Below are 144,179 nucleotides of genomic sequence, written 5' to 3'. Positions count from 1 at the left end.
AGGAGTCTGCCTGATAAGGCCAGAAATTGCAAACTCAATTTTAATAACACCATGCTTATTAGGGGTCATGGATTTAAACTAACACAGGGTCAATTGGAGGAAGTGGGTCATTGGGGCTTTGGAGGATATTGGATAACACTGGGGTTAAGAGATCTCCTCTGGAAGGGTTCCAGGTTTTGTGTCCCTGAACAAGAAATTGAGGGTGCCTGGCATAGTGGCGCACAGCCCTTTAATCCCAACACTGGGAGGTAAAGGTAGGAACATTACCTAGAGTTTGAGGCCACTCTGAGACTACATAGTGATTTCCAGATCAGATTTAGCTAGAATGAGACCCTACCCTGAAAAACCAAAAAAATAAAAAATAAACAAAAAGAAAAAGTAATGATGGGGTGCAGAGCAGACCAGAGTAAAGACAGATAGAGGTCAGCTCAACATCTGTACAGACTTAGGAATTTATATGTTACATTGTACTGGTTTGAGAGCAGGGCCCCATAATTGGCTTGTTTCTTGAGTCTCCATTGGGTGAAGCCTTACCTGGCAGGAGACATGTCACTGGGGGCAGGTTTTCAGCCCAGCCCTAAGGTGTGTTCAGGGGAGTTGGATTTCTGACTGTTTGAGTTTGTTGGCTGTTTGGTGATGTTCCTTTGCTATAATCTATGGAAGTGAGCTAGCTTCTTTAGACATTGGTTGTTCCTATGGAATTTGTAAGCATGAAATAAACCTTTTCCTAGCTGGACATGGGTGGTGGACACCTTCAATCCCAGCACATGGGAGGCACCGGATGGAGAATTCCTCTGAGTTCAAGGCCACCCTGAGACTACTTAGTGAATTCCAGGTCAGCCTGGACTATGGTGAAACCCCACCTGGAAAGATCATAGGTGAGCTTAAACAATGATACCAAACTGCTTGTATTTGCTGAAAAGAAAACTAATAAATTAAATTAAAAAAAAAACAAACAAACAAGCAAACAAACAAACAAAACACCTTTCCTCCTATATGCTCCTTTTTGGTCAGGTATTGGCGCAGCAAGGTCAGGCTGACTGCCACAGGGCTCTTGTTCATACTGTGGGCTTTTCCATACAGACTTTATCTGATACTACACTTCTTCAAGCAACTTCATGAATCCCATGTCTGATCAACATCTTGATTCTCCACCCAGCACTGTACAGTTTTAGTAACCTAATGACCACAGGTTGCTCTAGGACACTCTAGAGTGTCTCCATCCTGCATTGTGGCATTGGCCAGTTGTTGTTGACCTCAGATGGGGGTGGAGGGTGAGTGTTTCCCAACATTCCTCTGGCTCACTTGCTTTTGTCATAGGTTGATTTTGTAAAGCTTTGAATAAGGGGCATCCTCTCCCCTAGTCTCCTACCTCAGAAATACCTTGTTTCTCCCCTCTCTCTCTATCTCTTTCTCTCCATTCCCATCCCTTTCTCTCTCTCAATGTATTTCTTTTTTCACTCTCCCTCCTTCTCTCTGCCTCTTTCCTTCCTTCCCTCTCTTCCCTTTTGCTTCTCCTTCCATTCCTCTTCCCACTTTCTCTCTCTCCCCCTCCTACCTCTTCCTTTACCCTCCCTCTCTTCTACTTCTCTCTCTCTTGCTCCCTCTCCCTTCTCTCATTTTCTTTCTTTCCTTGACCTCTCCACACTTCCTCTCTCCCTCTTGCCTTTTCTTTGCTTCTCTTTCTTTCCCTCCTTCCCTCCCTCTCTCTCTCTCTCTCTCTCTCTCTCTCTCTTTCAGTTTCCCTTCTCCCTTTTCTTTACTATTCCCTCTCTTCCTTTCCTTTTCTCTTTCCCTCTTCCCTTCTCTCTCATCCTCTCTCCTTTTCTTCCTTTCTCTCTGACTCTCTTCCTTTCCTTCCTTGCCTCCTTTTTTCCCCTTCTCTCTCCCTGCCTCTTCCCCCTCCATGCCTCTATCTTCTTCCTTTTCCCTCCTTCCTCCCTCTGCCCTCTCATCCTTTCTTTTTCTCCCTCTCTCCTGGCCACATGTGATGAGCAGTCCTGACAGAGTGTGGTCATCATGGTGACTTACCTAGCCACTGCTTGAAAGCAATGAAAGCAGCCATTGTTTGACTGAGCAAGCCGTAGGAAACTGTAAGCCTGACTAGATCTCTCTTGTTTCTACTCTTCTCTCCGATGTCAGCTGTATTGGAGAAAGACCCACTGATTATCATGTAGTCTAAACAGTCCAGTGAAAGTACAAATTGCTCAAATGAATAAAAGAAAATAAAGTAAGGCCCAGTTTTGTGGTACCTAGAAGACATGCATTATAAATACAAAGATCCAACTAAGTTAAATATATGAATTTTGGTAAGGACATAGAAAATGAAGGGAACCCAACAGGCAAAATTTTTCTCGTTCAATTAAATGTCTAAAAACTGAAGGATACTAGGTGTGGTGAAACATGCTTTTAATTTCAGTACTTGGGAGGCAGAGGTAGGAGGTTAGCCAGAAATTATATAGTGAATTTCAGGTCAGCTTGGGCTAGATAGAAACCCTACCTCAAAAGTACAAAACAAAACAAACAACAACAAAGCTTTGGAGAGTTGGAGAGCTGGGTCAGTGCTAAAGGCTTGTAAAGCCTGATGGCCCAGGGTTTGATTCCCCAGTACCCTTAAAAAGCCAGATTCATAAAGTGTAACCTAACTCGGAGTTTGTTTGAAGTGATAGAAACCCCTGGCATGTCTATGTACTTTCTCTTTCTCATAAATGTAAATAGAAAAATACTAAAACTATAGCATTGAAGGGATTTGGAGCCCATTCTCCACCAAAATATAAATAAGTAAAACACATAAAAAAACTAGAATAGGCTGGAATAGTAGTTCAATATGTAATATTGTTGCCTTCAAAGCCTAACTTCCCAAGTTCAATTCCCCACTACCCATGTAACATCAGAGGCACAAAGTGAAGCATGCATACAGAATTTGTCTGCAGTAGCTAGAACCCTTGGCATGCACATTCTCATTCATTCATTGCCCCCCAGTAAATAAATAATAAATTAATTAATTAAATATTTTATGTAAAAAAGAACAAGTTGGACTGGAGAGATGGCTTAGTGGACACACACACACACATAATTTGGATTTTTTAAACCCCCATTAATATGTTATTTATTTACTTACTTATAATCAAGCAGTGAAAGAAAGAGAATAAACAAGAATAGGTACACCAAGGCCTGTAGCAATTGCAAACAAGTTCCACATGCAGGTGTCATGTACTACATCCGCCTTTACACGGGTAATGGGGAATGAATTGAACTCTGGCCATCAGGCTTTGTAGGCAAGCACCTTATACCACTGAACCATGTCTCCAGTCTCTGAAAGTCTACTTTGGATGCAGTATCCAAAGTGGCTCTTTAAATATGTGAATAAAAGCACGTTATTGCTCTATCCAGAATCAGTTCCACAACTGTGAGCTCAGAGTGAAAGTGAAGGACTTAGAATGGGAGCAATATCTTAGTGGTTAAAGTGCTTGTCTGTGAAGACCAAGGACTCAGGTTCAAGTTCCCAGTACCCACATAAGCCAGATGCTCAAGGTACCATGTGTCTTTGGAGTTTGTGGGCAGTGGCTGGAGGGCCTGGTGTGCTGCCACCCCCCTCCCCGCCCCGATATATGTATATGGACAAAAGTGAAGTTTTTCAGTATAAACTATAAACAGTCATGCCATGTGGGCACCTACCTGTGCTTATCTCTTACTCTACCCTCTATCCATTCCCCTTCCTTCCTTCTCCCCCTCCCAGCCACATAGACAACCTTGCTGCTCAAAACAACCATGAGCTGAGGGATGGCTTAGCATTCAAGGTATTTGCCCACAAAGCCAAAGGACCCAAGTTTGATTTCCCAGGACCCACATTAGCTGGATGCACAAGGGAGTGCACATGTCTGGAGTTCTTTTGCAGTGGCTGAAGGCCCTACAACACCCATTTTCTCTCTCTCTTTCTTTGTCAATAAATAAATAATTTTAAAAATAATGATAAAAACTACCAGTCCTGATCAATGCTACACCTCACCTAGAATGTTCTCAACATATCAACAGGTGTTCCTTCCTTTAGTTGATTTTTAAGGCCTATTCTGAACATCCTATTTAAAATCAAAACCAAGTGGTGACAGAGAGATGGCTTAACAGTTATGGTGCTTGCCTGCAGAGCCAAAGGACCAGATTTGATTGCCTAGTACCATATAAGCCAGATCCACAAGGTGGCACATGCATCCAGACTTCATTTGCAGTGCCTGGAGGCCCTAGTGTGCCCATGCTCTCCTTTCACACTCTCCCTTAAAAAATGTAGGAAAATAAAATAGAAACCCCTGGACTGGAGAGTGGGCTCAGTGGTTGAAGCACTCGTCTGGAAAGCCTAAGACTGGGGTAGTAACCCTTGGTCTTTAGACTTCTCAGACAAGTGCCTTAACCACCGAGCCATTTACCCAGCCCCTGCAGCTCTCTTTGTAACTGGAAACAACCCTGATGTCATGAACATGTTTGTGGATTAAAACAATGTGTTTTGGCCATACAGTGATCTTAAATGTTAAAAGCAAGAATAAGCTACTATTCACACAACACCATGACTCTCAGAAACAATGTGCAGGTATAAGGCTAGGCCATTTAGTTTCACTTAGGTGACATTCTAGAAAAAGTACAATCAATAATAAAGTTAGACCTTGGTTGCCTAGGATAAAACAAGGGATGTTTTGAAATTCTGTATTTCATCAGAGTAGTGCTTGTGGAGGAGAATATACATTTAAACAAATACATGCATTTTTGAAAAGCACAACATTAAATAGTTGGGAGGGGCCTGAAGAGATATTTCAGTGGTTAAAGGCACTTGCTTGCGAAACCTAATGACCTGGGTTCTATTCCTCAGTATCCATGCAAAGCCAGATGTGCAAAGTGGCACATACACCTGGAGTTTGTTTGCAGGAGCAAGAGGCACTGGTATGCCTAATCCCCCCCTCCTCTTTTGCTTCTTGCAAATATATAAATAAGACAGGGCTAGAGAGGTTACTCAGTGGTTAATGCACTCTCCTACAGTTTAACAGCAGCCTGGCATACACATTCCCCCCCCCCTCTCTGTAAATAAGTAAAAATAAAAGTATTTAAAATATTTTTGAAAACATTTGAGTAGTTAAGAGGCAGAGGTAGGAGGATTGCCATGGGATTGATGCTACCCTGAGACTACATAGTGAATTATAGGTCAGCATGGACTAGAGCAAGACCCTACCTTGAAAAACAAAGAAACAAACAAACAAAAACAAACAAACAAACAAATAAAACCTGGACTCACAAAAAAATTGGAGACTAGGAGAAGTCCAGTGAGTAAAGTGCTTGCTGTGAAACATGAAAAGTGTAGTTTTCTTCCCAGGACAAACGTGCATGGTGGTGCATGTAACACTGTCATCCTAGTACTGGGAAGGCAGAGACAGGAGGATTCCTTCAGCTTGCTGGTCAACTAGTCTATATTCAAGAACAGGGGAAGTAAAGGTGCATATGTTTATTTTTATTTTTATTTTTTGAGGCAGGGTCTCACCCTAGCCCACGCTGATCTGGAACTCACTCTGTAATACCAGGCTGACCTCAAACGTGCATGTTTTTATTGGAACTTTGAAATGTCATATTATCATAAATGTGACAGGTGGTTAGATGCTATCCTGTGTGTTTCCAGAAAACAACTTGAAATTTATTATAAAGGGTAAAATGAGCCTGGAGAGATGGCTTAACAAAAATGTTGCTTGCCTAAGAAGCCTAAGGTTTGTTTCCCAGAACCCATGTAAACCAGATGCACAAAGTTATGCATGCACATAGGATCACACATGCTGACAAGGTGGTACACACATCTGGAGTTTGACTGCATTGGCTAGAGGCCTTTTTATGCCAATTCTCTCTCTCTTTCTCATAAAAAGTAAATAAATAAAAATAAAGGTACAATGCACCTAAAATAGGACTGAGCCATTTAAATCCTAGGTGTATTACTCAAATGGAATGAGGACTTTTATCCAAAGTCTTAAAATTGTTCACAGTTACATTATTTGCATAAGCATACACTGTGAACAATCCATGTTTTTTTTTTTTTTGTGAGAATAAAAGGAAAGACAGGGGAGTGGGAGGGAATGGGCAATCCAAGGCCTCCAGCTACTGCAAATGAACTCCAGACATAGGTGCCACTTGCATCTCTGGCTTTATGTGAGTACTGAGGAATCAGACTTGGGTCGTTAGTCTTTGTAGGCATATGAGTTAACTCCTGAGTCATTTCTCCTGCTCCATCCACATGTCCTTTCTTGCTATTTGTTTGTTTGTTTTTGAGGTAGGATCTCGCTCTAGCTCAGGCTGAACTGGAATTCACTATGTAGTCTTAGGCTAGTCTCCAATTTATGGCAATCATCTTACCTCTGCCTCTTGAGTGCTGGGATTAAAGGCTTGCATCCAACACTGGAATCCATCCACATTTCTTGAATTGATAAACAAGTAGTGAGAAAAGAATCTGTGCTATGTAATACCACTCAGCAATACAAAGAGACTACTGAACTATCTCCACATGGATGATCCTAAAAACCATGTGGTGTCAAAGAAGCCACACCAAGACACCAGTGATACAAAATTCTATTATATATAAGCTAAACAATTTAGCTGAAGACTGGATGGGGAAAATGGATTACAAAGAAGTCCTGGAAATGTATCTTTACATTTGTCTGTGATGGTGTCACATTTATATAGACATATGTCAAAACTCATCAGAACATGCAATTTAAGCATGTGCAGCTTACTGTATACCAATCATACTGCAACAAAAGTGGTACATTGTTGCATTGCTTCAACCACAGCACATAAGAGGCATAAGTAGGAGAATCACTGTGAGTATGAGGACAGCCTGAAACTACATAGTGTATTCTATGTCAGCCTTGGCTAGAGTGAGACTGTGCTTCATAAAACAATCAAAGAAAAAGAAAGAAAGAAAGAAAGAAAGAAAGAAAGAAAGAAAGAAAGAAAGAGAGAGAGAGAGAGAGAGAGAGAGAGGGAGGGAGGGAGGGAGGGAGGGAGGGAGGGAGGGAGGGAGGGAGGAAGGAAGGAAGGAAGGAAGGAAGGAAGGAAGGAAGGAAGGAAGGAAAAAAGAAAGAAAGAAAGAAAGAAAGAAAGAAAGAAAGAAAGAAAGAAAGAAAGAAAGAAAGAAAGAAAGAAAGGCAAAACAAACAAAACACCCCACTGTGCCTCAAAGGACAAAAACTGGCAGGGATTGATGAGGTCTTAGTATTCTAGGATGAGCACTGCAGTGCTTGTTGGTTGTTTCTAAAAACTGATTAGTGAATCTCTAGGTCTCTTCTTACATGAAATCTATCCCTTGAGCACTTGCATGGGCAACTTTTCAAGTTCAGTTGAGAAGCCTTTCCAATTAAAAAACAATTCTCTCTTAGCAATAGTGATGGAATATTTTCTAAGTACAAAGCACTTTAAGCAAATTACAAGTAATAAAACATTTGCTAATTGAACCAAAGGAATTTTAGAATGATAGAATGATTATAGACACAAAATACATAACTTTATGTATATTTCCATAGACACAGAAATACATACTGTGAAAATAATAGTATGCCCACATTATGTACATTCATTTTTGTTGGATAGTCAGTCATATGTGAAGATATCTCAATGTTACTTGCATGTTTGAAGAAAATTCTAAACAAATAGGAATAACAATGTATTTTTGAGTCATTTGATGTCATGTAACTAGTAAGATCAGAGGTTTACACCACGCATAACTAGGAAAAGATGCAGTCTATGCTACAAGTTGAATGCTCCAACCACACATATTGTAATGGAAACTTTTTCTTTTTAGTGAGAATCTGTGCTGGGGATAGAGCCAAGTATTCATGTATCACTGAGAAAATCCACAATGTTTTACACTTTCTAAAATTTGTATTTATTTATTTATTTATTTTTACTTTTTTTATTAATTAGTTTTGTACTCAGAAAATATAGTCAAGTTGGTACCATTGTAAGGCTAACCCATGTCCTACCCCCTGCCCCTGGCCCTTATGTGTTGAAGTATATGGATCATGCATTGTGGAGTTGGCCCACAGTTATGGGTAGGAGACATGTCTCTGCATATCATGACCCAATGTGTGGCTCTGACATTCTCTCTGATCCCCCCTCAATAAAATTTCCATGAGCCATGTTGGGTTCATTTGGGGTCTGCTTCAGTGATGAGGTGTTGGGGGCCTCTGAGTCTCTGCATATCTGATTTGGTAGGAGTTGATTTTTCTCTGTGTTGATCTCCTTCACCCTTGTGCTAGTAGCAAATTCACCTAGGAAACAGCATCCTTGTTTGTTTTGCCAATTGTTCTTACTTTCAGCGGGGGCCCTTTTGATGTATGATGTGGTGGCTGCCTCCTTAGGATATGCATCTATCTGAGAAAGAGAAGCAGATTCTCCAATGGAGAATAAGTTAGCACTAGACAATTGAGATAACCCTTATTTTTTTATACAGAATTTAATAGGTGTAGGCCCTCCTGTAGGCCACGATTGCTGGTAGCTTGATAATGGAGAGTGGGCTTATATGGTTCTGACTTGTTTCCCAGATCCATATATGGGTCCAGTACCAATGAGGGAATCAGTTAGCCAAATCGAGACTAGCTGGTAACTCACCATGGCTCCAAGCCACTATTGCACTTGTGTGAGCATCATGACAGGTTATTTGTTGGTAGGTAGGTTAGACCATGACTTGCTTGGACAGATATTGGTCATTTTCCCTCAGTCTCCCTTATGGCACTAGACATGCTGACTGTCTGGGTACTGGCTCTCTTCCAGCTTCCAGCCATGCCATTCCATTTTACCTGCCAACCACATAAGGTGTCTTCAGCAGTAGGGTCTTATCACTAACCTGTCTTTCTTTTAGGAAATCCTGTAGGTCTCTCTGATCAAAAGCTCATTGTGGATGATAGCCGCATGCTGGTACTGGGAGCTACAGGTCAATGCCGACTAAGAAAAGGAAGAAAAAGATAAATAATATAAAAAAGTTAGAGAGAAGCAGGGGGAGGGGTCAAGAATCTGTAGAAGATTAAGATCAGTCTTCATCATACTCTCTCCAGCATCTTCTGGCTCAGGTGTTCCCTTTAAGGGCCTTGTGAAGGTTCAGCCATTTGGTCTGCCTTTTAGGATGTGGAATTTTACGATACTATTGCCACTTGGGTATATATTTGTGTTTCTCATCCCCTCCATTGCCCCCTCACTTGCCCTCCCCTCCCTCCTCACCTATCTTATTGCCTAGTCCACAAGATGTTTGCTGGGTATGTAAGGCTTCTTGTGTAGATTCTGGTTAGGTGCTGTAGATGAGTGAGACTATGAAGTGATTTTTTTTTTCTGTGATTGGATAAGTTCACTGAGAGTGATCTGTTCCAGGTTCAACCATTTTTTCCTCAAATTCCATTGTGTCATTTTTTTCTTACTGATGTATAGAATTCCATTGTGCAGATACTCCACATCATAGTTCCACTTCTTAGCTATAATGAATTGAGCTGCTACAAATATAGTTGAGCAAATCTACCTGGCCTGTGGTTTAACGGTTTTAGGATAGATGCACAGCAGTAAGGGAATAACTGGGCCTGTTGGTATCTCTGTTGTCAGCTTTTTTAGGAGTGTCCATATTGCCTTCCAAAGTGTACCACCTTAACTTTCCACCAATAGTAGATGAGTATTCCTAATTCTCCACAATCTTGACAGCATTTATTTTCACTTGAGTTTTTGATGTTTTCTATCCTAACTGGGTTAAGGTGAAATCTCATGATTGTTTTAATTTGCATTTCCCTAATGATTACGGATGGTGAAGATGTTCTTAAGTGTGTGTTTGCCATTTGTATTTATTTACATAAAAGGGAGCGAAAGACACAGAGAGAGAGGTAGATAAAAGGAGAGAGAGAGAGAAAATGGGCATTCCAGGGCCTCGAGATATTTCAAAAAAACTCTAGATGGGAATTGTGGCCAAGATGGAAACCGCCTAGCTGTGCTGCAAATCACGGGGAAAGAAATGCAAGACATTAAGGGTTTTCTGGGTCTTCTTGCCAGTGGGAGGGCACAGAGTGGAGGTAAACAGGCAATCGTTGGTCCCCTCATGGGCGGTAGACCATCCCTCCAACCAAATACCAAATAGACTACATGCCCTGATGCCACAGCCACCATGATCTGGTTGCTAAGCCAATCACATGCCAATTGAGCGCTGACCTATCCCTGCATGCAGAAGTTTAAACTGCTCTGCACATTTGCCCATATCACTGCTCCTGCCACTGCACATTCAGCAAGCCCAGTCCCACAGCAACTGCCACAAAAGCCCAGACTGTGTCTCTCACTTGTACCAGTTCAGGTGCCATCCCCTACCTGTCTGCCATGCCAGCCATCCCCCATTCCCCTGTGGTGGGGGAGCACAGACTGTTTCTGGGACCCAGTGTTCCCAGCCAGAGTTTGGGCTCTTCAGAGCATGGAACATCAGTCCCCCTCCAAGCTCGAATGCAGGCATCTTTGGTGCATTACCACTTGAGAATTCATGCAAATTTGGTGAACCTCTCAAGCAGTATAGGTGGCTTTGGCAAATAGGAGCCAAAGCGCAGGCTGCTTGGAAAATGCCCCAGGCAGCCTCAGATTACCATTGCGCTAGTGCCCAGGTTGATCCACTCATCTATCTACTGATATACTGTCATGGGCAGACCACAGTGCAAAAGAAATAGCATGAAAAATCAAATGCAAGAAAATCCAGTTAGATCACCCAGTCCTACAATGAATACATTCAACCAAAACAAAGAACAGTCATTAGGATCATAACATCAAATTGAACCTATGTACAGTGCAATGCTGACCAACCTATTGGTAGAACTTGCAGGAAAGCAACAAAGGACCAATAATTGTATGGACACTACCATCATTAAGCTAGAATAAATTAATAAGAGATTGGAAGGAGTTTGAAGAGAGATAAAAAAAGTTGAGGGAGAGTGAAAAAAAAAGAGGAGATTAAAAACCAGCTGGCCATACTAAATAAAGACATAAAGAAATGCAAGGATGAATTCCAAGAATTATCAAGAAAATCAGAAAATGATGTGAAAAGGGAGCTTGACAGAGTGATGGAAATGATACATAGAAAATGCAAAATTGATTGAACAAGTCCAAACTCTCCAGAGGCTCTCAAGAATACAGTCAGCAAAGTGGAGGATAGAAACTCTAATCTGGAAGACAAGATGTAAGAATGAGTTCTAGAGTTCAAAAGTTTCAGTAAGTTCAAAAGTTCCTGTGAACAGAACATGAGGGAATTGTGGGATAGACTTAAACGTCCTAATATCAGAATCACTGGAATACCAGAAGGAGAAGAATTTATTTAACAAAATAATTGAAGGAAACTTCCCCAGTCTTTTAAAGGAAAGGCCAATCCAGATACAAGAAGTGAACAGAAGTCCAAACAGACTGGACCAAAGAAGATACTCTCCAAGACATATTATTATTAAGACTCTAAACATTAACACCAAAGAGAAAATCCTAAAAGCAGCTAGGAAAACACAGCACACCACTTTCAATGGTAACCCTATCAGAATTACTACAGACTTCTCAATGGAAACCCTGAAAGCTAGAAGGGCCTGGTAAGAAACACTGAAAAGTCTAATAACCTAAGGCTTCCAACACAAACTACTTTACCCAGCAAAAATATCCCTCATAATAGATGGTGCAAGAAATACTTTCCATGACAAAACTCAGTTTTACAATTATATTAACACAAAACCAAACCTACAGAGAGTATTTCAGGAAATTCTCCACAGAGAAGAAACAAATAACTGATCTCAAATACCTACAAGAAGCAGATCACAATAACCAAACTCAGAGTAGGCACAAAAAACTTCAAAGCCCAGGAAAACACCAACACACATCTACCATCACAATATGGCAGTGATCAAAGCTAATCTCAGTCATTATGCTAAATATTAATGGCCTTAATTCACCCATCAAGAGACACAAGCTTGCTGGGTGTGGTGGTGCATGCATTTAACCCCAGCACTTAGGATGCAGAGATAGGAGGATCACCATGGGTTTGAGGCCACCCTGAGACTCCATAGTGAATTCCAGGTGAGCCTGGACTAGAGTGAGACTCTACCTTGAAAAACCATCAAAAAAAGAGAGAGACCCAAGCTAACAGGATGGATCAAAAAATTAGACCCCTCAATCTGTTGCGTTCAAGAAACCCACCTCACAACTAAAGACAGACACTTCCTCAGAATGAAAGGGTGGAAAACAATATTCCAAGCAAATGGGAATAAGAAACAAGCAAGTGTAGTTATATTAATATTGGATAAAATAGACTTCAAACAAAAAGTAACCAAAAAAGACAAAGAAGGTCACTTCCTACTTATCAAAGGAATGATCTGTCAAGAGGATATTACAATCATAAATATTTATGCACCAAACACAGGGGCACCACACTTCATAAAACAAAACCCAGTTGACAATAAAAAAGAAATAACCACCAACACCATCATACCTGGGGACTTCAATACACCATTATTAGTAATAGACAGATCATCCAAACAGAAACCCAACAGGGAAGTAAGAGAGCTCAACAAAACTATAGACCACTTAGAGCTAATGGACATCTACAGAACTTTCCACTCCAAATCCACAGACTACACATTCTTCTCAGCAGCCCATGGAACATTTTCTAAAATGGACCATATACTGGATCACAAACACTGCCTCCACATATTTAGGAAAATTGACATAATTCCTTGTATGATATGAGATCACAAAGCTATATTGCTAGAAATCAGCAACAAAAGACCCACCAAGAATCCCAATGGCACCTGGAAACTGAACAGCACACTTTTAAACAATAAATGGATAGTGGATGAAATAAAAAAAATGAAATTGCAAAATTCCTGGAATTGGATGACAATGAGAAAACATCATACCAAAACTAATGGGACACAATGAAGGCAGTCCTCAGGGGAAAATTCATAGCACTCAATACCTTCATAAAAAAGACAGAAAGATCCCCAATCAATAAACTAACCAGCCACCTAAAGGCACTGGAAAAACAAGAAAATTCCAACCCAGAGAGCTCCAGAAGGAAAGAAATGATTAAAATCAAAGCAGAAACTAATGAATTGAAAACCAAGGAAACAATTAATATAACTGACAAAACAAAGAGCTGGTTCTATGAAAAAAGAAAAATTGACAAAGCACTGGCAAATTTGATCAAGCAAAAAAAAAAAAAAAAAAAAAAAAAAAGGAGAAGCTTCAAATTAACAAAATTAAAATGAAAAAGAAGAGATCACAACAGACATAAGTGAAATTGGGAGAATCATCAGGAATTATTTCAAAAACCTCTACTCCATAAAATTGGATAATGTGGAATAGATGGATAAATTCTTTGATGCATACCATCTATCAAAGCTAAACTCAGAGCAGATTAATCACCTCAATGAACCCATCACATTCATGGAGATTGAAAAAGTAATTAAAAGCCCCCAAAAGAAGAGTCCAGGACCAGATGGCTTCTGAGCTGAATTCTATCAAACCTTCATTGAAGACTCAAACTAATCTTATTAAAACTGTGCCACACAATGAAGTACAGGGAGAGCTACCAAACTCCTTTTAAGAAGCTAATATCACCCTAATTCCAAAACCAGGTAGAGATGCCACAAGAAAAGAATACTGGCCTATTTTCCTAATGAACTTAGATTCAAAGATCGTGAATCTATTGGTTTGGAAATAAATGACTCATACCCCCAGATATTTTTTATCTTCCTATCTGGTCTCCAACAGGGATAGCCATACTGGAAAAATTGTGTCACATTTTGCATCTAAGTAGGTGTGGTATGACTAACCATGCTATCAGGGGCTGTCCTTGGAGAAATCCAGCCATAAGTGTGTTCAGAGTCAGGTTTTGCTTGCTGATTTTTGGCTGCTGTTTGTCTACTCAGGATGTATTCTGAAGTGAGCCAGCCTTTTCTGCTACACTGAAACTTCCTCTGGAAGCCTAAAATAAGACCTCTCCTCACATAAGCTGCTTCTGGTTGGGTGTTTTGCCCAGCAACAAGAAGGTAACTGCAATGGGCCATGTCTTTTTTTTTTCCAATTCCTTTTTTTTTTAAATCCATTTATTGCTTTTTTATCAATTAGTTTTCTACTCAGTAAATACAGTCTAATTGGTACCATTGTTAGGTTCATCCATGTCCTATCTCCTCCCTCTGATCCCTCCTTGTTTAGGAACTTGGGTCATGCATTGTGGAGTTGGCCCACAATTATGGGTAGGATAAATGTCTCTGCATATCATGACCAAATGTATGGCTCTGGCATTCTTTCTGATCCCTCCTCCACAAAATTTCCCTGAGCCATGCTGTGCTAATTTTGGGTCTGCTTCAGAGATGAGGTGTTGGGGGTCTCTGTATCTCTGGATATCTGATTTGGTAGGAGTTTATTTTTCTCCTGGTGATCTCATTTACCCTTGTGCTGGTACCTGGTTCACCAAGAAAACAGCAATCTTTCTTGTTTTGCCAATTATTCTTAAGTTTCAGCTAGGGCCCTTTTGAGGTACAATGGGGGTGGTTCTCTCCTTAGGATCTGTGTCTATCTGAAAAGGAAAAGCAGATTCTCCAATGCAGAGTAAAATTAACACCAGACACACGGGATAACCATTATTTTTTTTTATAGAGAATTTAATACGTATAGGCCCTTTTGTAGCCCATTATTGGTGGTAGCTTGATAATGGAGAGTGGGCTCATGTTTGGATATGGTTCTGACTTGTTTCCCAGCTCCAGCTATGTGTTCTGTACCATTGAGGGGAGCAGTTAGCCTAATCAAGAGCAGCTGGTTCCCAACCATGGCTGTGTGCCACTATAGCACTTGTGTGGAGATCATGACATGTTATTTACTGCTAAGTAGGTTAGACCATGAGTTGCCTGGACAGATATTGGTCATTTTTCCCCAGTCACCCATGTAGCACCTTCTGGCACTAGATGCACTGACTATCTGGGGACTGATGCTCTTCCAGCTTCCAGCCATGTCATTCCATTTTAAGTGTCAGATGCATATGGTGTCTTCTGCAGTAAGGTCTTACCACTAACCTTTGGTGGGTCATCAAGTACTCTTACAAAAATCTGTCACTCTTTTAGGAAACTTGTCTTCTTAAGAGGACTGCCTCCATCTCTTCAGGAGATAGACTAACAGGATTGCACCAATTGACCTGCTTCTAATGCAATTGGAATGGGAACAAATGTTTTCACAATGGAATTATGAAACTCAATACTTAATTTGCTAACTTTAAGTCAATAGAAATGAAAATATTTTCACAAGGAGTTTTCAGAGGGCGGTTCCCTTTCAAGGAAGTTGTGCATTATATTTGTGTAAGGAAAGTGTAAGTGAAAAGCAAAGGCTGGTTTGATCTCTACAGACTGTTTATTGAGAAAAACAGTGAGGGGCAGCAGCCTTTCCACAGGATGAAGGATGAACCACTGGGCCAGGAGGGGTACAAGCTTATAAGGAGGATCCTAAGGAGAATACTGTACCAGTTGGAGGTCCAAGGGAAGTAGATAAGGCACTGTATTATTTGTGTCCTTGTTCAGAATAAGCTTTTTTTTTTTTTTTTTTTTTTTTAAATCCAAATTGTCTAGGGAGGATATCCCACCACACAGTTTCTGTTACCCCAAGGTCTTCAGAGTGAAGGGAACTTTGTCAATCAGGAGTAGACTGTCAATGCTGCATGTCTGTGAATTCTTTATTGGCTACTTGTTTAAAGGAGAATTATTCATATTTTGGTTCTCTCTAGTTCAGTTCGAAATCCACACATTTAATTTGGTAACTTGTGAGTCTTATCTTTCATAAAAGTTTTTACTTGACACTGCATGCAAACCACTGTACAGATATAAAATGGCATTATTTGACTTTTCCTAGGGAGGTGTTTAGCAATATTTCTTTATGCCAGATAAGGAACAGACCAAGAAAATGATGCCACTGAAGTATAACTATGTGAATCAGTGAGGTTATTGGGTTTACTTGCACAGCACAAGCTAAGGGTCCCTTATGGGAGCAAGATAACACAAAGGCAGCTGTTCAACCTGCAGGCTAACCCAAGCATGGGTGTGATCAAAATAAGTTATGTCTCTTGAGCTCTTGGCCAACTTTCAGACAGTTGGTTGGGCAAACACTCTCTTTCTCCACAACAAGGGTTACTGCTTAGATAACCTTGGTAAGGGGTACCTGTGAATCTTGTAACTTTAAGGATCCTTGCTAGTCTTGTAAAGTCTGTTTACTTCCTGAGACTTCCAAGCTTGTTTATTTCCTGAATCTTGTATTTGATTTACTTCTTGGGAATTGCATATTTCCTTTGCTTCCTGCCTTTTATGAATCTCCTTCCTTGCTGCAATAGGTAGTGTTTCAATTACGGATTAATATGACACCTATCTCAACCACATGAGGCTACAGGGAACATTTCACATTGAAAGTACTACATGAGGAGCTGGAGAGATGGTTTATGGGTTAAGACATTTTCCTACAAATCCTAATGTCCTGGTTTGGATACCCCAGCACCCACTTAAAGCCAGATGCACAAAGTGGTACATGCATCTGGAGTTTGCTTGCAGTGGCTGGAGAACCTGGCATGCCATTACTCTCCCTAATTTTCTTTCTGCTTGCAAATAAATAAATAAAAATATGAAAAATTACAAAAAAAAAAAGCTACTACATCAGGCATCTGACTTCATGGATTTCTTTCCACCATCCAGGCAGGAATAATTGAGCTACCTAAATTCTATCATATAAATTAATCTAATAAATCCCATTCTATTAGAAGTAAGTACATGTATGCATACATAATTTTATTGAATGTGTTCCCTTAGAGAATCCCACCTAATATGCCCTCCTATGAGTACAACTCAGGGGAATACAGATTTTTAGTGGCTTGTGTTTTTGTTAAATTCAGTTTCCCCTTCATAGTCTTTGGTGTGAAATCTGTAAGTAGCAAATCTCAAGACTGTGTAAGGCATGAAAGCACAACTCAAGAACTCAGGACAGACACCTGAAGTCTAACACTGGAGCTAGGCTCTTCACCTGAAGCTGACTTTGACAGCTTGACTATAGATGCCACTCAGCTTTGTGGGTTTCTTCATCTTTGATCAGGGATGACAAGGAAGTTCACACTCTGATGACTGAGGAAGAGTAGCCAACCAAGGCAGTGCGATTTTAAGTGTGACTGCCAAGATCAGGGGACTGTCATGTTCAACCTTGAGGTTCTTTGAATAGGAATGATTTGTATTTTGAACTGGGGCACACTTAATCCAAGTTATTGACTTGAAATCCCTTTGAGGGGATTTCTCTTCCATGTACATGACAATTTAAAAGAAAATGGGATTTAGTAACATAAGGATACGGGGTATAATTTTGCCTGTGATTCATTCTTGGTTAATAAGAGAATAAAGTAAATTTTATGGGAGTTATAGAGATAGCTTAACTTATGAAGTGCTTGCCTTAGGACCATGAGGACTTGAGTTCAATTATGAGAATCTACAGGGGGTGGTGCTAGAGGGAAGGAGGCCACAGGTGTGTGATGGCATGTATCTATAGTCCCTGCACTGAGGAGGAAGAAGCAAGTGGATTTCTAGGACACATTGGCCAGCCAGCCTAAACTAACAGTGAGCTGCAGGCCAAAGGAGACCATGTTGCAAAGATAGTGGGTGGGATTCTTGGTGAGTGACAACTTAGGATGTGCCTGACCTCCATAGTCACGTGTGCATGTGCACATTTGTATGCATACCTGCATGCTTGCAGACACACATACACACTCAGGCTCATACCACAAATATGTTAACACACACACACTCACACTCACACTCACAAATATTAATAAAAATTAAAAAAAAAAACAACTCAAAGTGTTCAGGTTAGTGAATTCAACCAAATTATTTGGAGACCAAGTGATGGTAACTGGTAATGAAATATAATGGTGTGAAATTTTAAGAAAGGACAGTGAAAGAATAAATATAGGGCTGGAGAAATGGTTCAGTGGTTAAAACACTTGCCTGCAAAGCCTAAAGAACAAGGTTGGATTCCCCAGAATCCACATAAAGCCTGATGCATTGTTGCACATGCATCTTGAGTTTGTTGACAGAGACTGAAGTACTTGGCATACCCACATTTTTTTCTCTTTGTGTCTTTTCTCCATTACTCTTTCTCTGATTCCAAAAAAGAAAAGAACAAATATAAGTTAAAATCTGAATGAAAGTCTCTAATGTGTTCTTTCAGATTGTATTGTCTAAACAAGTTTTTAAGGAGGCTGTCTGCATGAGTGTCGGTGAGGATTGTTTACCCAAGCACATGCATAAATTCAGTGAGTTGCATACACACACAAGACAAAAACAGAAAAAGAAAAAGAAAGACATCAGGGAAGAGAAACTATTTGGAAAGAAGAAGGAATTCAAGCAGAGATACATGGGGAGGAAAATCAGAGATGGTAATGCAGGAGGATCATGATCACTATACACTGTAAAAATTGTATAGAATATTCTTAAGGCTGATGAGATGGCTTACTGGTTAAGGTATTTATTTGCAAAGCCATAGGACCCAGGTTCAATTCCCAAGACCTATGTAAACCATATGCACAAGGGTGCATATGCATATGGAATTCACTTACAGCCACTGGAAGGCTTGTTATGCACATTCTCTCTCCCTCTCTACCTGCCTACTTCTCTTGCTCTCTTAAATAAAAACTAACATATTTTAATTGACTTAATTTTTAGAAAGAACACATCAAATATTAAAGTTTGTTTTGATCCTGTTAGTTCTCCTTAAGCTCCAGGTGCTAGGGAAAGTATTGTGTTTCCTCCATTGCATGAACATTCTAAAGGTAATGAGTGTGTGCATGCTGTGTCCTATTGAGTCAATCCAGCGAGAACAGCAGTGGGTTTTCTCACTATGGAGACCCTCATGTTGTGTTCTTAATGCATTTCATGTGCATCTGTGTAGCTGGGCTTCACAGAAACCTTTCATAGTCCCCACCTTGCACTGTGCATGGCTGAAAGATAAGGTATAGCCCTGAATGGCATGCATTCTGCAAGTTAGCACAAAAAGAAAGAGCTGAGCATTGTATTACTGCAATGGCAGTTATTAGCACACTAAAAGACCTGTCCTTAATTACATAGCTGTAGAAACAGTTGGTAAGACCCTATTGCTGTAGGCATCACATGCCTGAGCAGCAACGTCACTGAGGAGTCAAGTTGGTGATGGGCAGTAAACCTCCTCCCTGTAGACCAGCCAACTGAAATATGGAAAAAGCTGTACTGCATGCATCTCAACTGGAGATAGAATTCATTAGTGGTGAAAACAGAGGACACTGGAAATCTCAAAGTTTGGCCAGAAAGACCAAATGACTGAACAAGTGCAAGAGCATCATGTGTGCTGTGAGAGAAACCAGCTGCTCTCTAACTGGACTGAAGGCCCACTCTGAGGGACGGAATACATGCCTGATACTGAAAACCTAATCAAAAACCTATGACATGGGTGGTCATGAGCTTTAGTGACATAAAGCATGCTCTTGTCTGGCTATATATCTATATTATTCTGACTAAACTGCCTAGAAAACACTACACTTAATAATCATATTCATATATTATAATGCCATTCTCACTTCTGGTTAGAGTAGCTTCTCTTTTCAGATGGCAATGACCACTGGCATGGCCCAAAGGCAACATAGTGCTAAGAAGGGACAGGGGAGTGTCCAACACTGAAACATCTCACACCCTCCATGGCAGGGATCTGTCATATTCCTGAATTTAGTAAAAATGCTTCAAGCTTTTTCCCATTTAGTATTATGTAGAATGCATATTTATCATAAATAGCTTTTATTATGTTGAGATCTATTTCTTCTATTTCTAGTTTCTGTAATACTTTTAGCATGAAGGGATGTTGGGTTTGTTGAATGTCTTTTCTGCATCTATTGAGATGATCATGTGATTTTTGCCCCTCAACCTTGCATTTCTGGGATAAAACCTACTTGGTCAGGGTGAATAATCTTTCTATTATATTCTTGTATTCTGTTTGGCAATATTTTGTTGAGAATTTTTGCATCTATGTTCATGAAGAAGATTTGTTGGTTATTTTCTTTCTTTGTTCTGTCTTTGTCTGGTTTTGGCATCAGAGTGATGCTGGCTTTATATAAGTTTGGTAAAATTCCTTCGTTTCCTATATTACAGAAAATTTTGGAAATCAGTGATGTTAGTTCTTTCAGGAAGGTCTGGTAAAATTCACTAGTGAATCCACTTGGGCTTGGAATCTTTTAGTTGGGAACTTTTTATAACTATTTAGATCTCTGTACTTGTTATAGATCTATTTAAATGGTATATCACATCTTGATTTAATTTTGGTAGGTTATATGAATCAAGGAAATCATCCATTTCTAGCAGATTTTCAAAGTGCAGTGTTCTCAGAATATATTAGAAAATATAAATATAAATATATAAATATATTAGAAAGATTATTCACCCTGATCAAGTAGGCTTTATCCCAGAAATGCAAGGTTGAGGGCAATTTGGTGAGAGTAATATATGCATTTACCCAGACAGAAGCAGGCTTTATACCCCTAAGGTTCATGACCTCCCCTGCCATAGGCTTATGATTAGGTTTTCCATACCAGACATGTGTTTCCTCCCATAGAGTAGGCCTCCAATACAATTAGAGAGCAGTTGGTTTCCCCCAGAGTTGCCATGCCACTATTTCACTTGTTCAATCATTTGGCCTATCTGGCCAAACTTGAGGTTCCCAATGTCCACTGTTTTCACTGCTGATGACTTGTCTCTCATAAGACTGCATACAGTGCAGCTTTTTCCAGGTCTCAGTTGTCTGGGCTCCAAGAAGTAGGTTTTCCTGCTCAGCACCAACTTGATTTATCAGTGATATTGCTGCTCAGGCATGTGAAGTCTACAGCAACAGGGCCTTACCTTCTCTTTCTCATGGGGAAACTCTTTTCTCTTACACATTTTCCCCTGACCTCGCTTAGGCCTTTCCCCTCCCTGTAATCTATTCTTCTACTTACATATATAAAATGCCATGCCCTTAAGACCCTTCTCCTCCCTGCCTTATAGCCTTTTTCTAGCTTATGGGACTCTACTACTCATTTTTGGTTCCAGATCATACAAATTCTATGTATTTTTAGCTGGGATCCACATATAAGAAAAAGTATGTGACATTTGACTTTCTGAGCCTGGGTTACCTGGCTTAGTATAATCCTTGCCAGATCCAACCATTTCTCTGAAAATTTCATATTTTCATTTTTCTTCTCCACTGACTAGAACTCCATTGTGTAGCTTTAAAACATCTTTATTATCCATTTATCTGTGAATGGACATCTGGACTGGTTCCATTTCCTAGCTATTATGAATAGAGCAGCAATAAATTTGGTTGTGCAAGTATCTCTAAGGTAATGAGAAGAGTTATTAGGACATATACCTAGGAGTACTATAGCTGGATCATATGGCAAATCTATTTTTAGCTCTCTCAAGAACCTCCAAACTGATTTTCACAATGGCTGTACCAGATTACATTCCCACCAACAGTGCAAAAGATTTTCCTTTACCACATCCACACCAATATTTATTGCCATTTGTTTTCTTGATGGTAGCCATTCTGATGGGACAGAGATGGAATCTCAAGGTAGTTTTTTTTTTGTTTGCATTTCCCTCATGGGTAAGGATGGAGAAAACTTTTTTTTTAATATTTTTATATACCATCTGTATTTCTTCTGGTGAGAACTCTCTATTTAGTTCCATAGCCCATTTTTTGATTGGGTTGTTTTCTTATTGTTCTATTTTTTGAGTTCTTTGTATATTCTGGATATTATCCCTCTATCAGATATGTACCTAGCATTTCTCCCATTCTGTAGGTTGTCTCTTAGTTCTATTCAGTGTCCTTTGCTATACAAAACATTTGTAATTTCATGAGCTCCCAGCAGCTGACTAGTGCTTTTATTTTCTGAGTAATTGGGATTACATTCAGAAAGTCATTACCTATGCCAATATGTTGAAAGTTTCCCCTACCTTTTCCTATAGAAATTTCAGAGTTTCTGGTCTGATATTTAGGTCCCTTATCCAGTTGGGTTTCATTCTTCAGCATGGAGAAAGACATCTTTCTATATGTAGATACCCAGTTTTTCTGGAAACACTTGTTAAGAGGCTGTCTTTTCTCCAAAGAATATATTTGGCATTTTTGTCAAAAAGCAGGTTGCTGTAGTTGCCTGGATTAACATATTTATCCTCTATTCTATTCCACTGATCTACATGTCTGTCTTTGTGACAATACCATGCCATTTTTGTAACTTCGGCTTTGTAATAGAGCTTAAAATCAGATATGGTCATACCACCAGCCTTATCTTTGTTGCTTAAAATCATTTTGGCTATTCAATGTTTTTTGTACTTTCAAATGAATTTTAGGATTGTTTGTTCTATTCCTGTGAATAATGCCATTGGAATTTTAATGGGCACTGCATTGTATGTGTAGATTGCTTTTGGTAAGATTGACATTTTCACAGCATTGATTCTTCCAATCCAAGAACATGGGATGTATTTATATTTCCTGTGTGTTCTGCAATTACTTGCTTGAGTGCTTTAAAGTTCTCATTGTAGGGATTCCTCACTAACTTAGTTAAGTTTGTTCCAAGGTAATTTATTTTTTTTGAGCCAAATTGTGAATGGGGAAAATTCCTGACTTCATTCTCTGCATGCTGTTGTTAGTATATAGGAAAGCTACTGATTTCCGTGTATTTATTTTGTATCTGCTGTGTTGCGAAAAGTGTTTATCAGCTCTAGAAGTTTGCTGGTAGGGTTTTTGGGGTTTTTTATGTATAGCATCATATCATCTGCAAATAGTGATAATTTGATCTCTATATTTCCAATTTGTATCCCTTTTATGAGTGTTGCCTTGTTGCTATAGATAAGACTTCTAGTAGTATATTAAATAAAATGTAACAGTGAAAACCCTTGTTTTTTTTTTCCCCTGAGTTTATTTGAAAAGCTTTGAGTTTTTCATCATTTAGTATTATGTTGGCTGTAGTGTGTCATAAATAGGTTTTTACTATGTTGACATATGTTCCTTCTATTCCCATATTCTGTAATATTTTTTGTCATAAAAGGATGTTGGATTTTGTCAAATGCCTTTTCTGCTTCTATTGAGATGATCATGTGACTTTTGTCCTCCAGACCATTTATATGATGTATTACATTTATTGATTTATGTATGCTGAAAAATTCCTGCATCCCTGGGATAAAGCCAATTTGGTTGAGGTGAATAATCTTTTAGATATATTTATGTATCCTGCTTGCCAATATTTTGTTGAGAATTTTTTCATCTGTATTCATGAGGAAGATTGGTCTGCAGTTTTATTTTTGTGTTCTACCTTGGTCTGTTTTTTGTATTAGGGTGATGCTGGATTCATAGAAGGAGTTCGGTAGATTCCTTCCTTTTCTATTTTATGGAAAAGTTTGACAGGCATTTGTGTTAGTTCTCCCATGAAGGTCTGGAAGAATTCACCAGTAAATCCATCTAGGCCTGGGATATTTTTAGTTGGTAAACTGTTTGGATCTCTGTACTTGTTATAGGTCTATTTAAACAGTTTATCCCATCTTGATTTTATTTTGGCAGGTCATATGAATCAAGGAAATCATCCATTTCTTTCAGATTTTCAAACTAAGAGGCACATATATTCTTAAAATATGTCCTTATAATTGTCTGAATTTATTTGATATCTGTTATAATGGTGACTTTTTAATCTATAACTTTATTAATTTTTGTCTCTTCTCTCTTTCTTCTGGTCAAATTTGCTAAAGGGTTTATAAATATTGTTTATCCTTTCAAAGAAGCAACACTTTGTTTCATTGATTCTTTGGATTTTTTTCTTCTATTTTTTGGTTTATATTTCATTAATTTGTGCCCTAATGTCTATGATTTCTTCTCATCTACTGATTTTTCGTCTGCCTTGTTCTTCTTTTCCCAAGGCTTTATGGTGGAACATTAAATTGTTTATGTGTGAACTCTCTAATTTCTTAATATAGACACTTACAGCTACAAATTTCCTGCTTAGGACTGCCTTTATTATGTTTTATTATCATCATCATTTAATTCTATGAATTTTTTGATTTCCTGTTTGATTTCTTCAGTGACATATTGAACATTCAATAGTGTACTGTTAAGTCTCCATGAATTTCTATATGCTCTGTAGCTTTTCTTGTTGCTGATTTGCAGTTTAATCCCATTGTGGTCAGATAGAGCACAGGGGATTATTACAATTTTCCTAAATTTGTGAAGATTTGCTTTGTATCATAATAAATGCTTAATTTTACAGAATGTTCCATGTGCTGCTGAGAAAAATATATATATTCTGCAGCATTTAGATGGAATGTTCTGTAGATGTCTGTTAGGTCCATTTGTTCCATAACATCATTTAATTCAGATGACTCTTGTCTATTTTTTGCCGAGACGACCTGTCAATTGATGACAGTGGGGTATTGAAATCTCCCACTACAATTGTGTTTGATGTTATCTGTGACCTTAAATCTAATATTTTTTTTTTTTTTGTTTAATGAAACTGGGAGCTCCCATGTTACATGCATGTATGCTTAGGATTGTGATGTCCTCTGCTTGCGGATTTCTGGAAGCCCTGGTGTGCCCATCCTCCTTCCCTCCCTCTCTCGCTCCCCCTCTCTCTCTGTAGCTTCCAAATAAATAAATTAATTAATTAAAAATATATTTTTGGGGTTTGCATGCTTAGTAGTTTAATTATAACATGTTGAGGAGAGGTTCTGTTTAGGTTTTGTCTGTTTGGTGCTCTAAAAGCTTCTTGTTGCTATAGAAAATTGGACAATGTCACTTATTTCATTCTTTGTACCTTTGTTATTTGCATATAGAAAGGCTACTGATTTTTGTGCATTGATTTGTATCCTGCTGCTTTGCTGAAGGAGTTTATCACCTTAATGAATTTTGGGATGGAGGTTCTCTGGTCTTTTACATATAGAATCATGTCATCTACTAATAATGCTAACTTAACTTCTTCCTTTCCAAATTGTATCCCTTTTATTTATTTGTCCTGTATTACTGCTTGAGCTAGGACTTCAAGTACTATATTGAAGAGCAGAGATGAGAATGGACACACCTTTCTTGTTACTGATATCAATGGTAATTCTTCTAGTCTCTCTCCATTAAGTATTATTTGGGCTTTAGGTAATTGAACCTAGACCATTTGGCTTTGCTGGTACGTCTTATAAGCAGTAAGAAAAACAAACAAACAAAAAACAACATCAATCTCTCTATCCCTATGCTCGGCTTTTAACATGTTGCTAAGGAATCAAACTCAAGTGTTCTCAGACTCAGAGGCTCTCTTGCTTATGCAGTGCTCTTAACCACTGAGCCATTTCTCCATTTCCAAACAAATGAAAATCTAGGTATATCCTACCAATCCAGTTACAGGAATGTGTTGTCCCTGTGTGTGTGTGTGTGTGTGTGTGTGTCTGTTTTATATATACAAATTTAAGTTTTTAAATTTATTTTCAACCAGGAGACTGGACAACAGGCCATCTACCAAGCACCTTAACTGCTCAGTCATCTCTCCATCTCTGTGTGATACTTTTATTTATTTATTTTTTTACATGCCTTAGAGCATTTAGCTAAAGCTGTAGTATTTACTTGCTGGACACAAGAGCAAATATTTTTGTTGACCTACTGTGAATTCTTAAATGGAAACTGTTTCCTTTTTTTTTTTAATTTTATTTATTTATTTGAGAGCAACAAACACAGAGAGAAAGACAGATAGAGGGAGAGAGAGAGATTGGGCACGCCAGGGCCTCCAGCCACTGCAAACGAACTCCAGACGCGTGCGCCCCATTGTGCATCTGGCTAACGTGGGACCTGGGGAACCGAGCCTCGAACCGGGGTCCTTAGGCTTCACAGGCAAGCGCTTAACCGCTAAGCCATCTCTCCAGCCCTCCTTTTTGAATTGAGACGAAACAAAACAAACAACTGTGTGTGTGTGTGTGTGTGTGTGTGTGTGTGTGTGTGCGTGCGCGCGCGCAAGCACGCGCACACGTGCGTGTTTCCCTTTTTGTTACTTTGGATGCATCTGTGGTCTGGATGCCACATCTGTAAATTGTTTCATTTAGTTTCCTTTACAAACAAAAAGATTTCTAATTTAAATTTGTTTTGTATAGACATGGATATGTACTTTAACTGAAAACCAATCTGAAGTTCAGCATTCAGTGTTGGGGAAAGACAGATTTGTTAATTTGTTCCTTGAAACAAAAGGTCTGATGAGGGCTGGAGAAAAGGCTCAGTGGTCAAGGCACTTGCCTGCAAAGGCTAAGGACCCAGGTTTAATTCTCCAGGTCCCAGATAAGACAGATGCACATGGTGCCACATGCATTTAGAGTTTATTTGCAGAGGCTAGAGGCCCTGGCATGCCCATTCTCACTAATTCTCCCCCCCCCCCAATATATAAATAATAAGATGCTGAGTGTAGTGGCATATGCCTTTGATCCCAGAACTCAGGAGGCAGAGGTAGGAGGATCACGATGAGCTCAAGGCCACCCTGACAGTACACAGTGTATTCCAAGTCAGTCTGGGCTAGAGCAAGACCATTCTTCAAAAAAGAAAAATAAATAAATGAATAAATAAATAAATAAAAGGTTAGACGATATTGGATTCTGGGGGTATTTTGTTAGTATTTGTTAGAGTTCATACAAATACCCATTAAACATTTGAAGGTACTGTTTGGAGTGGAATTTCTTTTGAACAATGAACAGAAATGGCAAGGAAATTCAAACAATGTTATATTTAACACATAGCGAGCTCTCGGGAGAGTGACTAAAAAAGATCATGAGTTTAACTTGAGCTGACTAATGAGGTGCAGTTTAGGTTGGGATATAATAATGCAAAGGAAGGAGGGGGAGGGGTAGATCAATGAATATAAGGTGATTTTATTTTGTATTTATTTATTTATTATTAATTGTAGATGAAGATGAGAGGGGGGGGAGGATAGGAAGAGGGAGAGGGAGAAAGCAAGCCAGTAAGAGATGGGCATGCTAGGGCCTTCAGTTGCTGAAAATAAATTCCAGATCCATGCATCACTTTGTGTATATGGTTTTATTTGGGTACTGGGGATTCAAACCTTGGTCACTAGGGTTTGCAGCCAAATACCTTAACTGTTTGAGCCATCTGTCTAGCCCCTCTTTGTTTGTTTTTAAAATATTTTACCTATTTTTTTTTATTTGAGAGACAAAGAGGCAGATGGGGGGGGGGGGGGAGTTATGGAGAGAATGGGCACACCAGGGCCTCCAGCAACTGCAAACAATGTACAAGGTGGCACAGGTGCCTGGAGTTTCTTTACAGTAGCTACATGTCCTGGCATCCCCATTCTCTCTATCTCTTTCTTGCCCTCTCTTAAATAAATAAGTTTATATTAAAATTTAAGTAGTTCTATATTTCTCTTAATATACATTGCTTGAAAATGTACCTAACACCATAATACTGACTTCACAGGTCTTATGGCTTAAGACAACAAGTTAATTAAAAATATATTTAAGAGCTGGGTGTGGTGACATGTGCCTTTAATCCCAATACTCAGGAGGCAGAGGTAGGAAGATCACCATGAGTTTGAGGCCACCCTGAGATTACATAGTTAATTCCAGGTCAGTCTGGGGTAGATTGAAACCATTTTATATGTATTCATATGTATGTATGTATATATGTGTGTGTATGAGTATGTATGTGTACACACACACACACACACACACACACACACACACACACTATAGGTAAGAGCCAAAGAAATGGAAGGACTGGTTATAATGCATTCTTCCAGACACAAAATGGCCTGGATATCCAGGATCTCAGGATCCCGCCTGGTACTACCTACACAAGACCCTCATAATAGGAGGAAAAGATAACAGCATCAAAATAAAAGAACTAATTGTGTGGGGAGAGGATATACTAGAGAGTGGATTTGTGAACAGGAAAATGGGGACTGGCAGGGAATTATCATAGTTTATTGTCTATAATAATGGAAGTTGTCAATAAAAATGTTTAAATATCTATGTCTATATCTATGGGGCTAAGGAGAATGGTTAGTAGTGACAAGCACTTGCTTGCAAACTTGATGGCCTAGGTCTGATTCCCCAATACTCATGTAAAGCCAAGTACACAAACTGGAACATGTGTCTGGAGTTTGTTTGCAATGGAAAAAGTTCATGGAGCACCAATATGAAAAACATCATTACGATGGTCTCTAAATGAATAAGTTCCTACAAGCCTAGTGATATGAATCTTCTGCCCAAAGTCTAAGCTTTGGGAATGCAGGAGAATTAGCAGAAGCAATTAAGAATTTTAGTTGTGTTTCTTCATCTCTTACTCTCTGTGAGATATTTGGAGAATTATATATGCACTAAGCTACTAATCTTATGACTCTGAAATGGTTATCATGAATTTTGATCAGCAAAATTATTTTTCTTTTTAAAATTTATTTATTACAGAACAGAATATGAGAATAGGCATACCAGAGTCTCTAGCCACTTTAAACAAGCTCCAGACACATGTGCTACCATGTGCATCTGACTTATGTGGAATCAAACCTGGGTCCTTAGGCTTCGCTCACAAGAGCTTTAACTGCTAACCCATCTCTCCAGCCTGATTATTTTTCTCTATGTGAAATTACATACAATTTTAAGAATATGTCACCAACCTTTGAAAAATTCATGATCAAAAAGAAAATATGACTTACTTTTGAAATATGAAATGAAAACAGGAGGGTATATTTCTTTGAAAGCTAGTATTTGGGGCTGGGGAGATTGCTTAGTGGTTAAAAGTGCTTTCCTGTGAAGCCTAAGAACCTATGTTCAATGCTCCAGTTTCCACATAAACCAGATACACAAGGTGACGTATGCGCAAGGTTGCACATGCACACTAGGTGGCACACGTCTGGAACTTGATTACAATGGCTAGAAGCCCTGTGGTAGCAATTTTCTCGCTCTCTCATTAAATTAAGTAAACTTAAAATGCTAGTATTTGAAAATCAAATGAATAGACTTTTAAAAAATTATTAAATTTTATTTGAAAGCTGAGAGGTGGGGGGGAGGGAGGGAGGAAGGGAGGAAGGCAGAGAGAGATGCGAGACAGAGACAGAGTAAATGGATACCCCATGGCCTCCACCCACTGCAAAATAACTCCAGACACGTTATCACTTTGTGCATGTGGCTTTACATGGATACTGGGGAAATGAAACCTTGTCATTAAGCTTTGTGAGCAAGAGCCTTTAGTACTGAGCCATCTAACCAGACTCAGACTTTTTTTAATTGTTAAGTTAATATACAAATTCAGAGTGCTAAAATTGTTACGTACGAGAAAATATTATTTCTATAGGTAGTCATAAAACTTAAGAATACCAAGGAAAAATAGATCTTAACCAGTAGTTAAGACTGACAGTAGATTTCATAGTAGCAACAGAAATTACAATAGAATAATGTGTGATGTGTGGTGAAAAAAAACCCAAAACCAAACTTGTAACCCTAGATTTATATGTCCAATAGAATTATTTACCACCTCACACTGTGTCAATGAAATAGTGAAGAATTTACCATGGGCCAAGGAATATATTCCAGAAATAAGATAGGAAAAAAGCAAACAAATGATAAGTAAATAATTGTTTATGTTTGAAGGTGGGTGTAAAAATCATGCCTATTAATTTATAGGTGGAAAACAGAAAAAAAAAAAAAAAACAACACTGAAATACTGAACAATAAAAATTGGAGGATGGCTTACATGCCTAAAGTAGCCTAAAATATTATTTAAGAGGAGAATACAGGTACTTATTAGCCCTGTGTTTTATGTAAAAGCAGCATAATAATGGCTTAAAAATACATCATGTATTATTCTGAATACATTGTGAGTGGCGATGCTACAGGTAAAAGAAAAAAGCAGGATATACACACACTTGCAAAAAAGATCATTCTGTAAGGCAGAAATTTTTTATCTCCAAAACCAGCAGATTTGGATCCGTATGTACCAGGAAGGTCTCAAGGGTATTTATGAGGTGGGGAGAGGTGGCATAACTGCACATGTCTGTGCGCACCATACCCTGTCAGTCCCTCTGTGGGGCTTAGGATGCTGGCCTGAGAGTAGACACAACAACTTGTGCGCATGCCCGCATGCGCGCACTGAATCCAGGCTATGCCATCACCTCTATCCCAGCGTAGACCCCCCCCTTACAGCACGCAGGGGAACGCCTTCTCCCATTGGCTGAGCCAGGACAGAGACCAACGGTCACACCAGAGTTCAGGCCAGCCCGCATGAATGCGTGGCTGCGAAGCCGGTCGCTGCCGGGTAGTCCTTCTGCTGGTCACGCTCCTCCACCTCCGACTTCTCTTTCCCTTTCCTTCCAGCTGCGCCTCGCGGAGCTGCGTGCCCCGAGTACCGCCCCGGCTGGTGACAGCGGCGGACACGCCACGCAGCTGTCCTCCGCTCCGCCTCGCGCTTCCGTCGTCACCACCACCTGCTCGCCACGGCCGCCATCATGGTGAGTCGAAGGAAAGGGCCGGACTAGGCCCGGGCTGGCCCAGGGGCGGCCTTTGCTGAGCCGGCGCCAAGTACTGGGAGGAAGGGTGGAGGGCTCAGAGTCTGGGCCCTCGGGCCCCCCAGGGCGTGACGGGCGGCAGGCTTGGCGTACAGGGTGGGGTGTGCCCGCGGCCTAGTTGGCCTCGAGATCTCAACGCAGCGTCAGGCCCCTCAGTGGCGGCCCTCCTGGCGGGGCACGTGCGAGGCCCAGGCCCTCCACGTGATGGCTCCCCGCCTTGGTGGCTCTCCGGGGCTTTAAGGCGAGTTCCCGCTGTGCGCCCCACCTGACCATGCCCGGGAGCAACTTCCCGTGGGGTAGAGGCAGCGAGGACTTCTCCCTAGGTGGCCTCGTCGTCGTCCTCTCAGGGTCGGGTATTAGGAGGGGGTTGGCGCTGCGCCTGGCTGGGTCCCCGGAGGCGGCCGGTGGCCCCGAGCTGCCTGAGGTGGCGCCACCCGTGTTCTGACAGGGCTGCATGAGCACGTGCTGGGGTACTTGGGGAGAGGAAGATGAGGTGAGAGAGGCGCTTCTGAGGGGCCGAGCCTGGGCCAGCGGGGTGGGGCCTTGCTGAGATGGCGTCCAGGGCTGCTTGAGGAGGGCCAAGCTTCTGCTGGGCTGGGCCTCTAAGGGCAGATTGCGCCATCTGGGGAGGGGCGGAGCTTCCGCTGGGCTGGGTTTTTAAGGCCAGGTGGTAGTATCTACGGAACGGGCATTGCTTCTACTAGGCTGGACCTTTTAAGGCCTGGTTGTGCTATCTGCAGAGGGAGTGGAGATTCTGCTGTGCTAGGCTTTTAAAAGCAGATTGTGGTATCCAGAGGGGCAGAGCTTCTGCCGGGCTGGACCTTTAAGGCAGGATTGTAGTATCTAGGGAGGGGTAGTAGATTCATCTGCATTGCGCCTTTAAGGCCGGGTTGTGGCATCTGTGGAGGTGGGGGAACATTTACTTGTCTGGACATTTATGGCCAGGTTGTGTTATCAGAGTGGGGGTTGGAGCTTCTGCTTGGATGGGCCATTAAGCCCGAATTCTGGTATATGGGGTGGGCAAAGCCTTTTCTGGCCTGGGTCTTTATGACCACGTTGTGGTATGTGGGGAGGAGGCACAGTTTCTGCTGGGCGCTTTAGGAAGGATTCTGTTTTCTTTGGAGGGGATGGAGCTTATGCTGTGCTGGGCCTTTAAAGCCACGTTATGGTATCTGGGGAGGGATGGAACTTCTGCTGCGCTGGGGTTTTAAAGCTGGGTTTTGGTATCTCGGGAGGGGCAGAGCTTGTGATGGGCTGGGCCTTCAAGGCCCCTTGGTGGCTTCTGGGGAGGAGTCTGGGCTTCTGCTTGGCTGGGCATTTAAGGTCTGGTTGTCCTATTGGGGGAGGGGGCAAGGAGCCGGGCTTTTATTTGACTGGGCAGTTATAACCTGTTTGTGGTCTCTTAGGAAGTGGCTGAGCTTCTACTTGGCTGGGCTTTTAAGGCATGGGTTTTGTAACTGGGTTCACGGGCGAAGCTTCTTCTGGGCCAACCCTTTAAGGCAGGATTGTGGTATCTGAGGAGAGCTAGAGCTTCTGCTGTGCTGTGCTGTGCTGTGCTTTTAAGGGCAGGTTGTAGTATGTGTAGAGGGCGAAGCTTCTGCTGGGCTGGCTCTTTAAGGCCCGGTTGTACTCTTTGGTGAGGGCACAGAACTTCTGCTTGGCTGCACCCTTAAGGCAAGTTGTGGTCTGTGGGGTGTGGTGGGAGCTTCTGCTGGGATGGGCCTTTAAGGCTGGGTTGTGGTATCTGTGGAGGGAGCCTTGCTTCTGCTGGGCTGATATTTTAAGGCAGGGTTGTGGTGTCTGGGGAGGGTCCAGAGCTTCTGCTACCCTGGGACTTTAAGGCAGTTTAGTGGTATCTTAGAAGTGTTGGAGCTTCTGCTTGTCTGGGCCTTTAGGCAGGGTTGTGATATTTGAAGAGAGAGCGGAGCTTCTTGTGGGCTGTGCCTTTATGGCTGTATTGTTATCTTTGGAGGGTCCAGAGCTTCTTCTGTACTGGACCTTTAAGGCAGGGTTGTGATATCTTTGGAGGGGGAGGAGCTTCTGCTGTGCTGGGCTTTTAAGGGTGCCTTGTGGAATCTGTCAAGTGTCCGACCTCTTGCTTGGGGTGGGCCTTTAAGGCCTGGTTGCAGTATCTAGGGAGGGCTTGGAGCTTCTGCTGGCTTTGGCCTTTAATGCAGGATTGTGGTATCTGGGGAAGAGTGGATCTTCTGCTGGGCTGGGACTTTATGGCCAGATTTTGGTATCTGGGGAGGGGCAGAGCTTATGCTGCCCTGCGCCTTTAAGGCAGGTTTGTAGTATCTTTGGAGGGTGCTGGTGCTTCTTTTAGGCTGGTTTTTAAGGCACTGTTGTGGTATCTGGGGAGGGGGCGGAGCTTCTGCTTGGCTGGGCCTTTAAGGCCTTATTGTGGTATCTGGTTGTGATATCTGGGGAGGGGTTGGAACTTTAGTTGGATGTTTCCTTTAAACCAGGATTGTGGTATTTGAGGTGGGCTTGAGTTTCTGCTGTGCTGTGGTGTGCATTTAAGGGCAGGTTGTGGTATCTGGGGAGGGGACAGATATTCTGTTTGGCTGCGGTTTTAAGGAAGGGTTGTATTCTCTGTGGAGGAGTGGATCTTCTGCTGGACTGGGCCTTAAAGGCCAGGTTGTTTCTGGGGCAGAGCTTCTGCTGGCAGTTGTTTTTAAGAAAGGATAGTTTATCTGGGTAAAAGCTTCAGCTGGACTGGACTTTTAAGGCAGGGTTATTTTAACTGGTGTCATGGGCACAACTTCTGGGCCAGCCCTTTAAGCCAGGATTGTGGTATCTGAGGAGGGCTGGAGCTTCTGCTATGCTCTGCTGTGCTTTTAAGGGCAGGTTGTGGTATATGTGGAGGGTGGAGCTTCTGCTGGGCTGGAAATTAAGACCTGGTTGCGGTGTTTGGTGAGGGCACAAGAGCTTCTGTTAAGCTTGACTTTTAGTGCCAGTTGTGATCTGTGGGGTGTGGTGGGAGCTTCTGCTGGGGAAGGCCTTTAAGGCAGGGCTGTGTTATTTTTTGGGGTGGGGGCTGAGTTTCTGTTGTGCTGGTTTTATTAAGGACATGTTGTGGTATCTGTGGAGGGGTCTGACCTTCTGCTTGGGGTGGCCCTTTAATGCCTGGTTGTAGTATCTAGGGAGGGGCAGAAGATTCTGCTGGCCTTGTCCTTTAATGCAGGATTGTGGTATGTGTGGAGGATTGTATCTTCTGTGCTGGACCTTCAAGGCCAAGATTTTGGTATCTGTGGGGGAGGGAACTTCCCCTGGGCTGGGAATTCAAGGCCAGTTTGTGGTATCTGAGGAGGGGTGAAGCTTCTGCTGTGCTGGGACTTCAAGGCCTGCTTTTGGTGTGGTGGAACTTCTGCTTTGCTGGGTCTATAAGACCATATTGTAACTGGGTTGGGGGTGGAACTTTTGCTGGGCTTGGCCTTTTATGCTGGGTTGTGGTTTCTGGGATGGTGGAAGCATTTCTACTGGCCTGGGTTTATCAGACATGATTGTGGTATCTCCGGAGGTTGCCTTTTTTGGTATTTGGTGAGGGCACAAAGCTTCTGCTAGGCAGGACCTTTAAGACAGGTTGGAGTTTCTGGGGCATTGTGGGAGCTTCTGCTGGGCTGGGCGTTTAAGGCCAGGTTGTTTCTGGGGTGGGGGCAGAGCTTCTGCTGGCTTTGCCTTTAAGGCAGGATTATGGTACCCAGGTGATAGTGGAGCTTCAGCTGTGCTGGGCCTTAATGGCAGGATTGTTGTATTTTAGGAGTGGCTGAGCTTCTGCTTGGCTGGGCTTTTAAGGTAGTATTGTTGTAACCGGGGTCACTGAGGGAGCTTCTCCTGGGCCAGCCTTTTAAGCCAGGATTGTGGTATCTGAGGAGGGCTGGAGCTTCTGCTGAGCTGTGCTTTTTAGGGTAGGTTGTGGTATGTGTGGAGGGCAGAGCTTCTGCTGGGGTGGGCCTTTAAGGCAGCCTTGTAGTAATTGTCTAGGGGTCGCATCTTCTGCATGTGGGGGCTCTTTAAAGCCTGGTTGTATTATCTAGGGAGGAGCTGGAGCTTCTGCTGGCTTTGGCCTTTACTGCAGGATTGTAGTATGTGTGGAGGGTTGGATCTTCTGCTGTGCTGGGTCTTCAAGGCCAGGGTTTGTTATCTGCCAGAATGGGAACTTTTTCTGGGCTGGGCCTTTAAGGCCAGGTTGTGGTATCTGGGGAAGGGCAGAGCTTCTCCTTCCCTGGGCATTTAAGGTAGGTTTGTCTTATCTGTGGAGGGTGCCTTCCTTATGTTTGGCTGATTTTTTTAAGGTAGAGTTATGGTACCTGGTGAGGGGGTGAAGCTTCTCCTGCCTTGAGCCTTTAAAGCGGGTTTGTGGTATCTGTGGAGGGTGCTGGTGTTCTCCTGGACTGTTTTTTTAAGGCAGAGTTGTGGTATCTGGGGAGGGGTTGGAGCTTCTATTGGCTTTGGCATTTAAGACAGGATTGTGGGATCTGTGAAGGGGTTGGAGCTTTGGCTGAGCGGCCCTTTAAGGCAGGATTGTGGGTTCTGAGGCAGAGTGGATCTTCTGCTGTTATGGGACTGTAAGGCAAAGTTTTGGTATCTGGGGAGGGGTAGTGCTTCAGTATGGTTGTTCCCGTAGGGCTGGGTTGTGGTATCTGGGGTGGGGAAGTGCTTCTTCTGGCCTTGGCCTTTAAGGCAGGATTGTGTTATCTGGGTGGGGCGGAGCTACTGCTGGACTGGGCCTTTATGGCAGTATTTTGGTATGTTAGGTGTGGAGGAACCTCTGCTTGGCTGGGCTTAAGAGGATGGGTTGTGGTAACTGGGTGGATGGAACTTTTGTTGGGCTGGGCCTTTAATGCTGGGTTGTGGTTTCTGGGATGGTGGAGGAGCTTCTGCTGGCCTGGGCCCTTAAGACAGGATTGTGGTATCTCTGGAGGCTGCTTGTTGTGGTATTTGGTCAGGGCACAGAGCTTCTGCTGGGCAGGACCTTTAAGACTGGTTGGGGTTTCTGGGGCATTGTGGCAGCTTCTGCTTAGCTGGGCCTTTAAGGCAAGGTTGTTTCTGGGGCCAGTGCAGAGCTTTTGCTGGGCTTTGTCTTTAAGGAAGGATTGTGTATCTGGGTAAAGGCAGAGCTTCAGCTGGGCTGGGCCTTTATGGTAGGATTGTGGTACCTTAGGAGTGGCTGAGCTCTCTGAGGTCATGGGTGGAGCTTCTTCTGGTCCAGCCCTTTAAGCTAGGATTGTGGTATCTGAGGAGGGCTGGAACTTCTGCTTTGTTGTGCTGTGCTTTTAAGGGCAGGTATGTGTGGAAGGTGGAGCTTCTGCTAGGCTGGATCTTTAAGGCCTGGTTGTGATATTTCATGAGGGCACAAGAGCTTCTGCTAGGACTGACTTTAAGGCCAGTTGTGGTCTGTGGGGCGAAGTGGGAGCTTCTGTTGGGGAGGGTTGTGTTTTCCTTGGAGGACAAGGAGCTTCTCCTGTGCTGGTTTTATTAAGGGTTGGTTGTAGTATCTGGGGATGGGACAGAACTTCTGCTGTACTGGACCTTTAAGGCTGTCTTGTGGTATCTTTGCAGGGGTCGGACATTCTGCATGGGGTGGGCCTTTAAGGCCTGGTTTTAGTGTCTGGGGAGGGTCAGCAGCTTCTGCTGGCCTTGGCATTTAATGCAGGATTGTGGTAGAAGTGGAGGGGGTTATCTGCTGTTGTGCTGGGCCTTCAAGGACAGGTTTTGGTATCTGCATGGGTGGGAACTTCTTGGCTGTGCCTTTATGGCCAGATTGCTTCTCCTGCACTGGGCCTTTAATGTAGGTTTGTGGTATCTGTAGAGGATGCCTAGCTTCTGCTAAGCTCATTTTTTAAAGCAGGGTTGTGGAATCTGGTGAGGCTGGAGCTTCTGCTGGACTGTACCTTTAAGGCTGGGTTGTGGTATCTAGGCAGTTGTGTAGAGCTTTTGCTTGTTTGGGCATTTAAGGCATAATTGGGGTATTGTGAGAGGGGCCAATTAATCAGTTTAGCAATCTCTTAAGGCAGGATTGTGTTATCTGGGGGGAAGCATGTTCTGGTGGGTGGGCCTTTAAGGCAGGATTAGTGTATTTGAGGAGAAAGCAGATCTACTGCTAGGGTGGACCTTTAAGGCATGGTTGTGGTATCTGGAGAGGGGTGAAGCTTTTGCAGTGCTGGGCATTTAAGTGTGGTTTGTGGAATTTGGGGAGGGCTGGATTCTCTGCTGTATCGGACCTTTAGGGCCAGGTTGTGGTATCTCTGGATGGGACCAAACTTCTTTAAAGGTGGGTTTTGGTATTTGGGAAGGGGAAGAATCCATGCTGTACTGGACCTTTAAGGCCTCCTTGTCCTATCTGTCCAGGGTTTGGGCCTTCTGCTTGAGGTGGGCCTTTTAGGCCTGGTTGTGGTACCTTGAGAGGGCCAGGAGCTTCTGCTGGCCTTGGCCTTTACTGCAGAATTGTGGTATCTGTGGTGGGCAGATCTGCTGTGCTCTTTTTGCCTGGAAGTCCAGGTTTTGGAATCTGGCAAGCACTGAACTTCTGCTGGGCTAGGATTTTAAAGCCAGGTTGTGGTATCAGGGGAGGGAGCACAGTTTGTGCTGCCCTAGGCCTTTAAGACAGTTTTGTGGCATCTGTGGAAGTTGCCTTGTTTGTACTGGGCAGATTTGTTAAGACAGGGTTGTGATCTCTGGGGAGGGGTAGGAGCTTCTACTGTGCTGTACACTTAAGTCAGGATTGTACCTCAGAAGAGGGTGGATTTTCTGGTAGTTGGGCTATTAAGGCAGGATGGTGGTATCTTTGGAGTGTGAGGAGCTTCTGCTGTGCTGGGCTTTTAAGGGCAGGTTGTGGTATTTGTAGAGTGGCCCATCTTCTGCTGAGTTGGGCCTTTAAGGCTAGGTTCTGGTATCTGTGGGGTCAGTGTTTCTGCTGCCTTTAAGGCAGGTTTGTGTTATCTCTGGAAGGGGCCAAGCTTCTACTTGGCTGGGCATTTAAGGAGGGTTTTTGGTATCTGGGGAGAGCTGTGTTGGTTTTGCTTGGCTGGTCCTTTAAGGCAGAATTATGATCTCTGGGGAGGGAGTGTAGCTTCTTGTGGACTGTGCCTTTAAGGCAGTATTGTTGACGTTGGAGGGGTGGAGCTTATGCTGTGCTGGACCTTTAAAGCAGATTTGTGGTATCTGAGGAGGGGTCAAGCTTCTGTTGGGGTGGGCCTTTAAAAGGCCAGCATGTGGTATCTTTGGAGGGGGAGGAGCTTCTGCCTTGTTGGGCTTTAAGGGCGGGTTATAATACCTGGGGATGGGGCAGAACGTCTGATGTACTGGACCTCTAAGTGAGCCTTGTGGAATCTGTCAACTGTTTGGAATTCATGCTTGGGGTCCGCCTTCAAAGCCTGGTTTTAGTATCTATGAATGGGCCGGAGCTTCTCCTGGTCTTGGCCTTTAATGCAGGTTTGTGCTATATAGAGGGCCAGAATTTCTGTTATGTTGGCCGTTTAAGGCCAGGCTTTTTTTTTTTATTTTTATCTTGATGGATAGAAGTCTGCTATGGCTAGTCTTTAAGACCAGCATGTGGTATGTGAGAAGGGTTCAGAGATATGCTGTCCTGGGCCTTCAAGTCAGTTTTGTGGTATCTATTGAGGTTACCTTGCTGTAGCTGGGCTGCTAAGCAGGCAGGGTTGTGGTATCTGAGGAGGGGGCAGATCTTCTGCTATGCTGTGCATTTAAGACAGGGTTGGAGTATCACAGGAGAGGGTTGATCTTCTTTTGGGGTGGGGCTTTAAGGCAGGGTTGTGGTACCTTGAAGAGGCTGAAGCTTCAACCGTATTGGATTTTCGGGGCTGGTCATAGTATTGGGGAGGGGTGGATATTCTGCTGGGTCCCCCTTTAGGGTCAGGGTTTGGTATCTGTGTGGGTGGAGCTTCTGCTGCCTTTAAGGCAGGATTTTAGTATCTGCAGGGCAAGAGCTTCTGCTAGGCTGTGCCTTTAAGGAGGTTTTGTGGTATCTTTGGAGGGGAGGAACTTCTACTGTGCTGGGGTTTTAAAGGTGGGTTTTGGTATCTGGAGAGGTGAGAGAATTTCTGCTTTACTAGGCCTTTAAGGCTTCCCTGTGCCCTGCAGTATCTGTGGATGGGTTGGACCTTCTGTTTGGGGTGGATTCTAAGGCAGGATTGTGGTATCTGGGGAGTGGTAGAGCTTCTGCTGTGTTGTGCTTTGAAGATGGGTTGTGGTTTTGGGGGATAGCACAGAGCTTCTGCTTGGCTGGGCCTTTACGGCCAGTTGTGGTATGTGGGTCATGGTGGGAGCTTCTATGGCCTGGTTGTGGTATCTGTGGTAGGAACAGAGCTTCTCCTTGGCTGGGGCTTTAAGGGAGGGTTGTGGATTCTGGAAAGACATATCTTCTGCTGTGCTGGGCCTTTAAGGACAGGTTTTGGTTTGGAGAAGGGTCAGAATTTCTGCTGGGGTGGTCTTTACAGCTGGATTATGGTATGTCAGGAGGGGAGTTAGGCTCCTGCATGCCTGGGCCCTTATGGCCAGTTTGTGATATGTGGAGAGGGGTTGAGTTGTGATTCCTGGAGAGAGTACTACAGCTTCTGCTTGGTATGGCCATTGTGGCTGGTTTGTGATATTTGGGGAGGGGTCAGAGCTTCTGCATTCCTGTTTCTTGAGGGCAGGGTTGTGGTATCTGGTGAGGTGAGCAGAACTTCTGTTTGGCTGGGACTTCAAGGCATAGTTTTTGCTTTCAGCATAGGGGTTGGTGCTTCTGCTGGTCTGAGCCTTTCAGTCTGTTTTTTGGTATTTGGGGAGGGGGCGGAAGTTACGGGCAGAGTCTGTAAGGCAGAACTGTATCTTGGAGGGGATGGAGCTTCTGCTGTGCTCTACATTTAAGGCAGGATTGTGTTATCTGTAGAGGGCATGTTGCTTCTGCTGGGGTGGGCCTTTCAACAGGGTTGTAGTATCTTTGGAGTTGGAGGATCTTCTGCTGTGCTGGGCTTTTAAGGGCAGGATGGGGTTTCTGGGGATGGGGCAGAACTCCTGCTCTACTGAACCTTTAAGGCATGTTTGTGGTTTGTGGGTAGGGGCTGGGATGTGTTTTCTGGGTTGGGAATAACAGCTTCTGCTTGGCAGGGCCATTATGGCCACTTTGTGGTAATTTGGGATGGGGCCAAACTTATGCTTGGCTGGTACTTTAAGACAGGGTTGTAGGATGTGGAGAGGGATGGAGTTTGTGCTTTCTGAGAATTGAAGGCTGGGATTTGGTATCTGGAGAGGGGCCAGAGCCTCTGCTGGTGTGACCCTTTCTTGCTCTATTGTGAACTTTAAAGCAAGTTTGTGATATCTGAGCCTCCTCTGTTGGGGTGGGCCTTTAAGGCAGGCTTGTGATATCTTTGGAGGCTGAAGAGCTTCTGCCTTATTGGGCTTTTAAGGGTGGTTTGTGGTACCTGGGAATGGGGCAGAACATCTGCTGTACTGGACCTCAAAGTGTGCCTTGTGAATTCTGTGGAGGGTTTGGACATCCTGCTTGGGGTGTGCCTTCAAGGCCTTTTTGTAGTATCTCAGGAGGAGCTGGAGCTTCTGCTGGTTTGGCCTTTGATGCAGGTTTGTGCTTGTGGAGGGCTTGATCTGCTGTGCTGGACATTTAAGGCCAGGCTTATTCTTTTTTTTTTTTTCTTTTCATCTGGAGTACAGAAATTCTGCTTGGTCTAGCCTTAAAGACCAGAGCATGAGGAGGTCCAGGGCTTAAGCCCAACTGGGCCTTTAAGGAAGTTTTGTGGTATCTGTTGATGTTGCCTTGCTGTAGCTGGGCTGATATTTAACTCAGGGTTGTGCTCTGAGGAGGGGGCAGATCTGCTTCTGTGCTCTGCATTTAAGGCAGGATTGGGGTATCACAGGCAATCTTCTGTTGGGGTGGGCCTTTAAGCCAGGGTTGTGGTATCTTGGAGGGGCTGAAGCTTCAACCATGTTGGACTTTTCGGTGCTGGTCATGGTATTGGGGAGGAGTGGATCTTCTGCTGGGTCACCCTTTAGGATCAGGGTTTGGTATGTGTGGGTGGGGCTTCTGCTGCCTTTAAGGCAGGATTTTAGTATCTGCAGGGCGAGAGCTTCTGTTAGGCCATGCCTTTTAGGAGGTTTTGTGGTATCTTTGGAAGGGAGGAACTTCTACTGTGCTGGGCTTTTAAGGTGAGTTTTGGTATCTGGGGAGGTGAGAGAACTCCTGTTGTACTGGATCTTTAAGACCAACCTGTATATAGTGGGGGAGTTCGTGTTTGTCTGAGATTTGAAGGCTGGGTTTTGGTATCTGTAGAGGGGTGGAGCCTCTGCTGGTCTGAGCCTTTCTTGCTGGGTTTTTATATGTAGGGAGGTGGTGGACTTTCTGCTAGGCAGGCCCTGTAAGGCAAGGTTGTGGTAACTTGGGGTGGTATCTGAAGAGAGGATTTTCTGGTTGTGTGAGCATTTAAGGCAAGGTTGTGGTATTTGAGTGAGGGGCTGGAACTTCTGTTTTGGGTGTTTAGGGCCAGGTTGTGGTATCTGGGGACAGAGTTTCTGCTGCCTTTAAGGCAGTATTGTTTTATCTCTGGAAAGGGCCAAGGTTCTGCTGGTCTGGGCCTTTGGAGGGGGTTTGGTATCTGGGGAGAGCTGTGTTGGTTTTGCTTGGCTGGTCCTTTAAGGCAGAATATGGTATCTGGGCGAGGGAGGGGTAGCTTCTTGTGGGCTGTGCCTTTAAGTCTGAGTGTGGTATATGGGGAGGGGGATGAGCTTCATGTGGGCTGAGCATGTAAGGCAGTATTTTTTACATTGGAGGGGTTGAGCTTCGCTGTGCTTGACCTTTAAAGCAGGATTGTGGTATCTGAGGAGGGCAGAATCTTCTGTTGGGGTTGGTCTTTAAGGCAGGCTTGTATTTTCTGTGGTGGGGCAAATCTTCTGCTATGCTATGCTGTGCCTGTAAGACCAGATTTTGATATCTGGCAAGGACTGAATTTCTGCTTGTCTACGACTTCAAATCAGTTTGTGGTATCAGGGGAAGGGGTAGAGCTTATGCTGTCCTTGGTCTTTAAGACTGTTTTGTGCTATCTGTGGAGGTTGCCTGTTTATACTGGGACGAATTTTAAAGACAAGCTTGCAATATCTTGAGAGGGTTTGGAGCTTCTAATGTGCTGTACACTTAAGTCAGAATTGTGTTACCTCAGAAGAGGGTGGATTTTCTGGTAGTTGGGCCTTTAAGGCAGGATGGTGCTATCTTTGGAGGGTGAGGTGCTTCTACTGTGTTGGGCTTTTAAGGGCAGGTTGTGGTATTTGTAGAGTGGGCCATCTTCTGCTGAGTTGGGCCTTCAACACCAGGTTCTGGTATCTGTGGGGTCAGAGTTTCTGCTGCCTTTAAGGCAGGCTTGTGTTATCTCTGGAAGGGGCCAAGCTTCTGCTGGGCTGGGCCTTTAAGGTGGGTTTTTGGTATCTGGGGAGAGTTGTGTTGGTTTTGCTTGGCTGGTCCTTTAAGGAAAAAATATGGTGTCTGGGGAGGGAGGCATAGCTTCTTGTGGGCTGTGCCTTTAAGGCTGAGTGTGGTATCTGGGGAGGGGGTGGGGCTTCATGTGTACTGAGTGAGCCTTTAAGGCAGTACTGTTTACATTGGAGGGGGAAGAGCTTCTGATGTGCTGGATCTTTAAAGCAGGATTGTGGAAAGGAGGGGTGAAACCTCTGTTGGGGTGGGTCTTTAAGGTCGGCTTTTGGTATCTTTAGAGGGGAAGGAGCTTCTGTCTTTTTGGGCTTTTAAGGGTGAGTGTGGTACCTGGAGATGTGGCAGAACGTTTGGTGTTCTGGACCTGTAAGGGTGTCTTGTGCAATCTGTGGAAATTTCGGACCTCCTGCTCCTGTGGGGTTTCAAGGCCTGGTTATAATGTCTAGGTTGTGGTTGGTGCTCAGTGCAACTTCTGCTTGGTAGGGCCATTATGGCTGGTTTATGATATTTGGGGTGGGGGCAGAGATTTTGCTTTGCTGAGGCTTTGAGTCAGATTTGTGTTGTCTGTTGAGGTTGCCTTGCTGCACCTGGGCTGATTATTTGTGGCAAGGTTGTGATATCTGTGGAGGGGTAGATCTTCTGCTGTGCTGTACATTTAAGGCAGGATTAGGGTATCTGAGGAGAGGGTAGATCTTCTGTTGTGGCTGGCCTTTAAGGCAGGGTTGTGGTATTTGTGGAGCTTCAACTGTGCTTGACCTTTCAGGGCTGGTTGTGGTATTAGGGTAGGGGTGTGTCTTCTGCTGTACTGGACCTTTAAGGCTACTTTGTGGTACCTGTTTAGGCATTGGACTATCTGCTTATGGTCGGCCTGTAAGGCAGGATTGTGATCTGAGGAGCCCTGGAGCTTCTGTGCTGTGCTTTTATGGATGTGTAGTGCTTTTAGGTGATGGAACAAAGCTTCTCCTTGACTGGACCTTATAGCCAGTTGTTGTATGTGGGGCTTGGTGGGAGCTTCTGCTGGGGTGGTCCTTTAAGTATGTGTTGTGGTATCTGGGGTAGGGGCAGAGCTTCTTCTTGGTGGGGCTTCAAGGCAGGTTTGTGGTCTCTTTGGTGGGGAGGATCTTCTGTTATGCTGGGTTTCTGGAGGCAGGGGAGGGGAAATGCTAGGGTGGGCCTTTAAGGCCAGATTGTGGTATCTGGGTAGGTTTGCAGAGTTTCTGCACCCCTGGGCCTTTATGGCCAGTTTGTGATATCTGGGGAGGGGCTGGTTTGTGGTGTCTGGGGAGTGGACCACAGCTTCTGCTTAACAGGGCCATTATGGTTGGTTTGTGGTGTCTGGGGAAGCGACAGAGATTCTGCTTGGGTGGGCTTTTAAGACAGGGTGGTTGTATCTGGTGAGGTGAGCAGAACTTCTGCTTGGCCCAGCCTTTATGGTCCCTTGTCTGGTAAGTGGAATGGGGCAGAGCTTCTTCTTGGTGGGGACTTTAAGGCAGAGTTATGGTATCTGGAGAGGGGTGTGGTTCCTGCTGGTCTGAGCCTTTTAAGTCTGGTTTGAGGTGTATGGCAAGGGGCCGGATGTTCTGATGGGCAGTGCCTTAATGCAGAACTGTTGTATCTTTGGAGGGGTTGGACCTTCTCCTGTGCTCTGCGTTTATGGCAGGATTGTGGTTTTTTGAGGAGGGGTCTTTGCTTTTACTGGCTTGGGGCTTTCAGGCAGGGTGGTAGTATCTTTGGAGGTGGAGGAGCTTCTGCTATGCTGTGCTTTTAATGGCTGGATGTGCTATCGGGGGATGGGGCAGAACTGCTGTTGTACTCGCCCTTTAAGGTGGTAAGTACGTAGGGCCTGGTTTGTGGTGTCTGGAGATGGGGCAGAGCTTCTGCTTGGCTGGGCCATTATAGCCGCTTTGTGGTAAGTGGGGATGGGACCAAGCTTCTGCATGGCTGGTACTTTAAGGTGGAGTTCTGGTATCTTGAGATGGGATGGAGTTTCTGCTTGTCTGAGCCTTCAAGTCCAGTTGTGTTATCTGGAAAGGGGGTGGAGCTTCTGGTCTGAACCTTTATTGCTGGGTTGTGGGATCTAGGGAAGGGCCAGATGTTCTGCTGGGCAGTACCTGTAAGGCAGGATTTGGTACCTTGGAGGAGGGTAGATTTTTGCTGTGCTCTACATTTAAGGGAGGGTTGTGGTAACTGAGGACAGGGCAGATCTTCTAGTTGTGAGGGCCTTTGAGGCAGGGTTGTGATATCTGGGGAGGTGTTGGAGCTTCTGATGTGCTTGGCTTTTAAGGGTGGGTTGTGGTATTTGGAGAGGGGTGGATTTGCTCTGTTGGCCCTAAAGGGGGAGGGGCCAGAGCTTTTGCTGGCCTTGGCCTTTAATGCCAGATTGTCCGGTCTGGGGAGGTGGAGGATCTTCTGCTGTACTCTACATTTAAGGCAGGATTGTGGCATATGAGGAGAGTGCGGATCTTCTGGTGGGGTGGACCTTTAAGGCAGGGTTGTGTTATCTGGGGAGGGAGTGGTGCTTCAACTGTGCTGGGCTTTTAAGGGCAGGTTGTGGTATTTGGAAAGGGGGATCTTCTACTGTGTTGGGCCTTTAGAGGCATGTTGTGGTATCTGTGGGGTCAGTCTCTGGAGGGGCCTGAATTTGTGCTAGGCTAGGCCTTTAAGGAGTGGTTTTGGTATCTGTGGTGAGGTGTGGGGCTTATGCCTGGCTGGTCCTTTAAGGCAGAATTACTTTTTCTGGGGAGGGAGTGGAACTTCTTGTGGGTAGTGCTTATAAGGCTGAGTTGTGGGATGCACCTTTAAGGCAGTATTGCTGTACCTTTAGAGGGAGTGGAGCTTCTGCTATGCTGGACCTTTAAAGCTGATTGTGGTATCTGAGGAGGGGACTTTGCATCTGCTGGGGGTGCCTTTTTAGGCATTGTTGTGTTATCTTGGGAGGGGCCAGAGCTTCTGCTGTCCTGGGCCTTCAAGGCAGTTTTATGGTATCCTTATAGGTTGACTTGATTCTGCTGGGTTGACTTTTTTAAGGCAGGGTTGTGGTATCTGGGGAGGGTGCAGAATTTCTGCTGTACTGGACCTTTATACCCACCTGGTGATATCTGTCGAGGGGTTGGACCTTCTGCTTGGGGTAGGCCTTTAAGGCCTATTTGTAGTATCTGAGGGGAGGGGTGCTGAGTTTCTGCTGACCTTGGCCTTTATTGCAGGATTGTGGAATATGTTGAGGCTTGGATCTTTTGCTCTGCTAGGCCTTTAAGGCCAGGTTGTAGTTTCTGGGGAGGGGGCGGAGCTTCTGCCCTAGAACTTTCAGACAGAGTTGTGGTGTCTTTGGAAGGTTTTGTTGCTTCTGCTGAGTTCAGCCTTTAAGGCGGGCTTTTGCTATCTCAGGAAAGGAGCAGAGCTTGAGCTTTGCTGGGTGTTTAAGGCCAGGTTGTGGTTTCTAGGAAGGGGTGGAGCTCCTGCTGCACTGGGCCTTTAAGGCAGGCTGGTTGTACGTGTGGTGGGTTTTTTTTGCTTCTGCTGGGTTGGACCTTTGTGATGGGGTTGTGGTCTCTGGGGAGAAGAGCAGAGATTCTGCTTGTTGGCTGGGCCTTTATGGCAGGTTTGTGGTATCTGGGGAGGGGAGCAGAGCTTCTGCTTGGCTGAACATTTATGGCTGGTTTGTGGTGTGTAGGCAGGGCTAGGGCTTCTGCTTGGCTGAGACTTTGCGGCCAGTTTGTGGTGTCTGGGAAGGGGTCAGAGCTTCTGCTTGGCTGGGAATTTAAGGCAGTGTTGTGGTATCTTAAGCGGGGTTGGAGCTTCTGCTGGTCTGAGCCTTTATTGCAGGGTTTTGGGATCTAGGGAAGGGGTGGATGTTCTGTTGGGTAGACACTGCAAGGTAGGGTTGTGGTACCTTTGTGGGGGTGGGTGGATGGATCTTCTGCTGTGCTGTACATTTAAGGATTGTGGTATCTGACAAGAGGGCTGATTTTCTGGTGGGATGGGCCTTCAAGGCAGGGTAGTGGTATCTGTGGAGGGGGTGGAGCTCTGTTGGGCCTTTAGGGCCAGGTTGGGGATAAGGGCCAATCTTCTGTTAGGCTGGGCCTTTAAGAACGGGTTTTGGTATCTGGGGAGAGCTGTGTTGGTTTTGCTTGGCTGGTCCTTTAAGGCAGAATTATGGTATAATATCGGGAGGGAGCATAGCTTCTTGTGGGCTGTGCCTTTAAGGCTGAGTGTGGTATCTGTGGGCTGTGCCTTTAAGGCAGTATTGTTTACATTGCAGGGGGTGGAGCTTCTGTTGTGCTTGGCTTTTAAAGCAGAATTGTGGTATCTTAGGAGGGGCGAAGCTTTTGTTGGGGTGGGCCTTTAAGGCAGGGTTGTATCTTGGGAGGGGCTGGAGCTTCTTTTGGCCTTGGCCTTTAATGCAGGATTGTGGGATTTGGACAGGGTGGAGTTTCTGCCAAGCTGGGCCTTTAAGACAGGATTGTGGTAGAAGGTGGAGCTTTTGCTGGGCTCGGCCATTAATGCAGGATTGTGGTATCTGGGAATAGGTGGTGCTTCTGCTAGGCTGGGTTTTTTGAGGCAGGACTGTGGTATCTGGATAGGGGCAGAGCTTCTGCTGTCCTGGGTCTTTAAGAGAGGCTTGTGGTTTATGTGGAGGGGGTGGAGCTTATGCTGTGTTGGGCCTATAAGGCAGAATTGTGGTATCTGAAGAGGGGTGGATATTCTGCTGTGCTGGGCCTTTAAGGCAGTGTTGTGGTATCTTTGGGAAATGGAACTTTTGCTTGCCTGGTCCTTTAATGCAGAATTGTGGTATCTCTGGAGGGGTCCAAATTCCTGCTGTGTAATAAATCCTCTCTAATATTTAATACGCTTTTTTTTTCTTTCAGATTGTCTTCATTTTTATTTTTGTAAGCAAGATGTACATGACATCAGATATCGTTTCACATAATACATTGTTCAGATAAGAAAGCAGTTTCTAAAAAGGATGCGTTATTGAAAAACGAAAAGCAAATTCTTGTCCAGTAATTTTCCTCCTCAATTTTGGTGGCACTGTAGTGAAAATTTTTCATCCAAACCAATATTCAAATTTGGGGGCAAATAATTCTTTGTTGTAGAGTACTCTTGTTGGCATTGTGGACTGTATAGTGGTATCGCTAGCCTCCTGCCTATTCAGTGATAGGAGTATACCTCACTTGTGACAAGAGGTATCTCCCAGTTCTGTTGTGCTTCTGGGACACAAAATCTCCTTTTCCTTGACTACTGGTGAATTACAATAAACCTTCCATCCTAGCAGGGCTCTGTGGTCACATGTTACACTTTTAAGTTAAAATACACCCAGACAGTATGATGAGGGCACATATAATAGTATAAAGTATCAAATAAAGCTATCCAAAGTTAATTCATCAATGAAATTCAAATTGATGACTAAAAGAAGTCTTTAAGAATTTTAGGATAACTGCAAATGTGTTTTTGGATCTTTGAATAAATGAATTGAGAAGGGATTAAAAAGAGATGTTGTCATGTTCTCAGTAGTCCAAGATATGAAGCTTATATATATTCCCATCTTGAAGAATTAAAAGCTATGTGATGTTAAAAGTAGAAAAAACTTTAAAAATAATATTTTCACAATGTCACCTCATTGTTATAAAACAACACATTATCATACTTAGTAATGGTCATGTAAACAAGTAACAGTGTAAGTCAGTTAAGAAAGCAAAAAAACTTGTGATTTGACAGTTCAGATTTCTAAACTTTATGTACATGCACAGAACCCAGAAAGTTGATATAGGGAGTCTTCCTCAGTGGCTGTCTGAAGCTTACTTTTTCAGACAAGGTCTCTCACTAAACTCAGAGCTCACCAACTAGCTAGCCAGTGAGCCCCAGACATTCATCATCTCTGCTTTACCAGTGCTGGTGTTACACATGTCTTCATGGCTGTCATTTCACTCAAATAGCTGGGAATTCAAATTCAGTTCCTCAAGCTAACTTGAGTGCTTTACCTACTATGCTTTCTCCCTAGCTCTCATTTCTAAAGTTTTCATAAAATCGTGACTAATCTTTCAAATTACATCAGTTGGCTTCTTCAGTCTTTTTTTTTTTCCTATGTAAAGATGTATGTATAGTAGCTTTCCCTTTCTCCTTGTGATCTTTAGTGCTTATCTCCTTTAGTCAGTTGATAGGTGAAATTCAAGTGAATGAATATGTTATAGTTTCATGAAAGTCCTGCTAGGCTTTTTAACTTGTTATTGACAACTCCCATAAGTAACACACAATATTCCATGATCATAATCCCCTCCCATCACTCTTCTTTTCCACCTCCTAAATTCCCCCTTCTTTCAAAGCAGTCTCTCTTCTATTTGGATGTCATCATTTCCCCTCCTCTTATACAGGTAGGTAGACCAGCAACTAAGAGGTCATGAATACCATGGCCATTTTGTGTTTGACACAATCCATTCCATTATATTACAGCATGACAGCATTGCAGAGCACTTCTCCCTTTCCTTTGGATCTTTTCTTTCTGCCACTTCTTCCACAATGGTCTCTGACTCAGCCTTAGGTCCCATTAGTTGTTAATAAAGTATGTGCAAAAAAAGTCTATTGAAGTAGAAAACTATTAAAGGAACTTTAAAACAATCTATAGAAAGTAAATGTTAGGGCTGGAGAAATGGCTTGGTAGTTGAGGTGCTTGCTTGCTAAGGATAAGGACCTGGGATTGATGCCCTATTACCTAGGTGAATTAGATATACATGATCTGGAGTTTGTTTGTAGAGGCTAGAGAACCTGGTGTACCATTTCTTGTTTATTAACATTTTCTCTCTCTCTCTCCTTGTAAGTAAGTAAAAATATTAAAACAAAAATATTTAAGGGATGAAGAGATGGCTTAGCAGTTCAGGCATTTGATCAACCTAGGTTTGATTCCCAAGAACCCACATAAGTCAGATAGATACACAAGGTGGTGTATGCATCTGGAGTTTGCAGTGGCTGGAGGCCCTGGTGCACCCACTCTTGAAGCTATACAAATGCATGTCACTGTTAATATAGATAAATATTGCTTCAAGAAAACATGGACTATGTTAATAACTAACTTGCAATGAAAGTAATTTAGATGAAGTATATTATACTTTAAATACAAACATTATATTTCTTATTGTATGTGGTTTTGTGTGCCTATCTAAATGTGTTTGCTTTTTGTACATTACAGTCTGCTGCAACTTCCAAGAATCCAAATTCAGCCATCTCCAGAGAAGCCAGCACCCAGACATCTTCGGCTGCCACCAGCCAAGCCTATGTTTTACCTGAAGGCAGAGTCATTCCAAACACTGTTTTTGTTGGTGGAATTGATGCTAGGGTATTGCGTTCATATTTTATTTACATTTTAAAATGTTGTGAAGGTCTGGAGAGACAGCTTAATAGTTAAAGTGCTTGTCTGCAAAGCCAGACCCAGGTTTGATTTTCTAGAACCCATGAAAGCCAGGTGCACAGGTGGCACATGAATCTGGAGTTTGCAGTTTCTGGAGGCCCTCGTGTACCACCTATTCTTTCTTTCTTTATTTTTTTTAAAAGCATTATACAAATGTATCTTACTGTTATATAGATAACGATTCCTTTTAAGAAAGCATGAACATATATTAAAATGTGTGCTGAAAGCTGAAGTGATGGCTCAGTGGTTGAAACCGGTGGAGCCTATGAATGGACCTAGGTTTGGTTCCCCAGTACCCACATAAACCAAATGCACAGAAGGTAGTGCATGTGCCTGAAATTTATTTACAGTGGCTAGAGGCCATGGTACACCCATTGTTATTGCCCTCCATCTCTTTCTCTTTTTGCATCTTTCTGCTTGCAAATACATAAAGCAATTTTTAAAAATAGAAAATAAATACAAATAGCCAGACATTAACTGTCGTGGGTGGAACTGTTGATAACTAACTTAGACTAAAAGTAACTTAAATGGAAATATTTTATACTTTAAATATAAAATTAGGTTTCATATTGCATATAGCTTTTGTGTGAATATCTAAACATGTTTGCTTTTCATATTACAGGCTACTGCAACTTCTGAGACTCCAAATTCACCCATCTCCATAAAAATCAGTACACAGACGTCCTCAGCTGCAACCAGTCAAGACTATGTTTTACCTGAAGGCAAAGTCATGCCAAACACTGTTTTTGTTTGTGGAATTGATGTTAGGGTATTGTATTCATACTTAATTTACATTTTAAAATATGTTGTGAAGGGCTGGAGAAATGGCTTAGAACTAGTTAAGGTGCTTGCTTGTCTGCAAAGCCTAAGGACACAAGTTCATTTCCCTAGGACCCATGTAAGCCAGCAAACATCTGGAGTTTGTTGCAATGGCTGGAAGCCCTAGTGCACCCATTCTCCTTCTGTCTCTCTAAATTCTTTCTCTCTCAAGTAAATAAATAAAATATTTTAAAAACATACATTGTGTAGTCAGGGGCAATGGTATGCACTTGTACTAGCCACTTGAAAGCTGAGACATGAGGATCCCTTTAGCCCAGGGACACTAGACTGGGCAATATTGTGAGACCCTACCCTGGCTTAATACATTGAAATTTAATCTTTTTTTTTTTTTTAATTTTTGACCAGTGGTATTTGCACTTTGTTGCTGATCTAAGTTTTTAGTTTGTTTGCTTGTTTGTTTGTGCTTTTGGTATTTCATAAAAGATTTATACCCCAGTGTGGTGGCACACACCATTAATTGCAAAACTCAGTAGGTAGAGGTAGGAGAATCGCCATGAGTTTGAGGCCACCCTGAGACTACATAGTGAATTCCAGGTCAGCCTGGCAGAGTGAGACCCTACTTTACCTTGAGAAAATGAAAGATTGGTAATCGGTTCTGTGTTTAAAATCCATAGAACTAAAAATATCCTTAAGTAAGTGCTGTAGGTAGTTTGAAGATGATTTAGGGAAAATCATTTTCACATCATCAAATCTTTCTTTCAAGTAGACTTGAAAATATTGATTGATTTCTTTTTTGTAGATGGATGAAACTGAAATAAGGGGTGTCTTTGCTAGATTTGGCTCAGTAAAGGAAGTGAAGATAATCAGTGATAGATATGGCTTGTCCAAAGGGTAAGTAAGTAAAACATGCTCACTATAAATTCTTGAAATTCTGAAATCCTAACTGGCATTTCAATCCTTGGTATAAACTGTATTGCTTTGTTAATACATTTTGTGGATAAGCATTTGCTAACTTTTGTCCTAGTGAAATGGCTTAGTGGTTTAATGGCTTAAGGTATTTGCCTGTGAAGACTAAGGGCCAGGACCCATCTAAGCCAGATACATGGGGATCACATTCATCTGGAGTTCGTTAACAGAGACTAACGGGCTGTGGTGCACCCATTTTTTTCTCTCTCTCTCTCTGCCACTGTTTTCTCACATAAATAAAATGTTTGTAAAAATTGGTTAACTTTAATTGCCTTCCTAATTTGTATTTCAAGATTTCCTACCTTCTTTTAGATGAAACAAGTAGATTATTACTACTAAGTAATTGGTGTTTTAATACATTATACATGACTTAAATTTTACCTGTCTTGCTTTTGAAATACGTTAGATTTAGCTTCATAGATTAGGTACTCTTGTTAATGACTGAGGCTCTCCTGCTACCTTAGTCTTAGCGCATTCTGTCATAGATCATGTTAAGAGAACAGCGCAGTGACATTTAGAGAGGATCTATTAATATAGATCTTAACTATTTATCACAGATTATTCACTTTTATTATCCCTTCCATTATTTTATAAAATGCTATATTCTATAAACATGTGCTATGTGGTGGTGATTTTATATTTCATTATTTGCTTTTCTAGCTATGGATTTGTGTCATTTTATAATGATGTGGATGTGCAGAAAATAGTAGAAGTAAGTAATAGTCTTGTGGAGAACTCATCTTATTTAATTGCTTGATGTATTGTTAATAGACTTGCATTCTGAATATGCTGAGTCTTGCCTAAAGTACAGAGAAAGATATTGCAGTCACATTCACATTGCTGTAAGAAATCAACCATCCAAGAACAGAGTGGGGGAGAAACATTAAAAAAAAAACAAAACAAGATTTATTTTTGCTTACAGGCTGGACGGGAAGCCCCATGATGGCAAGGGAAAACGATGGCATGAGCAGAGGGTGGATATCATCCTCTAGCTAACATAAGATGAACAATAGGAACAGGAGAATATGCCAAACACTGGCAAGGATAAACTGGCTATAACACCCATAAGCCTGACCCCAACAATACACTGCCTCCAGGAGGCTTTAATTCCCAAATCTTAGTCAGCTGAAACCTAGCTTTCAGAACATCAGTTTACAGGGAACACCTTAATCAAACCAACATAGATAGACTTCTGTTTGTTTAAACTGAAAGCTTGCGCAGTTTATCTTACTTGTCATGACGTGATAATTTGGGATCCTTAGTTTCAAGAACTAAAGACTACGATTTGACATAGTACAAATTCCACTCAGTACTTCTTGACATTTTGATACAGGGCAGGTAAAGCAGTTTTTATGATAACACATTTTGATTTGAGGCAGTTATAGCCCTATTCTGATAACAGGAACTTTGAGAGAACTTTGGAGCATTTACCCAAATCTTGAAACAAGACTTAAAATTCTAGTTTTATTGTTATTGTTTTGTTTTTAGTCACAGATAACTTTTCATGGTAAAAAACTGAAACTGGGCCCTGCAATCAGGAAACAAAATTTAAGTGAGTAAAAAAAAAATATTAAAAATAAATAGTAAAAACAATGCTCTTATTGAAAGTTTAGATTTTCAAAGAACTATAAATGAGTTTTCTTTTCACTTTTTAAAAAGGTGCTCATCATGTGCAGCCATGTCCTTTGAATTTTAATTCTCCTCAGCCACCATTTCAGAGTGTTGGTAGTAGTCCAAACACTGAAAATTGCATGCAGTCCCCAGCCATATTGAATCATCCTGTTACTCAGTATGTTCAGGTAAGAATTACCTGTACTCCTGTTCATTGACTGAATGTAGTCATCATAGTCATTATGCCTTCTGAAATTATACCCACAATTTCTGTAATGAATAGTATGTATTTAAATTATTTCTTTTCACCACCATGATAAACACTCAAAAACTCTATGAGTCAAACACACAGACACTTAGAAGTCCTACCCTTCCTCTGGCTCTTACATTCTTTCTGTCACCTCTTCCGCATTAGACCCTGAGCCTTGGAAGGTGTGCATAGAAACATTTTAAATGCATTCAGTCTAACTTCAAAAGTCCTCATAGCCTTTAACACTTCCAAAACTGCACGGGTAAGGCAACTCAGGCAGTCTCTTAACTGTGAAAGCCCTACAGCATTCAAAACCCAGTTATGTAGTTTCACTGTACAGTAGCATAAACTTTCTCATTTCAAAAGGGAAAAAATATGGTCATAGCAAGGAAAAATTGGACTAAAGTGACTGAACAGCCAGCAGCACAAACACCTAATCCCTTGGTTCCATGTTGGGCATCTAGGGCCCTTCATGGAATCATCTTTGATCCAAGGGGTTTAGTAACTACACACACCCTGCTGTGCCATCTGAAGCCTACACAACTTTGCTCTTGTGTCTTACTCTGTGTCTGCCACTTTCCTTGGACATCTCATAGACTTGGTATCTCCTCAACATCCTGAAATCACTATTGCAACTTAGGCTTCACCTCCACAGCAAGTATTCAAAGCAATGACTGCTCAGGGCCTTATTGCACCACATTGCTGTACTTGAGTACTTTCTGAGAAAGTTTGTTATAAGCTTCCACATCCTCATCTTGCTTGTGTCTCTCATATCACATAGATGGCCCTGACAAATTGTGCTTCTAACTCAAGATGTAACCTTGGACTTTTAGTGCCTTTGAGGCTGGCTATTGGGAAAGAAGTAGCTTTCAAGCAGCATGGATGGCAGCAGGAGTGAGAAATGACTGCTCACATTGTGTCCTTAGTCAGGAGAAAGAAACATCTCCTTTTTCACTGCATGAAGGAAGCTTTGTGCCCTTAGCTTATTCTTCCCAACAATTATCCATTCTACCCCATTTTATTTGCATTGATTTCCAAGATTCAAGTAGGTTCCTGGCTGATGGATTTATTTTAGTTCAAGAAAGCATAGATTCTTGATGTACTTATCTCTAAACTGTAAGCTTTTGGCATTTGGTATTTCTGATTTGAGTAATAGTGAAAGTGGAACTTGGATAAGCATGTTATGTATGTTGGTACAAAATAATATTTTTGAATCATTTCATTACATCAGAAAAGAAAATAATAGTGAAATAGTTCTGTAATATCTAACTTATATTTATGGTGTACCTGACATATAGGCATCTTTTTCTTTTTTCTGTGCTTATATGACTAGGAACAAAAACACCCAACTTATTTCTATGAAATGTGAATCAGTTCTGATTATATGCACTCAATATGCTACTACATACATGTTTTCACTTAATAGGTGCTCAAGTGTGTATGGCATTACTTACTGTCCACTTTGCAGTTTTGATTATGCTACAATTATTTAGAAATGAAATTCAAAAAGAGCCATAAAGACTGTAGGAATACTACAGGTTTTACCTTAATGTTACAAAGCAATATGCACTTTCTAGAAGTCTTTGAATAAAGAAGCAGCAGCTGTGAATTTAACTTGGGTTTCAGTAAGCTTCATGCTGCTAGGATGAACATACAAACCAGATACGGTTTATAGGATGAAATAGGATGAAAGGTTTATTTCACTCAGTGTACAGATCCAAAGAGAATTTCCAACAATGGCAGAAAAATCTGGCCTCCTTTTACAGGCCCAAGCAGAGAGAAACTGCCACAAGCCAGTAGTACCACAAGCATTCAAAAACAAAGAGCAAACAGCAGGCACCCAGACTTGGCCAACATAAAATCAATAACCATGAGAAAAACATTTGCCATTCAAGACTATTATCAATACCCAGGTATGAATCACTACATTATTAATTCTGCTCCAGCTGAGATGATGAGCCAGGGCAATCTTCCTTCCCAAGCCAACAGTGCTCCATAGTAGCTTTAGCATAATCCTGTGATATAGCCCAACATCTTTGGGTCTCCATTGCCAACCAATGGCCTCAGCCATTACAGTGGCCTCACTGCCCTCTATTCAGGAACCTCATGCCCTGCTTTGAATGCCACATGTCAGCAACAGCTCCTGGAACAATATGTACTTCATGGCCCACTCCAGGAAGTTTTCATACTTCTGCGACCAGTACCAGGTGTGCAGGAGGGAGTTATGTTGTTATTCCAGGGAGTCATTTCCTTTAAAAAGAAGTTAGCATTTCTACCTCTCAGGCTTTCTCTTTTGAATCACCTCCACATTCTTCTGATGTTTCAATTAGCTGGGTCATCTTCCTCAAGATTGCTAATGTGTTTGACAGTAGCAGCTCCAGTAACCTAAAATGAGTCTTTGCGACTGTAATTTTAAATTTGAATTTCTCCAGTTATAGATTGTGTATCTCTGTTTTGCATCTCCTACTAAGCACATCAGTGCATTACCTTTACAAATCCAACCTTAATTAAAAACACTTGGGGCATGGGCAGCAGAGCATTGCCATCCCTTATGCCAGTAGCCCAGTACAGCATGATACTTTGCAGGCTCCACTTCCTTTAGAAAGTTCATAAGCAAGACCTCCAAATACAATTCTCTCTTTGTTTAGCATTTTTCAAATTCTCACCAGAATAGTCTACAAAACCTGGCTTACCCCTCTGAAAGACATTGCAGTGCAAGTAACAAGTTATGTCTTCTTCTAGCACAAAAATTCCAAAAGACCAAAGTCTACATAGCCAGAGTTAGTTATCTCAGCAAAGACCCCACTTTTCAGTACCAACTTTTCTGTCTCAGTTTCATGTTGCTGGGATGAACATCCAGAGCAGTTTTTAGGAGGGAGAGTGGAAAGCCATGTTTTAGTGAAGCACCTGAGTCTTTTGAGGACCTGCAAACTACCAGAACTTACATGGAAATCTGTTCTTCCAGACTTTAAGTTATTAGACAGAATAAGAGGAACTCTAAAGGAAAATATGGAAGGTAAGTGGAGGCTTGGTAAAGAAGTTTAATATTGTAATTTTCTCTTCACCTGTACACCAAAACCTAACATTTGATAGAATACTTTCTTACTTGGAGGCTTTCTTTTTTATAGAAAAACACAACTTTTTGTATGTTTTCATTAGGAATAACAGTCCTCCATTTTCTAAAATAAATTTACTTTCTTAACCATTCAATAAATTCTGTTCTCAGGCATATTCTCCTTACCAAAGTTCACCAGTTCAGGTAACCACTGGATACCAGCTGCCTGTTAATAATCATCAGGTAATTTTTTTAAGGGAGGGGAAAATGACTTACTTTAGAATATTATTGTGGTCTTTATGCATATAAGTTTGTCATAGCATACTTGTTAAATTATGTGTGCCTAAAATTAAAGGAAACACATACCTAGTCTAGAATTAAGACCTCTGTAGTATTCAGACAAAAAGGAATGTTTTTTTAAGTAGGTAACAACTTTGACTAAAACTGCCTTATAGGTCCAAGGGGAAATTCCATCAATGGCAGATTAAAAACTGGCCCGTTCTAAAAGCATCTCTGTAGTCAGACTAGAAATAGCTATCTATTGCAACAGGTTTCAAACCACTGTGTTTTAATTTTATTGAATACCAGATCATAACAAAGAGGGGAGAAGAGGAGAGGTTATATATGGAAGTAGCAAGGAGAGTAAACAGCAATATTAGACACATAAAGTAGTCCTCCATTCTGTTTTGTTATGATAACAGATTAAAGGATCCAGCATGATAAATACTTCACCATCATCTTATCTCTTATCATTGTAAAAATGTACATTACTGTAAAGGTATATTTAAATTGTTGTCTCTTGTTTAAGATGGCACTGCAGTGCCCTTTGGAGGAAGAAAGAAGTTATTTTATACCTCCAGTAAAAGTGAATTAAACAAATATGTAAAAACTTCCTACTCATAATTTAGAAGTATTTTCTTGGGCAAGTATGGTAGCACACACGTTTAACCCCAGCACTTGGAGGCTGAGGTAGTAGGATTGATATGAGTTTGAGGACAGCCTGAGACAACATAGTGAATTGTAGGTCAGCCTGGGGCAGAGTGAGACCCTACCTCAATATTTCCTTGATCAGAAAATGGCTTAGCGGTTAAGGCGTTTGTATGCAAAGCCAAAGGACCTTAGATCAATTTCCCAGGACCCATGTGAGCACATGCACAAGGGGTGTGTGCATCTGGAGTTGGTTTGCAGTGGCTGGAAGACCTGGCCTGACCATTCTTTCTGTCCCTGTCTCTACCACTTTCTCAAATATGTCAAGTTTCAAATTTTTTACTGTTTATTTTGAAATCCTGTGTATGTGTATAAATATTGCAAAGGCCTTTTTAAATATCATTTATCATATCATAAATTTTTGTTAACATAGTTATATACTTACATAAAAAAAAATCTGAGAATCCTTTTGTGTACCTAACAATTGGGTGATAAGTTCTTTTTTCCTGATAGAAAATATAGTACAAAAAAGGAAATATTAATTTGGATTTAGAATTAACATTGAATCTGACTCTGGTTTTGCTACTCATAGAAAATCTGTTGAAGAGAAACAGATATCTCATGGTTAACATTATTAAATTAAAAAAATAAACAAGAGGGTCCTACCTGTAAAAGTAGCTGTTTGTTACCCTGTTTTTTAGGTTTTTTTTTTTGGTTTTTTGAGGTAGGGTCTCACTCTAGCCCAGGCTGACCTGGAATTCACCATGGAGTATCAGGGTGGCCTGGAATTCATGGCAATCCTCCTACCTCTGCCTCCTGAGTGCTGGGATTAAAGGCATGCACCACCACGCCTGGCGACATTTTAGTTTTTTAAAGAGAGGACTACTGAATTTCAGGTTTTGGGTTTCAATCCATGTCTTAATTTAACTGAACTTCAAATAAGCTACATTTTTGAAACTTTTTTAAATTAAAACTTTAATACAGGCCCCAAAACTTGAATAATAGATTACTTATAATTGTATTTGTGTATGTTGTTAATTTATCATTTTTATCTAGACTTATGCAGCTGTTAACTACCACTCTAATGACATTGATCCAGGAGTTGAAGTATTGCCAAATACTTCTTGCTTGGTGCATGAAACTTCTCCAGTCTCTGGAAACACTCCAGAACAGGCAAATACCTAATTTTGCTTATAGATTTTTACCTTTTTATTTATTTGCTAAGCTTTAATAGTGGCCACTTGAAAAGTAGGCATGATTCCTAGTTTTAAAAATAGATGTTGTAAACTGTAGAGCTTGAAAAAGTAACACTCAGCAATTAATGTAAATGTAATTAAATTTCAGATGCCCACAAATCTGTAATGTCTTCTACACATAGTTTCTGATTCAGCTATTCTATCTTTCCTTTCCAATTTCATTGCTTTTTAATTTTTCTAATCACAAAATAATATTGAGTGTAGCAAATTCAAACCACTACACATAAGTTAATTTGGAATCACTATGATATGGGAGAATGCTATTAGCAGCTTTTCGCAAGAAATTTTACCTTTGAGAAAGCAGTGTGGATTATATCTACTTTGTCTTCTACAATTTAAAATTTTACTTAGTGAAATAATAATATGCAGTGGTATTCTTTCTATGATGACATTAACTCTTAAGAATGATAGTATGTACTCAACACTGGACAAAATCTTCAATTTAATTATTGAAGAAATAAGGGTTTGATGGTTCACATCTGTAATCTCAGCATTTGAAGGCATGAGGAGAAGGAGGCCAGTCTGGACATGAGACCGTATGTCTTTGTCACTTTCACTCTCTCACACATACACACATGTAGCTTGCAGTGAAACTATACCACCAGATTTTTGTTATGGAGAGTCTTATTTAAAGGATTAAAGTTAATAGCATTTGAAAGTAAAATACTTGAAAGCAAAATAACAGGTTTAATAAATTTAACTTTTTAACCAGCCCTTTCCCAGTGAGGAAGAAAGTGTATATAGTAATTGTATATACTAAATGATGATGTAGTAAGAGTTAGAATATAAAAATTATGTAGAAGTGAGTATGTTGGCCAAACTTTGGAAAATAAGTCTAATGTTTTGAGTTTCCCCTCATCCTTTACCCCAAATCCTAACATTTGACAGAATGTTTTCTTCATGGAGGCATTCATTTAAAATGCCACCTTTGATGATTTTAGAAAAACACATATTTTTGTATGTTTTCAGTAGGAATAATATTCTTACATTTTGTAAGACAAATTTACTTCTTTTGTCATTCCATAAACTTTGTTCTCAGACATATCCTCCTTACCAAAGTTCACCAGTTCAGATGACCTCTGGATACCAGCTGCCTGTTTATAACCATCAGGTAATAATTTAAGGGAGGGGAAAATGACTTTTTTTGGAATATTATTGTGGCCTTTATGCATATATATTTGTCTTAGTGCACTTGTTATATTTAAGTACGTGTAAAATTAAAGGAAAAATATACTGAGTCTAGAATTCAGACTTCTCTAGTATTTAGACATGAAGGAATGTTTTTTAAGTAGGTAACAACTTTGACTAAAACTGCCTTACAGGTCCAAGGGGAAATTCCATCAATGGCAGATTAAAAACTGGCCCCTTCTAAAATCATCTCTCTAATCAGACTAGAAATAGCTATCTATTGCAACAGGTTTCAAACCACTATCTTTAATTTTATTGAATGCCAGCTCATAATGAAAAGGGGAGAGGTTTATATAAGGAAATAGCAATGGGGAAAAATGATATTAGTTATATAAAGTAGTTCTGTCCTCCATTCTGTTTTGTTATGATAATAGATTGAAGGATCTAGCATGATAAATACTTCACCATTTTCTTATCTCCTATCTTTGTAAAAATGTACATGTAAAGGTATATTTAAATTGTTGTCTCTTTTTGTTTAAGATGGCTCCGCAGTGCCCTTCTGGGGAAGATAGAAGTTATTTTATACCTCCGGTAAAAGTGAATTAAACAAATATTTAAAAACTTCCTACTCATAATTTAAAAGTATTTTCTTGGGCAAGTGTGGTAGCACACACCTTTAACCTCAGCACTTGGAGGCTGAGGTAGTAGGATTGGTATGAGTTTGAGGACAGCCTGCGACCACATAGTGAATTGTAGATCAGCCTGGGGCAGAGTGAGACCCTACCTCAAAAAATACTTCCTTGGGAGGAAAATGGCTTAGTGGTTAAGTTGTTTGCATGCAAAGTCAAAGACCTTTTTTCAATTCCCCAGTAATTATGTTAAGGCAGACACACAATGGTCACATGTATCTGGAGTTCGTTTGCAGTTGCTGGATGCTCTGGCATGCACATTGTCTCTTGCCCTCTCTCTACCTCTTTCCCTTTCTCCCTCTCTCAAATAAATAAATAAGAAATAACATTTTAAATTTATTTCTTATTTACTTTGCAACCCTGTGTATGTCTATAAGCACTAGAAATGACTTTTTAAATATCATTTGTCATACTCATAAAGTTTTGTAACATGGTTATATACTTACATGGAAAAAACTGCTTTCTCTTTCTGAGATTTTTTTATCCACCTAAGCAATGCATGGTAACTTTTCTTACTGATATTATAGCACAGGTAAAGAGATATTAATTTGTATTTCGGATGAACATTAAATTTGCATCTGGTTTTGCTTCGTGTAGAAAATATGTTGAAGGGAAACATATGTTAGGGTTAATATTATTAAATTTTAAAAATAAAAAATCAAGAGGGTTCTACCTCTAAATCCACCTGAGGTTTTTTTTACCCTACTGTTCAGCTGACTGGCTATTTAAAAACACGCCACTTTAGAGTTCTTATGTACTCCTTTTTCCATATTAGTTTATTTTGCTCACAATTTACTGATGCTGATATTGATATATGCAAGACATTGTTGATATATACAAGACATTGTTTTCAAGAGACCACAACTGATTTTCAGCTACTGAGTTTAAATCTATGTCTAAGTGTAACTGAACTTCAATATAACCTACATTTTTGAATTTTTTTCATTAAAATTTTGGTAACAGTCCAACAATTGTAGGAATAGATTACTTAGAATTGTATTTGTATATGCTGTTAATTTATCATTTTTATGTAGACTTACTCAGCTGTTAACTACCACTCTAATGAAGTTGATCTAGGAGCTGAAATTCTGCCAAATAATTGCTTGGTGCATGAAGCTTCTCTAGCCTCTGGAAACAGTCCACAAAAGGCAAATACCTAATTTTGCTTATAGATTTTTACATTTTTAATTTATTTGCTAACTTTAGTAGTGGCCACATGAAAAACATTCACGTTTGCCCAGTTTTAAAAATGGATGTCATAAGCTGTAGAACTTGAAAAAATAACACCCAGCAATTAATGTAAAGATAATTCATTTCCAGATGCCCACAAACTTGTGATGTCTTGTACAGAGAGATTCTGAGTTATCTATTTTATCTTCTCTTCCACTTTTATGGCTTTTTTGTTTTTTTCTTAACTCATAAGATAATGTTGTGTGTAGCAAACCTTAACCATTACACATATGTTAATATGGAATCAATATAATTTCTTCAAATACTATCAGCAGGCTTCTGCCAGAAATTTTATGTTTGAGAAAGTAGTGTGGATTATATTTGCCTTGTCTCCTACAATTTAAACATTTACTTAGTTAAACAGTAGTATACAGTGGTATTCTTTCTGTCATGACCTTAACTCTCAATAACATAGTAATTACTCAAGAGTGAACCAAGTGTTCAGTGTTAATTATTTAAAAACATAAGGGTGTGATGGTTCACGCCTGTAATCTCAGCCCTTGGAGACAAGAGGTGCAGGAGTTTAAAGATAGTCTGGACAACATGTGACCCTATGTCTGCTTGTCTGTCTCTCTCACATACACTGTAGCTTGCAGTGAAACTATACCACCAGATTTTTGTTATTCCTAGTTTTTCTTGCAGGATTGACATTAATGGTATTTAAAATTAAAGTACTTGAAGCAAAATAATAGTCTTTATAAATTTGATTTTTTAACCAGTGCTGTCACACTGAAGGAGAAAATGTATATGGTAAATGTATATACTAAGTGATAATGTAGTAAGAGTTACAGAGTTCATAAAATTTTGTAGAAGTGAGTTAGTTGGCCAAACTTTTGAAATTGTGTCTAATGTAATTTTCCCTTCATCTTCTACCCTAAAACCTAACATTTCACAGAATATTTTCCTTATGGAGCATTCATTTAAATTCCCACCTTTATTGATTATAGAAAAACACTACTTTTTCTATGTTTTCATTAGGAGTAATATTCCTTTATTTTATAAAACAAGTTTACTTCATCAGTCATTCCAAAAACCTTGTTCTCAGGCATATCCTCCTCACCAAAGTTCACCAGTTCAGGTGACCACTGGATACCAGCTGCCTGTTCATAATTATCAGGTAATAATTTAAGGGAGGGGAAATGACTTACTTTGGAATATTATTGTGGCCCTTATGCATATAAATTTGTCGTAGTGTACTTGTTTAACTAAGCATGCCTAAAATTAAAGGACAAATATACCTTGTCTAGAATTCAGACCTCTGTACTATATAGACAATAAAGGAATATTTTTAACTAGGTTACAGCTTTGACTAGAACTGTCTTACAGATCAAATCAATGGCAGAATAAAAACTGGCCCCTTATAAAGCTATCTCCCTAACATGACTAGAAATAGTTTTTTATTGCAATGGGTTTCAAACCATTATCTCATAATTTTATTGAATGCCAGCTCATTATGAAGAGGGATAAGAGTTTGATATGGAATTACCAAGGAGGCAAAAAAAAAAAAAACATATCAAATACATAAAGTAGTTCTGTCCTACATTCTGTTTTGTTGTTATAACAGATTAAAGGATCCAGTATGATAAATACTTCAACATTGTGTTATCTCATATTTTTGTTAAAATGTGTAGGTATATTTAAATTGTCTCTTTTGTTTAAGATGGCCCACAGTGCCCTGCTGGTAAAGAAAGCCTTTATTTTATACCTCCAGTAAGATGTATTAAATGAATATGTACACTTCATATTCATAATTTAAAAGTATTTTCTTAGCCATGCACGGTAGCACACACCTTTAGCATATGGAAGCTGAGGTAGAAGCATTGCTATGAATCTGAGTACACCCTGAGACTACAAATTGAATTCCCGGTCAGCCTGGACCAGAGTGAGACCCTACTTCAAAACATGTTTTCTTGGGCTTAGCAGTTAGGTTGTTTTCACGCAAAGTCAAAGGACCTTGGTTGGTATGCATGCATCTGGAGATCATCTGCAGTGGATGGAGGTCCTGGGGTGTCTTTTATCTCTCTCCCTTTCACAACTTCTTTCTCTCTATAAATTAATAAGATAGGAAGCTTAAAATTTATTATTTATTTTGCAACCCTGTTTGTATATATAAATTTTGCCTTTTTAAATATAATTTTCCATATGATTTGTGTTAACATAGTTATATACTTACATGGAAAAAACTGCTAATTCTTTCTGGGACTCCTTTTGTTTACCTAAGCATTGTTGTAGGTTCTTTCCTACTATTAGAAAATATGGTACATGAAATGGAATATTATGTTGGATTTAGAATTAATATCAAACTGCCTCTGGATTTGCTATTAATAGAAAATCTGTTGAGGAGAAAACAGATATCGTGTTGTCAATATTATTAAAATAAAAATAATAAAATAAGACTGTTCTACCTATAAGACCACACTGAAATATGTTACCCTATTTTAAAGCAGACTGGATATTTACAAACAAACCAATTTAGAGTTGCAGTGTGTTGCTTTCTGCTTATTACAGATTATTTTGCTCAGAATTGAGAAATACAGCCACCGAGACTGAAACCATGTCTCAATTTAACAAAACTTAAACATAACCTACATTTAAAAAAGCTTTTTCATTAAAACTTTGTTTGATAACAGCCCAACAATTTGAGGAATAGATTGCTTAGAATATATTGTTAACTTACTATTTTTATGTAGACTTATGCAGCTGTTAACTCCCAATTTAAAGAAGTTGATCTAGGAGTTGATGTCAAATGATTGCTTGGAGCATGAAGCTTTTCCAGCCTCAGGAAACAGCCAACAAAAGGCAGATGCCTAATTTTGCTTAAAGATTTTTACTTTTTAAAATGTATTTGCTAAGCTTTAATAGTGTCCACTTAAAAAGCAGGCATGATTACCCAGTTTTAAAAATGAATGCCATAAACTGTAGAGATTCAAAAAATAACACTGAGCACTTAATGTAAAGGTAAAGTTCAGATGCCCACAAACCTGTAATGTCTTGTACATACGATTTCTGATTTGCTGTTCTATTTTCCTCCCAATTTTTCTTTTTTGTCTTTTTCCTTAACTCATAGTATAATACTGAGTGTGGCAACCCTGACCACTGAACATAAGTTGATATGGAATCATTGTGATTTGACAGAATGCTTTCAGCTGGTTTCTGCCAGAATTTTTACCTTTGAGAAAGTAGTGTGAATTATATGTACCTTGTCTTACTTAGTTAAATTATAGTATATACTGTTATTACTCTTGTGGTGGCAAACTCTCAAGACTGATAGTAGTTACTTAATACTGGAAAAAACTCTTTAGTGTTAATTATTTAAAAAAAAAAAATAAGGGTGTGATGGTACCTGCCTGTAATCTCAGCATTTGGAGGCAGGAGGAGCAGGAGTTTAAGGTAATCTTGACATGAGATCTTGTGTCTGTTCTCTGTCTCTCTCTCTCTCACATACACACAGGTAGCATGCAGTGAAACTATACCACCAGTTTTTTGTTATGAATAGTATTTTTAGAAGGGATTAGTTACTAGCATTTGAAATTAAAATATTTGGATGCAAGATAATAGTTTTAGTAAACTTCAGTTCTTTTGCCAGTGCTTTCTCACTGAGGGAGAAAATGTATATAGTAAATATATATACTAAATAGTAATATAGTAATACTTTCAGGGTACATAAAAATTGTTTAGAAGTGAGTATGTTTTGCAAACTTTGGAAAATAACTCTTAATGTTTTCCTTCATCCTCTACCCCCAAACCTAACATTTGACAGATTTTTTTTCCCCCCATGGGGGCATTCATTTCAAATACCACCATACCACCTTTGGGGATAGAGAGATGGCTTAGCAGTTAAGCACTTGCCTGTGAAGTCTAAGGACCCTGGTTTGAGGCTCGATTCCCCAGGACCCACGTTAGCCAGATGCACAAGGGGGCACACATGTCTGGAGTTCTTTTGCACGGGCTGGAAGTCCTGGGGTGCCCATCCTCCTTCCGTCTGTCCCTCCCTCACTCCCTTCCTCCCTCTCTCTCTCTCTCTCTCTGTCTCTCTCTCTCTCTTAGTCTTTGTTGTTGTCAAATTAATAAAATAAAATGCCACCTTTGATTTTAGAAAAACAAATATTTTTGTATGTTTTGATTAGGAATAATATTCCTTCATTTTGTGAGACAAATTTACTTCATTTGTCACTCCATAAACTTTGTTTTCAGGCATATCCTTCCTACCAAAGTTCAGCAGTTCAGGAGACCACTGGATACCAGCTTCCTGCTTATAATCACCAGGTAATAATTTAAGGGAGTGGAAAATGACTTACTTTGGAATCCTCTTGTGGCCTTTATGCACATAAATTTGTCATAGTGTACTTGTTAAATTTGGTGTACAGAAAATTAAAGGAAAAGTGTATCTAGCCTAGAATTCAGATGTCTGTAGGATTTGGACATAAAAGAATATTTTTAACTAGGCAACAACTTTATCTAAAACTGCCTCAGATATCCAAGGAAATTTCCATCAATGGCAGATTAAAAACTGGCCCCTCCTTAGAGCATCTCTCTAATAGGACTAGAAATAGCTATCTATTGCAACAGGTTTCAAACCACTATTTTAATTTTATTGAATACTTGCTCATTATTAAGAGGGGAGAGGTTTATATATGGAAGTAGCAAGGGATAAAAGGCAACAGATAATAGACACATAAAGTACTTTGTTCCTCCATTCTGTTTTGTTATCATAACTGATTAAAGGATTCAGCATGATAAATACTTTAACATTGTCTTATCTCCCATCTTTGTAAAAATATATAGGCACAACTAAATTTCTGTCTCTTTTTGTTTAAGATGGCACTGCAGTGCCCTGGTGGGGAAGAATGAAATTATTTTATACCTCCACTAAAATGAATTAAATGAATACACACACACACATATATATATATAATTTCATAATTTAAAAGTGTTTTCTTTGCCACAAGTGGTAGCACACACCTTTAACCCCAGTACATGGAGGCTAAGTTAGGAGGATTTCTATGAGTTTCAGTACAGTCTGAGACCACAAAGTGAATCCCAGGTCAGCCTGGGCTAGTTAAACCCTACCTCAAAAAATACTTTCTTGGGCTTGAGAGGAGAGATTGCTTAGCAGTTAAGGTGTTTACCTGCAAAGCCAAAGGACCATGGTTAGATTCCCCAGTAGCCATGTAAGCCAGATGCAGGGATGCATGCATCTGGAGTTCATTTGCAGTGGCTGGAAGCCCTGGTGTGACCATTCTTCCTGTTCCTATCCTCCCTCCTATCCAAATCCCTCACACAAATAAGCAAATAAGAATTAAGGTTAATTTTTTTTCTTATTTATTTTGCAACCCTATGTATATTTATAAGTATTGCAAATGCCTTTTTTTAATATCAGTTACCATACTTGTAATTTTTGTTAACACAGTTATATACTTACATCGAAAAAAACTGCTGTTTCTTTCTGATATTTCTTTAGTGACCTAAACAATGGGTGAGAAGTTCTTTTTTACTGATAGAAAATATAGTACAAGAAAAGGACTAATAATTTGGATTTAGAATTAACATTGAATCTGCCTCTGGTTTTGTTATGCTTAGAAAATCTGTTGAATGAAACAAATAGCTTATGGTTGATATTTTTAAATTAAAAAAAAATAGTAAGAGTGTTCTACTTCCAAAACTACCTGAGCTTTTTGTTACCCTATTTTAAGCAGATTGTATGTTTAAAAACACCAATTTAGAATTCTAATGTAGTCCTTTCTACATATTACAATTTGTTTTGCTAAAATTTTACTGATTCACATGTTGGTAAATATAAGACTTTCTTGATATATACAAGACTACATTTTTTTTTTCAAGAAAGGTAGATGGAATTTTATCTACTGAGTTTGAAACCATATCTCAATTTAATGAACTTCAACATAACCTACATTGTTGATACTTTTTCATTAAAAAATGATATCAGGAATGGATTACTTGGAAATGTATTTGTGTGTTACTAATTTTCATTTTTATGTAGACTTATGTAGCTGTTAACTACTACTCTAATGAAGTTGACTCTGGACTTCAAGTTTTGCCAAATGATTGCTTGGTGCATGAAGCTACTCCACCCTCTGGAAACGGTCCACAAAAGGCAAATGCCTAAGTTTGCTTATAGATTTCTAACTTTTTAAAAATTTATTTATTTGCTAAGCTTCAATATAGGCCAATTGAAAAGCAGGCATGTTTCCCCACATTTAAAAATGGAAGTCATAAACCATAGAGCTTGAAAAAGTAACACTCAGCAATTAATGTAAAGATAATTAAAGTTCAGATGCCCACAAACCTATAATGTCTTGTACATATATTCTGATTTGCTGTTCTATTTTCCTTTAACGCATAGTATAATATTGAGTGTGGCAACCGTAACTACTGAACATAAGTTGATATGGAATCATTGTGATTTGCTGTCACAGAATGCTGTCAGCAGGTTTGAGAAAGTAGTGTGAATTATGTATACCTTGTCTTACTTAGATAAATAGTAGTATACACTGTTATTACTCTTTTGGTGACAAACTCTCAAGACTGATAGTAACTACTCAATACTGGACAAAATCTTCAGTTTTAATTATTTAAAAAAATAAGGGTGTGATGGTACATGCCTGTAATCTCAGCATTTGGAGGCAGGAGGAGCAGGAATTTAAGGTAATCTGGACATGAGACCTTGTGTCTGTTCTCTGTCTCTCTCTCACACACAGCTTGCAGTAAAACTCCATAGTAAGATCACCACATTTTTGTTAAAATGGATTTTACTGAGGGATTAATGTTAATAGTATTTGAAATTAAAATACTTGAAAGAAAAATAATAGGTTTAGTAAATTTATCTTTTTAACAATGCTTTCTTATTGGCAAAGGGAGTGTATATTTTAAATATATATACCAAATAATAATTTAGTAATACTTTCAGAGTACATAAAAATTCTTTAGAAGTCAGTATTTTGGTCAAACTTTGGAAACTCTGTTTTCCTTCATCCTCTACCCCCAAACCTAACATTTGACAGAATTTTCCCCCCATGGAGACATTCATTTAAAATGCCACCTATGATGATTTTAGAAAAACACATATTTTTGTATGTTTTCATTAGGAATAATATTCTTTCATTTTGTGAGACAAATTTACTTCATTTGTCATTCCACAAACTTTGTTCTCAGGCATATCCTCCTTATCAAAGTTCTGCAGTTCAGGTGACCACTGGATACCAGCTTCCTGTTTATAATCATCAGGTAATAATTTAAGGAAGTGGAAAACGACTTACTTTGGAATAATATTGTGGCCTTTATGCACATAAATTTGTCTTAGTGTACTTGTTAAATTTGGTGTACAGAAAATTAAAGGAAAAATATACCTTGTCTAGAATTCGGACAAATAGATATGAAGAAATATTTTTAGGTAACAGCTTTGACTAGAACTGCCTTACAGGTCCAAGGAGAAGTTGTCTTAATAGAAGATTAAAAGCTGGCTCCTTCTAAGGCCTTCTCTCTAATATGACTAGAAATAGCTATTTATTGCAAGAGGTTTCCAACAATGGTCTCTTAATTTAATTGAATGCCAGGTGATAATGAAGAGGGGAGAACGTTGTATATGCAAGTACCAAGGGGGGGTATAAAACAGATATTAGATACATAAAGTAGTCTGTCCTCCATTCTGTTTTGTTATTATAACACATGAAAGGATTCTGCATAATAAATACTTCAACATTGCCTTTTCTCATATGTTAACAAATGTATAAGTATATTTAAATTTAGTCTCTTTTTGTTTAAGATGGCACCGCAGTGCCCTGCTGGGGAAGAAAGAAGTTATTATATACCTCTGGTAAGATGTATTAAACATAATGAATGAGTGTGTTTGTATGGGTATGTGTGTATGTATGCATATATGTATGTAGGTGTGTGTATATATACACACACCTACATACATATATATATATATACACACATACATATATACATACACACATGTATATATATATCTATCTGTGTGTGTAGGTTTATATGTATATGTATTCACACTTCCTACCCATAATTTAAAAGTATTTTCTTCACCAAATGTGGTAGCACTTGGAGACTGAGGGATGAGTATTGCTATGAGTTTGAGGACAGCCTGATACTACATAGTGAATTCCAGGTCAGCCTAGGCCAGAGTGAGAACCTATCTCAAAAAAAAAAAAAAGTCCTTGGGAAGGAGAGATGGCTTAGCATTTAAAGCCTTTGCCGACAAAGCCAAAAGACCTTGGTTCAATTCCCCAGGAGGCCCGTAAGCCAGATGCACAAGGGGCACATGCATCTGGAATTTGTTTGCAGTGGTTGGAGGCTCTGGCTCGCCCATTCTCTCTCTCTCTCTCCCTCCCTCTCTTTTTCTCTCTCTCTCTCAAATAAATAACATAAGGTTAAAAAAATACTATTTATTTTGCAACCCTCTGTATGTCTGTAAATGTTGCAAATGCTTTTTCTAAAAATATAATTTGCCATACTCCTGAATTTTGTTAACATATTTATATACTTGCATGGAAAGAAGAAAAAAAAAACTTTTTCTGGGATTCCTTTTGTGTCCCTAAGCAATGAGTGAAAAGTTGAAAAGGGATATTAATGTGTATTTAGAATGAACATTGAATCTGCCTCTGGTTTTGCTACCCATAGAAAATCTATTGTAGAGAAACAGATATCCCATGTATTATATTATATAAAAAATAATAAGAGGATTCTACCTCTAAAACATCTGAGCTTTTTGTTACACTACTTTTGAGCAGACTGGATGTTTAAAAAAATACCAATTTAGAGTCCTTAAATACTCCTTTCTATATATTATAGTTTACTTTGCTCAAATTTAAGTGATCCAGATGTTGATATGTACAGGGCTTTGTTGATATATGCAAGACTACTCTTGTTAAACAGCACTACACCATGTCTTGATTTAACTGAACTTCAACATCAGCTACATTTTTGATACTTTTTCGTTAAAAATTGCTACCAGCCCAACAGTTTGAGGAATAGTTACTTAGAAATGTATTTGTGTATGTTGTTAATTTTCATTTTTTTGTAGGCTTATGCATCTGATTGCTGCCATTCTAATGAAGTTGATCCAGGAGTTCAAGTTTTGCCAAATGATTTCTTGGTGCATGAAGCTATTCCAACCTCTGGAAACAGCCCACAAAAGGCAATAACAAATTTTGCTTACAGATTATTACATTAAAAAAATTTTGGTCATTTTTATTTATTTATTTGAGAGTGACAGAGAGAGAAAGAGGCAGATAGGGAGAGAGAGAGAAAGAGAATGGGCATGCCAGGGCTTCCAGCCACTGCAAATGAACTCTAGACACATGTGCCTCCTTGTGCATCTGGCTAACATGGGTCCTGGAGAATTGAGCCTCAAACCAGGGTCCTTAGGCTTCACAGGCAAGTGCATAACCGCTAAGCCATCTCTCCAGCCACAGATTATTACATTTTTTTTTTTTATTTGCTAAGCTTCAATAGAGGCCACTTGAAAATTCGCAGGCATGCTTCCCCAGTTTTAAAAATGGAGGTAATAAACTTTAGAGCTTTAAAAAGTAACACTCAGCAATTAATGTAAACAAAGTTACATTTCAGATGCCCACAAACTTGTAATGTCTTGTACAGACAGTTGCTGATTCAGCTGTTCTATCTTCCCATCCAATTTCATTGATTTTTTTTTTCCTACACTCATAAAAAACAAATTGAGTGTGGCAAACCCTAACCAGTACACCTAATATGGAATTAGTATGATTTTGCAGAATGCTATCAGCAGATTTCTGCAAGAAATTTTGCCCTCAGAAAGTAGTGTGGTTTATATTACATTGTTTTTACAATTTAAACTTTTACTTAACAAAGAATATATAGTTTTATTCTTTCTGTGATGACATTGACACTCAAGAATGATAGTAATTACTCAAGACTGGACAAAATCTTTAGTTAGTAGTATTAGAAATTAAAATACTGGGAAGAAAAATAATAGCTTTAGTAAATCTAACTTTTTAACCAATGCTTTCTCACTGACAGAGGAAACGTATATATTAAATGTATATACTAAATGATAATGTACTAATACTTTAAGAGTACATAAAAATTCTTTAGAAGTGAATATGTTGGCCAAACTTTGGAAAATAATTCTAATGTTTTCCTTCATCATCTACCCTATAACCTAACATTTGACAGAATGTCCCCCACCCCTTGCCATGGAGGCATTCATTTAAAATGCCACCTTTGATGATTATAGAAAAACACAACCTTTTCTATGTGTTCATTAGGAATAATATGCCTTCATTTTCAGACAAATTTACTTCATTTGTCATTCCATAAACTTTGTTCTCAGGCATATCCTCCTTACCAAAGTTCAGCAGTTCAGGTGACCACTGGATACCAGCTTCCTCTTTATAATCATCAGGTAATAATTTAAGGGAGGGGGAAATGACTTACTTTGGAATATTACTGTGGCCTTTATGCATATAAATTTGTCTTAGTGTACTTGTTAAATTAGGTGTATGTAAAATTAAAGGAAAAATATACCTCATCTAAAATTCAGACCTCTGTACTATTTAGACATGAAGGAATATTTTTAACTAGGTAATAACTTTTACTTACAGGTCTAAGGGGAAGTTCTGTCAATGGCAGATTAAAACCTGGCCCCGTCTAAGACTGTCTTTCTAATAGGACTAAAATAGTTATCTATTGCAACCATTTTAACGGAAGTAGCAAGGAAAAAATAACAACAGATATTATACACATAAAGTAGTTCTGTCCTGCATTCTGTTTTGTTATATAACAGATTAAAGGATTTAGCATGATAAATACTTCATTTTCTTATCTCCTGTTTGTGCTTAAGTATATAGGTAAATTAAAATTTTCTTTCTTTGTTTAAGATGGCACCACATTGGCCTGCTGGGGAAGAAAGAAATTATTTTATACCTCCGGTAAGATGAATTAAACAAATATATTTACACACACTTCATAATTAAATTTAAAGCTATTTTCTTGGCCACTTGTAGTACACACCATGAGCCCTGGGATATGGAGGCTGAGGTAAAATGATTGCTAGGAGTTCAAGGACAGCCTGTGATTATATAGTGAATTCCAACTCAGCCTGGGCCAGCATAAGACCTTACCTCAAAAATCCTTTCTCTGGGTTTGAGAGATGATAGCCAAAGGACTTAGGTTCAGTTCCCCAAACTAACGTAGGCCAGATGCACAAGGGGTGCCTGTTTCTGGAATTGGTTGGCAGTGGCTGGAGGCCCCGGCATGACAGTTCTTCCTCTGTCAACCTCTTTCTCTCGCTCACATAAAGAAATATAGTATAAAAAATCTGAGTTATATGGCAGCTGTATATGTATGTAAATATTGCACATGCCTTTTTAAATAAAATTTGCCATACTCTTTATCTTTTTAAACATAGCTATATACTTACATGGAAAAAAAAAACTGCTACTTTCTGAGATACCTCTTGAGTACCATATGAAAGGGTGACAAGGTCTTTCTTACTGATAGGAAATATAGTACAAGAAATGGAATATTACTTTGGATTTATAATTAACATTGAATCAGCCTCCGGTTTTCTTACTAAACAAAAATCTGTTGAAGAAAAACAGTTTATGGTTAGTATTATTAAATTTAAAAGAATAAAATGAGACAGTTCTTCCCATAAAACCACCTGAGCTTTTTGTTACCCTATTTTTAACCAGACTTATTGTGTAAAAACACTCCAATATAGAGTTGTTATATACTCCTTGCTGCATTTCACATTTTATTTTGCTCAAAATTTACTAATTCAGATGTTGACATACACAAGACTTTTTAGATATATACATGATTTTTTTCTTTTCATTTTTTAAAAGAGTACTACTGAATTTCAGTTAGTGAGTTTAATCCATATCTCAATTTAAAAGAAATTCAGCAAAACCTACATTTTTGAAACTTTTTTCATAAAACTTTTATACCATTGGGCTGAAGAGATGGCTTAGCTGCTAAGCGCTTGCCTGTGAAGCCTAAGGACCCTGGTTCGAGGCTCGGTTCCCCAGGAAACATGTTAGCCAGATGCACAAGGAAGCGTGTGCATCTGGAGTTCATTTGCAGTGGCTAGAAGCCCAGGCACGTCTACACTCTCTCTCTCCCTCTGTCTTTCTCCCTCTGTCTGTCGCTATCTAATATATTAAAAAAAAAAAGAACAAAAAAATTGAAAAAAACAACTTTTATACCAGCTGAATAATTTGAAAAATAGATTACTTAGAAATGTATTTGTGTATGTTGTTAATTTATCATTTTTATGTAGACTTACACAGATGTTGATTGCCACTCTGATGAAGTTGATCCAGGAGTTGAAGTTTTGACAAATGATAGCTTGGAACATGATGCTACCCAAGCTGCTGGAAACGGACCACAAAAGGCAAATACCTAATTTTCCTTGAACATTTTTATCTTTTCTCTTCATTTGCTGAGCGTTAATAGTGACCACTTGAAAAGGAAACATGTTTACCAGGTTTTAAGAATGGATGGCATTAACTGTAGAGCTTGAAAAAAATAACATTCAGTAATTAATGTAAACATAGGTAAATTTCAGATGCTAGTAAACTTATCTTCTATAGACAGTTCCTGATTGAGCTATTTTATCTTCCTTTCTACTGTCATGGCTTTTTTTTTTTTTTCTAAACTCATAACATAGTATTGTGTGTGGCAAACCCTAACCATTACACATATGTTAACATGTAATCAATGTGATTTCTTAGACTGCTATCAGCAGGTTTTTGCCACAAATTTTACCTTCGAGAAAGTAGTGTGGATTATATTTGTCTTCTCTTCTACAATTTAAACATGTACTTAGTTAAATAGTAATATATAGTGGTATTATTTCTGTGATAACCTTAACTCTCAATAGTGATAGTACTTACTCAAACTAGACAAATGTTCAGGTCTGATTATTGAAAAAATAAGAGGGTGATGGTACATGCCTGTAATCTCAGCATTTGGAGGCAGGAGGAGCAGGAGTTTAATGGTAGTCTAGATATGACATCCTTTGTGTGTGTCTCTGCCTCTCTCACACACATACACTCATGTAGCTTTCAGTAAAACAACCTCCAAATTTTTCTTAAAATGAACTTTCTTGAGGGATTACTGTTAATACTATTTGAAATTAAAATACTGGAAAGAAAAGTAATAGTTTTAGTGAACTTATCTTTTTCACCAATGCTTTCTCCCTGAGGACTCAAATGTATGTGCTAAACGTATATACTAAATGATAATGTAGTAAGAGTTACAGAGTACATAAAAAAATCTTTACAAATGTGTATGCTGGTGAAACTTTGGAAAATAAGTCTAGTGTTGTAATCCTGTACCCCAATATCTAACATTTGACAGAATATTTTCTTTGTGGAGGCACTCATTTGATTAGGAATAATATTCCTTCATTTGTAAGACAAATTTACCTCATTGGTCATTCCATAAATTTTGTTCTCAGGCGTATCCTACTTACCAAAGTTCACCAGTTCAGGTGACCACTGGATACCAGGTTCCTGTTTATAATTATCAGGTAATATTTTAAGGGAGGGAAAATGACTTACTTTGGAATATTATTGTGGCCTTTATGCTTACAAATTTGTTTTAGTGTACTTGTTAAATTTAGTGTGATTGAAATAAAAGGAAAAATATACCTAGTCTAGAATTCAGACCTCTGTGGTATTTAGATGTAAAGGAATATTTTTAACTCAATAACAGCACTGACAAGATAGTCTTACAGATCCAAGGGAAAGCTCTGTGAATGGCAGAATAAAAACTGCCCCTTCTAAGTCCATCTCTGGAATAGGACTACAAATAGCTATCTATTGCAACATGTTTCACACTACTATCTTTATTTTTAATTTTATTTTTTGAGTGCCAGCTAATTATAAAGAGTGGGATGGTTTTATTTGGAAGCAGCAAGGAAGAAGAACCAGCAGATATTAGACATGTAAAGTAGTTCTGTCCTCCTTCCTGTTTCATTATCCTAACAGTTTTAAAGATCCATCATGATAAATACTTCAACCTTGTCTTATCTCCGATCTTTGTAAAAATGTGTAGGTATAACTAAATTTCTGTCTCCTTTTGCTTAAGATTGCACCACATTGCCCTTCTGAGGAAGAAAGAAGTTATTTTATACCTCCAGCAAAAATAAATAAATAAATATATAAACACTTCCTATTCATAGTTTTATAGTATTTTCTTTGGCAAGTGTGGTAGCCCACACCATTATCCCCAGCACAAGGAGGCTGAGGCATTATTGTTGCTATGAGTCTGAGGAAAGCCTGAGTTTACATAGAGAATTCCAGGATAGCCTGGGCCAAAGTGAGGTCCTACCTCAAAACTATTTTCTTAGGCTGGAGACATGACTTACTGGTTAACATATTTGCCTGCAAACCTAAAAAAGCTTTGTGTTAATCCCGAGGTCCTAAATGAGCCAGATTCACAATGGGCATATGCCTGTGAACGTTTTTTGCTGAGGCTGGAGGCCATTGTGCTCCCATTCTATCTTTCGTCTCTCATCCTTTTTTTCTCTCGCTGTCTCAAATAAATAAGCAATTATATATATATATTTAATTTTATTTTGCAACCCTGTTTATGTCTATAAATGTTGCAAATGCCTTTTAAAATATCATTTTTTCATACTCAGGTTTTTGTTAACATAGTTAGATACTTACATGGATAAAAGTGTTTCTTCTTTCTGAGATTCCTTTTGTGTACCTAAGAATGGATGATAAGTTGTTTCAGACTGAAAGATAAGGTAATACCAGAAAAGAAATATTACTTTGTATTTTGAACTACTTTTGAATTTGCTTCTGGTTTTGCTATACACAGAAAAACTCTTGAAGAAAAACATATCTTATGGTTAATATTATTAAAATAATAAAAATGAACTAGAATGTTCTACCTGTAAAACCACTTGAAATTTGTTTCCTATTTTTTAGCAGACTGCATGGTTAAAACACCAATTTAGAGTTCTAATGTGTCCCTTTCTACATATTTTAATGATCATGATGTGGATATGTACAAGACTAGGTTGATACATACAAACTCCTTTTTCTTTTGTGGTAATGAGTACTACTGTATTTCAGTTAGTGAGTTTCACACCATGTCTCGATTTAAGTGAACTTCAACAAAGCCTATATTTTTGAAACCTTTTCCATTAAAACTTTGACATTAGCCCAACAATTTGAGGAATAGATTACTTAGAAATATATTTGCGTATGTTGTTAATTTATCATTTTTATGTAGACTTACACAGCTGTTAACTACCACTCTGATGAAGTTGATCCTGGAGTTGAACTTTTGGCAAATGATGGCTTGGAACATGACACTACTCCACAAAAGGCAAATACCTAATTTTGCTTGTATATTTTTACCTTTTTTTATTTGCTTGCTAAGCTTTAATAATGGCCAATTTAAAAGCAGGCATGTTTACCAGGTTTTAAAAATGGATGGCATAAACTGTAGAGCTTGAAAAGGTAACATTCAGAAATTAATATAAACAAAGTAAAGTTTGAGGCCCCCAAACTTGTAATGTCTTCTACAGACAGATTCTGATACAACTATTTCATCTTCCACTTTCATGGCTTTTTTGTTTGTTTTTCTTAACTCATAAGATAATATTGTGTGTGGCAAACCCTAACGATTATACATATGTTAATATGTAATCAATATCATTTTCAGACTCCTATCAGCAGATTTCTGCCACAAATTTTACCTTTGGGAAAGGAGTGTGGATTATATTTACCTTGTCTTCCTCAATTTACACATTTATTTAGTTAAATAACAATATACAGTGGTGGCATTTCTGTGATAATCTTAATTCTCAATAATCATAGTAATTACTCAAGACTAGAGTAATGTTCAGGTCTGATTATTGAAGAAATAAGGGTTTGATGGTACATTCCTGTAATCTCAGCATTTGGGGCAGGAGGAGCAGGAGTTTAAGGGCAGTCTGGATATGACATCCTGTATTTGTGTCTCTGCCTCTCTCTCACACATACACCCATGTAGCTTTCAGTAAAACAACCTCCAAATTTTTGTTAAAATGGATTTTCTTAAGGGATTACTGTTAATACTATTTGAAATTAAAATACTGGAAAGAAAAATAATAGTTTTAGTGAACTTATTTTTTTAATCAGTGCTTTCTCATTGAGGAAGGAAATATATATGGTAAATGTATATACCAAATATCAATGTAGTAAATGTTAGAGTATGTAAAAAAATCTTTAGAAATGTGTATCTTGGCAAAACTTTTGAAAAATAAATCTAATGTTGTAATTTTCTCTTCATCCTGTATCCCAACATGTAGCATTTGACAGGATATTTTCTTTGTGCTGGCATTCATTTAAAAAGCCACCTTTGTTGATTATAGGAAATCATGACTTTTTCTATGTTTTCTTTAGGAATAATAATGCTTCATTTTATAAGACAAATTTACTTCATTTGTAATTCCATAAATTTTGTTCTCAGGCATATCCTACTTACCAAAGTTCACCAGTTCAGGTGACCACTGGATACCAGGTTCCGGTTTATAATTATCAGGTAATATTTTAAAGGAGGGAAAATGACTTACTTTGGAATATTATCATTGCCTTTGTGCATATACATTTGTCTTAGTGTGCTTGTCAAGTTATGTATATGTAAAATTAAATGAAAAATGTACCTACTCTAGAATTCAGACCTCTGTAGTAGTTAGACATAAGGGAATATTTTTAACTTGGTAACAACTTTGACTAGAACTGCCTTATAGAGCCAAGGAGAAGTTCTATTAATGACAGATTAAAAACTGTCCCCTCTAAGACCATCTCTGTAATAGGACTAGAAATGGCTATCTATTGCAACAAGTTTCACTCCCCTATCTTTTAATTTTTTGAGTGCCAGCTCTTTATGAACAAGGGAAGGGTTATATATGGAAGTAGCAAGGAAAACAAACCAAAAAAAAAAAGAAAGAAAGAAAAGAAAAAAAAAAAAGAAAAAGAAAAACAGATATTGCACACATAAAGTAGGTCTCCTTTCCATTCTGTTTCATTATAATAATAGATTAAAGGATCCAGCATGATAAATACTTCAACCTTGTCTTATCTCTCATCTTTGTGAAATGTGTAGGTAAAACTAAATTTCTGTCTCTGTTTAAGATGGCACCACAGTACCCTGCTGGGGAAGAAAGAAGTTATTCAATACCTTCGGTAAAATGAATTAAGTGAATATATAAACACTTCCTATTTATACTGTAAAAGTATTTTCTTAGGCAAATGTGGTAGCACACACCTTTGACCCCCCACATGGAGGCTTATGCATTAATATTGCCGTGAGTTCAAGGACAGCCTGGGCTTAATGGTTAAAGGCGTTTCCTGCAAAGCCAAAGGACCGCCATTTGAATCCCACGCACCCACTTGAGCCAGATACATGTGGGGTGCCTGCCTCTGGAGGTTTTATTTTGCAACCCTGTTTATGTCTATAAATATTGCAAATGCCTTTTAAAATATAATTTTTCATAGTCATGTTTTTGTTAACATAGGTAGATACTTACATGGATAAAAGTGTTTCTTCTTTCTGAGATTCCTTTTGTGTACCTAAGAACGGATGATAAGTTCTTTCAGACTGACAGATAAGGTAGTACCAGAAAAGAAATATTACTTTGTATTTTGAACTACCTTTGAATTTGCTTCTGGTTTTGCTATGCACAGAAAAACCCTTGAAGAAAAATATATCTTATGGTTAATATTATTAAAATAATAAAAATAGAGATTTGTCCCCTATTTTTTTAGCAGACTGCATGTTTAAAAAAACACCAATTTAGAGTTCTAATGTGTCTGTTTATACATATTTTGCTCATATTTTAATGATTATGATGTGGATATGTACAAGATAGGTTGATATATACAAACTCCTTTTTCTTTTGTGGTAAAGAGTACCACGGTATTTCAGTTAGTGAGTTTAACACCATGTCTCAATTTAAGTGAACTTAAAAAAGCATAGATATAGATATAGATATATACACACACATACATATGTATATATATGTGTGTGTGTGTGTGTATGTATATGTATGTATATATATATTTATGTGTGTGTGTATGTATATATATATATATATATATATATATACACATACATACATACATACATACATACATACATATATATATGCATGCTTTGGTTTTCAACATATGGTCTCACTATGGCTCAGGCTGACCTGACATTTAGTATGTAGTCTCAGGGTGGGCTCGAACTCTCTTCCATCCTGAGTGCTGGGATTAAAAGTGTGCATCACCACACCTGGCCAACTAAGCCTATATTTTTGAAACCTTTTTCATTAAAACTTTGATATTAGCCCAACAATTTGAGGAATAGCTTACTTAGAAATATATTTGTGTATGTTGTTAATTTATCATTTTTATGTAGACTTACACAGCTGTTAACTACCACTCTGATGAAGTTGATCCTGGAGTTGAACTTTTGGCAAATGATGGCTTGGAACATGACACTACTCCACAAAAGGCAAATACCTAATTTTGCTTATATATTTTTACCTTTTTTTATTTGTTTGCTAAGCTATAATAATGGGAATTTAAAAGCAGGCATGTTTACCAGGTTTTAAAAATGGATGGCATAAACTGTAGAGCTTGAAAAGGTAACATTCAGAAATTAATAAAAACAAAGTTAAATTTCAGAGGCCCACAAACTTGTAATGTCTTCTACAGACAGATTCTGATGCAACAATTTCATCTTCCACTTTCATGGCTTTTTTGTTTGTTTTTCTTTAAACTCATAAGATAATATTGTATGTGGCAATACTTAACCATTTCACATACTTTAATATGTAATCAGTATCATTTTTCACACTTCTATCAGCAGGTTTCTGCCACAAATTTTACCTTTGAGAAAGTACTGTGGATTATATTTGCCTTGTCTTCTACAATTTAAACATTTACTTAGTTAAATAATAATATACAGTGGTATTATTACTGTGATAACCTTAACTCTCAATAATGATAGTAACTACTCAAACTGGACAAATGTTATAGAAAAACACAACCTTTTCTATGTGTTCATTAGGAATAATATGCCTTCATTTTCAGACAAATTTACTTCATTTGTCATTCCATAAACTTTGTTCTCAGGCATATCCTCCTTACCAAAGTTCAGCAGTTCAGGTGACCACTGGATACCAGCTTCCTCTTTATAATCATCAGGTAATAATTTAAGGGAGGGGGAAATGACTTACTTTGGAATATTATTGTGGCCTTTATGCATATAAATTTGTCTTAGTGTACTTGTTAAATTAGGTGTATGTAAAATTAAAGGAAAAATATACCTCATCTAAAATTCAGACCTCTGTACTATTTAGACATGAAGGAATATTTTTAACTAGGTAATAACTTTTACTTACAGGTCTAAGGGGAAGTTCTGTCAATGGCAGATTAAAACCTGGCCCCGTCTAAGACTGTCTTTCTAATAGGACTAAAATAGTTATCTATTGCAACCATTTTAACGGAAGTAGCAAGGAAAAAATAACAACAGATATTATACACATAAAGTAGTTCTGTCCTGCATTCTGTTTTGTTATATAACAGATTAAAGGATTTAGCATGATAAATACTTCATTTTCTTATCTCCTGTTTGTGCTTAAGTATATAGGTAAATTAAAATTTTCTTTCTTTGTTTAAGATGGCACCACATTGGCCTGCTGGGGAAGAAAGAAATTATTTTATACCTCCGGTAAGATGAATTAAACAAATATATTTACACACACTTCATAATTAAATTTAAAGCTATTTTCTTGGCCACTTGTAGTACACACCATGAGCCCTGGGATATGGAGGCTGAGGTAAAATGATTGCTAGGAGTTCAAGGACAGCCTGTGATTATATAGTGAATTCCAACTCAGCCTGGGCCAGCATAAGACCTTACCTCAAAAATCCTTTCTCTGGGTTTGAGAGATGATAGCCAAAGGACTTAGGTTCAGTTCCCCAAACTAACGTAGGCCAGATGCACAAGGGGTGCCTGTTTCTGGAATTGGTTGGCAGTGGCTGGAGGCCCCGGCATGACAGTTCTTCCTCTGTCAACCTCTTTCTCTCGCTCACATAAAGAAATATAGTATAAAAAATCTGAGTTATATGGCAGCTGTATATGTATGTAAATATTGCACATGCCTTTTTAAATAAAATTTGCCATACTCTTTATCTTTTTAAACATAGCTATATACTTACATGGAAAAAAAAAACTGCTACTTTCTGAGATACCTCTTGAGTACCATATGAAAGGGTGACAAGGTCTTTCTTACTGATAGGAAATATAGTACAAGAAATGGAATATTACTTTGGATTTATAATTAACATTGAATCAGCCTCCGGTTTTCTTACTAAACAAAAATCTGTTGAAGAAAAACAGTTTATGGTTAGTATTATTAAATTTAAAAGAATAAAATGAGACAGTTCTTCCCATAAAACCACCTGAGCTTTTTGTTACCCTATTTTTAACCAGACTTATTGTGTAAAAACACTCCAATATAGAGTTGTTATATACTCCTTGCTGCATTTCACATTTTATTTTGCTCAAAATTTACTAATTCAGATGTTGACATACACAAGACTTTTTAGATATATACATGATTTTTTTCTTTTCATTTTTTAAAAGAGTACTACTGAATTTCAGTTAGTGAGTTTAATCCATATCTCAATTTAAAAGAAATTCAGCAAAACCTACATTTTTGAAACTTTTTTCATAAAACTTTTATACCATTGGGCTGAAGAGATGGCTTAGCTGCTAAGCGCTTGCCTGTGAAGCCTAAGGACCCTGGTTCGAGGCTCGGTTCCCCAGGAAACATGTTAGCCAGATGCACAAGGAAGCGTGTGCATCTGGAGTTCATTTGCAGTGGCTAGAAGCCCAGGCACGTCTACACTCTCTCTCTCCCTCTGTCTTTCTCCCTCTGTCTGTCGCTATCTAATATATTAAAAAAAAAAAGAACAAAAAAATTGAAAAAAACAACTTTTATACCAGCTGAATAATTTGAAAAATAGATTACTTAGAAATGTATTTGTGTATGTTGTTAATTTATCATTTTTATGTAGACTTACACAGATGTTGATTGCCACTCTGATGAAGTTGATCCAGGAGTTGAAGTTTTGACAAATGATAGCTTGGAACATGATGCTACCCAAGCTGCTGGAAACGGACCACAAAAGGCAAATACCTAATTTTCCTTGAACATTTTTATCTTTTCTCTTCATTTGCTGAGCGTTAATAGTGACCACTTGAAAAGGAAACATGTTTACCAGGTTTTAAGAATGGATGGCATTAACTGTAGAGCTTGAAAAAAATAACATTCAGTAATTAATGTAAACATAGGTAAATTTCAGATGCTAGTAAACTTATCTTCTATAGACAGTTCCTGATTGAGCTATTTTATCTTCCTTTCTACTGTCATGGCTTTTTTTTTTTTTTTCTAAACTCATAACATAGTATTGTGTGTGGCAAACCCTAACCATTACACATATGTTAACATGTAATCAATGTGATTTCTTAGACTGCTATCAGCAGGTTTTTGCCACAAATTTTACCTTCGAGAAAGTAGTGTGGATTATATTTGTCTTCTCTTCTACAATTTAAACATGTACTTAGTTAAATAGTAATATATAGTGGTATTATTTCTGTGATAACCTTAACTCTCAATAGTGATAGTACTTACTCAAACTAGACAAATGTTCAGGTCTGATTATTGAAAAAATAAGAGGGTGATGGTACATGCCTGTAATCTCAGCATTTGGAGGCAGGAGGAGCAGGAGTTTAATGGTAGTCTAGATATGACATCCTTTGTGTGTGTCTCTGCCTCTCTCACACACATACACTCATGTAGCTTTCAGTAAAACAACCTCCAAATTTTTCTTAAAATGAACTTTCTTGAGGGATTACTGTTAATACTATTTGAAATTAAAATACTGGAAAGAAAAGTAATAGTTTTAGTGAACTTATCTTTTTCACCAATGCTTTCTCCCTGAGGACTCAAATGTATGTGCTAAACGTATATACTAAATGATAATGTAGTAAGAGTTACAGAGTACATAAAAAAATCTTTACAAATGTGTATGTTGGTGAAACTTTGGAAAATAAGTCTAGTGTTGTAATCCTGTACCCCAATATCTAACATTTGACAGAATATTTTCTTTGTGGAGGCACTCATTTGATTAGGAATAATATTCCTTCATTTGTAAGACAAATTTACCTCATTGGTCATTCCATAAATTTTGTTCTCAGGCGTATCCTACTTACCAAAGTTCACCAGTTCAGGTGACCACTGGATACCAGGTTCCTGTTTATAATTATCAGGTAATATTTTAAGGGAGGGAAAATGACTTACTTTGGAATATTATTGTGGCCTTTATGCTTACAAATTTGTTTTAGTGTACTTGTTAAATTTAGTGTGATTGAAATAAAAGGAAAAATATACCTAGTCTAGAATTCAGACCTCTGTGGTATTTAGATGTAAAGGAATATTTTTAACTCAATAACAGCACTGACAAGATAGTCTTACAGATCCAAGGGAAAGCTCTGTGAATGGCAGAATAAAAACTGCCCCTTCTAAGTCCATCTCTGGAATAGGACTACAAATAGCTATCTATTGCAACATGTTTCACACTACTATCTTTATTTTTAATTTTATTTTTTGAGTGCCAGCTAATTATAAAGAGTGGGATGGTTTTATTTGGAAGCAGCAAGGAAGAAGAACCAGCAGATATTAGACATGTAAAGTAGTTCTGTCCTCCTTCCTGTTTCATTATCCTAACAGTTTTAAAGATCCATCATGATAAATACTTCAACCTTGTCTTATCTCCGATCTTTGTAAAAATGTGTAGGTACAACTAAATTTCTGTCTCCCTTTGCTTAAGATTGCACCACATTGCCCTTCTGAGGAAGAAAGAAGTTATTTTATACCTCCAGCAAAAATAAATAAAGAAATAAAAATAATAATAAATAATAAAAAATAAATAAATAAATATATAAACATTTCCTATTCATATTCATATTTCCTATTCATAGTTTTACAGTATTTGTTTTGCAAGTGTGGTAGCTCACACCCTTAACTCTAGCACATGGAGGCTAGGTATTAGTGTTGCTATGAGTCTGAGGAAAGCTGAGATTACATAGAGAATTCCAGGTCAGCCTGGGCCAGAGTGAGATCCTACCTCAAAAAGAATTTCTTGAGCTGGAGACATGGCTTACTTGTTAAAGTATTTGCCTGCAAATTCAGAGGACTGCCATTTGAGTTCTCAGGTCCCACATGAGGCTTATTAACTTGGGTCACATGCCTCTTGAGTTTGTTTGCAGTGGTTGGAGGCCCTTGTGCACCCATTCGCTCTGTCTGACTCTCAACCTTGTTTTCTCTCTCTCCCACTCTCAACCTTTTTTTTTTCCTCTCTCTTTCTCTCTCAAATAAATAAGTTTATTTTTTTATTGTGTAGCTCTGTTATGTCTGTAAATATGGCACATGGCTCTTTTAATATTATTTGTCATACTTACAGATTTTTGTTAACATAGTTATATACTTACATGGAGAAACCTGCATCTTTCTGAGATTCTTTTTGTGTACCTAAGCATGGGTGATAAGTTCTTTTTGACTGATAGAAAATATAGTACAAGAAAAGTTATATTAGTTTGTACTTAGAATTAACTTTGAATCTGCTTCTCGTTTTCCTTTGCAGAGAAAATCTCTTGAAGAAAAACACATATCTTATGGTTAATAGTATGAAATTTTAAAAAAAAATTGTCAAACAAGAGTGTTCTACCTGAAATTTGTTACCCTATTTTTCACCAGACCGGATGTTTAAGAACACACCAATTTATAGAGTTCTAATGTGTTCCCTAGTTTATTTTGCTCATATTTTAATGCTTCTGATGTTGATATATACAACACTATCTTTTTTTAGAGTACTATGGGGTTTCAGTTACTGAGTTTAAAACCATGTGTCAATTTAAATGAACTTCAACATAACCTACATTTTTGAAACTCTTTTCATGAAAACTTTGATATTAGCCCAACAATTTGAAGAATATATCACTTAGATATGTGTTTGTGTATATTGTTAATATATCATCTTTATATAGACTTACACAGCTGTTAACTACCAGTCTGTTGAAGATGATCCTGGAGTTGAAGTTTTGGCAAATGATGGCTTGGAACATGGTGCTACTCCAGCTGCTGGAAGTGGACCTCAAAAGGCAAATACCTAATTTTGTTTGTAGATTTTTTACTTTCTTTGTTTATTTGCTAAGCTCTAATAGTGGCCCCTTGAAAAGCAGGCATGTTTAACAGGTTTTAAAAATGGATGGCATAAACTGTAGAGCTTGAAAAAGTAACACTCAGCAATTAATATGTACATAGTTAAATTTCAGAGTCCCACAAAATTGTAATTTATTGTGCAGTTGCTGAAGCAGCTATTTTATATTTTATCTTCCCTTCCACTTTCATGGTTTTTTGTTTATTCTTTACTCATAAGATAGTATTGTGTGTGACAAACCCTAATCATTGCACATATGTTAATAATGGAACCACCATGATTTTGCAGAATGCCATTAGCAGGTTTCTGCCAAAATTTTCCCTTTGAGAAAGTAATAGGAATTATATTTACTTGTTGTCTACAATTTAAACATTTACTTAGTTAAATAATAATATAGTAGTAGTTCTATGACCTTAACTCTCAAGAATAATACTAATTACTCAATACTGGACAAAACCTTCAGTTTTAATTATTGAAAAAATAAGAGTGTTAGTCTGTAATCTCAGTATTTGGAGACACAGGTAGCAGAAGTTTAAGGTTAGTCTCGAAATGAGACCGTGTGTGTGTGTGTGTGTGTGTGTGTGTGTGTTTCTGTCTCTGTCTCACACATGAACACATGTAGCTCGAAGTGAAATTCTACCACCAAATTTTTGTTACGAATAGTTTTTCTTGAAGGATTATAATTAATAATATTAAAATATTTGAATCTAGATAACTATTTTATTATATTTAACTTTTTAACCAGTACTTTCTCACTGAGGAAGAAAATGTATATAGTAAATGATAATGTAGTAAGAGTTACAGAGTACATTAAAATTCCTTAGAAGTGAGTATGTTACCCAAACTTTGAAAAACCGATGAACAGTGAGTAAAAAGAATAGTCTTTAGATTAAGTGTCTGCTTTTCAGAAATCTGTGGACCAAAGCACACAGTTGGTGGAGTCCTATTTGTTGAACCCAGAGAACAGAGTGAGAAACTCTCTCATTGCTCAGGATAAGTACTCGAAGGTATAAAATTAGTGTGCAGGAAAACAAACAAACAAAACAAAACAAAAGTATGTGTGGGTTTTGAAGCATCTGTTTTCCCCCTGTGGCATATTTATGTTTAGGGTGTTAACCACATTTAATGAGAGTGTTGATAGTGACTGTAACCCAGTGGGAGTGTTGACATTTGGTTTTAACCCAGTAAAACCACTGTATTTAAACTTCATGCAGTAGTGCTCAAGGCTGATCAGATATTAGTATAGTATAGTTTATCTTTAGAGAAGAAAGCTTATACTGTGGAGAGTTTTTGAGAGAAGACAAGGTTAAAACAATACTTTGGGCAAAGAGTTAAAAAAAAAAAAAAAGAAATCTTAGAAACCAGACCCAGTGCATTGATAGTAAGGAACTACTAATGATTGTAGTACAGTTGAACAGTGTGGAGAGGACACAGGCAAAGTTGAAGTGGTTGCAAAGAGAAGAACAGAAAGAAATGGAAGTTTACTTAAAATTAGTGAAGTAGTAGAAAGTATGAGTGTTAGAATTTAGGAATAATCTGTTGGAATCTTGTACCTACACACTTTGGATCGATCCCATTTCTTTTTGTTTTTGTTTTGTTTTTCGAGGTAGAGTATCATCCTAGCCTATGCTGACTTGAATTCCCTATGTATACTCATAAGATCTCAGCCTATATTTGTCTATATCTACACCTATTTTCATGGCTCAAGGTACTTGAGTACATGTACCATTTTGATGGTAAATTCCAATCTTATTTTAATCCCATCTCCTTTTAAATCTTGTTTCCTACCTTTTGGCTACAAATTAGAGCCTTTAGCCACTTTCTGAAATGACCATTAAAAAAATCTGTGCTGAGGACTGGTCTTGATGGTACACATCTTTAATCCCAGCACTACGGTTTGCCATGAGTGTGAGGCCACCCTGAGAAAACATAGAGAATTCCAGTTCAGCCTTATCTAGAGCAAGTCCCTACCTTGGAAAAAAAATACCTAAAATAATAATAATAATAAATAATATTCATTTTAACTTGTAAACTTACACATTTCTGAATTTCTGGGGTTTGGTTTTTAACTCAGTTGTTTAATAACACCTAGCAGGTCTTGGTGCATTTGTTATTGCAAAGTTCAGAATTTCCCTCAAAGGATCACCTTTTTTATGTTTTTTTTTTTTTTTTTTTTTTGAGATAGGGTCTCACTCTAGCCCAGGCTGACCTCAAATTCACTATAGAGTCTCAGGGTGGCCTTGAACTCACGGTGATCCTCCTACCTCTGCCTCCTGAGTGCTGGGATTAAAGATGTACGCCACCACGACTGGCTAGGATCACCTTTTTTGCTTGTGTATAATACCTCCCTTAACGGTTTTGTAATTCTTTTAGGTCAGCAGCTGTTTCAGTGTATCCTCAGTTATTTAATATGACTTTTTCTTCTAGGATAAATGAGTGTGTCACTTTAGAAGAAGCTGGGTAGTGCTTAAATCTGATCCTCTGCACTTTAGAAGAAGATGGGTAGTGCTTAAATCTGATCATCTGGTAGCTTTCTAGTCTCAAGAGAAGTTGCTGGTTCTGAATACTAAGAAGAGACTGAAAGGTTTTCCACTATTGCAGAAACTTAATACTAAATTTTGGCTAATTACACTATAAATTTCTGTAAAAGTAACATTAAATTGCTTAGTATTATGTTGAGATTGTTTTTTTATTAGATGCTTCAATAGAAACTAGTTCTGTGTTTAATATATAGTAGAAAGAAAAAATTGAAAGTAAAAAATATTTTTTTCAAATATTTAAGAAACAGTTGAAAGGAATATTATTTATAAAGGCTTTTATGGTAATTGGTGTTTTTAAAGAATTTAAAAGCAAAAGTATTTATAGTGTTGTGCTTTGCATTTATTATTTGTCTAAAATTTACCACAAAAGCAGAATTTGTAAAACTGCATTTTCAATCAGCTGAACTCAGCATATACCTAGCCTTATTGAAGTCTTGTCTAAACCCAGGAAAACAAATTTTACACAGTCTAATACAAAATTTTATATGAAATATCCTTTATCTAGAAAACACACACACACACACATATATTCTATATACTTGGTGTGGTGCTATTTAGGATATTTAAGTTTCTGGAAGTAATTTTATTCAAAGAATCCGAGGCATACTAACCTTACTATATGGATAAGCTTCTTAGTGAGGTAATAATACCCTCTTTTGAATTTTTTTTTTTGAAATGCTTAAATTCAATGGCAGACTTACAGTGTGCAAAATGTGGTATAAATCCAAGAATTGCTAGAGGCAGGTAGTGTGTTTTTAGGTTAAGTTTTTTTTTTAGATTTCCAAGACACAGTTTATTGGCTGTATGTGACCTGCCAGGAGCATGACTCTTAAAGTGCCTTGTTTGGCACCTTTTGTGAAACATGGAAACTCTGCTTACCCTTAATCTAATGAAACTGTTAATGTTAATGCCATTGATGCCCACTGGGGTTGGTAATTTTCATCCTGGAACTGAAGGGCTGAATCTATTTAAGGATGGCTAAAAAGACTTTTTATACATCAACATTAAAGAATGTCCTGAAAAATAATACTTTATCAGAATCTCTGTTGTACTTTTTGTGGTGTTACAATCTTACATTATAACTCTGCATTTCAAGTGGCTATTTGCTATACACAGTACCTAAATTCTGAAAGCCAATTGTAATTCTCCCAGTATGGCCTGAAGGAAAAGTAAGGGTATTAAATTTAGCTGTCTGCTATTTTGTGAAGCAGAATATTTAAGCGTATTGTAGAATGAGGAGACAAAAGTCCTGAACCTTGCAAAATGGAAGATTCATTTTAAATGTAGTCTATGTTTCTATTATATACTGTCATCACAAAAATAAATAAATCTTTGTCTGCAAAGTATTTTTGACCTCTTAGTGTTGTTTACAGGAGAGGTGGGGAATTTTGTGGTTAGTGTGTGTGGGAGTTTGAATGGATGATTCCCCCAATATATTCAGGATTTTGTATTAAATATTGTAGTTTAGAACTGTAGCATCCTGGATGAAGACGTCACTGTGGGTGCACCTTAGGGTCCAGCCCTAAGGCTGATCTGAATTGCAACCTAATATGCACACTGCCTGAGATCTGACTGGGGATCCTGAATGTGCTTGCTTTTGGTGGCTTTTGCCAGCTCTCTGTCCCTCCCACCCTCCTCCTCCCCTGTCTTCCTGCCTGTTCTTTCTCTGCTCCTCCCCCTCCCCACTTGGTCTTGTAAGGGGGCAACTATTTCTTCAATTAAGAACTGTCCCTGATCTGTAATCGTTCTTTTATACCTGTGCCTGGTTTTTAAGTTCATCTTAGCCACTTGAGGCTGTTTGCTACAGAGTGTTACTTGGTATAAAGCTTTGAGATTCAAAGGTATAAATCTTGCTTGATTTATTAAGCTGTCAACAATATTTTGGTACAGTTTGTTTATGTGTGCATGCAGTATGCACGGATGTTATTTTATGAGAAAAACTCCCTTTACTGAGCTGAAGAGGTTAATAAAGGTCACTGCACTGCACTAACAGAAGACAGGGTAGGATAATTAGAGAAGACAGGACATCTAATTCCAGTCCCAACCCCTTGACCAAGGCCAACTCTCTACATACTTTTGATATCCTCTTTGGTCCTAAGATCTATGACTCTTTCTTTATTTGGGGCTACTGTAATTATCCTACAGGATCTTTAATCTTTCACATTACATTTGCTTCACATAAGAATCTGTCAATAAAAAAAAAAAAAAAGTAGTATTCACCACCTTTCCCCTTTCTAGTTCTGGCATTTCTGAGTTCTGTAAGCTGAGGCTTATAAATGCTCCCTTCCACACACCTGTACCATATTTCCTTGGTATGCTTTTGTTCACTGATTCATTACCAGAAAATAGTACCTTCAAGCTTTGAAAAGATAGAAGTGTGGCATCAGAATCATCAGATTAAATCTTGTTAAGTGTATGGCAGCTGCAATCAGTAATTCTTAACAGTGTGTTTATATACGTACGTACACATGCATATGTGTGTACACATCAGAACATACACATTCATTATACAGAAAATTTGGTTACTCCTGGCCAAGCTGCATATATTGTTATATAAAGTAGGTTACATATATCTTAAAGTTGCTTTACATCTGCTTTGTGGCATTGGAAGCATATTTGCAGTTGTGTAGTACCAAGATTCTCAACAACAACAACAAAAGTCTTGAGGGGTGGAGAGTTGGCTCAGCAGTGCTAAGAAGTGCTTGCTTGCAAAGCCTAACTGCCTGGATTTGATTCTCCAGCACCCACATAAACCAAAATGCACAGAGTGGCATTTGGAGTGGCAGGAGACCCTGACCCATTCATTCTCCCTCCTCTCAAGTAATTTTTTTGAAGACCAAACCTTCAGGATTAAAAATTCCATACTAAACTTTGTTCTCAGAAAATTAAGTTTATGATAAAATCAAAACTCCAGATAAATTAATTAGTTTTTTTATTTAAACACTTTGTTTGCAATTATTTATTACAAATAGCACCCTTAACTGTAAGACAGAGTTGTCACCTTCCAAAACCACATGCTCTGTTGTAGTTCCTATGGTTGTAGAGGCTCTATACCCACTCGCAAGCCTTCTGTGGACTTTAAAGGTAAACTCATAAAAAATAGACTGCTGTGTTGACTAATCACTTTGCTTTCTTTCATTGCTGCTGGGGTAATAAGGAACAGCAGCAATGATGAGACTGTGTACCACTCTGCTTCACAAAAGAGGGCAATAAGAGGGACAAAAGCAGCAGTATTTGCCATTGACCAAATTGTGCATCATAGGGCTAGTTTTTGAGGATGATCATTAGGAATCCCTGAATCACTTGATGAGCATTGCTCCTGTTACATGTTTTGAAGACTAATCTAGCCCTTCCCAACATGTGTAATACATCTCTTTCTGTTCAACTGACTTTTTGAGTAATTCTCCTCACAACCCTTCAAGGACTCAAGTTTTCCATTTGAAGACTGTACATTCATCATTAGAAAACAATAAACATAAGAAGTTCAATCTCAGGGCTGGAGAGATGGCTTAGTGGTTAAGTGCTTGCCTGTGAAGCCTAAGGACCCCGGTTCGAGGCTCAGTTCCCCAGGTCCCACGTTAGCCAGATGCACAAGGGGGCGGACGCATCTGGAGTTCATTTGCAGAGGCTGGAAGCCCTGGCGCGCCCATTCTCTCTCTCTCCCTCTATCTGTCTTTCTCTCTTGTGTCTGTCACTCTCAAATAAGTAAATAAATAAATAAATATTAGAAAAAGAAATTCAAGCTCTAAACATGTTTCTTAATGCTCACTCAATCTGCACAGTTTAAAGTTAAAACCATTGTCCAGTGTGGCTGTAGCAGTAGGCCAATCCCAAGAACATGAAAAAAAAAACCACAGTTGTCTCCTGATACAGAATTTGAAATTAGCACTAAGCTCTATGATAGCTATATTTTATATTTTAACTGGTATGAAAACAAAATTCTAGTTGAGTGTCTAGTTCATTTTCCCAAGGAAACACTGTATCTTATATTCAACTTCATCAAGGCTATATGCCAGGAATGTGCTTTCTACCACATAAAACTCCCAGATATTAGTTATTGCAGTAAGGTTCTCATTGCTGGACCTGGGGTGGGGGGAGGGTTTTTGTTTTTTTGGTTTACAGACTTGAGGAGAAGCACCATGATGGCAGGGGAAAACAATGACATGAGCAGAGGGTGCACATACCCTCTTGGCCAACATCAGGTGGAAAAGGAGAGTGCACCAAAACACTGCCATGCTGAAAATGGTATAATACCCATAAACCCGCCCCCAACAATACACTGTCTCCAGGAGGCATTCCCAAATCTTTATCAGCTGGGAACCTAGCATTAAGAACACCTAAGTTTATGGGGGAACACCTGAATCAAACCACCACATTCTGTCCATGGCCCCCCTAAACTGACAACCACCCACGATATAAAATGGAGTGCATTCAGTCCAACTTTAAAAGTTCCCATGATTTTTTTGAATCAATCCTAATGATGTTCAAAACATACCCATAGTCCACAGTCTTTTTACTGAGCCATAATACCAAAAAAAATAAACCAAAAGCCCACAGTGGCACAGAAAAAACATGCACATTGTAAAAGATGACATTGGGCATAACAAAGAAATATTCAACTATACAAGATTTAAACAGGGTAAACATCAAACTCTATAGCTCCAAGTCCAAAAACTAGCCATTGACAAATCTCCAAGTCCAATAATTGGAATCAGCAAGTCTCTGGAGTTCCAATTTTGCCCCTCCAGCTAGGATACTCAAAAGTCCTGGAAAACTTCATCCAGGGCTGGCACCTCTTTTTAGCAGCCGTATCATGGTCCAGGCATCTCCACTGCAATCCACAGTTCATCCTCTTGGCTCCGTCAGTTCTCCATGCAGCCATCCAACAAACGGGTTCACATTGCCCATGGTCCTTTCAAAAACACAAGACCCTGTTGCACATTCTCTTTCCTGATTTTTTTTGTTGTTTTTTTTTTTTTGTCTTTCCTGAAATTTTAATACTCCATAATACCAGGTTGGGTGCAAGTTGTTAATTTTGGAGGTGGGGGAAGCAGACTTGGAAGAACAGACCACTCCTTTAGCATTTAGCCCCCTTCAAAAGACTACATTCTTTCTGTTGTCCCAGTGCAGGTCAACTGACCCAATGTCAATGGCTGTAATCTCACATATAATTACAGCTGAACCAGCAGCAGTTTCAGCAGAAGGATTTCATTTGGTCTGTACCACATCCCTATGCTCACACAAGTCCATTTTTACATAATGCAACCCTGCGCAAGTTCTCAGGACACAGGCATAACAGCAAGCCTCTCACAAACTGCCTGTAGCCCAGTCCAGGCCTTTCTCACCCTCACAAGCCAAACATCACAATCCATAGTGCTTACTGAATTCAGGTCTTTTATCACTGACCATAATAAACCATCAAGCTGTACTTACAGCACTGCAAGGTGTGTCTCAGTCCAACATTTCAAAGCCTCCCACATTCCTCTTGAAAATTGGCTCCAAAAGGCCAAACCATATAGTCGGGTGGAAAATGGCACCACCCCTCAGTACCAACTTTACTATTGCAGTCAGGTTCACGTTGCTGGCAGAAATCTGACCATGAGCAGATTGGGGGTGGGCATTATTTTGGCTTACAATGGCAGGGGGAAACTATGGCATGAGCAAAGGGTGAATATCACCTCCTCACCACATCAGGTGGACAACAGGAACAGGTCCATGTGCTTTGAGTATTGTATGTCCTACTGCTAACTCGCCTCTGGTAAGCACATATTTATCTCACTTGTCCTGTGTCCTTTCTTAAAGAGCCTAAACTGCCACCTGTTTACAGGCATATTTTGGCTTAAAGTCTTGAGGGGAAGCTTCATGATGGCAGGGAAAACATGGTACAGAAGAGAGGCTGGAAATCACCTCTTTGTCACAGCAAGTGGAAACAGTAGCTGGAGAAGGAGCCAAACTAACACTGTCAAACCGTAAGCCATCTCTCCAGTTCCTAAGGTAGTTTTTAGATGACAATGTTTTGTACATGCTTATAAATTTGGGGGTGTATCAATGTCCCCTTCTAGACCCACCTACACAAAAGGAAGTTTCTGTTGTAGGTAGAAATACTAGTCAGAGGCCCTGGATGCCATTCTGGTGCATTTGCAGCTTCACTTGGATTCAAGTTTTGCTCCCTTTCTTGCTTTTTATTTTCAGAGAGAGAGAGGGGGGCCCAGGCTACAAGACTGAAGAGATGCCTTAGCAGTTAAGGCACCTGCCTGCGAAGGCTTAAGACCCAGGTTTGATTCACCAGTACTTATGTAAGCCTGATACCCCTGGTGGCACATGTGTCTTTGAGCTCATTCACAGAATCTAGAGGCCCTGGTGCACCCATTAATTCTCTCCCCCCATTTCTCACAAATAAATAAAGAAAACGAAAAAGATACAAATGTATTACAGTATGATTAGTATACAGTAAACTGCACATACTTAAATTGCATGTTCTGATGAGTTTTGACCTATGTCTTTATAACTGTTGTACCATCACAAACAAATGTAAAGATACATTCCCAGGACCTCTTCGTCACCCATTTCCCTCATCCAGTCTTCAGCTAAGTTGTTTTTCTTAAATGTGCTAGAGTTTTGAATCACTGAAGTCAGGTCTGATTCCTCAGTACTCACATAAAGCCAGAGATACAAAGCGGAGTTCATTTGCAGTAGCTAGAGGCCTCGGAGTGACCATTTCTTCCCCTTCCTATCTCTCTCTTCTTCTTTCTCACATACTGAAAAAGAAATGTGGGTTGTTCACAGTGTAGGCTTATGCAAGTAAAGTAACTGAACAGTTGTTTAAAAAGATATTGGATATAAGTCCTCATTCCATTTGAATAAACACCTAGGAATTAAATGGCTACGTTCTATTTTAGGTGCGTTTTACATTTATATTTATTTACTTTTTATGAGAGAGAGAGAGAATTGGCACACCTGAGCCTCTCGCCACTGCAATCAAACTCCAGACCTTTTACACATGCACACCACCTTGTGTGCATGTGTAATCTTGTATGTATGCATAACCTTGTGCATCTGGTTTACATGGTTTCTGGGAATCAAACCTGTCTCCTTAGATGTCTCAGGCAAGCAACATATTCACTAAGCTGTCTCTGCAGGCTCATTTTATTGTATAAATAAAAATTTCAAGTTTTTTTTTTTTCTGAAAACACAATAGGATAGCATCTTACCTCCTGTGACCTTTATGATAATATGACATTTCAGAGTTTCTATAAAAACATGCACCTTTGAGGTCAGCCTGATACTACAGAGTGAGTTCCAGATCAGCTTGGGCTAGAGTGAGACCTACCTCAAAAAATAAAAATAAACACATGCAACTTTACTTCCCCTGGTCATGAATATAGACTAGCTGGCCAGCAAGCTGTAGGAATCCTCTGGTCTCTGCCTTTTCAGTACTAGGATGACAGTCTTGCAGGTGTTGAGAAGCATGCCTGTGAACCCAACCCTCCTGAAAGGCACGCTAGTGGGTCCATTCCATCATTGCTGGTGGCTGTAACCAGTGTGAGGGTTTTTCCTGGTTCTCATTTCACTTTTGTTTTTATTATTATTATTGACAACTTCCATAATTATAGACAATCAGCCATGATAATTCCCTCCACCTTCACTTTCCCCTTCACAACACCACTATATATTATGTCCCACTCCCTCTCCATCATTTTGATTTTGATGTCATCATCTTTTCATCCTACTATACTGCTCATTTTACTCTCAGAGGGCAGGGGATGTGACTCAGATGGTACCCTGCCTAGCATGCATGAAGATTTGGAGCCAATCCCTAGCACTGAAGAACCTGGTTGTGGTGTTACAGAGCAGTAATCCCATCATTTGGATTATGTAGGCAGGAGTATTAGATATTCAGGGTTATTCTCAGCCAAACAGAAGAAAATAAACTACTTTAAACCTTTGATCCTAACTGAGGTAGGAAGATCACTGTGAGTTTGAGGCTAGCCTGGAGGGGCAGAGTGGGTTCCTGGCTAGCCTGCACTAGAGTTAGAACCTGACTTGAAAAAGAAATGCACACCAGGTTACCCTCAACTACCTATTGAATCTGAGGCTAGCCTGTTTTGCATGAAACCCTGTCCCAATAAAAGTCAATTGTAGGGCTGGAGAGAGAGGTGAGCAGTCAAGACACTTGCCTGTAAAGCCTAAGGACCCAGGTTTAATTCCCCAGTATCCATGTAAGTCAGATGCACGAAGTGGCACATGTGTCAGGAGTTCCTTTGCAGTGGTTAGAGGTCCATGCCCAGTATCTCTCTTTAAGAGAAAATACAAGTCAGGGGATAGTGACACATGCCTTTAATCCTAGAACTCTGGAGGCTGAGGTAGGAGGATAACTGTGAGTTTGGGGCCAGCCTGAGATTACATAGTGAATTCTGATAAAAGTATGGGCTAGAGTGAGACCCTACCTCCAAAAAATCCATTTAGATAAGGATGCTGGAGTTCACAGATAGCACCCTGAACAACAGATTATGTAAATAGCTAGAAGCTAGATAAAAGTTTGAGGATGGAATCTCATCTGGCCAGAAGCGTTCAGGAATTGTCTTTCTAGTTGATCCCCTCTGTTCAACAAGACAGAGCTAGAGGGATGCCACAGGCCTGGTATAATCTGCCAGTCACCCAGTAGGTGATGCTTTAAGCCAACAAAGCTTTCCAAGACCATGTCTGAGGAAATTGTTTTCCTTCCACTATTACAGGATTTTAAGTCAAAATGATTTGGATTCCCCCCTCCCTTCGTTAAAAAATGTTGGTGGGGCTGTTAATACACAGTGTGGTGTGGCTTTCTTGCCAGGCAGAAAATGAAATTTGTCATAATCCATGGCCTAGGGTGAAAGTGTTCCTCACAATTGAAATTATAAAATTTTAAGTGAGTTAAGGATGTGAGGTTGAAGGCCTGAAATATATTTTTTTGTTCAGGAAGCTGGGTGGATACCTCCTTCCATGTGCAAGCTCACCTGACAGCCCCTGTGGGCACAAATCCAGAGGTGTCTGTCTGGGCCTCCCAAGAAGGGAAAAATTCTGCTTAACATCAAGTGTATAGGCAGGGCATAGCCAGGAAGACCATGCTGACAGTTCATGGACCATCAGTCTGTCCTGACCAGGAGGGCATGGCTGCTGGGCTGGCGACAGTAGCTTGTTCACCCTGTATGATTAGGAAACACAGATCTGAGATCAAGGCTCATCTCTAGGGACCTATATTTGCAAGCTGTTCCCTCATTCAAAAAGTCTAATAACCTCCAAAACAAACACCAGTAGCGGGTTACCAAGTGTTCAAAGATGTCAGCCTGGAGGAGATATTTCACATAAAAATAATAATGCCATTCTTCTAATAGTTTTGTGTTCATGTGTTTATTTTTTATTTATTTTATTTTTTAATATTTATTTTATCAGAGAAAGAGAAGCAATGGGCATGCCAAAGCCTGCATGTGCTACCTTGTACATCTGGCTTACATGGGTATGGAGAATCAAACCTTGGTCCTTTGGCTTTGCAGGCACACATCTTAACTGCTAAGGCATCTTTCTAGCCCTTATTTTATTTGTCTTTCTTTCTTTAAGAGAGAGAGAGAAAGAGAAAAATAATGGGTGCACTAGGCCTCTAGCTATTTCAAATGAACTATAGACGCATGCACTGCCTTGTGTATATGCTTACATGGGTAGTGGTAAAGGACAATTGAACCTGGGTCCTTTGGTTTTGCAGGAAGCACTTTAACCATTAAGCTGTCCCTCCAAATCCTTATTTTTCTATTGAGATGTCATTAATTTGTTATTGATTTCTAAGGGCTCTTTGCATAGTTTAGATTTGTGCCTGTTCCCTGTTTATATGCACTATAAGGAATAGAAGTGTGAGGCTGGAGAGGTGGCTTAGTGATGAAGACACTTGCCTGTAAAGCCTAAGGATTCAGGTTTGATTCCCCAGGAACCTCATAAACCAGATATACAAAGTGGCACACGCATCTGCGGTACATTTACAGTGGCTAGAGGTCCTGGTGCACCCAACTCTCTTTTTGTCTCAATCTGCCTCTCTCTTTATTCTCTCAATCTGCCTCTCTCAAATAAGTAAATATAAATAAAAATATTTTTAAAGAATAGAAGATTTTTGGATGTATATCCTGGAACTTGGGAAGTCCAAGATCATGGTGTATCTGCTCAGGCTAAGGTCTTTATACTGCACAGTGAGACATCAAAAGGTTAGCTCAGGGCTCTTCATTGTTTTATGAAGTCTAACACCATCACTGTGACACCTTGCCATGATCTTACCTAACATAATTCTTACCCACAGCTCTCCACTCCAAGTGTCAACATGATTCTAATTTGGAAATGAAATTTCCAAAACAAAAATTTTCCAGGCCATGTTCAAGCCACAGTCAGTATTAATTCCTTGTCATAACATCATTGCAGTGTTTCCTCAATTTTTTTAATTTTCTTTCATTAAAAAAATATTTAATTTTTTGAGAGAGAGAAAGAGAGAAAGATGGAGGGAGAGCCAGAGAGAGAGATTAGCAGTTAAGATACTTGCCTGCGAGGTCTCAGGACCCAAATTTGACTCCCCAGAACCCTAGTGAGCCAGATGCACAAGGTAACGCTTTCACACAAGGTGACACCTGTACACAAGGTAGTTCATGTACACAAGGTGACACATGCATCTGGAGTTCAGTTGCAGTGGCTACAAGCCCTGCTGTGACACCCCCCCCCCACCATCTCTGTCTCTCTCACACACACAAATAAAAATAAATAAAATGAGAGAGATCAAAAAAAAAAAAAAAAACAGATTGAGAAAGAATAGGCACATTAAAGCCTCTAGCCATTGCAAATGAAATCCAGATGCATGTGCCCCCTGTGCACATTGTTTAACGTGGGTACTGAGGAATCAAACCTGGATCCTTAACTGTTGAGCTATCTCTCCAGCCCTTAAATTTCTTATACAGAAACTTGCTTCTAAATTTTATGGAATCAAATGTTGGTATCAGGCTGGAAGATGGCTCAGCAATTAAAAGTTCTTGCTTGCGAAGTATGCTGGCCTAGGTTTTATTTCCCAGTGTCCACATTGGGCCAAATGAACAAAGTGGTGCATGCATTTGGAGAATGTTTTCAGTGGCAAGAGGTTCTGACATGTTCATTTTTCTTTCCTTCTCTCTGTCTCTCCTCTCATTTTCTTTCTCTTTCATAGATAAGTAAAATATTGTTCAATGCTTTTAGCAATGATTTCCACTTAGTTTCTGCTCTTGGGCTCATAGAAGTTTCTGCTCTTGGGCTCATAGAATTTTACCAAGGTCTCATCAATCTATTACAAAATAAACATATTTTCCTGAGCTCTATTGTGATCTCAATTAAAAAATATTTTACTTATTTGACAGAGAGACAGTGGGAGTACAGAGGAAAAAAAGGAGGGAAAATGGGCACATCAGAGCCTCTTGCCATTGCCAATGAACTCCAGGTGCATATGCCACCTAGTGCACCTGGCTTATGTGAGTGCTGAGGAATTGGAACACGGTTCTTAGGCTTTACGCACAAGCACCTTAACTGCTAACATTAGGGATCTGAAGATAGCAAGATCCAAATCTGTGGAACTAAATGTAAAGTTACAATTTGAATGTGAAAATTCTCACCTCTGAGTGGCTCAATAATAACTTACTGTCTCACACAGTTGAATAAATTCACAGTGGCTGGTGACATGGCTCAGACCTTTAAGTGTTTGCTTGCTTGCAAAGCCTGATGGCCCAGGTTCAATTTCCAGTGCCCACCTAAAGCCAAAGGCAAAAAATGGGACATGTATCTGGAGTTTGATTACAGAGGCAAGGAATCTTAGTGCACCCATTCTTCTCTGCTCTCCTCATATGTATATGTGTGTTTTCGTGTGTGTGTGTGTGTGTGTGTGTGTGTTTTAAGGATCAAGGATATAGACAGAAGCTCCAGAACCTAATTGTTTACCAGCTCAAGATAGCATAGAACTCTCTGCCACTCTATGCATGTTGACTTTTTTTTTTTCTTTTTGAGGTAGGGGCTCACTGTGGCCCAGACTAACCTGGAATTCACCATAGTTTTGAGGAACAGTGATGAGGAGATAAAAGAGTATAACGTGACATAATTGATATAAAATAAAAAATAAATTGGAGACAACTGTGTCCATAATCAGTAGTTAAGGTAGAGCACATGACATAATTCTGGCCAGTGAGAAGTTTTTTCCTAGGGATGTTTTTCTTACTTTTTCTTTTGGCTGACCTGGAATTCACTCAGAATTCTCAGGGTGGCCTCGAACTCACAGCAATCCTACCTCTGCCTCCTGAGTAAAGATGGGAGTAAAGATGTGTGCCTCCACACCCAGCTATTACTTTTTTTTTTTTTAATGAAGGTGTTAAGAAAAATCTATGTGATGACACAGATTAACCAAGACTGGTACACAGGCGGGAGTGCTGGCTTAGCAGTTAAGAAGCTTTCCTGCAAAGCGTAAGGACTTTGGTTCGATTCTCTAGCACCCACATAAGCCAGATGTACAAGGTGGTGCATGGGACTGGAGTTTGTTCACAGCAGCGAGAGCCCCTGGCATGCCAATTAATTCTATCTGTGCCTCCTCCCTCTCTTTCTCTCTCACACACATAAATAAATAGAAATTTAAAAATGGCTGGCAAACAGATATAGAGAAGGCACCCATCCTCTTACAATCACCTGCTGAACAGAGTTAGCATCTTACTGATTGGAGAGGAGGAAGGCTGGTGCCAGCCAGTGGTTTCTCTATGGACAGCTGATCTTGTCCTAAACCCACAGTTTTAACTCACTTTAGGCCTGTCATTGATACCTGGACGAGACCTGATACTCTGCCACACAATGCCACCTGCCCATCCTTGAATATTTACAGCAATTGAAGGTTTAAACTGGAAGTTCCACTGATTTCGAGCTTCTTCTCTAAGAATGCCACATGCTTGCCAATGAGCCTCAGATGAACTTCATTCCAAACTAAAGGTAATGTTGAAGCCAAATTTTCATGGCTGGCTGAAAACAGCTGACCAAGAGCAGCTTCTGGGGGGGGAAGGGTTTATTTTGTCTTATAGACACTAGGGGAAGCTCCAGATGGCAGGGTAAAATTATGGAATGAGACAAAGGTGGACTTCACCCCCTGACCAATCTCAGGTGGATGAGAGCAGGAGAGTGTGCCAAACACTGAATGGGAAGTTGGTTAGAGCACCCATAAGCCTGAGCCCAATACATCACTTCCAGCAGATTGCAATCCCCAAATTTCTATAATCTCTGGTCCTGGCATTCAGAACACATAAATGTATGAGGGATACCAAAATCAAACCACCACAGGTACCAAGGCTCCTGCTAGAAATATACTAGGGTCCTGTTGGGTCAGACTTATGTCAACACCTTTCTGATGCCTTAAAATGTTTAAAGACATTGAAAACACTTTCCTCCCCACGTAAAGCAGTCACAGAAGACCCTTCTAAGTGGCCATGGTGCTGGAAAAAGCATCAAACTGGAGCTTGTGTGGTAAACACAGTACATGTATGTATGTGTGTGTGTGTGTGTGTGTGTGTGTGTGTTCAGCATCACTCAGTGCAAAAGGAAAGTCCCATCTGCCAGAGTCACCTCCACCAGTGGTCCTTTTATGCACTTACTTTTTTACACATACATATGTGTTTATGCGAGTGTGTGTGTATGCATAACAGTATGGTACTTTTATTCAGGCATCCCTGTAAACTTGGGTCTTCTAAATGCTAGGATCCAAGGTGATGCACATTTGAGAATTAAATGCCTCCTAGTGCCCCTCTTGGAGGCAGGCTTATGGGTGTTACAACAAGTTTCTCTGTGCTAGTGTTTGGTACACTATCCTATTGCTATTGGACACCTTATGTTGGGCAAGATGTGATGTCCACCCTCTGCTCATGCCACTGTTTCCCTCTGTCATTATGGAGCTTCCCCTGAAGCCAGTAAGCCAAATAAACCTCTTTTTCACACAAGCTGCCCTTGGTTGGGTGATTTCTCCCAGCCTAGAGAACCCTACTTCCAAATACTCACAGGCTGGAAGGTGGCTTAGTGGTTAAGGCATTTGTCTGAAAAGTGTATTGGCCCAGATTTAGTCCCACAATACCCACATAAGCCAGATGCACAAATAGGTGCATATTTCTGGAGTTTGTTTGCTGCAGATGGAGGTCCTGGTGTGAACCTCCCTCCTACTGCTTACACATAAATAAATACATTATAAATATGTATAAATATCTTTTTATTTGAGAGAGAAATAGAAAGAAAGAGGCAGACATAGTGAGTTTGGGTGCAACAAAGCCTCCATCTGCTGCCAATGAACTGCAGATGCATGTGCCTCTTTGTGCATCTGGCTTTATGTGGGCACTGGGGAATCAAACCCAGGACACCAAGATTTGCAACCCAGTACCTTATCACCTGACCCATCTTTCCACCCCTCACTCACTTATTATCTGTCTAAATCTAGTCAGCCAGGGAAGTCCTTTAGGGATGAGCACATCCCTGAGAATGCCTAGATTAAGGGCAACATTTAAGAAGAAAAGGCATCAGATATATATTGGGTATGTTTGACTCAAGGTCATGGAACATGTTTGAAAGGTTACAATGGTTGACATAAATTGCAAATAAAAATATAATAAAGGTGCTGCAGTTTTATTCATGTTACTGGGGCAAGTCACACAGCCAAAAGCAGGTGGGCGAAGATTTATTTTTGTTGACAGTTTGAGGGGAATCTTCATGATGGCAGGGAAAGCATGGCATACACAGAGGCTGGACATCACCTCTCCCACAGCAGGTGGGACACAGCAACAGTAGAGCATGTTGAGCTCTGGCAAAGGAGGAGCTGGATATGAGACCCCTATCCCCCTCCCAACAACATACCTCCTCCATCAAGGCTCCATCTCCTAAATTGCCACCAGCTCGGGGCCAAGCATCTGCAATACATGAATTTTTGGAGACATCAGTTACAAACCACCAGGAAATGAAGGATCCCCCAAAGGAGCATTAATATATATGTTCTGGATCCTAAAGAGGCCTTACTCAGCAGTTAGAGGCCTGAGGACCCCACAGCAGAGTTCCACAAGGGGAAGAAGGGAGGACAGGTGGACAACCAACACATCAAGCCATCTTTCCAGGCTTCGTGGGCTGGAGAGGCCTCCACTCTGACCTGTTTCTTTCTCCCACACCCCAGGGCTGGCCTCCCATGAAGCCATTTGTCCTGGGGACCACAGAAGCTCTTCCAGGTTTCTGTAGAACAGAGCCATTCTTTCTTCTCCTCCTTCTCAAAAGAGGAATTTGAGCTGGGGAGGTGGCTCAGTGGTTAAAAGATCTATTTGCAAAGACTAACAACATGGGTTTGATTCCCCAGTACCCATGAAAAGCCAGGTGTATGAAGTCGTGCATTCATCTTGAGTTTGTTTACAGTAGCCACATTCCTTGTCATACACATTCTCTCTTCCTCTCTCTCCTTTTCCTTACGCTTGGCAGAAAGTAACTTTAAAAAATAAATAAATAAAAAACACTTTAAAAGTGAACTTCCAGGGCTGGATACATGGATCAGTGGTTAATGCACTTGCCTAAAAAGTCTAAGGAAACAAATTCAATTCTCCAGTACCTATATAAAGCTAGATGCACAAGGTGGCCCATGTGTTTGAAGCTTGTTTGCAGTGGCTAGAGGCCATGGTGCACCCATTATTTCTCTCTTTCTCTATCTGCCTTCTTCTCTGTAAGATATATAAATAATTTTAAGTGATGTTTTGGCTCAGCAGTTAAAGCAGTTGACTTTGATGCCTACTGACCAATTCCCCAGTATGCATGTAAAGCCAGATTCCCCAGTATGCATGTAAAGCTAGATGCACAAGTGATGCATGCATCTGGAGTTTGCTTACAGTGGCAAGAGGCCCAGATGTTTCCATTCTTCTCTTTCACTACCTCGCTCTTTCTCTATCTCTCTCAAACAAATAAATATTGTTTTTCAGTTAAAGATATGGGTTGGAGAGATGGCTTCTTCTGCAAAGCTGAGGACACAGGTTAGATTACCTAGAATCCACATAGGCCAGCTGCATAAGGGGCACATACACATATGTGGCATAGGTGCACAGCGTGGCTCATGGGAGTTAATTTGCAGTGATTAAGGCCTTGGAAGAAGGTTGGAAGGTTGGCGTCAAACTAACAATGATCTTCTTACTTCTGCCTCCCAAATGGTGCATGTACCACTGTGCCTGGTTTAACCTTAGATATTTTTTTAAAAAAATTTTTTTTGGTTTATTTTTATTTATTTATTTGAGAGTGACAGACAGAGAAAGAGGCAGAGAGAGAGAGAGAGAGAGAGAGTGGGCGCGCCAGGGCCTCCAGCCACTGCAGACGAATTCCAGACGTGTGCGCCTCCTTGTGCATCTGGCTAACGTGGGTCCTGGGGAATCGAGCCTCGAACCGGGGTCCTTAGGCTTCACAGGCAAGTGTTTAACCGCTAAACCATCTCTCCAGCCCACCTTAGATATTTTTTAAAAATATATTTTTATTTATTATTTGCTAGGAGAGGGAGAGCTAGATAGATAATAGGTAGATAGATAGAGATAGATGATAGAAATAAAGAATAGATGGATGGATTCAGAGGGGGGGGGATGGGTACAAAAGGAATTCTAGCCACTGCCAACAAACTCTAGATGCATGCACCTCTTTTGCATCCAGCTATATGTGGACACTGAGGAATCAAACCTGGGTTATTAGGCTTTGCAGGCATGCACCTTAACTCCTGAGTCATCTCATCTTGAACCTTATTTGTGGAGACAAATTTCTCACACTTGAACCCAGACCTGACTCATTTGAAATCTAGCCAGCTTGCCCTGAAAATCTCCCCTCTCTTTCTTCCAAAAAAATATGTATTCATTTGACACACACACACAAACACACACACACACACACACAGAGAGAGAGAGAGAGAGACAGAGAGAGACAGAGACAGACAGAGACAGAGAATGGGCATGTCATGTCCTCACTGTCTTGTGCATCTGGACTATGTGGTTACTGGGGAAGTGAACCTGAGTCCTAAGGCTTGTTAGATCACCTTAACCACTAAGCCATCTCTCCAGCCCTTGTCTCTCTCTCTCTCCAAATACACACACACACATGGCCTTACTGAATAAGCCATCATCTCCCCAGCCATCACTCTCCAGGCGTTGAAATACCTTCAGTATCACTGCCCAACTGCAGTAGAAAGTAGCAATATTTTCTGGAAACCTGACTTTTGAATCTGTACTGGTCATTAATGACCACACAGGATGAGTTTTGGGCCTCTGCATGATACATTTCTGACCCCAAAGGCCTGAGGAAGTTGATTTTCAGAGAGGTCAAGTGACTTGCCCAGGATTGCACAGGACCCTCGTTCCTCTGAATTCCCTCCTCAGCACTGATTTCAGGCCCAGTGAGGACTAGGCATGAGGGGTGGCAGAAACTCTACTACATAACAGGATATTGGATGTATAATGGAGTGCTAAAGGTTGGTTAGAAACCTTGATCCCAAAACCACAGTTTCATGTCCAATATTACTCAAAGAATTGAATAAAATAAGACTGAGAAAGATAATTATTAAACTATCATATTTATGAAGAAAACACTTTTAACCACTGAGCCAATTGTCCAGACACACAAGAGGTATAACTAATGATTAGTGTTGAAATCCATGCACCATGTTCCCAGCAGCACTTTTCACAACAGTCCAAAAGTGGAAGCCACTCAGTTGTCTGTTGAAGGGTTGATCCAGACACAAAGTGTGATCTGTATAGTCTAATATTTTTCTTTTCTTTTAAAATTTTGTTTTTCCGTTTTGATGGAGAATGAAGTAAAGAGAGAAGGAGTCAGAGAGGATGGGGAGTCAAGACTTCTAACCACTGCAACTGAACTCCAGACACAAGCATGCCCTTGTGCAGATGGTTTATGTGGGTACTGGGGAACTAAACCTGGGTCCCTCAGCTTTGAAGACAGATACTTTAACCTCTAAGGCATCTTGCCAGTCCTTCTTTTCTTTTCCTGAGACAGGATCTCCTGAGATCCAGACTGCCCTCCAATTCCTATGCAACTGAGCAGTGTCCTGTGACCAGCAGATCCTTTCACTCCCACTCTCACTGTAGGCATATGCCACTTTGACTGGTTTATGCAGTGCCATGGATAAAACCAAAGGCCTTGCACCAAGGAAAAAAAATCTGACCCAGAGTATAACATGGCTAAACCTTGAAGACATGATGCTGTGTGATGTGACCCCAAGACAAAATAATAGTGTAGTGTGCTTTCATTTCCACACGGAGCCTGGAGTATCTAAATTCTTAGTGGCAAGAAGTACAAGGAAGTTTTGAATGGACTGAAAGGATAAAGGAATCAGGAGTTGGTAGTTGGTGAGTACAGAGTTTCAGTTTTGCAACAATGGAACTTGTTTAATGCCACTGCCTGAACATAAATATGACTGGCGTAGTAACTTTGAGATCCCAGCTTGCTGCAGCAAAACATGTTTTTAAGAAGGAAAAAGGAGAGATATAAGCTTTGGGCAGTAGGTAATTGTATATGTGCTGAAATGTCTAGAAACTAAGGGTAATTTACTACACAACATTGTAATAGTTGAACCTGGAACAGATCATTCTTGATGGAATCATCCAATCACAGAAATATAATCATCACATAGTTTCAATAATCTACAGTTCAAAATCTGAGTCTACTTAAGATGCCAACATACTTATCAAACATCTTGAGGACTACACAACAGGGTGGGTGGGGAGGGGGTTAAGGACACAAAACTGGATCCAAACAGCAATGATATCATAAAATTTTGCATCCTCAAAGACATACTGAATGGTTGAACCTTCACCAGGCCTGAGTCACAAGGCCCTGGAGAGGGTACGATGAAGACAGACCTTAGTCTTCTACTGCTTCTTTCTCTCTCCCTTCCTCCTTCCTCTCTTTGTCTCTTTTATATTACTTATCTTTTTTTCCTTCTCTTCATGGGCACTGACCTGTAACTCCCAGTACCAGCATGTGGCTATCATCCACAATGAGCTTTTGATCAGAGAGACCTACAAGGTTGCCTAAAGGAATGACAGAATTCTGTCAGAGTACTTGATGACCCACCAAAGGTTAGTGGTAAGACCCTGTGGCTGAAGATACCATATGCCATTGGCACATAACATGGAGTGAAACAGCTGGAAGAGAGTCAGTGCATCTAGAGCCAGAAGGTGCTACATGGGCGACTGGGGGAAAATGACCAATATCTGTCCAAGCAACTCATGGTCTAACTTACTTAGCAGCAAATAACCTGTTATAATGCTCACACAAGTTCAAAAGTGGTACACAGCCAAGATGGAAAACCAACCGATCTTGATTTGGCTAACTGATCTGATCAGTGGAATGTGACCAATAGCTGGAGCTGGGAAACAAGTCAGAACCATATCCAAACATGAGCCCACTTTCCAGCTCTCAAGATACCACCAATCATGGGCTACAAGAGGGCCTACACCTATTAAATTCTCCCTAAAAACAATAGTTATCCCATTCATCTCCTGCTGACTTTACTCTCCATTGGAGAATCTGCTTCTCTTTTTCAGATAGATGCAGACACTAAGGAGAGAACCACCCCATCATACCTCAAAAGGGCCCCAGCTGAAACTAAGAATAATTGGTGAACCAAGCAAGAGTGCTGTTTTCTTGGTGAACCTGGTACCAGCACAGGGGTGAAGCAGATAGACCCAGAGAACACTCAACTCCTACCAAAGCAGATATCTAGAGACACAGAATCTCCCAAGACCTCACCACTGAAGCAGACCTAAAATGAACCCAACATGGCTCAGGGAAATTTGCAGAAGGCTGGGTGGGAAAAATGTTAGAGCAACGTGTTGGGTCATGATAAACAGGTATTTGCTCCTACCTGTAACTGTTGGTTAATACCACGATACGTGACCCATTTACCCAGGAATTAAGGTCCATGTGGAGGGTGGAGGACAGGGAGGAGGCCAACAATGGTACCAACGTGACTGTATTCACTGAGTACAAAACTAATAGAAATAAATAGATAAAATGGGGTTGCCAAGCTGGAGAGATGATCTGTTAGTGGCTATGGCACTTGCCTGTGGAGCTTAAGGGCCCTGATTCAATTCCTCATTGCCCATGTAAGTGAGATACACAATGTGGCACATATGTTTGAAGTTTGTTTGTAGAGCCTAGAGGACCTGGAACACCCATTCTCTCCCTCCTTCCCTCCCTCCCTCCCTCCCTCTCTCCCTCCCTCCCTCCCTCCCTCTCTCCCTCTCTCCCTCTCTCTCTCTCTCTCTCTCTCTCTCTCTCTCTCTCTCTGTCTCTTTCTCACTCCATCTCTCAAATAAATAAAGAAAGAAAAGTATAGGGCTGAAGAGATGGCTTATCAGTTAAGGCACTTAACTGCACAGCCTAAAGACCAACATTCATGTCATCACATTCCACATTATCCAGGTGTACCAGGTGACACATGTGCAAGGCTGCACATGCACAGAGGTGACACACATATCTGGAGTTTAATTACAGAGGCTGGAGGTCTTGGCATGACAGTTCTTTCTCTTGGAAAAAAGGCCAATCTGTTAAACTTACCTCAAAAAAGAGTACATTTCAGCTAGGCATGGTGGCACATGCCTTTAATCACAGCACATGGGAAGAAGAGGTAGGCAGAAGACCATAAACTAATTACACATTAGCCTGGACTAGAATGAAACCCTACTTCAAAGAAAAACTACATTTAAATTTAAAAAGTAATGATGGATATATAGTTTCACAGAGGTGTGATAAAAATAAGACTATAAGTGATGGTGTATACTTTTAATATTGGCACTAATTCTGCTACCTCTTCCTTCCAGCTGGAATTAATCACTTGGTCTTTAATGCAATACACCCACCAACCTTTTTTTTTTTTGCTTTGGTTTTTAAGGTAGGGTCTCACTCTGTCCCAGACTGTCATTGTCAGAGTGGCCTCAGACTCACAGCTATCTTCATAACTCTGCCTCCTGAGTGCTGGGATTAAATGTGTATACCACCATACCCAATTGTCTTTAATGCATTCTTATTATACTACTATATGCCTTGGTAAAACACTCGGCTCTGTAACAGTGTGTCTGAATGTCATCTTCAGAATGCCATACAGATGAGTGAACACAGGGAAATAGCCACTTCTTACCCTAGAAACCTCCATCCCCTTATTCCCACACCCAAGACTCTTTGCTCAAAGCCACTCCCAAGAAAATGTGTTCAGCATCACCCCTCTCCTTTATTTCTCCACTTCCCTTCCCTTCCCCAGTATAGTTGTACCCCTCACACACATGTCATGTTCCATGTCTAGGCCTATCCATGACCCATTAAACTCCTGCTGGACCATTTCCTCTCACATTTGTATTATCACTACTTATGTGTTAGCCCCTGTCACTTTGTCTCAACCTAGGAATCCTTCTTCCTCTGGAGACCTCAACACATCCTCCTTCCTACAGGCTGAGAAGTGTCTGAAAATGCGAATCTGAACCTCTTGCACTTCATTGAAACCCTCAGTACATTCAGGAGAAGTTCGAGTTTCCCTGAAACACCTAACTCTTAAGCATCTGGGGTTCTCCCCATCCCACCCACCTTGTGCTCCTTATTACTAATTCCTCTCAGAAAGCATGTGACCTTGGAACATGGTGGTCTATCTCTACCTAGTTCACTTCTGTGCATCCTTCAGAGTTTAGATCAACATTGAGTTCAAGGTCAACTTCCCTGTTTCCCTTTTGTGTTGGTATGTTCTGTCATGACCTCCAGTGGGGACTACTTTTCATGCTGGCCACTCTACATCACCTGTTGGATTGCTATCCTAGACATCAGTGTCCCCACCACAATGAGGAGCCTGAAGGGAAAAAACATTTCAGCTGACCAATATGGCAGCAGGTTTAGGATAGAGCTGTTCAATGAAAGAGGAGAGTGAGTATCCAAGCCAGCCTACAGTCCCCCAGGGAGAGAGTGGGGGCTGTCCATTGTTCATTGCTGGGCTCTAAGGTGGGGCCATATGACTCCCAGGGTCCTCCCCTTACAGTCCTGCTGAGCTTGTGGGCAAACACTGTGGTCAGCCCTCTCTGTTTCAGCCAGGCATGAAATAACCAAGTGGCTAAGGCTAACCTATCCCCTGTTGTATTTCCTCCAGCCCACATCTTCCTCCAGTTTTTCCTGGCATCTTGGTACTGAAGAGTTAATAACTTTCTCTGAAAACCAAAGGAAACCAAAGAGTTAATAACTATCCCTAAAGCTAGAAAGTCAAAAAGAAGCAGTGGAGGCATTCAGCCCTGTCAGATACCATAACTCCCCTGATTGATAAACTTCTCTTAACTCTGAAAACTTTAAAAAAGCTTATTATGACCATGGACACAAATAACTATAGTTCATTATATAGTCCCATTGGACTTGCAGCTGAAATAGTCTTTTTTTCTTAGGCTCTCCTTGTAAGCTTGCTCCCTAGCCTGTCTCAGAGCTTCAGCAATCATCCTGTGGGAAGGGTGCTGCCCCTTGCTGTTTCTTTCAATGAACATTCTGTCTGTAGAAATCTAATCTTATGTTTTCCTTTGTTTTTCTTTTACACTTTCCTTACAGGCATCTGTTACTCAGAGGACCCAGCGTTGTATAGAGGGAGGGAACTTGTGTGGGAGTTGCAGGCTGTGGCTCATGCTCTCATAAGTGAGGGCTGGGAGCCTATGACCTCTGCTGGCTCTCCTTCTACCTTAGGTGTGGCATCACCCTGGTATCTGTCTCCCTATACAGCCACATAGCACTACACAGCCTACACATCTGTGTGTATACTTGCACATACACACAGACACAACCTTGCACACTTCCACCCTACCCTGTACACTCAAAAGATGCATAAAAACAACACCCCTAGCCCACTCATAACCCGTACATAGACAACTACATGCCAATATCTGCACATTCTCAATCCCTGTGAGCAGCCAGGAACATACTTATGTCACTGCCAGCTACTGCAACCATGTGCAGCCCTATACCTGTGAGCACCCATGAACAAAGCACTTATGCCACCACCTGCTACCACACCAATCACACAGCTCAGTAAACCTGCCCACAGCCCACAGAAACAGAGAGCCCTGCACACCATCACACAGCCACACACATACACTGGCACACATATGAACATATGAACATCACTGAATACCTCATTCAACCATGAATATCCATGCACATCTGAAAACACACTACTTATTGTAGACATTGCCCCACAGCCCTGTCCACTCATGAACAACAAAGTCATCTAACTCACAGCCCACAATCTGCCAACAAAGTACCCCAAACAACTTTGAACATCCATATTTACCCATCCATATACCTCAGCACTTGTCAGTCACAGGGAATCTTAAAAGCTCAGCTGAGTGTCAGTCCAAGGTCAATATGGTGGATCTCTAGATCCTTAACAAACTGAAGGCGCATCCAACAGATCAGAGTACAAATATGAGGCTTCCCATAGAGTGGGGTCAGTTTGGGTCTGGAATTTGTGGGTTTTTTTCTTTAATTAATTAATTAATTTGTTTATTTGCCAGGAAAAAAGGTACATTAGATTGGATTAGATTAAATCAGATACATAGATACATAGATGGTAGATAGAGATGGGAACAGGAAGGGATTGAGAAAATGGGTGTTCCAGGGCCACTAGCCACTGCAAATGAACTGCTGATGCATCCTCCACCTTGTGCTTCTAGTTTATAGTAGTACTGAGAAACCAAATTTTGGTTCTGAGGTTTGGAGAGCAAGTGTCTTAACCAGTAAGTGATCTCTCCAGATCAATTTTCAGTTTTGTACATGAAGATGTGTTAGCAGGTCATGAGTGAATTTCTTTCATTATTGCTTTCTTTCCTTCCTTCCTTTTACTTGTTCCTTTTTACTTTTATTTACTTATTTGAGAGAAAGAAAAGGAGAGAGAGACAGAGAGAAGCATATAAACAAAAAGATTGCCATGACAGGGTCTTCAGCCACTGCAAACACACTCCAGATGCCTGTGTCAACTTGCGCTTCTGGATTAGGTAAGTATTACAGAATCATGCGCCACCTTGTACATCTGGCTTTACATGGGTTCAGGGGAATCAACTTCAGACTATTCAGGTGTCGCAAGCAAGTATATTTAGCCACTGAGTGCACCTTGTGAATCTGGCTTACATGAGTATTCCAGCAGCATGCACCACTTTGTAGATATGACTTTATATGGGTGCTGGGGAATCAAACACACTATTCAGGCTTTACAAGCAAGTACCTTTAACCACTGAGTCATCTGCTCAGCCCTCAGTGTTCATTTCAAAGACTGCTTCTCACTAAATTGGCAGAGTGGTTCTGAGTGAGTGATGGGTTCTTGTAGACATCTCAGCTGCTCTACAGATCAGTGTTCAGTGCTTGCAGACTGCGCATATCACCAGCTCCCTAGGTCAAAGCATCTCAGTGTCATAGGGGCACTTAACCATCCTCTTTAAAAAAAATGTTTATTTATTTGAGGGTGAGAGAGAGAAGGAGAGAGAGAGAGAGAGAGAGAGAGAGAGAGAGAGAGAGAGAGAGAGAGAGAGAGAGAGAAAGAAAATGGGAGCACCAGGGCCTCCAGCCATTGCAAACAAACTCCAGATGCATGTGTCACCTTATGTATCTGGGGGAATAGAGGCTCAAAATGAGGTCCTTAGCTTTCACAGGCAAGTGCTTAACCACTAAGCTATCTCTCCAGCCTCTTCTTTTGATTATTAATCACTTGGGAGCATCTGTGACTCTCCCCGGTTATACACATGGGCAGATAGTGGCAAGAGTCATGGTTTTCTGTGGCTTCCTCAGTACACTATCCATCTCTGATGAGATGAGAGGTGGTACAACTATGTGTGAGCATGGTAGTGTCTGACCATCTAATTTTGCAGGGACTTTGTGTGCCCCTTTCTGACAGACAGAGACCACCCGCCTTGGAATCATGACATCAAGTGGCTTTCCCCCATTATATCCATGACACCTTTGCACTGATTCCTGGCTCTTCTTTGCCAAAGAGATAGCAGTTGGTTAGAGAACAGCCATGGATCTCTAGAAATGACAAGAAAGTCAGGGAAATAGTCCACATGGAGAAGAATGGGTTGGATTCACACTTCCCACTTAAAAAAAAATTTTTTTTATTTGACAGAGAGAGAGAGGCAGATAGAGAGAATGGGTGCACCAAGTCAAATGAACTCCAGACACACTTACCATCTTGTTCATCTGGCTGATTTGGGTTCTAGGGAATAGAATGTGCATCCTTAGGCTTCATAGACAAGTGATTTAACTGCTAGGATATATCTCCAGTGCCTTCTTATTTTTAAATTGTTTTATTTTATTTTAATTTATTTAAGAACAGAGAGAGGCGGTGGGTATCAGGGACACAATGTCAGAAGCATGTGCCACCATATACAGCTGGGGACTGGGAGAGAGACCAGATAATCTGACAGATGCTGAAAGACAGTACTCTTTGCTACTAAGTCTGCCAATCTATTCCCTGTTGCTTCTTTGGTCTCCCATTTCTGATGACACAGACAGTAGATTATATGCACTTTACCAGGCACCCATATGGCAGCCAATAAGTCCAGAATTTCTTTTCTTTTATTTTTTTTTTTTACTTTTAGTGTCCTTGCCTTTGGCTGCTAATAGCCCTCATTCCAAGTAGGTGGCTCCATGCATATACGCCATGACAAACACATAATGGCTGCCTATGTATATATTAATGCCTTGCACCAATATCAGAGCCTTGGTCAGTGCTATCAGTTCAGCTTTCTGAGCCAATATACCACTATTCCCATGGAAGCCTAGTCCAGGCTAATTTCCCACTAGTACCTCACTCCATATCTGTCCACTCAAAGACAAAAATGGGTTGACTTTCCTTTGCCAATGGGATAGTAAAGAAATCATCCTTTAAGTCCAGCACAGTATAAATTTGCCTTCCTGGTGGAATCATCTGGGCAAAGTGTAAGGATTGGACACAGTGGGATGTTTATCTTTCATCTGTTTATTTACTTCTCTCAGATCTTTGGTTAATATTGTCCAGTTCCTGGCTTTTTTACTGGTAAGAGGGTAGTGTTCAAGGGTGACTGGTAAGGTACTGAAGTGCCATCCTCTAGTGATCTGTTTCTTTATGTCCTGTTTTGCTTCTAGAGGCATAGGATATTGTTTGACTTGTACTGGAGTCATTATTATTTTTCATTCTATGATGACTGGTACCTGCTGGGCTGTTAGACCATAGCTACTGTTTTCAGTCCATACATTTGAAAACTTGTCTTGCAAGATAGTCAGGAGGTCCTGATATTCTTGGTGATGGGGCTCTCCAAGAAAAGTTATTTTTCTTCAAGGGACACGGTCACTAAAACTTCGTACATACTCATATCCCAGCTCCTAAATTTCAATTTTTGCTTTCAGTTTATATAATAAGTCTCTCTGTAACAGTGGATATGGACATTCAGGGATAATGAAGAAGGAGTGTGTCACATAACCTTGTCTGTGGTCCCCTTGTCTCTTGGTGGCCCAAGGGTAAAGTTTCCATTCAGTTGCCCCCTGGACTAGGGTCTGTTCTCCTGAAAAGCAGCCACTGGCTTTTTGAAGAACCAAAAAAATGTGTATTGATTGCAAACTTAACAGGTTTTCCCACCACTTTTAGAGTTAGCCAGGGCTTGGGTGTTGCGGGGGGGGTGGGGGGGGGGGCGGGAAGTGGCAAATTTAATCTCTGACTCCCCCAGTCTTTTGGTTCCAAGATAGGTGTGGTCTTCTGACCTCATTTGGGACATTCATTCTTTCAATGGCCCATTTGTTTACAATGAACATGTTGATCCTTCTTAAGTGTGGATTTTGTCCTGACCTCCCAGGATCCCCAACATTCCCTCTTTGGTTGTGAAAGGGTTGTCCTAGGGTCCTGTGCCTTTTGGAAGGTAGCCACCATAACTTTACCCATTTTCTTGACCAGCCTATCTTCCATCTCTTTTGTTGTATATCCTAGCTCAATCTCTATGAATCCTGAAAGAAGTTGAACCTCAAAGCTTTCTATTTTATGAATCTTTCTATCATGGTGCAAACTGAGTTAAAAGGCAATGTTAATAGCTCACCTATTCTCAGGGGCCTCAGGATCTGTGTGGTGCATATGTTTACATGCTTCCTGCAGCCTTTCTAGGAAAGCAGTGGAGGAGTCTGTGGGCCCTTGGGTCACTTCACTCTTCTTAGACAAATTTGTAGGGCACCCAGCAGCTGCTCAGAGACCCCCCCCCCCCCGACATACACACATTAAAAAAAAATCCAACATCCAACAGAGACATTAGGCTTCCCACAGAATGGGAACAGATTCAGTCTGGAATTTGTGCTTTCAAGATATTTTAAATGTTACTTATATGTTTATTTGCCAGGAGAGAAAGAGAGACAGAGGTAAGGACGGAGAGAGAATTGGGGGTGGAGGAGGGCGAGAGAGCCAGGGTCATTAGCCACTGCAAATGAACTACAGATGTATGCTCCATCTTGTGCATCTAGGTTACATGAGTACTGACAAATCAAACTTGGATCCTTAGCCTTTGACAGCAAGTGTCTTAACCACTAAGCCATCTCTCCAGACTAGTGTTTTCAGTATATACATATATGTGTGTGTGTGTGTGTGTGTGTGTGTGTGTGTGTGTGTGTGTGTGTGTCTTAACCACTAAGCCATCTCTCCAGACTAGTGTTTTCACCCTATATATATATATATATATATTAGGTAGTCATCAGTGAATTTCTTTCTTTCTTTCTTCTCTCCCTTCCTCTCTTTCATTTATTTATTTATTTATTTAGTTAGTTAGTTAGTTCGTTATTTCAGAGACAGACACAGAGAGAGGAGCAGATAAAGAGGAAGAATGTATATGTCATAGCTTTACCCACTGCAAACAACTTCAGATACATGTGCCACCTAACACATCTGGCTTACATGGGTAGTCCACATGCATTCACCACTTTGTAGATATGGAATTATGTGGGTACTAGGCAATTAAACCTAGACTTTTCAGGCTTTGCAAGCAAGTACCTTTAAAAACTGACCAGCCATCAGTGCTCATTTCAAAGAGTGCTTCTCACTGAATTGGAAGAGTGGTGCTGAGTGAGTGATAGGTTTTTGTAGAAAGCTCTACCTGGAGTTCTCAGCTGGTCTGGAGATCACAAAGAGTTTAATGCTTGCAGACTCCATGTGTGTCATCAGGTCCCTAGGTCAGATCTTCCCACAATCAATGGAGCACTTATGCATTCTCTTCTTTTGACTGTTGCCACTTGGGAGTATCTGTGACTCTTCCCAGCTATGCCCATGGGCAGATAGTGGCAAGGCTTATGGTGCTATGTGGTTTCCTTAATACACTGGCCATCTCTGGGATGACAGGTCGCTCAGCTATATGACCATGGTAGTGTCTGGCCATCTGCTTTCATAGGGACTTTGTGTGCCTCTTTCTGACAGAGACCATCTGCCTAGGAACAGCGGCATCAAGTGGCTTTCCCCCATTACATCCCAACACATCTCTATGACACGTTTGCACCGACTCCTGACTTTTCTTTGCCAAAGAGACAGCAGTATTTTAGAAAATAGCCCTGAGCCTGGAGAAATGATCCACATGAGGGAGGATTATTATTACTTTTTTATAAAGTTTAGTTTGTTTGTTTGTTTGTTTGTTTGTTTATTTGAAGAGACAGAAAGAGGCAGATAGAGAGAATGGTTACACCAACTCAAATGAGCTCCAGACACGTTTACCACCTTGTGCATCTAGCTTATTTGAGTAGTAGGGAATAGAATCTGTCTCACTTGGCTTCATTGACAAGTGACTTAACTGCTAGGCTGTATCTCCAGTGCCTTCTTACTTATTAAAATTATTGTTTTATTTTATTTTAATTTTTTTAAGGAGAGAGAGAGAGGGAGGGAGAGAATGGGGGTATCAGGGCCTCTAGTCACTGTAAACAAACTCTAGAAGCATGTGCCACCATGTATGTCTGGAATGTCATAACTTTGTCCTTAGGCTGGCCACACAATTTCATTAACTGCTAAGACATTTCTCTAGCTCCCTACTTTCTTTATTTTTGTTTGTTTGTTGTCGTTGTTTTGAGGTAGTATCTTCCTCTAGACCAGGGTAACCTGGAATTTGATATGTACTATCAGGGTAGTCTCAAACTCATGGCAATCATCCTATCTTGGTATCCTGAGTACTGGGATTAAAGGTGTGTGCCTCTACACCAGGCTACTTACTTTTCCTACTTGAGAATGCAGAGTGGTATAGCCAGGGTGTTCTGCAACTGAAGACAGAAAGTTCCTGCCCTCTCATAGAACATGGTCCTCTCCTATTCTCACCACGAAGGAAGTAAGTGCCTGATACAGAGTATGGAGAATTTAAGGAGGTCTTACCATGAGACTGTGATTTTATAATCTGATCTGAGGAGACCCTAGGCCCCATGGGCAAAACCAGGGTGCTTAACTGTGACCAGTAATAATAACATAGATAAGTAGATTTTAAGGGATCCTCACAAAGCTTTGGACCATGCCTCTGGTTCAGCAGGTGACAAACTGCTGCCCAGAGAAATTAAGGGACTCAGATTAGTCCACGCAGCCCTTACATATCAAAGCACAGTCAGAATTCATGGCACAGACCAATTTATGGTTCCCATTCTAGGTCACTCCCACCTGAGAAAGCTGTATTCCCAAGTCCTACAGTATATAAACATATCCCAGTAGAGTAATAGGCAGTACACACAGCATATCTTATAGAGCCTTGAAGGACTCTGAGAAGACAGAACACAAAACAAGAGATGTAAAACTGGCAGCAGGAATGCATGCTATGGACATTTTCTAAGAATTGAGAAATCCTACTGGCTGACTGTTAACTTATTAAGCATTCCTCTATTTACCCCAAGGCATCTCTTAACCTCATAGCCATTCCATTGACTTTTGGGGTTTTTGCCCCACCTTTGACTTAGTCATGATTCTTAGGCACTCTCCATTACCCTCATAGTCTTCAAATTCACTCTATTGTAACTGTGGGTTGCCACAATTTATAGCTTCCTCCTCTCACAATTATTGATTTTTATTACTCCACACATTCCATAGCCACCATCATATTACACTCTTAACAGTCACACCAATCTTGAACTAAATCTTTCAACACATTCATTGATATTCCTATTACAACAGTGTCTACAGTTTCATGCTCCGACAATCAATACATTTGTTCTCTCCCCACAGTATATAGCGCCATCCACTTGTAGTCACCACCTGGAAGCTCACATAACAGTGTACATTTCCTTCAACTACAAAATGCATTTTATAACTATTGACTTAAATGATGACAAACAATGAGTGTAGGAGACCCTCATACACTGTAGAGTATAGAAAGTGTGGAGGGTGAGACAGATGTTGTAGTCAGTAGGATTAAGTGGCCAGCAAAGAATATTTCAAGAGAGTCAAGAGACTGTAGGCAGCAATGAAAAACACTGTGGGAAATACAGATGGGGAGGAAGTAACAAAAAATAGTAAGTATAGCCAGGTATGGTGGTGTATGCCTTTAATCCCAGCACTCAGGAGGCTGAGGTAGGAGGATTGCTGTGAGATCAAGGCCACTCTCAGAGCTCGTGGTGAATTCCAGGTCAGCCTGGGCTGGAGTGAGAACCTATCTCAAAAAAATAAAAATAGTAAGTGTGGAAAGGGGTGGATATTTTTGTACAGTACAGTTTCACACAACAAAGACTACTGCCTCACAGAATGCCAGGTACAAGTTGATGGTCCTGGACTGAACTCTCCAGGTTGGGATCTCTTAGTGCAACCTTGAATTGCTTGGATTGTCAGTTTTTATAGCAAAAAGCCACAAGATGTTGATTGCAAAAACAGGATCAGGATGGAAGTTTAACCACAAATTTACACAGTTATTGTTAAACAGAGGGGTTATTACCAAAAAATGTCACAAAGTATTCATCACATATGTAATGTAGGCAGAACTGAGGCAAGGAACATTCTATGGTATTTAATCACAAAGTATTTAGACACAGAGAGGTATAGGAAGGTCATAGTACATTGCACAAGAAGGGTCATCCTATTTGCTACATAACAGAAAACACCTGAATTTTTCAATAAAGCCTGTAGTAATGATTCCTGAAACCTCTCCTTTATTTGTCAAGAAGATCAACTTAGGTAGTGATTTCCATTATCTGTGCCTAAAGGCAAGGGCTGCACAGGAGAATGTTAGTCTGGCTATTTTGTCCCTTTTAATTCTAATTTCAATTTTCTCTCTGATATGACACTTAGTCAGATACTTGCCTTGTGAAGAATAGTGTCTTAGATGTTTGCATCTAAGGGGGCATATTGCATTTGCAATACCATGAGTTTAACAGAACCTATCCTATTCTTTATATATCTACTTAGAGCATTAATAATGCCACTTCCTACAGTAAGGCCTAAGAACAGTAGTATGAGGTTGGCAGCAATAGAAGAGATAAAGGTCATTATCTGTGAAGACCAACTAAACACAGAGTGAAACAAATTAATAGTGGCTTGTCTCTGAAGTTCTCTTTCATTGAGATTTTCTCTGACTAAAGATAGTTTATTTTGAATTATTCTAGACTGATTGGCATAAAAGCAAGAAGTTTCATGTAAGGCCATACGTAGGCCACCTAGTTTCATAAATAGTAAATTTAATCCTATTCTATTTTGTAGCACTACTTCTGCAAAAGAATAAATTTGTTCCAAATAGATAATTAAGCTTTCTCAGAGTCTGTTTATTCAGTAAGCATTCTATGATTTTTGTCTCCTACCACCAGAGATGAAGTGCCTAATGCAAAATATCCAGTGACACTGGTTTCTCTCAGTAGTGGTACTAGTATCAGAGCATCCGTCTTCGCTCTTCCCATACAATGGTGACTATACCCACATATTCTCTGCCAGATGTTCCATCATATAAATAAATCTGGGGAATAACATGAGTTAGTGTACATAATTCTTTAAAAGATTTAAAAGTCTTTAAAAGATTTGACACTTACACAAATTGTGAGGCTGACAGTACAGGCAAGCCAGGAAGTGTGGACTTTAAAGAAAGGCCTGTTCATCTTCCGATGACTTTATTTTCAGGATCGTGTACAGTTTTGTTGAAAAGGGAAGAATTGTATGAAATAGTTTGAGAACTTGCAATATAGTCCTCCTCTAATGTCTCCCAGGGTTATTAGCACCTTAGGTTCTCCCCAAGGGCATTCTTTTTCTCTGCCTTGGGCAATTCATTTTCTTTATCTATAGTTTTCTTTCCCCTATTACACTGTTGGCACTTATTCCTGGACAATAGAGGGTTTTAGGGTTTAAACAGAAACTTAGTTAAGTTTGAGTTAGTTGCATTAACAAAGGAGTACATAGATAAATGCCAGAGATAGCAAGCATGCCATTTCAAGATCACAAGGAATTGGGTGCTGAAGAGCTGCATGACACAGTTCCAGCCCAGCTGTCCCTTTCTTGAGTCCAATGTGGCCCCTCTATAGAAAAATCTTTGGCTCTCTCCACTACAGATATCTATGGTTTTCTGTATAATGTTTGTCTTTCTTTGTCTTTCACTTGTCCCAATCTCTAAGTCTACTTTTTCAGCTAAAATTGATGTTAGTGAAGTGTTGGTCAATGTATCTGAAAGAGGCTCTGGCATAGAATTGGAAAAACAAGAAAATGGGTCAGAGAGAATTTTTTTTTTCCCCTTAAAGGCCTTAAAGAAAGTCAGGCCAAGGAGTACAGTACACTTAGGAGGAAACCATGAACCACTGGAACACTGTAAAATTTGTTCTGTGACTGATATTTCTAAATGTTGGCAATTACAGCAAACTATGACTCTTTACCAAGACTCCTTACAGAAAAACAACCGAGGTCAGAAAGAGTTCAATTGGGGGTACCAAAGTCTAAGTATTGGAGAGACATGAAAAGGAAAACTCAAAATAAATGATTGTGGAATTAATGCATCTATTAGAACAGTGATTAATGGTGGGAACCCCCATTTTGGGGTTTGTCAGGCAGTTTTCAAACTCACATTGATCCTCTTACCTCTACCTCATGTATGATAGAAATAAAGTAAGAAACAACACATCTGGATAATTATTTTTCAATAAGTTCTCAAAGTAAACAGATTGACTGTTTGCAGAACCATATTTCAGAAAAAGAAAATAAATAAATAAAAAACCTCATCCAAACCATGAGGTGAAGAATTTCTGTCCCTGTTAATTTGCATATCTGATGTAACAGATCTATTCTAGAGAACAGTAACACAAGAGACTTTCCAGTTGATACCATAACACCACATCTAAGGGAGAAGATATGAATCAGAAAAGAATATCATATCCATGTACACACATACATTTTTTAAAGGAGTGGTGGTTGAGGAAGGGTTTCACTCTACTCTAGGCTGAGCAAGAACTCTAGTCCCAGGCTTGCATACAAGTCATGGCAATCCTTCTTTCTCCACATCTTGGGTTCCGGAATTAGTTATGTGCCACCACAACAGGCCATTTGTTCTTTTTGTGAACACATGTAGACACGATTTACTGTGTGTAGATGCAGGCATGGACATGGTGTGGCTCATTGAATGTTGGACAGAGAACAGCCTTGACTGTGGCTTCAGCTTACAGTTCCATTTGAGACAGGTTTTCTTGTTTGCTGCTGTGTTGCAAGGTGAGATGGCATGTGAACTTTAGGATTCTTTAGTCCCTGCCTTGTTTCTCAGCATCACCATGTTAGATTACAGGTGTTCACCTTGCATATCCAGTTTTGTGTGAGTTTTTGGCATCAGAACTGATTGTTAGACTCGTGCAGCAAGAGCTTTGCTTTACACACTGAGCTATCTCCCTAGCCCTGTATTGATTTTTTGAGACCATATGATATAGTCTAGGATGACTTGAAACTTCATATGTAGTAAATGACAGCTCTGAGTTCCCACCCCTCCTGGTACCACTTCCCAAGTGCTGGGAATAGAGGTGTGTACCGCAGTGCCTTGCTTAAAACAGCCTGTAAGTAAGGTAAGCAAACACAAACCAACTAGCCAAATATTTACTTTCTAGAGTTACAGTTTGGATCAGGTATTGCTCTTCCTACATGTAAACCACCTTGTAATTCATATTTTGTTTCATTTTCAAAGTATGTAAGTGTTTGAAGTAGTAGAAATATTATGTAAAAGAAAAATGCCTCATTCATCAAAACGTCTGCTGCAATATTACATAATTGTGGGTTTGGGTGTAGTGATCCACCTGTATTCCCACTACTTCAGAGGTATGATGACTGTATTTGTGAGGCAGCAAGTTTAAATAACTCCACTGTGAGACCCTGTTTCATAAAACCAGCAAGTGAGTAGCTATGTATGTGGTGAATGCCTACATTCTCTTCCTAAGGGCAATGGAAGCACATAAGTATGATTTCATAGTCATCCTCCCCTTCATAGTAGGTCCAAGCCCATCTTGGACTACATAGGACCTACTTTGATAAAAGATGATAATACTGCTATAGGAAAAATGCCAGATGGAGCTGGGCGTGGCAGTGCATACCATTGATCTCAGCCTTGGGAGGCATCTGTAGGAGGATTGCTATGAGTCAGAGGCCACCCTGAGACTATATAGGGAATTCAGGTCAGTCTGAGCTAGAATGAGACCCTACCTTGAAAAACCACCCACCTGACCAAACTAACAAAGAAACAATGTCAGTTGGGATTGTAATAAAGCAGCAAGATAATGTATCTTCAGTTTTCATCAAAAAGATGTATGCCTACATCTTCAGAGAATTATGAAGGACTGAGTGGTCATGCGTTGTTGCTGTAGGATGTTTTAAAGATATATATCACAGAATTGATATATATCTTCTGTGATATATATCTTTAGTTCTAGAACTTCTGTAGGTTCTGCATTTGGAGTTATTAAACATGGAATTACTGGAGATTGGGATGCTTTTAATAAATTGCATCTTCCATGTAATAATTCAGTGACTAGTATAAGTAAAACTACCATATTTCCTTAAAAAAACACATGCCTTCCACTTGTAAAGCATTTATTTTATCTCACAAATACATGGTCCATCCATGGGTAACTTCATCTGAATAATTTGCACACTGTACCCTTTGCACTACTTATAAAATGACCCCCAAACATAGTGGCTTTATACAATAACAAACACCATTCTCCCAATTTGTGTATGTTAGGTAATCAAGAGTCAGATAGGTGAGTCATCTTAGCATGGACCTTTTCCTAAGGCTAAAGTCAAGTGTCACCCACAGCTGCAGTCCTCTGAAGAATTAACTAAACTGGTTACAATTTTCTAGTATGTGGTTTACTATATGGCAGGCCAGTTGTTGGTACAAGTCCTTAATTCTTCCCTACATGGCACTGTGCACTGCTTCTTCTGAGTGCCCTCCCACAGATCAATTGATTATCCTCATGCCAGAATGTATTATAATAACAAGGTGAAGTAATAAGCACTCTAGAACATGCCTTTAACCCAGTGCTTGGAGCTTGTGGCAGGAGAGTCATAATGAATCTTAAGCTAGCCTGGGATACAGAGTAAGATCCTATGATAATGTGAGGCCCACTGTGGAGACCTGAGGTGACCACTCTGCTGTGACCAGGTGTGGCTTGGCCACACAGTATGCAAATTTCAGTACTTTAGCCACCTGAGTACCCTAGGGTCTGGGTTAGAGTAGAGTGAAAAATGCCCTGAGTTGTTAATATGTGTTTTGTGTTGGAGTTTTCTTCTTTCACAGGGAGCTGTACTATGAGTGGTACTATTACTACACATGGTTAATTGCTGTGAAGCAGTGTCTACTAAGTGCCCAAGTACTACAAACATACTATGTTTATGCGACCACTGGGCTATGTTTTGGATATGGTTTGAACTCAAAGACTGACAGAGGGAGGTGATGGAACCTTTTACACAATGAGGCCTAATACATTGTAATTAATTGGGAGGGTTTCTACACTTACAAATTGATTACTATTTGTTTTGTACAGTGGTTTAGGTATTGCTGGAACAGGATGATATAAGCAATGTCAGGACATGTGATTGTCCCCTTCTGTAACCTTGAACTTCCTGTTCTTCTTCCACACTGATGCATAATTGCATTTTCCTAGCATCACACCAGGAATGGATGATGGAGAACAAGCTTAACAGAAGCATTGCTTAATCTCTTTAAATATTACTGATCATTATGATTACAGTTCTTTATAAACTTTTGAGGATCTTTTATGTGCTCTTTCTCACAGCAATGCTGCCAGCAATGCTGGGGATTGTGAGTTATATATTTAGGCTTATCAAAAGTTCCCTGATCATCATGATTTTCATTCTCAACAAACTCACATATTCTTCATATGGTCTTAAACATACATAGGTTAATTTGGTAGACATCACTATGTTAAAATACAGTAAACAACAAAGATAGAGATAAAAGCTTTTACTTGAGACTTCATACAGTAGTTGTGCGGAGTAAAGGAAATCACCTAATTTCTTGATATCTTAAATTCATCACTTTTCCCTTGCCATGTGTTAATGTATGCGTGTTACAGTATTTTTTAACTTGTTACTTTATATTGTTTCACATTTGCCCATCAGTTGGCACAGGAACAGTTCCTAATCATGCATTTGAGACGTTTCATAGGAAAAAAATAAAAAACATCTGCTTTTCTTCCTCACATTTCTCTTTAAGTGGGGACATTTTAAATCTATCTATGAATGAGATGGATTGTTGAAATTTGAAAATAGTATTCCTGAGTTTTGTGGGGCCAACATGGCGACCACCTAGCTGCACTGCAGATACGGGAGAAATAAAGGCAAGAATTTAAGGGTTATCAGGGTCTTCTTGCCATTGGGAGGGCACAGAGTGGGGAAAAACAGGGAAACACGGATACCCCTCGGGTGGGTAGTCTACCACCCCCCATATAGCCACTGCACCCCGCGCCCCAAGTGGCTGTGCTCCTTTTGCGAGCCGGCCAGCCATTGCACCCCTGCCAGCCCGCTGTGCTGATGTGGGGACCTCCGCCATTGTGTGATCGCACGCCGGCCAGGCTTTGCTCGGTTCACACACCCACAGGGGCCACCTCTGCAGTGATCAGGTGGCTGCCAGACCCCCGCTGCTGTGCTTCCATCGCTTGCCCGCCTGCCAGCCTCTGCTGCGTCCTGATCCCATGCCTGCATCAGCTGCCTCTACAATTGCACATACAGTAGGCCCAGTCCCACAGCAAGAGCCACACAAGCCCACACCGAGTCACTAGCACCAGCTCAGGTGCCATCCCCTACCTGTCTGTCACCACCCACCCCCACTCCCCTGAGGTGTGAAAGCCCAGACTGTTTGCAGGTCCCAGTGTTCCCAGCCAGAGTTTGGGCAGATTCAGGGCTTCCTACCTCAGTTCCCTTTCAAGCTCTAAGGCAGGAAGCTTTGGTGCATTACTGGGTGAGAATCCAGGCAACCGTGGTGCCCCTGCCGGGCAGTAGATAGGTGACTTTGGCAAAAGAGAGCAAAAACCCGGGCTGCTTGGCAATTGAGCTAGAGCCCAGGCTGCTACATCCACCTACCTGCTCATACACTGACATGGGTAGACCACAGCACAAAAGAAATAACATGAAAAATGAAATGCAAGATAATCCAGACAGATCACCCAGTCCAAAAAGGATTACACCTAACCAAAACATAGAAGAGTGTTTAGGATCAGAACATCAAGTGGAAGCTATGAGCAATACAACCCTAACCAATCTGCTAGAACTTGCAGGAAAGCTATAAAGGACAGATAATCGTGTGGATGCTACCATCACTAAGCTAGAGCAATATGATAAGACACTGGAAGGAATTCAAAGAGAGCTAAGAGAGTTGAGGGAGAGTGAAAAAAAAGAGGAGCCACACTAAATGAAAACATAAAGAAATGCAAGGATGATTTCCAAGAATCATCAAGAAAATCAGAAAATGATGTGAAAAGGGAGCTCGACAAAGCAATGGAAGTGATACATAGGAAAGTAGTAGAAAATGCAAACTTAATTGAACAAGTTCAAAACTCACTAGAGGCCCTCAAGAATAGAGTCAGTGAAGAGGAGGATAGATACTCTGATCTGGAAGACAGGATGGAAGAAACAGTTCAAGAGTCCAAAAGTTTCAGTAAGTTCAAAAGTTCCTGTGAACAGAACATAAGGGAATTGTGGGATACACATAAACATCCTAATATCAGAATCACTGGAATAACAGAAGGAGAAGAATTTCAGATGAAAGGCATGGAGAACTTATTTAACACAATAATTGAAGAAAACTTCCCCCGTCTCTTAAAAGAAAGGCCCATCAAGATACAAGAGCCAAAAGAACTCCTAACTGACTAGACAAAGGAGAAACTCCCCAAGACATATTGTCATTAAGACTCTAAACATTGACACCAAAGAGAAAATCCTAAAAGCAGCCAAGGAAAAACAGCACACCACTTTCAAAGGAAACCCCATCAGAATTACTTCAGACTTCTCAATGGAAACCCTGAAAGCTAGAAGGGACTGGAATGAAACTCTACAAACTCTAAGAAACTATGGCTTTCAACCCAAACTACGCTACCTGGCAAAAGTCTCCCTTACAACAGATGGTGAAAGGAAAACATTCCATGACAAAAACCAGCTTTACAATTATATGAACACAAAACCAAACCTACAGAAGATATTCTAGGAAATTCTCCACAGAGAAGAAACAAATAACCAAACACAAATGCCTACAAGAAGCAGATCAGAACAACCAAACCCAGAGTAGATACAAAAAAAATTCAAATTTCATGAAAATACCAGCACACCTCTACCACCACAACATGGCAGGGATCAAATCATATCTCACAGTCATCACCCTAAAGATTAATGGCCTTAAGTCACCCATCAAGAGACACAAGCAAAAAGGGTAGATCAAAAAATTAGACCCCTCAATCTGCTGCCTTCAAGAAACCCACCTTACCACTAAAGACAGAAACATCCTCAGGTTGAAAGGATGGAAAACAATATTCTAAGCAAATGTGAATAAGAAACAAGCAGGTGTATCTATATTAATATCGGATAAAATTGACTTCAAACCAAAAACAACCAAAAAAGACAAAGAAGGCTACTTCCTACTTATAAAGGGAACAATCCATCAAGAGGATAATACAATCATAAATCTGTATGCACCAAAAACAGGGGCATCATAGTTCATAAAACAAAACCTACTTGACAATAAAACAGAAATAACCACCAACACCATCATAGCTGGGGACTTCAACACAGTAATAGACAGATCATCCAAACAGAAACTCAATAGGGAAGTAAGAGAGCTCAACAAAACCATAGAACACTTAGACCTAATGGACATCTACAGAACTTAACATCCCAGATCCACAGACTACACATTCTTCTCAGCAGCCCATTGAACATTCTTGAAAATAGACCATATACTGGGTCACACAGACTGCCTCCACATATTTAGGAAAATCGATATGATTCCCTGCATGATATCAGATGCTATATTCCTAGAAATCAACACCAAAAACCCACCAAGAATCCCAACGGCAACTGGAAACTGAATAGGACCCTCTTAAACAATATATGGATAGTGGATGAAATAAAAAATGAAATTGCAAAATTCCTGGAATTGAATGACAATGAGAACATATCATACCAGAACTTATGGGACACAATGAAGGCAGGCCTCAGGAGAAAATTCCTAGCACTCTATGCCTTCATAAAAAAGACAGAAAGATCCCAAATAAAAGCCTAGCCATCCACCTAAAGGCATTGGAAAAACAAGAAAAATCCAACCCAAATAGTTCCAGAAGAAAAGAAATAATTAGAGCAGAAATTAATGAATTAGAAACCAAGGAAACAATTAAGGTAATTGACAAAACAAATAGCTAGTTCTCTGAAAAAATAAACAAGATTGACAAACCTGTGGCCAATTCGATCAAGCAAAAAAGGAGAGACTCAAAATTTTAAAAAATTCAAAATGAAAAAGGAGAGATCACAACAGACATAGTGAAATTGGCAGAATCATCAGGACTTATTTCAAAAACCTATAATGCACAAAACTGGAAAATGTGGAGGAGATGGATAAATTCCTGGACGCATATCATCTACCAAAGCTAAACTCAGAGCAGATTAATCACCTCAATGAACCCATCACACTCATGGTGATTAAAAAAGTAATTTAAAAAACCTCCCAAAAAAGAAGAGTCAAGAACCAGGTGGATTCCCACCCGAATTTTATCAAACCTTCATGGAAAAACTCAAAGCAATCTTTCTAAAACTGTGCCACACAATTGAAGAACAGGGAAAGCTACCCAACTCCTTGTATGAAGCTAGTATCACCCTAATCCCAAAACCAGGCAAAGATGCCACAAGAAAAGAAAATTACCAGCCTATTTCCCTAATATACATAGATTCAATGATCCTGAACAATATCCTCGCAAACCAAATCCAACAATTCATCAAAAGCATTATCCACCTTGACCAAGTGTGATTTATCCCAGGAACACAAGGCTGGTTCAACATACAAAACTCTGTCAATATAATACACCACATAAACAACTTTAACATAAAAACCACATGATCATTTTGATAGAGGCAGAAAAGGCCTTTGACAAGATACAACATTCCTTCATGATCAAAACACTGGAGAGATGTGGCATGGCCAGTTCACATCTTAACATAATGAAGACAATATACAAAGCTCCAAAGGCCCAAATAATACTTAATGGAGAGAGACTAGAGGAATTCCCATTGAGATCAGGAACAAGACAGGGATGTCCTCTCTCAGCTCTGCTTTTCAACATAGTTCTGGAAGTCCTAGCTCAAGCAATAAGGCAGGAGAAGGAAATAAAAGGGATACAATTTGGAAAGGAAGAAGTTAACTTAGCTCTATTCACTAATGACATGATTGTATATGTAAGAGACCAGAGAGACTCCATACCAAAGCTCCTGAAGGTGATTAACTCCTATAGCAAAGTAGCAGGATACAAAATCAATGTACAAAAATTGGTAGCATATCTGTATGCAAATGACAAAGATACAGAAAAAGAATAAAGGACCTAGTCCCATTTTCAATAGCAAGAAAAAAATAAAATAAAATACCTTGGAATAATGTTAACCAAGGAAGTAAAAGATTTATACAACTAAAATATAAAAACTCTCAAAAAAGAAATTGAGGAGGACTTGAGAAAACGGAAAGAACCCCCATGCTCCTGGATAGGCAGAATTAACATTGTGAAGATGACAATCCTACCAAAGGCAATATATAGATTTAACGTAATTCTAGTTAAAATCCCTACAATGTTCTTCACAGAGATAGAAAAAATGATCTCAAATTTATATGGAAAAACAGAAGGCCTCGCATATCCAAACATATCCTCACCAAAAGAAATACCTCTGGTGGCATCACCATACCTGATCTAAAGCTATACTACAAAGCCATAGTAATAAAAACAACATGGTACTGGCATAAAAACAGGAGTATAGACCAATGGAATAGACTTGAGGACCCAGATTTTGGGCCAAGCAACTGTAGCTACTTGATATTCGACCAAGGCCTGAACAATATCGTCTGGAAAAAACGATAGCATCTTCAACAAATAGTGCTGGACAAACTGGATAACCACATGCAGGAAACTAAAACTTGATCCACACATTTCACCATGCACTACACTGAAATCCAAATGGATCAAAGACCTCAACATAAGACCAGAAACTCGAATACTACTGGAATAAAATTTAGGAAGTACTTTCCATGATGTAGGAATGGAAAAAGACTTCCTGAGCAAAACTCCAGTGGCTCAACAGTCTTAAACAGTCACTCAACCAATGGGATCATATGAAGCTGAAGAGTTTCTTTACAGACAAGCATATAATTAGCAAAGCCAATAGAATACCCGCAGATTGGGAGAAAATATTTGCAGGAATACAACTAATAGAGGCCTTATCTCTAGAATCTACAAAGAGCTCAAAAGTCTAAACAATAAGAAGACAAATACCCCACTCACAAAATGGGGCACAGAGTTGAACAGGCAATTCACAGAGGAAGATATACAAATGGCAAACACACACTTAAAATGTTTATCATCCCTAGTCATCAGAGAAATGCAAATTAAAACAACTATGAGATTCCACCTTACCCCAATAAGGATAGCCAAAAATCAAAAAATCATATGAACATAAATGCTGGTGAGGATGTGGAGAAGCAGGAACACTCATGCACTGTTGGTGGGAATGCAGTATGGTACACCCACTTTGGAAAGCAATATGGAGACTCGTGAAAAAGCTGACTATAGAAATATCAACAGACCCAGTTATACCCTTACTGAGCATCTACCCTAAAACCTTCAAACCACAGGCCAGAGAGATTTGCTCAACCATGTTTGTAGCGACTCAGTTCGTAATATCTAAAAGCTGGAATCAACCCAGATGTCTATCATTAGAAGAATGGATAACAAAGATGTGGTATATCTACACAATGTAATTCTATACAGCAGTAAGAAAAATGACACAAAGAAATTTGAGGAAAATGGTTGAACCTGGAACAGATCATTCTCAGTGAACCTACTCAATCACAGAAAAGAAATCGACACATAGTCTCATTCATACATGGCAAATATGAGACAAGAAAATAACAACAAAGAACACACACACACATATACATACATACACATATATAAACATATATAAACATCATATATATATATATATATATATATATATATATATATATATATATATAAATTTTTTTGAATAATCCAGGACACTGTGAGTACAGTCTGGGATTTGGAAGGGAAGCACTCAGAAGCAAGCACATTGGAGACTGCAACCCCACAGTTTCTTCATACATACCTATTACTATCTGGATGTATATTATTTGAAGTTCCATAACTAAAATCCATGCATCAGGATAAGCAAATGTCTGCATTTTGTCATATATCTTACACAGAGTACTGAGAAAAAATGCATGAACCCGGGAAATACCTCAATTTTTAAAGTGTTTGCTATACAAGCAGGAAGACCTCAGTTCTACTCCCAAAACCCTTATAAAAATTGCCAGCTATGGTGGCATGCACCTATGATCTCTGTGCTGGTGGGGGTGGGGATAATAATAAATGTGAACATTTATCTCATGTCATTTGACTTCCTTCTTCATCCAGCCATATGACTCTGTCATAGAACTTTTTTTTTTTTTTTTTTTTTTTTTGGTTGTTTGATTTTTTTGAGGTAGAGTCTCACTCTAGCCCAGGCTGACCTGGAATTCACTATGGAGTCTCAGGGTGGCCTTGAACTCTCAGCAATCCTCCTACCTCTGCCTCCCGAGTGCTAGGATTAAAGTTGTGTGCCACCATGCCTGGCTTCATAGAACTTTTGTTCAGTCCCCTTACAATAATTACATAGATTTTTTGTTTCTAGCCATGACAAGAAATACACAGTTGTAGGTCATAATATATCCAGTTTAGTGTCATTCGATAGTTAAAAGATTCTCATTCATGTTCAGATTACTCTCCTTAATGAAGCTTGTGATATTCTTGACCAGAACTGAATTAAAATAAGTTTAATCATGGCCATAAAAATTTGTATTTTAATGCTGAATGAAAAATAATATTATGATTGTTTGAAAAAAAGCACTACATGGAATAAAGAAAACCCGTTACTGCCTTTCTGCTCTTATACATTCCCATAAATCTTTCTAATGGAGTTTACATTTTTAGAAGTCATTGAAGTATCTAGGAGGTTTTAAAATGATTGTAGAGGTGTTGTGTATAAGATTATTGCCATAAATAACCATAAACTGCTAGGTAGGAATAAAGATTAGTTCTTTAAAAAAAAAAGAATTACATTACCCAAATCAATTATCCCTAATGTAGTAATTAGTAATGTAGTAATGAGGCAGGACAGAATCTGACACTAAAGAAATATGAAAGGAGATTTGAAAATAAGAGTAAAGATCAAGACGGAGTTTGAATGAATGTTTTCCTGAATGGTAAGCAAAATAACAAAACTAATGTGATTTTTTTCATAGTACAGTCCCACAAACAGACAAATAGGAGGCAGGCCATACTTTTCTTGGCCACTGTCTTGCATTCTAGGTTAGATCTGTGATGAGAGCAGAGAGGTGGAGTTGAGAAATATTGTCATAAAGATAGATCTGAGGTTTTGCAAGAAGAACAATACACCTTCTGGGTCAGTGGTCTGGAGAACATACAAGATTAGTTTGTACACAATACAATCAGCAAAGAACTGCTATATTGATCATGTCCCCCTCATCACCCATGTAGGAAGGTGTAATGGACACAGAGATATCTACTTGTAGTACAGAAATGAGAAGAAACGAATTGTGCATGAAACATACAGATCATGAAAGAAAAGTTGTTGTTTGTTTTTGTTTTTTTTGTTGTTGTTTTTTTTTGTTAGCCTTCAAATGAATTGTTTTCATGGGGGATTTTCATACATACCTACTACTATATTTTTAAAATATATATATTTATTTATTTGAGGGAGAGAGAGAAAGAGAAACACAGACAGAGAGAAGAAGGATAGAGTGGGTGTGCCAAGCCCTGCAGCCACTGCAAATGAACTCCAGATGCATGCACCACCTTGTATATCTGGTGTGTTTTGGTACTGGGCAATCAAACCAGGGTCCTTATGCTTTGCAGACAAACACTTTAGCCACTAATTCATCTTTCAACCTTTACATGTTTTTTTATTTGCAAAACATCCAGTTCAGTCCTTCCCAGTCTCCTGACCTTCTACCTTGCTGGACTTCTTCTCTGCGCTTTCTTGGCACATACATTCTGTGAGCAATTATAATGACTGTAACTTGATATGACACAGAATCTCATGAGGGGAATGCTCCTGGTAGGTTAATTGAGGTAGGAAGACATAACTATGGGCAGCAACATCCCATGGGCTGGGGTTTGGAACTGGGTTAAAAAAAGGAAAGCACCCGGGCATGGAGGCACACACTTTTAATCCCAGTACTCAAGCAGCAAAGGTAGGAGGATTGTTGTGAGATTCAGGCCAACATGAGACTATATAGCTAAATTCACCTGGAGTCAGCCTGGAGAAAGTGAGAACCTACTCCCCCAGCCAGCGGGGAGTCGAACAAAGAAGCAAGGTGAAAATTAACCTGAATGAAAGAAGGCAAACAGACACAAGAAGGAGACCATGCTAGGTGTTTGTCATGGCCTCAAGAGTTTATTCTTACATGTAGGTTTATGTAGGGTTGTAGGGGGAAGGGGACGTGGTCAGGGCAAGGAGTTGTAGGGGGAAGGAGATGTGGCCAGAGCAAGGAGTTGTCAGAAAACCTAGAGGGGATGTAAGTAGGTATTCATCTAATCTTGCCTAAGTAGCTTAACATCCTGACTGCACCAGGTTTCACATCCTGACCATAAACTGGCCTTTTGCAAAAGATAAGATTCTGTAAGCAGTCTGCTGACTGGTTCCAGAAATACATAACAGAAAGCTGGATGCACCAGCTTTCTGAGTAATGAGTCAGTTTATGAGCCGGCCCAGGCAAAATGGAGAGGCTTTTGCTCTGTGGCTCCTGACATCTCCTCCCTTCTTTTATACAAAAGAGGGGGAGGCCTGCTATGCAGAGGTGGGCTGCAATGCCTTTGTTTCTTCATCAGCTACTGGCAGGATGGGGGAGTATTCAGCCAAGTGTACAATCCCCTGGTAGTTGAATATTAGGTGAGGAAGTAGAAACTTAACTTGCTATATGGCAGTCTTTGTTTCTGGTAGTTGAGTATTAGGTGACGAAGTAGAAACTTAAGTTGCTGTATGGTGGTTTCTGTTAACATGGCCGAGGTTTGATTCATAGCTCCCAACATCTCCTTGGGGGAGGCCTGCTTTGCAGCAGTGGGCATTAGCCAACTGGGGGAGTAGGGACCCGACTCCTCATGTGGGGATGTCTTTTTCTCACAATCTTTGGCCCTTGGTACCTTTTGGGGAGGGGAGGCAGGGCCTATGTGGCTGGAGTGAGGCAAGGCCTTAGTGATCACAGTTATGGTACCAACCTCCATGCAAGCCAGGTATACCTCTCAGGGAATCCAGAAGCAGTCAGATAAGGGCCTTCCCCTGCAGTGCTTTGCCTTGCATCTATATTTGTGCCCATATCACGCTCACTTCATTGTGAGCTGACTTGTATAGGTCTGGATCCTCGTGCAGCCCCTGTAGGAGGGGTAGCTATTTGGCCAAGACAGGTAGACTTCAGTGATAGCAGAGGTGTAGAAGACAGTGGTATAGTAGATGAGTACAGAATGTACGCAATATAGAATGTAAGAGCAAGGAAGACTGACAGCTGCAGGTGGCAGGTCTTCAGTGGCAATGCCTTGATCCACCAGCTCCAGTCTGTGATAATATACCTGTAAAGGCTGCACCTTAATGGATTTAATCTGTTGACATATAAAAGACATGATTTTAATTATAATAATGGGTCTGATTATGAGTGAGAGCATTAAGGTAAGTAGAGGTCCTTCCAGCTTCGTCCTGTTAGAGAAAAAAGGGAGATTCTCTCAGGGAAGTGTTTCTTCCCTGGATATGTGAGATGTCACTGGAGGATCATCAGCTTGTTTTACAAGTCTCTCTGTCAGCCATCTCGCAGCATTTTCTTTGGTGTCAAACAAGCATACTGATCCTTGGCCCCAAATGAGTACTGGGTCTGGGCCATTCCATTTTAAAGTTAAAGGATCTTTCCACATGACTTTGGCAAAGGTACTTTTTTTTGTATTTGTGTGCCAAAAGCGATCAGTTGCTGGCTTTCCTTGAGCGTCAATAGTAAAAAAGTTTAGGACAAACAGTGCATGATGAAGGATATTTTTTGGAGAGCCTTTTATGGGATATAAATCCCCCCTTTTTAAAAAAATGTTTTGTTCATTTTTTATTTATTTATTTGAGAGTGACAGACACAGAGAGAAAGCCAGATAGAGGGAGAAAGAGAGAATGGGTGCGCCAGGGCTTCCAGCCACTGCAAATGAACTCCAGACACGTGCGCCCCCTTGTGCATCTGGCTAACGTGGGACCTGGGGAACCGAGCCTCGAACTGGGGTCCTTAGGCTTCACAGGCAAGTGCTTAACCACTAAGCCATCTCTCCAGCCCACATCTCCCCTTTTTTACGTTTGGAGGGTAAATGGACCCAGAAAAGGTGCCCCTCCTGCCAGAACACCCAAGTGGGTGTAAAGTCACTGGCACAAATGACCCGGAGAAGAGGCTTTTGATAAGAGATAAAAGAGACTCTTTGGCTCAGAATTGTAGCCTCCACTATCTTCAGGGCCTCTAAAATTTACCACAGAAAAACTAAATGTAAAATGCTGACAATGAGTGTAAAGGAATTGTAAAAAAAAAAAAAAAAAAAAAAAAAAAAAAAAAAGCAATCCTTTAGGTCAATTATGATTTTACAGTGTCCTGCAGGAATTGCTACTGGAGTGGTGAGGCCTGGTTGTAGGGCCCCCATAGGTACCATGGCCTTATTAATTTCTCTAATGTCCTGGAGCAATACAAAGATAGGAATATTCCAAGGAGAGGTGGTAGGTCCAATGTGGCCTGCAGCAAGTTGTTCCTGTACTAACATTGTAGCTATAGCTAATTTCAGAAGTTAAGGGCCATTTGTACATTTAAGGTATTTTTTTAAATCTTTGCTTATAGATTTCTCTCTGAGTGTTTAACACTATGCAGATAGCCAAAAGTTAATTGAGGATTAATTTTAGAGGTCATTAATGGTTCTCTAAAGAGACTTCAGTCATACAGGAGTAGCCCCATAGTTTACTGGTATCTTGCCTGTTAGGATGAGTCAGGGCCATACTAGCCAAGTAATTTTCCCTTCTTTGGGAAGTCAGGAAGGCCGATTGTTCCTCAATTGTGACTCTCCTGTTTTAGAATGTACGCCAATTTTGTCTGGGTCTCCGTATCCTCCCTGCTCAGGAAGACAGGTGACTTACCAAAGGGCCAGTGTAGAAGTGTCCCTTCATCTCCAGTGGCCTCATGACATGGAATACAGGCCAAAATATTGACACATTTTACTCTAATGATTCCAGTTGGCTTTGGCTTATACATAGGTGATTAACACAATCAAAAAGGAAGTTACGTCAGCCTGGATGTATGTACATATAGAGCACATTTGATTACTGATATAGACTTAGTTAAAGAATGGCACAAGGGCTTCTAAAATCATTTTGTCCTATCTTTAACTTTTTTGTTGTACTGTGGCAGCATAAGCCATATATCTGAGGCATAGGAAGTAGGCACATCTCAGATTTTAAATACCTAATATTTATAAATATAAGCAGAACCTGTTACGAGTCTTGAAAACAGTACAAATTGATTTATAAACTCAACTACTTTAACCTAGAAATTATCAGAAAAGAACAAGTAAGACAGTATAAGGTCTTAGCACCTGTGTGAAAACAGCTTTGATTAGTTCAGATACCTGTGTGGGTACAAATTACCCAGAGAACATTGGAAACAGAACCATGGAGCTTGAATTATATATATTTAGATGAGAACCATTGTTTGAGCATGAGGCTGTACCCTAACGTAGGGAGTATGTCTTAAGAGTTAATTTTGTTATAAGCACTGGACTTAAGTTGTAAAAATTGAGACAGTTACTTTACATACAATAGAGTAGAATTTGGTCTTTTCTGAGCCACAATAGCTAACTAAATATTAATATAACCCTTGATAAATTTTTTTGAAAGAAAAAACATTTGACAACCAATAATTTGGGCTTGAACTTGATAGCTATTGATTTTATGTATCACAGAAATTTTTATTAACATAAAACAATTTTATGTTTTACCCATGACTTAAATTTGATAAAGTTTAAGTAAGCTATCCCAACAAATCCCAGGAAGATGAAAGTTATTATTACTGAAATTAAATCACTTAAACCTAAGTGATTAAACCTAGTTGTGACCATTCAATAAAATTAGCATAAATAAGACAGAAGCTATCTGTACAGTCACAATGTCTTTAGGTATGAGTACTTCACCTTTGGAAATTAATCATTTCTATGTGAGCCTTTATCTTTAGAATAGTTAAAACCTTGAGGAAAAGAGGAACCTAATTTATTTTACTGAAAGAGTCTTAAAGCCAGTTTTATAACCCTTAACTCATAACAAATTAACATCAGTGACCTGTTAATGAGTGATGCCTTATCATAAGACTCAGTTTATCTATTTAACATTTTGTCTCGGGAGAGACTTCATCTAACACATGTGACTTTAGGTGTTCATAAGAGATGAACTAAAGAGAACCACAGTTATATGCTGTATTCCTTTCTCCTTGTCAGAGACTATTGGCCATTTTTTTTCTCTAGTCAGAGTCTGGGGGACACATGGCTTAAACTTGCATGGGGTTTGAGATAAAGGGGACTCCATATTTTTTTTTCCATAGTCCAGCTTTCCATGAATTTAAGTAGCATATGTTGGAAAGCAATAGCAAAATGAAATTACAGAGCAGAGAGATAAGCATCCTGACATTTCTTTCCTATTCCGAAGTTGTTTTTTTTTATATAGCAAATTTACCCATTTGCAAAACACAAGGTGATAGACTCTTGTCTATGTTTAACCTGGTTAAACCTCCAATTACATCTGAACTTATGACTTTGTGACCCACCTAACATAGGCATCACCTGTGTCTAATGTAAGATGAATTTAGACTAAGACTATGTCCTTATATAAAACTTTTAGAGTATCCTTAAAAGTCTGTAAACAGTTGAAGAATCTCTAACTTTAGGCATGGTGTTGAGGTTTAGCCTGAAAATTCTTTCCTACATATGCACATCTTTATCCACATACTTTAGCATTCTCAGTACCACTCAAAAAACATTTTTAATGAGCATTCTATGTCCCAACATTGAAAAATTCTTTTCCAGTTCCTTCAATCAATTCATCTCACCCCATCATTGATTATCTTTTTTTTTTCTTTTTCTTTTTTTATTCCCCTGAGGGGGTGCACCATTCCTGGAAGTACTGCAACACCAGGTCGATGCATAGAGTGGACAGAGTAAGCTCCTATTCCAACTCCAAGCTCCAATAATCCATTTAATATATTGTCCTTGGATGGAGGACATATCTGATATTTAACTGATAAGAACAGATATTACACTTGATCTTAGCCAAAAGGCCGAGAAGTGATTATCTTTCTCATATGGCTATTAAAAAATTAAACTGAATTGATTAATCCTATAACTAAAAAAAAGCAGTCTTAATACAATTTTATATCATTAATACCAATAACACACTTGGGAATGATTTTATTAGGAGTAGCTAAGGCAAATTTTGTTGTTATCTTGAGGCAGGCTGGCTCAGAAGTCAGATCAGTTACCTCCTTCTTTTAAGTAACAGGACATTACAATCTTTCTTAAAATATCTGACAAATTATAAGTTACCTCTTTAGAGGAAGTTTTGTTGTTTTTAATGATCCTCTATGAAAGGTGAACTTGACCTAGAACATATATCTGACAAATTCACTCCTTAAAAGACATTTAACTTTTTCTTTTCAATTTCTATGCTTAGGTATTTGATTTCCTTGAAATGGTTCTCTAGAAGAGAAAGGAATGTCACCTGTGTCCGTCTCATCTCTTTAGTTACAAACAGTCACAAACATGACACGACTAGCAAGCACAATGAGCACACCACAAACACATATACACACACATATAAAAAGAACAAATCCACCTGATAAAATCAAAAAAGAGCTGGAAGCAATCTCAATTCCTTGTGTTTTTAAAATATCTTTTACTATGGCAATTAGCTCCTTTTTACTCTTTGCTATTTTTTTTTTCTTTAACCCATGTTCCTTATGCCTTGAGAGAAGTTTTAAGCCTTTCAAAAATTTATTCTTAATTAGGGTCTGTCCCATGATAGAAAAGGAAAGAGGAGAAACGGCAAGACCAGAGGGCAACATTCCCTGTTGGAGAACTGGCATGGGGGATTCCCCGATGGGCCTGACTGCAATTTTAAGACCTGGCAGCCACTCTAAGAGCATTGACTGGCTGTGGCATACCCAGTTTTGTTGATAGGAAGAGAGGCTAGATAGGAGGTCTTTGCCAACTCCCGAATAGGCTGTCAGGATTCACATAGGGATCTAGGGGCCTTCAGCCAATGCCAGAGGGTAGTCCTGGCCAAGAGGCTTCAGTTGCCCTCTCACTATGTTGCAATTCCACATGAAAGCGCCAACCGAAAGTAAAAGGAGGAAGAGAAGTGCAAAAAGGAAGTCCCGCAATTCTTGTGCCTTGAAAAAAATGACTCAATAGTCTTTACTTTAATTGCCTAAAATTTGTCACTTACCTCAAATGGATTAGTTTCACAGGTGGGCTTTTCTGTGTCAATCACAGTGCAGGTCTGTTTTACAGGTGTATTGCCTGCAGTGACCTCTATGCAGACCTTCACTCACCCTTCCAGTGGGGTGACGTTCTAATGGCTGGGACAGCCATCCACTTGAGTGGCGTTCAGGTCTTTCTTCACACCTCGGGCCTCACGTTCGGGTGCCATTTGCCCCAGCCAGTGGGGAGTCCAACAAAGAAGCGAGGTGAAAATTAACCTGAATGAAAGAAGGCAAACAGACACAAGAAGGAGACCATGCTAGGTGTTTGTCAAGGCCTTGAGAGTTTATTCTTACATGTAGGTTTATATAGGGTTGTAAGGGCAAGGGGATGTGGTCAGGGAAAGGAGTTGTCAGGAAACCTAGAGGGGATGTAATTAGGTGTTCATCTAATCTTGCCTCACTGGCTTAACATCCTGACTGCACCAGGCTTCACATCCTGACCATAAACTGGCCTTTTGCAAAAGATAAGATTCTGTAAGCAGTCTGTTGACCAGTTCCAGAAGTACCTAACAGAAAGCAGGATGGACCAGCTTTCTGAGTAATGAGTCAGTTTATGAGCCGGCCCAGGCAAAATGGAGAGGCTTTTGCTCTATGGTTCCCGACAACCTACCTCAAAAACCAAAAACCAAAAGACAGAGAGAGAGAAAGAAGTAGAGCAATGGATCAGCAGTTAGGGTGCATGCAAACCCTAAGGACTCGGGTTCCCTTCCCCAGTACACATATAAAGCCAGTTTCACAAAGGGGCAAATACATCAAGGATCATTTTCAGTGACTGAGGTGCTAGTTTTCCCATTCTCTCTCTGTCTCCCTTCTATCTCTTTCTTCTTGCAAATAAACAAATCATTTTATTTAAAAAAAAAAAAAGGAGAAAGGAATTAGTATTCAATACAAGAAGCATTTGTACTAAAATAGCAAAGGCTCTTCCATAATTATTTTACTATGCACAGCTTAGTGTGTATGAAGAGATTGTGGGAAGCAAGATTAAATCTAGCATAAGATATATAAAAACAAAGTGTCATTAGAAATTTTGTTCATTCCAAAATTATGACAGCTTCCGAAAGGAGATTGGTTGTAATACCAGGCTTTGTTCTCTTAGTAGCTTAAAGCAATATTTACATGTGAAACAATGGTCCTGGCTTTAGCAAGAACTTTAGTTCTCTGTTAAGTAGAAAGAATGAAGAACTAAGTTGTTTTCAGTTTTATGAATTAAAGTTGGATGTGTGAACATTCAAAAGAAAAGGAGAAAGTAAGCTGAACACCATCATTCATCTCTCTCTTCTTCCTGTCTATTGAAAGGAGGAAATTGAACAGAATTCTAACTAGAGGCTTATGTATCCAAGAAGCTGGACCCATGCAGGTCCGTGTGCCAGCTCATCACCCTGTGCAGGAGCAAAGACCAAGCAGGGTTTTCCAATCTCATCAGTCTTCTTGCAAAGTCAAGAAATCTAAAGGTGAGACAGTGGGACAAGGAATTGAGCACTTACTTCCCTTATAATTCTATGCCAACTCCCATCCCCCAAATGTACAGAACCATGAGCCTCCAGGAAGGGCATTCAGGTTCTGGTAGGCAGGGCATCTAGGATAGCTGATCATAGTACAACATTCACAGCACACCATAGAGGGAACAAAGTGGGCATTCAGCATTGGTGAGATTGGAAGCCACACCAAAAGTAAACAAGGCCAAATGGCAGAAAAAAAAACCAAAAAACAAAAAACAAAACAAAACAAAAAAAACAGGTACATAGGCCTGCACTGGAAGTGCTGAACTCTCTCTGTTAGGGCAGGTTATGGGTTACATATTCTTTGTTGGCTTTACCTTTCTCAATTAAATTGTATTTTGGGGTTCACTGTGAGTGCTTTTAATGCTTTCAGACACTTAGGGCTTTTTTTTTTTTCCTGTGATTATTGGGGACAGGGTCTGATTAAGTACCAGGCTGAATTGGAACTCATTTCAGAACAGAAATCTCAACCTCCTAGCTGACAGGCTTAATGGTGTAAAGCATCATACACCCTTACATATTTGAACTTTATAAGTTTACCTGACATTTCAATTCCCACATTTGTATACATTGTGCTGCTTTTATTGATTTTGCATATTGCACAGTTGAATTTTAGAAATTACCAATAAAATGCTCAAACTAGCCCACTAAAATAACCATGGCAGGGGAGGAACCACCACAGTGAGATGTTGACCAGGGAAACCTATAAGGTTCCCTAAACAATGCAGGCCTTCTCCATAATACCTGGATATATGGCAGAGCTAAAAGGTAAGAAATATCCTATAGCTGAATATGCTGTTCGTCTTCAGGTCATCAAAACACCAATCTGTAACTGATATAGAAACCAGTTCTCTACGAACACGCAATTATAATGTTGGACCATACTATAGGGCTTGATGGATAACAATGGTCACTATTGGACTAAATAAGCAGGGGACCCTGCAAGGTACAAATTTAACCAGGGAAACAAGAAATACACACTAGGAAAATGGATTTTATTTAAAAATGATATAATCACTTTTTATTCTTTATATTGGTATCATAATTTGAAAAACACAAATATGCAAAGTTGACTATTTTACATGTGACTCTATTTTAAAATGAATGTAAGCAGGAAGCACACATAAAGACGTTAATGTGAAGAGCGCACATATTCCTTTGGTATGGTTTATATCAGCCTAGCAAGCTAGCCAGATATAAACTGGTGATGCTTTCTGGAAATTATGAGGCTAAATACAAGACACTTGACTATGCAGACAATGGGAGATTACACCAGTATCCCCTAGAAGATTAAAAAAAAAAATTGAAGGTGCATAACAATGATCATCACAGTGGAAATGGGTATTGCAATGTTACTTTTCAGTTTAGAGAGAGGAAAGATAGAAGAAAACCACTCAGTTGCCTCTTCAAGGTTCCAGAAAACAACCAGTCACTAATCAAAATGGAAGCAAATTAATGTGGAGAATTACACCAGGGAGCGATTGTTCAATTTACTGAATTAAAGAAAACATTTATTTGAAAGGTAGCTTCCAAGCAAAGTTCATTAAGAATGGTTTCCTTTTACTAGCATGTTAATTTCAGTATATATTTATGTTTGCGTCTCAGTTTTAAAAAAGAAAATATGAGGAAATGATTCTGCAAAATCTGCCAAGAAACAAAGTTTTTTTGTGCTTTTTAAAAAAATCCTGTTAGAATTGACAAAGAAACAGAACATAGGGTGAGGATATATTATGGTTTTCACAACAAAGAAATTTTAAAAAACCATAATGGATCTGATTCACCATCATATTTTGCCTCAAAAATAAGTAGGAAAACAACTATTTATAACTTTAGCAGTATTTTTCTAAGTATGAAAGGTAAGAAATGAATGCATTTTCCTCATGCTCCATAATTTCAATACCTCATACTGAATTCAAACACCAATGCCTTACTTGGTGAGAAATTTTAAAAGCATTTGTTTTTCATGTGCTTATGTATGTGATGTGCATGCATATATCTGTAATACTATGTAGGTGGGCATGAGTGTGTGCAGATGTGTATGCAATTGGAGGCCAGAGATCAATACCAGATGTCTTTCTCTATCTCTACCTATTTTTGGAGATAATCACTGAACCTAGATCAACTAGGTGAGGCTATCCATGTAGCAAGTACTAGTGACCTCCTGCCTCTACTTCTGGGATTTCTTGAGCACATCACCTATCCCAGCTGTGAGAGGCATTTTTGGAATCTGAAATCTAAGCTCTTATATTTATGCAGCAACTATTTTACCCACTGACCCTTCACCCCAGCCCTAATGTCAAATCTTTAAAGACAATATCAAAGTTTTCTTTCTTAATTTTTTTTATCTTTATTATTTTTTATTAATTAGTTTTGTACTCAGCGAATACAGTCAGTTTGGTACCATTATTAGGGTCATCAGTGACTTACCCCCCTTCCCTTGGCCCCTCCTTGTTGAGGTATATGGGTCGTGCATTGAGAAGTTATCCCACAGTTATTGGTACGATAAATGTCTCTGCATGTCATGACCCAACAAGTGGCTCTGACATTCTTTCTGTCCCCTCTGGTGCAAAATTTCCCTGAGCCATATTGGGTTCATTTTTGGTCTGCTTCAGTGATGAAGTGTTGGGGGCCTCTGGGACTCTGGATCTCTGATTTGGTAGGAGTTAATTTTTCTTTGTGTTGATCTTCCCCCTTGTGCTGGTATCCGCTTCACCAGGAAAACAGAACGGTTGCTTGTTTCACCAATTTTTCTTAGTTTCAGCCAGGATCCTTTTGAGGTATGATGAGGTGGCTCTATCCTTAGGATCTATATCTATCTGTAAAAGAGAAGCAGATTCTAAAACAGAGAGTAAATACCAGACAAATGAGATAACCCTTACTTTTTATAGCCCATGATTGATGGTAGCTTGATATTGGAGAGCAGGCTTATGTTTGGATATGGTTCTGACTTGTTTCCCAGCTCCAGCTATGGTTCCCATACCACTGAGGGGATCAGTTAGCCGAATCAAGAGCAATTGGTTCCCCACCATGGCTGTGTGCCACTATTGCACTTGTGTGGGCATCACAACAGGTTATCTGCTGCTTAGTAGGTTGGACCATGGGTTGCTTGGACAGATCTTGATCATTTTTCCCCAGTTGCCCATGTAGCAC

The 144,179-nt window shown here is 39.7% G+C and overlaps 1 protein-coding gene and 1 non-coding gene across 2 annotated transcripts; one reads left to right on the top strand and one right to left on the bottom strand.

Annotated features, from left to right (window-relative positions):
- The first annotated feature begins 37,385 nt into the window (after positions 1-37,385).
- LOC123457042 (deleted in azoospermia protein 3-like) lies at positions 37,386-86,594 on the top strand. Its single transcript, XM_045141143.1, has 20 exons — positions 37,386-37,447; positions 40,021-40,192; positions 49,228-49,374; positions 50,069-50,215; positions 51,026-51,117; positions 51,853-51,904; positions 52,681-52,744; positions 52,852-52,991; positions 56,280-56,351; positions 59,331-59,402; positions 62,384-62,455; positions 65,533-65,604; positions 68,512-68,583; positions 71,687-71,758; positions 74,819-74,890; positions 77,833-77,904; positions 80,487-80,558; positions 83,620-83,691; positions 84,252-84,284; positions 86,547-86,594. Exons 1-20 carry the CDS (start codon positions 37,386-37,388, stop codon positions 86,592-86,594), a joined length of 1,677 nt encoding a protein of 558 aa, XP_044997078.1.
- A 51,554-nt stretch (positions 86,595-138,148) lies between these two features.
- On the bottom strand, positions 138,149-138,339 carry LOC123457134. The gene has a single exon (XR_006634908.1). It is a non-coding gene; the product is annotated as a U2 spliceosomal RNA (small nuclear RNA).
- Positions 138,340-144,179: the final 5,840 nt, after the last annotated feature.

Source organism: Jaculus jaculus, chromosome Y, assembly GCF_020740685.1.
Source record: "Jaculus jaculus isolate mJacJac1 chromosome Y, mJacJac1.mat.Y.cur, whole genome shotgun sequence".
NCBI lineage: Eukaryota > Metazoa > Chordata > Mammalia > Rodentia > Dipodidae > Jaculus > Jaculus jaculus.
Note: the sequence above shows the minus strand (reverse complement) of the source record. Positions and strands in the feature narration are given on the sequence as shown.

Excerpts from the sequence above, each read along its gene's own strand:
- LOC123457042 (XM_045141143.1), top strand. The coding sequence starts at position 37,386 with ATGGTGGTATCTTTGGAGTGTGAGGAGCTTCTGCTGTGCTGGGCTTTT. Across the intron at positions 51,905-52,680 it reads ATGTGCAGAAAATAGTAGAA|TCACAGATAACTTTTCATGG; the intron begins GTAAGTAATAGT and ends TTTTGTTTTTAG. Across the intron at positions 77,905-80,486 it reads TTCCGGTTTATAATTATCAG|GCATATCCTCCTTACCAAAG; the intron begins GTAATATTTTAA and ends CTTTGTTCTCAG.